The following is a 121,896-nucleotide window of genomic DNA, read 5'->3' on the forward strand; positions in this document are numbered from 1 at the left end:
TACTGAGGCTGTATGTATTCTAATACTACTCTAAAAAACGGTATATTTTATGTCACATCACTTTCAACTTGAAATGTCTTCGATTCATATGTTGGTCTCTGGTTAGGAAACTACAATCCTCCTTATGAAAATAGCTCGGACTGAAGTTTAAAACAGAGTGTAAAGAATTGACAATTCTGTGATATGTAGGCTGATTCATTTTTTTCTCCTTGTGGCAACTACATTCATTGGAAAAAAACTGTAAAAGTGAACTGAAATTAATTAAAACATTGATACTGACTTAAAACACAAAAATGTGTTATGTTGATTGACTTAAATAGGCCTATACTGGACTCTTGGAATCTTTTGAAAATCATATCAAACTGTGTGTACGATGTTTAAAGACTTTCATACTAAAACTACCCCTCCTCCTACAAATTGAATGACAAATTTATTCTTATGTTTTATTCCTCTGTCATTTCCTTTGGCAGAAGTCAAAACATGACCACACATTTTTGCAATGTAAACGAGCCCTGCACCTAAATCTTCACGCTAATCCGGAGTAAAACTCCATAATCTATCATGAAAGTGATCATTAAAGGTCTCCCGCTAAGCACAGATGAATCGGGGCTCTGTATTAACAGGGATTGACTGTAAGTGCATTCCTAATCCATAATGATGGCTATCAATCATGCCAACATCTGCTCTTTGTGGTTATCAGGAACAAATACGGGAAGTGAAAACGGCACTTGTCTTAATGGTGTGACGAGATAAAACAGCTTTTGTTCAACCATGTAGATCTTATGCAACCAGAGTTGAACCTGCACTTGGATTTTAAACATAGAAAAGCAGAATTAATGTAGAAAAAGAAGTATAAGTTTACAAGGGCTTCGAAAACAGCTGCTTCAATTCCTTTTTTTCTTCCTTTGAACTTCCTACTTGCACTGGCAGAAATCAGCAGTAATTATGCAATAGGCTGAAAAGATACTGTACATCTTACAAAACAACGGAGTACATCAAACGCATTGTACTTTCATCATTCACAGCAGCGAAAAAACCTCTGTGTTAGCCAGGGGAAATGGTGTTAACGTGCAGGGAAGCTATCTCAGCTGTCTAGACACACTGACAAACAGAAAACCTCGGAGCTACGGTGGGGTAGCTAGCGGAAGTCATTTGGAAGAAACATGGCTCCCCAGTATAAATAGCCTGTACAGGGCATGTGTACTGACAGATTAAACCATCTTTGAAGTCTGCCATACATCAGTTGAAAACTCCCTTCTCCTGCTCTTTAAGCTAATAAGCTTAAATCTTCCAGCAGCCAAAGCTGCTCCTCCATAAAAAAAAAAGACGAAGAGGAGGAAAAAAACCTTTTAATCCCAGCTTTGATGATACATTATGTGCTGCTGGAAAGAACACTCAAAGTTCCCCCTGAAACTTAAAAGTGACATGGACCCCATCAGGCTGTTCTGGATGGAGGAACCAGTAGAAGGAGCCGCCACATGACAATAGTATTGGCAGCTGGAGGGTTGGGGCATTGGGGAGATGGGGCTGAACGGACGGTGGAGTGGTGGGGATGGTGGGGTGTGGGGCATTTTTCCATTCTTCGCTCATCATATAATCACTTGTAGTTCAACCCAGCCCCATTCCTCAGATATGACGGTGACAAACAGCACAAGCATAAACTCAACGTGACCCCGATTTCTGCATGTGTAGCACTTGGCGGCTCAGCGAGCGCAGATTAAGCTTTGAGAAGAAGCAGCGTGGGGGCTGAGGTAGTACGGAGAGAGGAGGAAAGGGAAGGGGAGAGACGAAGAACGAGAGATGAAAAAGAAAAATGGGAAAGGAGGGTGTAAGAAGGAAGGGAAAAAATAAGCAGGATCACAGGGGGAGGAGAGAGAGCTGAGAGAGGGTGAGAAAGGAGAGAGGGGAGGGGAGGCCATGGAGTTCAGATCCGACTGTCATTTTCCTGCAGAGAGAGAGAGGGAGACAGAAAGAGAGAGACCAAACAGCAGAGCGCAAAGATCTGCTTTCTCGTTTCTATAGCAACAGAAGGCTATTATCCTCAACTGTCATTTATTATGAAGGATCTGACTTTAGAGGAGGAGGAAGAGAAAGAGAGCGAGAGAGGATGGACGGAGAGGTCAGACCTCCTGTTTACCTCGAAGAGCAGTAAGTGATGTGTGAGGGAAACTCAACCAAGGCCACGTTCACACTACAGCTCTCAATGCTCAGTTCACATGTTTTGTTCGGATCCAATATTTTTGTTTGGCTGTTGACATTTTTTTTTTATTGTGGCCTTTTGCAGACTACAGTGTGAACTGCTTGCGGTCCTGAACTGACCCGCATGCTCAGAAGAACAATTACAAAGATGTGTACAGAAGTAAACATGGAGGCTGCTGAAGTCAACGTTTACGGCTAAAGCCAGCAAAGTTATGAGCAGATGCTAACGAGAAGAAAGATGAGGAGAAAGACAGCAACATTTTTAACAATGTCTGTACGGAGGTGTGTGTGGAGGAGGAGTCGGAGCCAGGAGTGGTGGGATTGTGAAGTGCCCCAACACCGCCGTTTCTTGCAATGTGCTTTTGATGACAGACCGGTTATGATACGACCCCTCAAGTTTAGCTTGCACAGAAGTGTCAAACCAAATACTTCCAAGTCTAAAATCTCCCTGTCCTTCCACTGACTGCCTCCAAAGCAGCTGTCTGACATGTTTGTAATCACTGCGTCTGATCGACTTCCCCCCACCAGTGCCTAGACTAGAGTGACATAAAGTGACTGTGGACTGACCTGGATCTGACGTAGGACCACATCTTGAAGAGGCCCAGGTCTGATTTGAAAAAAAAAAAAAAATTGATTCCATGTGATTTGTTATGTTCTCACTGAGCAAAAACATCTGATTTGGGCCAGACTCTTGCCTGCAGTGTGAACGGCAAAGAGCGCCCTGATCTCAGTCACATGACAACATAAGGATCCAGGAGGCCAGTACTGAGACTTCACATTTGAACCAACGATATTATTAGTATCTTCAGAATGTACGTCCTTCACCATTCCTGTGATTATTTTATAAATAGCATCAAAATGCAATCTTTGATGTTGCAGCTGGTCAAGGTTACAAGGTACTATTTTATGGACTGTCAGGAAGGTTATTCTATTTCAATTTCATATATTTTAGAAAGTGATTGCAAGTTCAATTCTACAATCTGTAATTCAACCACTGCTGTGAAAGTGCCGTTGCGACGTAAAATCGAAGCAGCGTGTTTCCTGCCGTCAGCTTTCTTCTAATATACAGGCTTGAAACTCCATGACAGTTTTTGTTTGATGATGATAGGCCTACTACTACCACCTTTAGGAATGAATTAACATAAAATAGGCTAGTTAGATAAACAAAAGCAGAGGCAAACATTCCTGAAAAATGAGGTGATGAATGATAAATAGCTAAATAAATATATAGTTCCACAGTTTTAAAGACTTAGCTATGTAGCAACCTCTCAATTCTATGCGGCTGATATCTCATACTGAATAGCCAATTATTAATTGGTGTAACCCTGAACTGTATCTAATTAGTTAATCAAAATGGCTGCTAATTTCCCAACAGTAAGATACAAGGTTACGACCACAGTAGAGCAGAAAGATAGGAGTAGCAGAGAAAGAACAACCAATATCCAAGTCTGCTCCAGCTGCTGAGCTGTCTTTTCTCAGCTTTATGAATGAATGGAATTCAGCCATTATAGCGCAGTTACTATACAATGTATGCAGTTGAACTGAGTGAGCCTCTGCATACAGTAGCACAGAGAAACTGTTGCTGCGGCCAAGGTGGAAATGATTATGGAACAGGAAGCAGCTATTCCAATTTGAAATGGATAGTCCTGCCCTTGTAGAGTACATGGAAAATATCACTCCCTTACTTAACTGCTACCACTGCTCACATAGTTCAGCATGAGCAAAATAAACGCATACATGTCCATGTGCACACATATAAAGACATATTTTTGTGTATTTTCAGCTACATGTTATAAAAAGAAAAAGAGCTGTGTAGTGGAAAGGAAAAGTAGAAATGTGGAGAGGCTGGATGAGAAATAAGATATGAAGAGGTGGGTGGTATTTGGGTTGAGATGGAAATATCTCTCTCTTGTTTTCCCTTTCTTCCCTCCCGTCATGTGTATCTCTCTGTCTCTCCCTCCACTCCACTTTTTCCCCTCAGCCAGCTCCTGAGAGTGTTTGGGGGCCGGCCCAGCCAGCACTCCAGGTGGGCCTCTCCGGAGCCCTCGCTCAGTGCTGGAGGGACGGGGCCTTCATGCCATGCACTACCTCGAGGTCAATGGGTTTGTTCTGGCAGTGCCGGCAGCAGTGAATGAGCATCATTACAGTTTCATTACAGCAGGAAAGGCTGAAATGAAAGCTGTATTTAGAATCCAGAAGAGCCCCGGCAACTACTTGAAAAAAGCCAGAGGGGAGAGAAGAGGAGAGAGACAGAGAGAGGGAGAGATGGTGAAATGAATGTTGATGGATGTCTTTTCAGACACTACATCTGGAGAGAGCAGTTGTCTGTGAAGGAATTCACAAGGTTGAGGACCAAGTGAATTACAAAATATTTTTACAGATAGTAACACACATCTGGCCCACATTTCCCACTTCAGAACCTGAAGAGGGTCACTTTTCAGGAACGACATGAGCCAGACAGTCTGAAAGTCCACAACACTGCTACTTATGTCTTTCAATTTCAATATGATTGTTACAATGCTCCCCCAATTTGCTCTTGTTGTCATGAGCCTGTCATTCATTTGGTGTCTTGTGCTTTCCCTCAGGTGTAATCGATGAGGCTGATTGAGGGAAGGTTATAAAGAGTAGGCGGCCTCCTCTTCTCAGTTTCAGTTTTCAACATTTTATTTCTGTAGTCTTGTTTTTACTAGGTTCTGGTTCTGAGGTAGAAGGGTTTCATTTGGATCCGCCGTCCCCCTTTCTTTTTTGATTTTGCCAGACCATCAGACCTTTTGTTTTTCAGTAGTTTCAGATCTGTTATTTTGCACAACTGACTTGTGGCAATTATGTTAAATCTTGTTGTAACAATCATACAAAGACAATACTTGTTGTTTTTAACATTTATCTTTCTTGAAACGTAAAAAAAACAAACCCTAAAAATAGAAAAAAAAAATTAGTTACCAGACCCAGTCATTGTGTTTGTACATTAATGTTTTCAATAACAAGAGTACAATAAATTCATGCTATGTATAAAAATGTTTCTGTACTACTGGTTGTCATAACTGTTTGTAAAATATCCCTTTTGTGGAGTAGTTTATATTTTGACAAAAAATGTTGCAGATCTTTTGGGCCTCTAGGGGGCAGTCGTAACCAGCTGTGAACACAACACATATCATCACTTTTTAATTGGATTTGGCTAACGCATCATCAGTGAGTCACATTTCAGTTTGTCTGCAGGCAGGCAGAATCATAACTGAGATGTGAGGGGGTCTAAATATGGTTACACTTGTTTCCACCACGCCCTTGTGTTGGTGACATCTCAGCAGGACCTTCCTCTGGTTCCACAGGTTGTTAAACTCGCAGCTAAAATCCGCCTCTGGTCGTTAGTTCTCTGTACTGTCAGTAACTCCATACAGCTCATCCAGGGCTTGGCTGGTGGTGGAACATGCACTAAACTACCTCAGGAGATAATAAGGTTGGCATCCGAACAGCCTGTAGAGTACCACTTGTTCATGAGGCAAAAGCCTCCCCTCTCGCTCTTCTTGGATGTTCCAGTCGTGATGGTGAAATAAGCCCCACTGGAACAATAACTGAGACCAAGTCTCTGAGAAATACATAATGTTGCTGTTCTCAAAGTTGCTGTTGTCTAATTGTCACTAGCACTTATTGATGCACTAATAGCTCTTTTTGCACTATACCTTCATTGTTTGCTTTTGTTCTTCCTGTAAGTCGCTTTGTATAAAAGCGTCTGCTAAATGACTAAATGTTAATGTAAATGTAATGGAAAAATACTTGACAGAGGTTGGTTTTCACTCAGCCTGACCACGACCCTGGCCCGGCTGTGACCCCCGATTCCTTTGTCTCCTCAATTCCCAGGTACAGCAACAGGTAATCCCAGTCATTGGAAACCCCCCACTGTTTGTTTTAAAGTGATGCCCACCAGTAATCTAATGTACAGGAGTTATTCTCTCTTCCTTCTCTCTTTGGTGGTGCACGTGTTGTAAATAAATATTAATAAAAAATAAATAAAAAAGAGGACATTTTAAGAGAAGCTCCTGACATGGCAGCCATCCACGGCATTATATGTGTTGATGCTGAGCTCATTAAGCATTGTGTAGTCAGATGGACCCTAAACAGTAAAAGTTGCAGGCCAGACAGGTTAACAAGGAGCTGAAACCCATTTCACAGTGTCTCTTTGTTTTCACATTGTCATTAGATACATTGTTATTTTTCTTAAAATGAAAGATCTTTAAAATAAAAGTGGAGAATGCAACACGATAGTATCCTCTACTTTCCTTAAGCATCAACACTGATAAGACAGCCTGCTGCAGCTACTACAACACCCAAGCTCGACATCAAAGCTCAACTAAGGTGAACAAAAGACTGGATATACTTCACCACCATGATTAAATCCACTGAAATTCCAGTCCATTGAAATGAATTAACAACACAGTTTATAGTTTCTTAAATTAACTGAGCTGCAAATGCCCAAGATTGCTCTTTATGAAAAAACAATCTGTACAATTTTAAAACAAATTAACTCAAAATGCAAAACTATTAATTGCAGCAAACGCTTACAATTACAATTATGTTGGGCTGCATTATACCTCAGGGAGTTGTTTTTATATTGGTAATGTATCAACATGGCAGAACATGTTGCTAAAATGATTGTGACAATGCCTTCTCAAAACATTATTAATCATTCTCTTCCAAACATATCACAATGAACATGAAAACACAATTAACAGAGGATTGTTTCTGAAAACAAAATTATTATTATTATTATTATTATTAATGAATAAATAAATAAAATAACATAGCCAGTGTTCAATTTTAAAACAAATTAATTAAAAAGCATATTTTTAATAGTATTTCTTTGCATGTTACAGCATGATTTTGTGGTGGTGGAGGAAAAGGTTTGTAATTCTTCTCAGGCCCAGATGTGTGTGTGACATCATAACTGATGTAATAGACCTTATGAACAAGAAAGAACATGTAATCAATAATCTCTCAGGATGCACTTCTTCCCTAGATGAGGGATTGTTAAGGGTTAAGGGTTGTTAAATCAGCTCCGTGTCCTTTAACAGCTGATGCTGAGACTTCAGTGCAACAAATGACACACTGTGAATCAATTGTTTATTATTTATTTAATCTTCTCGTTATATTCTTTTGCGTTTTGTCTTTTTGTCAATCAATATGCATTTCAGCACAACATGCCGTGCACTTTCAATTAGATTTTCACTTCTAATAATTATGAAAATGCAATGTAGCAGCTTTTAAAGTAATGTACAAAGCACTTCCATCAAAAAGATAGATAATTTTAAAAAATGAATACAAAAGCCACTTTTGACATTTTTTTCTAAGTTTAGCGATTAAATAAATTACATACTTAGTGTAAAGCCTTTTGCTGCCATTCATAATGTTCCTATTATTGTCTGAATGATGCTATTCAGGAGCTTTTCCCCTTCCCAGAAACCTAATTGTTCTCTTTCAAACTAAGGTTATATGACATTTATGTAGATGCAAAATTCATAATTGCCTATTGCAACATTTAGTAAAAATGCAGGCAGTGTTACATTATTCTTACATGTGAGAAAGAGCTTGATGTTGTGTTTCACCTTTCCCTAATAGTATATTTCTTATAGTAATATAAACTTTAACTCTGCTGTACTTCATTACCCCAATGAGCCTTAACTTGAGAAAAAGCATCATTGTGAATACTTTAATTATGCTTTAATGATAATGAAGATCATAAACAATATGTTAAACATGAAAAGACATTAAGAAAATGTTGGCAATGAATATTTTTTGCAGATGCTTCATGTGAATTTTGCTTTGTCTGTGAATATGATTACAAAACTGTTGTATGGTGGCTTAAGTTAGTGCTAAACACAGTGAAGATGAGTTGAGTATGATATTATTGGCTCGTAAAGATAACAAACACAGTAGTAGAGATGTACTTAAATGGCTGTAAATACAGTCCAGTCTTATTAAATTTAGAGCGAGATCTTAGACAATTGTTCCAGGATGTAGACCATAATAATGGCCTAATAGTTATAAAGATTATATACCTCTATAAATCATAATGTGATGTGAGGATGTGAATTTTAAGCTCTATTTGAAGTTAATGCAACTAAAACTGCTTTCTTTCATGCTATATAATAATATATATCATTTGGTTGAATTATGCTTTAGTGCATGATTAAGAAATTCAATAATGTAAAAATAAACGGAGGTAAAATTAAGATTTTTTTGAGCTTTAAATCAAACACAAGAAGACAGAGTTTAAGGCAGAAGTGTGGATATCCAGCACAAAAAGTAAAACTATGAAGTGTTCCTGTCTCGTGTCAAGAATACAAAGAAACATCCGAAGATGTGGAGAACAAATCTCAGTTAGCTTGATGTGATAAAACCAGAAGGTTTCAACATGTCTTTTATTTTAAACAGGCTTACAAATGGATATATATATATGGCAATGTGTTTAGAAAATTAGATTCAGTTTCAGTTCACTTCGTCCACACTGCTGAAAAAGGAAAGCAGTGGATAAAAACTGTAGAAAACATTTTGTGGTCAAATCTGTAAATAGAAGTTTGAGAATGTGGCCTTTCGGGTATGAAACAGTGAGACCATAAAATGGTAAGCATACAAAGAAAATAAATATTATGTGTATGTGGTGCAATAAGGAAACAACTTCATTTGATCTGCAGGATAGTGAGTTTATTAATTTGCAGTAAAAATAGAAGCATGTACATAGTTGCTGATAAAGTTGGAATAACTTTGCCTTCAGACACCTCTGTTAATTGTGGCTTCATTTTTATTTTGATATGTTTGGAGGAAATTGATTAATAAAGTTTTAAGAAGATAAACACTTCATCTGTTCAGAATAAATCACATTGTCACAATCATTTCATGGAAAGAGGTAAAAAAAAAAAATAATATTCCAACTTTATGGGCGGCCGTGTACAATTCATTTTTCACCTTTTACAATTTAATCTGAAGATGTTGGCTTATAAATTGCATATTATAAAAAATAAAAATAAAAATGAAAAGGGGTAAAGGTCCATAATGTATCAATAACTCATGATGAAAGGATTTTCCTGTGTTTAGATGTATAAAGCCATGTACTCTATATTACCATGTTGTAGAAGTAAAGAAAAGTGCACTGACCGGCCTTGATTTAAAAACAATCAAATTTATATTTATTTTTGTTGAAGTGAAACCTTTAGAAATAAGTTAATAAATTTGTTTTCAGGCCCACAACAGCTTCAAAAGCATGTAGGAATGAATATTTAAAAAAAAAAAATGGCACAGAAATGTAATAAAGACTGGCAGAGTTTCACTCCTGTTCTGTAAAGACGTTGTCTTCGAGGATTCACTTCCACAATAAAGGCCGGGTTTGGATCTTTTGTTTTAATGCTCATCTCTTTCTGATTATTTTACGATAACTAACATAATTTTGCCTATTTTGTCAATTGAACAAAAGCAGAAGTGTTTAATATTAAGCTAAGGCTAAAGAAAAATCCAGCAAGTGCCTTTATTTTGTAAACTGTCAATTCAACTGAATTCCCCACACACAGCTTTCGTGTCTCTTCCTTTACCACTTAATTTAACCTGATTTCACACAAATGTGCAGATATATTTGATATTATTTTTACTTTATATTTTTGATTAGATCAGATCTTTCCAACTCTACAGCTTCAGGGGCAATAATCTCAAGCAATGTCATCTATTTGGCTTCCTGTGTAGGCTTAATATATAATTATATAATTGTCTAAAATAGTAAAATGTCATAATTAAAGATAAATAAAGACACTTTCCAGCCCTCAAAACGTGCCGATTGCAGCCTGTTCACAACTGGGCTTTAAATGTGTTGCATAATCTCAGAGGTGATTTGCAAAAAAAACACCACAGATGAAATGATAAGTAGGATTTAAGGTGTAAATGATATAAAATCACATTCTTCTTCATGCTCTCTATCAGATAGTTTCCTCACCCGCCTATCTCTGCCTCCCTGCCTCACGCTGTCTCTCCCTCTTTCTCTCTCTCTCTCTCTCTCTCTGAGCCCTGTCCTCAGATGGCTTTTGGCCTACTTTCGGCTGCAGAGAGCTCCAGTGTGTGTGAGCCAAATCTCAGCATGGATTTACAGCCAGAGCAAGCGAGAGATGGAGGGATCGAGAGAGCGAGAGACAGCGAATGAGTGAAAAAAATCATGTCAGAGGAGGCAGAGATTCAGCTCGCTGCTGTTGGTATGCGCTCTGTGCCTTTACATCTCTGTTCCGACAACTGTGGTTGACATTTTTCACAGATTTGATCATGGAGACAACTTTTTCTACAGAAATCACATGCTACCACAATCCTCAATATCTTGGTCAAATGAATTATTATCATAACTATTAGAAATACATTTGATGAGAGGTTTATCTGTATTTTATCATTCCGCTTTGTTGAGGATTATTAACAGGGAGGCAGCTGTTGAAATTTTCATAAATAGCTATTATTTTCTTTGCACAAAACTGTAATAAAGCTATTTAATGAAACTTTCAACAACTACCTCCCTGTAAATAACCTGCACATGCTTAACATAATTCTGATTCTATTTCTAAGCTGCTATTTTTGCCTTTTCCTGCTTGTCTTGTATATATATTTTTTTTTCTCTCTTTTATAATTCTATATTTATATATACATCATGTTTTCTTAAATGTTGAAGGAGAGAAGCCAACTTTTGTATTTGAGTACAATGGCAATAAAGATCTTTCTGATTTCTGATGTAAAACTTAATGCAATGAAGCCTCACCTCTTCCACATTTGACACACATGGAAAATACTCACAGTAAAATGTGTGATTGCAGCTAATTTCAAAAGTATTTAGTCAATACATCCTATTAAAACATGCCTATTTTCTCAGGCAGTAAATAACTGTTGTGCTGTTTGTTTTCTATAATCAGACGGCTCCATGGTGACCACACACCGCAGCAACTCACAAGATAGGATGAAGTCGAGGTTAGAGGGCTGAGGAGTTTAAGTGTGACTCCAACTTTAAACACATGTCATATCATTTATGTCATCATGATAGTCTTTATACCTTTTTGTATGTGACACTGTCATTTTAATGACAGAGATGGAGTTATGGACATTGATGGATCTACTTTATTCTTGTTAATTATTTTAACTCTCCACGAAAGCACTGGCACATTACTTCTTCATGATGTCACAACATAAAAATGAAGCAGTGTGTTTCCTGCCGTCAGCTTCCCTCTAAAGTTCTGGCTTGAAACTCCATGCCAATTTTTGTTTGATAATGATAGGCCAAGTAAAACTGGAGATAAGATCAAATATATTCAGATTCAGATTCAAAAACATAGAACTAGATGTTATCATAATGTTACCTCTTATATGTTATATTTGCAACCAACATTTTAAATTCTTCATTGAGCATGGTTGTGTTTTGAGATTAAAAAAGAAAATCCATAACTTTCAAAATCAGATTTTACGTTCTTTTGGGTTCAAAATGTTGATCCAGTGAGTCAAAGTGAAAAAATAATTATCAGGTCATATATAAAAACTTACAACCCAGATTCCAAAAAAGGTCGGACCCTGTGAAAAATGAAAAAAAAAGAAGAAAAAAGAAAAGAAAAACACATTGCAATGATTTACATTCAGTTGAATAAAGTACAAAGACAAGATGCTTAAACTGGGGAACCTTTTTTTTAAAATATATACAGTCTTTTTTTTATTTTCAACTATATATTAGTTGTAGGTTAACCAAATTCATATGCTATACCTGGTAATTGCCATAAAAGAAACCCAAATAATTTCAGACATTAACATGAAATTCATTACTATTGGTTCATAAATGGGTTTGGGGTTTACATATCCTTTTATGCATAAAGAGTGAACACACCGAAAGTAGTAAAAAAAAAAAAAGCTTCTTATACTTTCCTTATATAATTTCATTTCTGCAAAATAATTTAATAAAACACACAATGCATTACACATACAGTATTTACAGTTTAAAATCATCACATTTGAATCTGAGGTTTTACATGTGTTACTCTCTTGGTCAATAGTTTAAGAATTTGTATCAGTCTAAAATTACAAAATTACCACATAAACAAATACAATTTTATTTAATGTTTTGTATCTCATGCTGCTGTCACATTTAGAAGTAATTTCTTTCAACCCAGTAGGCCGAATACAGAACAGATATACCTGTGTGAGGTTTAAGAGTGAGGGTTTGTTGAAACAGAACAGTATTGTATGAAAATCCCACCTGGACAAAGTGACCTATTTATCAGTAGTGTAGTTTTCTCTGTTATGTAGGGTACATGTATAGCTACAACCAAATGTAGGTTACATGGTGTTGTAGAAAAAACACTTAGAAAACCTTTCAGTTGATCAAAAACAGAGAATGGACATCAGGTACTTCTTTTCGTTTCAAGGCTTCTTTCTACAGTAATCCATTTCCATAATATGCAAAAAAAAATCTAAGAAAAAGCAAGATCTATCAATTTAGCTCTCTTTGCTTGTAATGCAATAGGATAAGTTGTTCTCTGAAAAAAGTGCATGACTGTGTTGTTTTGTTCACAGCTAAGAAATCTCACTTTGTTGAAGTACCTAACCCTCAAGCTCTGTATCAGCCCGACAGTAGGCTACGTGCTGTTCTCCTGTCGCTGCCACTCCAATCCAATGGAGGATAAAACCAAAAGCTGCAAAGCTACAACAAGTCCAGGCAAGAACTCTGGGGTTGAAAGTCATTCTTGGAGAGGACGGTGAATCATAGGCTAGAGGAGGCAAGTTGAGGTTAAATGGACACCACAAAAAGTAGACACTTCATCACCGAACAACTTTTGGAATGAATGCCATGGATTGATCATCTGCAGCATCATAAAACACGGATGGTGGGATTTTCTTGTAAACTTTAGCATGCAGACTGGATCATAATTGCCAACCTTGAGACTTCATTCTTCAATTCCATGACCCTAGCAGGAGTTTCAGAGACGATGTTGGCTGCATTCTGGTGACTTTTAAAGAATAAAAATAACAATAATTAATAAGTACACAATGCAACAGCATTTGAAATCCACAGGATATATTTTGCAAAAAGCATCCTCTTTCCATGTCGTCTGGGATTTGGTGACATACTTTTTTTGCCTGAAGTCTCCATTTCATTCATTCTTTCATCTTCCAAACTAATTGGCGCCGGCCAATAACAGTTACAATCCTGCATGTAAGGTGTAACTGTAATGTGGTCCTGTTGTAGACTTAGGCTACATAGTGCTAGAAACAGGTTGTGATAATGAAAATTTGTCATAAGCCAGGAGAAAATCAGGAAAATTGCGACCCCGAGGGTAAACCAGAATGCAATGAAATCGGGAGTCCCCCAGGAAAATCAGAGGGTCGGAAAGTATGGACTAGATGTTTGTTATAAGCCAATGTTAGCATGATGAGAGTCATATTTAAATGCTTGCTAAAGTGTTAGCTTGGAGCTATATCACTCATGTTAGCTCGGAGTGTGCCAGGATATAATATGTATGTTCTTAAGCTTTAGTATGAATCTTTCTACCATTCAACACTGTGTATGCTAAGTTAATATGTTAGCAGGATGCATTTCTCAGAATAGTGTAAAATTAAATGTTAACCTACTATCACATCACATTGATTATGGTGTAATTACGTTCCACTAAACATACTATAGACACAGAGGGGGAAACAATTCATCTCTCTCCATTGACTTTGTATTGAAAGAAGGAACCTCCTTGGAAATTCTGTATGTAGCATACAACAGAAAATGTCTAAAAGCTGTGTGATGAAACCAACAGGGTGAAAAAACCCATAAGTATTTTTTTTTAAATCTGACAAATTTAAAAAAACTGAACTTTTATGAGGACAAACATGGATACATGTATACAGACATAAAACATGAGCAGTTAGAATGAGAAAAACTGTGATCCTGAAACTCAGTAAGTGGAACTTTAAGTCATAATATCCATAATATTCATTATTATTATAATTATTATAATTCAAAGTCATTTATCCAAAGTCAGTTTAAGGCTAACTACTTCAGAAAGCTCTGCAGTATCAAGTTCCTTAGCCTGCTAACATAAAGCTAACATTAGCTTACTAACAGCCAACTTGTCCTCTCTGGTAGACACAGAGAGCTGAAATAATAATATGATATGCTTTAATCTAATAGTTTTAGCTACAGATATTTCAGCACATGGTTTTCCCCTTTGGTGGGTGTGGTTTTCAGAGTATGACACGTAGCGCTCTGTAGCTATGTGCTAAAATGTTAACATGGAGCTTATCATCACCACCCATGTTATTTAGCATAATGTGTGCTTAGTATGGAGGTTACATACATGTAGAATATACCATATGTATATATATATATATATATATATATATATATATATATATATATATATATATACATATATATATAACATAACATGCAGAGCTTTTTGGAGCCAGCTGTTACACAGTGTGTGCATTAACTTTAATATGAGCTGACAACTGACATTTAATTTAGCATACAAAAATCTGACATATTATGCTCAAGATGATACAATTTTAAAGTCCTGCATGTCTTGAAATAAAACAAAATGATGATATTTTTAGTAAAATATTTTATTGGCATCAAACATATTTTATATCACAAAGAAAATACATTTAAATGACTATAGAAAGCATCATAGTATCTCAGATAGGTCTCATGTTCGTAAACCAATCGGCAACATGTCCTGCCCTGGTCTCTCTGGAAGAGACAGAAAGACAAAGTGATTTAACAGCTGTTTCAGAAGGTGCAACACACAGAGTATACAGTACATTAGCAGCTGTTCTACTGAAGTTTGCTGAAATTATGCAATTAAAGCAATTAAAGCTGATTGTTTGTGTTGTTGACACACTAAACATTTATAAATCTGTATACGTTAGTAAGCCTCTGGAGTCCATGAGAGCTGATGTCACAATGTAAAAATGAAGCAGCATGTTTCTCTGCCTTCGGCTTCCCTGGCTTGAAACTCCATGCCAGTTTTTGTTTAATGATAATAGGCATGGTAAAACTGGAAATAAGGTCAAATATATTTAGTATAAAAAAAATAGAACCCAATGTTATTCTCATTTTACCTATTATATGTTATATTTGTAACCAACATTTAAAGTTCCAATTCAAAAATCCAATTTGATGTTTTTCTTTTGTTTATTTTGGGTTCAAAATGTTGATCCAGTAAGTCAAAAGTATAAAAAAAACGGACAAAATAGCCCAAGACTCCAAAGGGTTAAAATAAAAATGAATATTTGCATGACTTATTAAATATTTACCATGTATGTATCCTTAATTACCATAACAAACATCAATAATTAATGTATTATTGCGGTACTGTAACCCATATAACAAATACACAAATGCATACATCAAAATCCAGATCTTATGGACCAATTACTGCAAGCATACTGACTACTTAGAGCTTGTCAACTGTCTTCTTTATTAATGTCTTTATTTCAGTCCATTCACTGTCCCCTGTCTTTGTGGTCAGAGAGGATGTTGTAATATGTCTTGGCAGCTTTGCGGAAACAAAAATCACGCCAAAGAATGAATCTTGTTGAAACAGATGGAAGGTACAAAAATACCTCTAAAGATAAAATATGAAACATGTCAGATGACATGCCTGTTTAGAAAAATCCCACAGCTCACTCAGAGCTTCTATAAATAAACATGACAGTTGAAAGAATTGACAGTCATGTGAAATGACATTTATTTAGACGCCACTGTAAGACATCTCTATTTCAATACCAGGCCTCTGAAGAGAACACTGGGCTTACTGTACTGCTCTCACAGCATTGCTATATTTATTACAAGGGAAACAAAAAGGTTCTATAATAGGTTATGTTGTTGTAAAATAAAATATCTTGTGATCGTTTTTAAAGCTGCCAATACAACTTAGAATTGAATTGTTTAATAAAAGCCTGAACTTCCAAATTTTCAAAAGTCATATGAATAACATACTCAAAATGACGTTTACATATATAAATACATTGTTATATACTCGTCTATAGAATAAACCATATAGAGTAGGGTTCGTAGTCCACTTTTGCTGACCTCATAAACTGTTTTAATTTTAATTGTGATGTTATTTAATAAATCCATAGAAACACAACAATGAAAAAAATCATAAATTTGTTCTTAGTACAAGTGACACTAGTAAAGGCAACATAAAATTTACTGAGCTGAAAAAGGCATCATGATCAACCAGACGACAACAAACAATCAAAACAAGTGAATGGAAATTTATTGGAACAAAGTTGTACACTTTGAAAAGCCACAGGACAGATGTAAAGAGTACAGAGAAGGGACCTGAAACACAGTAACAGATGAAAAAATTGTGTATGAAAAGGTGAGGCTGGAAAAAATCAACACACTGACACACACAGAAACACACACACACACACACACACACACACACACACACACATACACACAAAACTACTGAGAAAAACACGTGAAAGGAATTTGGTGGAGGGTAAAGTAGGTCTTAGATTACTTTATCCTACAGGATTAAAATAGATGCACATAATGTATGTATTACTGTAGTTTTTAAGGAAACATCTGCATCTCATCTCCTACTTACCTTAGTTTCCCTGTGGGTGGTTAAAAACTTGACCTTATCTGCTATATACTAATGTATTACAGTATGTTGCATTTGTTCCATTTACGAAAAATGGCAACAATACCCTTAGCGATTATATTCTACATTCATTGTTTTGTTTAGAAAATGTCAGAAAAAAGTTTTAAAAAATGTCCATTCTAATTTCCCCTAAGACTTAAAATGTCTTGTTCGACCAATAGTCCAAAATATTTGAGAAACAGCAGATGTTTGCTTAAGAAAATGCCTGACATGATTAATTGATCAAAAATGTTGCAAATACATTTTCGTCAAACAATAAATCACCTTTTTGTTGCAGCTCGAGACAAAAGATTCAGGCACACAAGTCAAATTTCTAAAAGAGTAATGTCCGCATAGTCCCAAATAGGGTTATCAAAATTTCATTTGTAAAAAAAAACATTAAAATTAAAATTACAATGATCAAAATCAACAGCAGGATCTGAGGCCACACCAAAGTTTTTATGTGTTTATAGTTTGTTCAACTGGTTTGATTTTTTTTTTAAATTACACTTTAATAATATTATTCAAGTTTGACCATATGGCCTTAAATGTGGTACATTCAAAAATAATATGGCAGTCAGATCACATCTGATACCATGTAGTTTTCTTTTCTTCTTTTTTAAGAACGGAAAATGATCACCCATACATATAAATATCTGTTTTTAGAATCAAGACTAGATAGTATAATAATAGGCATAGACTTCAGTGCTAAAAAAAGAAGAATAATTTAATCAAATTGTGACATTAAAAGTCCAATAATTGTGGACAGCCTCTATAGTCACTCCTGATCCAGCCGATCACCATCAAATAGATAACAGATATAGTCCTTCAAAAAAACTTGCCAGCTCAGTTGAAAAGTCTCTCTGTGCAGACACACAATAGCTGATCAAATCTGAACAGCTTCGTGGCATCAAGGCTGTTGAGGCAGAAAATTATCCAAAATGTTAACCACAGCCAACATGCTTAAGCTCTTTTCCTTGAAACGTCCAAAAAAACCCAACAGTTTTTGGGTTGACGTGGCAGCAAAGTGTTAAATGTTGATTCATCGGGGGATTTCCAGGCTGTTTAAAAATCCAGCATGACCTGGAACGGGACAACATTGACACTGAAGAGGACAGACGGGCTCTGCCTCGGCCTCCAGTCGTCACTACCTGGGTAGGTAGAGACAAGTCGAGACAAAGGGAACAGATTTAAATACATTGTGTGTGTTTGTATGTGTGTGACTGCTGACACATTGTTGGCGACATTAGTCTGTCACAGATTAATGATGTTAGTCTGGTTAATCTGTTGGTGTGATGTGGCTGTGTGCACAATCCCCAAGCTTCTTTAAACTGGCCTTAGCCTGAGTCAGTGAGGACACACACACACACACACAAACACACACACACACATACGCAGATACAGAGAAATCATGCTGAAAACGTCCTCGTCCTCCCGACCAGCATTTTTAAAACCATCCAGATTGCAGACAAAAGTTTGGCAGCTGATACACAGACAGTGAAAAAAACAACAAGAAAAACAATGAAAGCACTGGATCTGCCCCAAATTCTAAATCACTTCAAGTCGGCAAGCTACAGTACAGTACCGAGAAGTGCCTCAGAAATTTCAGCTATGTGACAAGTAAATACTCCCCAGGTGTACCTATGCCTTGCCGGTGCCATGGGTAATGGGCATTAACCAGCACGGGAAGCCCACGTGGAGCTGCGACGCCATCTTGTTTCACCGACAGACTGGAAGGAAGGGGTAGTAAACCCCTCTGCAGTGGGAAGAACTGCTACACACACACACACACACACACAAACACACACACACAAACAGACATTACAAATAGACATGCTGACAGATACTGTAGGAAGCACACACACATACACACACACACACACACACACATACACATGCTGACCAGCTCTGATTATTGATGAGTGTACTTCATCCGCCTGCAGCTGAGCCGAGGCGGTGTGTTGAAGGGAGTGGCAGAAAAAACTGCAGAATGGTGACTGTAAACTCAACACGGAGAGAAACCACCCCTGCTGCCACAAAGAGATGTCTAGGCTTAACGCCAGCCGTCTGTCGCCTTGTTCAACGCTTTTTCCCAATATGGCAATCGATCTCACCGATCAATAATACAACCTTTATTTTTATCCGAACCGGCTGATCCCGCAAACATTTTCCTGAGGTGCTTTGGGCGTAACCCTGCAGCATCCCATCCGACATACCCTCCGCACACGCATTTACACACTAAACTCTGTTTCGATGAAATTTAAGTGGGAGGGTTAGGGACTTTAATCAATCAACAGATGCCTGCTGGCATTTGTAATCAACTGATACAGGAATAGAGGATATTTTGAGCCACTTAGACCATTGCAGAAGCTGAAATCTACAGTAGACTAATAAATCTCCGAGACTCATTGGTGCAGGATCTGAGTAAGGCAGGTGTCATTACAGGTTTAACCGAGTGACACACCTGCTGGGTAAAAGGTTCCCAAAAAGACACCACTCAGTCAAAGAGTAATACTTTCATTAAATCTGTCTGCAATGTCTGATTGAGTCAGAATTCAGCACACAGGCTTTCCAGATGCAAACCGCATCATCTCCATCACGTCAGGAGTTGACGAAACTAATTGGCCGTATCCTTTTTGTGAAAAAATCCAATCAACATGGTGTGATGAAGCAGCTGTCTGTCTGTCTGTCTGTCCTCCATGTCTGCCTCGGCCATGGGGACACAGTGTACAGACAGTCTGCGGTGCAGTCGAACAATGGAGAGCAAGCCTGCAGCCCCTTTTGGAGCTCACCGACAAGACACTAACTCGCTCCAGGTTAGTGTTTGTTCACCAAACTGAAGAAATAAAAAAAATGATTTTGAGGCGAAGATGTGGCAGAAAAAGAGAGAGACGAGGCTGACAGAGGCGTTACATAAGAGAATTGCTAAAGCAGCAGATTAGCAGCGCAGAGGGGGTTCAAGGTAAAATCCATATTAGTTCATTAACAATGGAACAGAAGCATCTCCGGGAATCCACGCGATCCCAGGTGATGCTTTGAGACAGAATGAAGCATCTTTTGCAAAACATCAGCACATCGTATCCAGCTGTTATCAGCGGAATACATGGCACTAAGGATAGAAAATGCTTAATATATATATATATATATATATATATATATATATACTCTTCAAGGCTATGTGTTAACATGTTGGTGATGTAAAAAAAGAAATCTTTTTCTTCAGGGTCACAATGATTAAAGACGACAGCCTTACAATCTGCTGCACACAAGGACAAAAAAAGCATTAAAGTCCGAATAACACATAGAAATCTTCATGTGTAATAACATAATATCAAAGCATTATGTAAAACAAGAAAATATAAATTTTTCATATGCATCTGTGTAGGGCCTTGCAGCAGCAGAACTGATGTGAAGCACAATTTCCACTCCCTAAATCTTAGATCCACAAGTGCATGGAGTTGAACATCCATTTAAATGAAGAGAAGCGTCCATGAAAATGAGTTATCATCAATATTCACGCTACGCCCCATTAAGACCAGATATTAGCTATGGTGCGATGGACCTAAGTCAAATATCGATGAATCATGCTGTCAAAGAGCTGCTGTTTGAAAAAATATGCTGCAAATGGCTCTCAGGAGAGTGATGTCCCTCTGAGAGCAAAGTGCAAGGTGTAGAGGAGGAGACTTGGTAAGCTAACCCTTCAACAACCAGTCAGAAGAGAAAAGATCCTCAGACAAAAATGGACGTGAGCCCCGAGGAGCAGCCATGTGCTTATGTGCTACTAAGACAAACGGAATTGTTATTCAAAGTCAGCGAGTGGGTTCCTTGTTACTATCCACGACAAAGTGTGCTGCCACTCTGGTTGCAGCTCGATGCCAGAATCAAATCAACAGTTGCACATTCAGAAGCACTTCATGTATGAATCATGGACGGTGGTGGTGGTCGTCGTCTGGAAGCAAAAGGCGCCACAGATTATTCTCAGTGGACATCGCTGGCTGTGTGTGCTCTTACTGCCATCTTTACATTCGTGTTAACATGAGTGAGTAAGCTTTGACATCGCAGAGGGTTCACTGAGGTCAAGCACATAATGTACAGAGCTGTCATGGTCACGCTCTCAACATTACTCTGTGCTGCTCTCAAGTTAGAAGGCATACACACACACAGACAGCCAGGACAAACAAAAGAGCTACCACACTGAGAGATGCTTCTTTACTTAACAGTATCCACTGGTGTCTGAAGAGGTTAATGCTATCACAGCAGCATGAGCTACTGATGCTAACCAGCTGCTCGCTATGTCTTTAGTCAGCTAGTGGCTCAGGATGCTAACAAGAATTGGCATTATCATTCAAGCTGAAGCTGGTTTTTAAAACTGGTTGTTATGCTACTGGTTTGCTAAATATTTAGCTTGGATGCTTAAAACCGCAAGTATTCAGCATTTAGCAGAAAATGGTATTCCTCTGAAGTCCTCTAAAACAGCATCGCTAAAAAGCGGAATAAAAGTAACTTATCCGTCTTAGTTGTGTGGATCAAAATGGTACAGTAGCATGAGAGCAAACAAGTAGCATCACGTTAAAGGTTTGCAATACTGACTGACTAATATATCTTATAATTTAGGCAAAGGAAAATAGTCAGTAGCCCTCGTGTCAATGGCCTGCACTGACAGAATGAGGCCTCTCTTGCTAAAAGATGATAGTTTCCTGTCATCCATCTAGATGCCTCAGCTAATCCTGCCTTAACTTTGTCACATGACCCTTAAATCATGCCGCTACATCCCCATCCTCCTAAGATTTCATCAGTATACCCATTCATCTACCCGATCTACATTTCATGATATGCAACGGTGCAGCAGACAGTACAGAGAAAAGCCCAGGTGACATGCAACATACAGCAGGGTGTGAGCCAAACTGAAAAGTGTGACATGATGAGCGTGCGGTAAACGCCTTAGCTCACTGCGCAATGGCCTTCCCCCTCTGATCGCCATTATTCGAGGCAGGAACGTGGGGGAGATAGTGCTGGCCGTGCATCCCTCTCAGCTCCCGAGAGCCTAACCCGTGGACATGAAAGCACAACGTCACAAGTTAGGGTCTCAGGGACGGAGAAAGATACATCTTCACACGGACTCCTCCACCTCCTCGCACAGCAGTTTTCAGCCCTCTCTGGATCGGGACTCTTTCTTTGTTTGCTCCAAAAAATAGTTAAAAGCGTCCATGTAGTGAACTCGTCTTTGAGTCAAATGAGGATTCTGAGCATCTCTCGCTTGCAGAGCGAACTCTGCCTGTTAGAGACATGCAGCTACGCATCCAACACACACTCCTAAATCACATGCATAAATTGAGCATGCTCATAGCTATCTCCGGTACTCCCATATGTATTTGTGAACATACAACAAGTGCAAGCCTCAGCCAGACACAACATTGGCCAGCCCGCCCCCCCCCCCCCCAACTCTCTCTCTCTCTGCTTCTCCCTCGCCCCCTCCCCCACCTCAGCTGAACAATACAGCACTTTGAAAAATGCTTCCTGCCATCAGGTACAGAGCCTGCTGCTGTACAGTATGCTGAACGATCTCCCGCCATTGCGGGTAAAATCAAAATCAGCCGATGATTGCTAATCATTGCTGCGGAGACAAAAACCTGGCATGGATGCATCGATTACAACATTGAAAGCCGAAGCGAGGACCGCACAGCGTCAAACAATCTGACATGATGACTTGCATGCTCATCCGACTGTCACATCTTTCACTGTTAATAAAATCATTCATCTATCATTACTAGCACAAATCCCTGTTCAGCATGGTTTCTAAATCCTCCGGAGAGGCTGCACAGAGAAAAGACGAGCCAGATAACAAAGCTCTACGGCTCCTTCATGCTACCATGGTGGTCTAAAGCTTAGGAAACAGATGGGGAGCTGAGAGGGAAGTGGAGAGGAAGAGTATTCGTTGGTATCGACTCACCCTCCCCTTCGGATCCAGGATGCCCCCGTGCCCGTTGTTCTTCTAGCTCGCTTCCTGCTCGGGAGGGGAAGAAAAAGAGACAGAGAGAGAAAGAGAAAGCTCAGATTTTAACTTACAGCACGCCAACAAGATTCCAGATGTTCAGAGGAAGAATTTGTTTGTTTTTTTCACAAAACAAGCAACACAAGGAAGATGTCCGTCTGTCTGGCGAGCTGCTAAAAGTCGGGAGACATAAACGGCAAGAGATCGACGGACGGAGACCAGAAAGAGAGGCATGAGGATGGGTGGTAGGACCGAGCCGGAATGAACCATGTGCACGCTCTCTTTCCCTCTATCTCTTCACTCTCTTGCTCTCTTTTACACACACACACACACACACACACACACACACACACACACACACACACACACACACACACAGAGCGAGAGTGAGCAGTCTGGGGAGGAGAGTCGCGCGAGAGAGTCCTCTTCCCAGAAAATGAAACGCTGAAAGGAAGTGATACTTAAAGGTTAGATAGAACAGGTAGACAGCGAGTGGAGCGAGGGAGAGATAGAGAGTGAATGAGTGAGTGAGAGGTAAAGAGAAAGAGAACGAGAACGAGAAAAAGGTAAAATAAAAGAGCCTGCATCGAGCCATAGAATCAGTGCTTGCAGCCGGGGCCACAGTGCCAGCAGTGAAGCATACCACTATGCTGCCTCACCGAAGGGAGAGAGGGGGTGGGGGGTGCGCATGCACACACACATACACACGCACACTCTTACACTTGCATGCACTGCATACACAAAACAGTGACACACTCATTTGCCATTCCTCGCACCCGAGCCTCTACTTACTTTTTTAACCCAAACCTGTAGGTCCGAGGCAGGTTGGCAAGGAAAAAAATGCACACACACACACACACACACACACACACACACACACACACACACACACTCGCACACGCACTCTTGCTCTCTCTCTCTCACACACACATATACACACACACAAATCCAAGTTAAAGGACAAAACGAATGCGCCTGCTGATCTCTTGTCTCGCTCCGCTTTCTCTCTTCCTCGCCCTTTTCCCTCGCATTGTTTTCTCTCTCTTTCAATCACATGCAGAGCTGGAAAGGAGGGAAGACAGGAAAAAACCATAACTCCCCCCTCCTCCCCCCTCTCCTTCTTCCCAATATTAGTACTCCACCTCTTTCTCTCAATCTTTCTTTTTCTCTTTCTTTTCCCCCCTCTGGCTATTTTTTTTCTTTTCCTCCTGTTGACCGGCAGGAGGAAAAGCATTTTTTCTTTTAAATGAAAAAGGGGGGAGAGAAATATCATCCATTAATTTGCCTCACAGCTGTAATCGCTTACAGCCAGAGGCCCACTTTTCCTCTGTATCAGATGAGAGAGAGAGCGAGAGAGAGAGAGAGAGAGAGAGAGAGAGAGAGAGAGGGGTGAGGAGAGGCGGAGGGGGGGGGGGGGGGGGGGGGAGTAGTCCTCCTTTCGTTGTTTTTTCCACCTTGCCGTTGTCCGTTTTCCACCCATAAAACAAATCCTCTGTTCTCTTCTGCATGCATGCAAAAAACAAAAATCCACTTTTCCAGTCCTTGCACTCTCTTTCTCTTTTCTTTCTTTTCTCTTATTCTGTGTCTCACACGAGCCGACATCATTCACACTATCCCTTCAGAAAAGTAAGGAGAGACAGACAGAGAGAGAGAGAGAGAGGGGGAGAGAGAGAGAAAGAGTGTGAGAGAGAAGGGACCATAGAAACATTGCTACATGATGTGCTTTGGCTTATAGAGGCTACATTTAATCTCCACTGGCTCCAGGCTTTGGTATGGAGAGAGAGAGGGAAAGAGAGTGAGAGAGAGGGAGGGAGGAAGGAGAGAAAGAGGAGAGATGATGGGGGGGAGGGACAGATGGAGCAGAAAAGGAGAGCGACGACGTACAACCAAATGCAGGCTCAAATCAGCGACGGGCCCGGAGAGACTAGGAAGGGGAAAAAAAGAAGAAAAATCCCTGAGACCACACTGCCCTCTTGCTTTTCTTCTGATCCCTCCCTCCCTGACTGACTGATCGACCGACTGTGTCTGCACCCCAGCTAATCTCCAATCCTCTTTGACTGCTGTCTGGCAGACGGTGCATTGTGCCATTTTTCTATCTCAATACAGCTGCAGTTGCCGGAGAAAACCTTACCTCTGGATCTACAGCAAACCCCCCCCCATCTCCCTCAGAAAAAAAGGAAGAAAAAAAAAAGACATTGATGCCACCAATTTTAAAATTTCCCTGTTAATACACACATGTACAAACACACACGCACACACACACACACACACACACACACACACACACACACACACACAGAGCAGCTATCCCTATTTACCACCCGCTTTGTGTCCAGATAGAGCCAGTCTTCACTAATATTAGCCTGCTTCTACAGTGAGATCTTGCAGCAGACAGACAAAGGCTCACACACGCCTGCACATACACACACATACTGAGGCATGCAGACTTGGGTACACGAGAGGTGCCGAAATACACTAACTATGCACAAACACAGAAAATACATGAGAAGACGGTTTTCATGGCTGCAAAATATAAATGATTAGATTGATTTTTGTGCAAAAACTCCATCTTCATGGTGAGTGACAAACTTTGCAAAAAGGTAAATGACAGCTCATCGCCACTGATTTACCGATCCCATTTCACTCTCTTTAAGTATCCGTTATGTGCTGGTAATGGCCAGGAATCAGACCCAGCTAGCCAAGTAGTACATCAAGAGAGACCCAGATCTGTCACACGAGCCCACGCATCCGAGAAAACAGCAGCAGGACTGCAAATAAGCACACAGCACCAGGCCCGCAGAGCCTGAGAGGTAGAAAATAAACAGTGTGTGTGTGTGTGTGTGTGTGTGTGTGTGTGCACTGAGCAGTGCAGGGTGACAGGCAGGACACACTTGCTGGATGGCTAAAGCAGCAGCGCTGTAGCCAGAGTGATTGACAGCTGTCACATCTGATTGATGAGGTGAAGAGGACAGGCGTTGCAGAGGTCAAGGGGTCATTTCGATGGCAACAGTGATTATGATATAAAGGTTCGGCAAGAAGATGGTTAGACTGGAGCCTGATCTGTGTGGGTTTTTTTAAAAACCAATACTGACAAATTTGGCACCAATATGACTACGGAAAGGTATTAAAGTGCTTTTTGAAAGAATATTTCCAATTACTCGACATTATTGAACATTATATCAACTACTCCTAGAAACTAAACTGTGATAGGTCAATATCAGGCTCTAATTATGACTGATTTAAGTATTGTTCCTTTTATTATTAGCAAGTAGCTGTCATCGAATCTTTAACTTACCAGTAATTTATCTTATTAGTATTTTACAGTATTTTTATATAGTATTTTTACCTTACAGTGTTTCACAGAGCATTTCTAAATATATTTTCATATACATTTATCGTAAATATTTCTATTGCATCTATAAGTTAGATCCGATGGCATTTCATTGACAATTGAGACCGCATGCAACCTCACAAAGCTGGACGCTCTTACTTTCTGCCCTGGTTTAGATTAATGCATCATGCCACACACACACACACACACACACACACACACAATGTGTCGTTGAATAACCACATGAGCCTGCTTCTCACTTTAAGATAGCTGTATATAAAATCACTTGTTTCATATTTTCATCATTTGCCAAGTCACTAAATCTGAACCTCAACAGCTGGACACTTCACAGAGGTAACCAACAGGGGGCAGTCTTTTGCTCCTCTACCTATTACCTCAACTGTACACACACACACACGCAGGGACGGGGAGGCAGGCGCCTGCAAGGCCTCAGTATATTCTCAGTATATACCATGTGAAGGCTCACACACACGTGCTGCTGCTCACTGGGAGTGTTAGAAGCTGTAAATCCAGAGCAGCTTCATTACCACACTTCTGCCAGGAGATTCTCAGCAAAACTCCTGGGTTTCTTATAATGAAGAGAGCAGAGTGGTAGAAAGAGTTCTTATTGGTAGTAAAATGTCAGCTGGCGTGAGAGAACAGAAAGGTAGCTGCTGGGATTGCTTTCAAAAGTTTCAAATGAGTCCAGCAGTGAATCATCACTTTGTTTTAAAAACCAACCAAATTTATTATTTGAAGAGTTTTCTGTGTGTTGCTGTAATTGTTCATTTTCATTTCCTGCCTGAGTGTCACAATATTTCATATGTCTGATATTTTGACAGCAGTAGTTTTCACGCAGTCTGCGTCTGCTCATTGGAAATATTATGACAAGAATTGTTAACAGTGACAACTGATTTTTCTGCCTGTAAACTGACTGGGATGCTGCTGTCTCAGGCTTTGTCTTGCAGTCTCTAACTCCTTTTCCCTTTGTGTCTGATATCCTTTACAACCACTATCTGTCATCACACAAACAACAAGACTGAAGCAGCCGGACTTTTTCCGCACAACCATCAGCGTTAATGAGGTTATCACTGAGCGAATAATAAAATGTCACCTCAGAATGGAAATGAACTGATGTTTGAAACACAGAGCTTGGTTAAAAGCTCTCAAATGTCAGACCTATCAGCTCTGCAACAATGCAGCGCTTCTGATCTCTACCTGCCTGCTGCACAGAACAACTCTTTACTGACTGCACATCAGCCAAGCCACACACATAAACACACAGCAAAATACACACAAAAATAGCATACAGATATGTAGATTATGGCCTTTTAGTAATAATCATAAATAAAAGTGTAATACAAAGACACTACCACAGATATAGAACATATTATTATCAGGTTACTACAACATAAAAGTACAACCCGTATTCCTAAAAGGTTGGGACTTTGTCTAAAATGTAAAAATATTAATAATAATTTTTGACATATAATCAACTGAAAAATGTACGAGGCAATATGTTCAAAATTATATTATTTTGTTTGTTGTGGAAATATTCACTCCAAATTCTGAATTTGATGCATTCTTTTTTATATATATTGTGTCCCAACTTTTTTGGTATCGGGGTTGAACAATGATTTTCTTATTCATGAAGTAATTGAAGCTGAAGAAATTGCTTGGCTTATCAGTTAGTCAATTTTAAGACAATGTACTTGCAATAATCAATTTATTGTTAAAAAAATGAAAATGAATTTATACACATATATATTTTAATTTATTTTTTTCCAGCTTCTCACGTGTGAATTGCAGCTTTTTGTGTAAGTAAACTGTAAACACAAAAGCTACTTGAATACATCGCTTTGGGAAACTGTGAAGGGCATTCCTCACATTTGAAATGATCAATTAATTAACTGCGGAAATAACCCGGGAGATTAATTAACCAATAAAAAGAATTGCTGGTTGCAGCTGTAATAATGTTCCAGAATTAAAAAGATGCAGTTTAACTCGGACAAGAGCGAAAATCTGAGGGAAAAACTGAAGGCATTTCTTTTAAAATAATATTTTGTCATGTAACATATAACACTTAAAAATTCTATATTAACCCATAAATATCAGCATCATTGTGCAAGCATCCTAGATGCACCAACACAGACCCAGAGCAGAAACCCTCCTGCTCCATCAGCAAACAGCCTGGACAGTTATTGACCACGTGGAGCATATATCTCTTTTCTTTCTTTTTTTCTTTTGGTGTGACTGGTTCAGTAACAACATTGGATAGTATTGATCCAGCTGTGCAGAGCGCCATGCGTACCTCAGGGAAAGCTAGGAGGTTGTACAGTTATCTCCCGGGGTGTAATTCTCAACTATACAACCTACTACCTCAACCTGGGAGCAAGCAGACCTGGACACCAGGGCTTCATAGCTCAGGGGGGTTAGGAATAAAGACAGAGGGAGAAAGAAGCCACTCACGATTTAAAAAAAGCCCTAAATGAAACAAAAAGCTATTTAAAATGTTGCATGTTGAACTTGTTGCTCTTTGTTCATGGCTTTTATCCCTCATGAGGCTCTGCCCTCGCAGTGCAGCTTTGCATCTTAGAGACAGTCTCTATACACAAAGCAGATAAACATCTTTACGTCACTGACCCCAAAACACACAAACGCACCCCAAATGCTGATCAGATTTTCTCCCTTGAAGAAAAGCCTTGCAGTTGCTCATTTTAAACTGTTAACATGTGGGAGGTAATGACCATTTGTGAGAAAACAAGCTTCACCACGATGCATTGTCTAATTGGGCCGACGTCTACTTCATTAACACTAGAAAAGCCAAGCTGTGGCTAATTGAGTGCCGACTGAAATAGCTCTGTCTCCTCGAGAGAAATACATACCAGGAAATGGTAGCTATAGTTATATTTTCCTTTTAATTGACTCCTCACTGGCCTTTTCTTAACCCCTTTGAAGTTCAATTATGTTTTGTGAAGACAAACTGAAAAATAAAGTGTCAGTGACCCACCAAAAACCCAACTTTTCTGAACTTTGGGGTTTTTTCTGAGACAGATTGATACTTGTTTGAGATATTTTTATAGAAATTGGAAGTTTTGTGTTCTCAAGGATCTTGATCCTAAACTTTACCTAAGTTGCAGTTTGACCCCAGGACAGAGGAATGAATCCCTCCTGGCGACGACTAGTTTCCTGATCAGAATAAATCAGTGCTGCTGGTGTGTGTGACAGGGAAACGGTTAATAAAGTTGGTGGACAGCCCACGCTGTGTTTTGCTGATGTTGCTCGGGTCGTTGGAGCTACACAGACGCAGACCTGTAGATACAAGCTTGTGGTGTCAGTTAACACAAGTTCGGATCTACGGGTTCGGGGCCGTGAGCGGATGACTTCAGACCTCCATTAGCATGACGAGACAGAAGAGATCAGCACAACTTTTTATACTTCAAGCATGTCACTTTCAGGAACCATTTGTTATTGCAGTGAATGAGGGAAAAGTTGTTGATTTAAAGCTTAATACACAAACGTTAACACCACTTATTGCTGAAAATTAGATGCAATTAATTAGCCTAATATTCAACAAAAATGATGAAGTGTCCAGTTTTAGCTGGGATAAAAGAATTTATTTCACAGGAAAGACCACAAAGCAAATTAAAGACTTTCATTCATTTAATAGCTAAATCAGAAGAATAATCATTTAAAAACTCAACTGAAAGAAAAGCTTTTTCCCACAATTATAATATGTTATTCATTATAAAACATGGCATGTTTTAGTGGTCATAACATCACAAAACTTCTGCACTACATCATTTCTAACTGATATTGAACCTCATATTGTAGGTTATTATTAGCTTACAGGTTGTTATTATTATCATGCCAACACTCATGTATCACTCTGTTTGTCACTACGAGAGATTTGTTTCAGTGAGTGATAGGTGGAAAAATTCAAGTGGTATTTTAATAGGGAAGTGGCTGAGCTCAAATGAGACATAAGTAATACAAAATGTTCAGAATAAATTGCAGAAAAATTGTAGTCAAGAGCTTAAGAAGACATACAGACAATGAACACTATTTTTTACAATGGGAACTGTATTAAAATAAGGAGGTTTGATTTTTGATGCTGAGAGATTTATGTTTGATTTCAATTAAAGCTTGAAATCATATTAAAGTTCTGAAGAGCTGCAGTATAAATCTGTCATATAATAATAGGATTTTTTAACAGCTGCATTCCCAGATTCTTATAAATGTATAAAATATATTAAAATAAGGACAAAACTTAGTGATATAATGCAGCAATTAACAGCAAGAAACAATATTAAATTGAGAAGACAAAGCACCTATGCTTGACAGGATGTTATCTTGTAATCTTTAACAGAATTATAAAGTAATTTTACATTTTTTATGATACATTACAAACTCTTTCACTGTGCGTAAAAGCCACCAATCCCTGCTGAAATTTTAAAACAGTGTTTCAGCACATTCCTGTCTACTGTGAATAGATTTGTTGCTCTGCAGCACGAGCAACAAAGTAAAACTTGTAAAACTCAGAGATGAAAAAGAGAGTGAGTGGTCCAATTTCAACTTTGAGACTCCATCTGAAGTTCTCTTTCTCCTTCTCTTCCCCTGCCTGAATTTAAATGAGACGTCTGACTTTGAAGCTGTTGCCAAGTTGCTTAAAGTATGTCAGTGGGTCTTTGCCAGCGAGCTGAAAGACACCTTGAGATTGGCCGAACAAAGAGGTCAGCAGGGTCCACGGCACCCTGCCGGCCAACCCTGCCACCTCTGCACCAGCGTGTGTGTGTGTGTGTGTGTGTGTTTGTGAGGAAGCACAGACAAAACTAAAACCAGCTAAAGGCCACCACCTGCATTGTTCACCACTGAACAGCGCCAGCGGGCAAACCCAACGCTGCTACCCGCCCTTATCACCCAAATCTACCCAGCAACAGAGGTGCTGTGTGTGTATGTGTGTGTCGGGCGCTGTGGGGGGGTCAACAGAGGTGAAGAAGTGAGAGGTGAGGAAGTGGTATGTCGTTACCACTTCATAATATAACGCAGTGTAAACAGATAGCCCGGGCTAGCCAACAGGTAGCGTTCACTTTAGGGCCCTTTCACCACAGCTAATATACAGTAAACATCACACAAATGCTCAGCTACAAACGAAAAAACAGCACATACACAGCTGAATATTAAGAGCAAAGCAAAGACAAGAAGTGGAAAAAGCTTGGAGCACATTGGTAGCATGATGACTTACCGATTTGCCTTTATGTTTAGTTTCCAAATGTTTCTTTTTTCTACTCTGCAGGGCCTACGGTGCTTGGCAGAAGGTATAGGCAGTCATGTCCACTGTGGCCCATCAAAAAACCCAGCTCAAACATGCAACTACAGTAACAAAACCACCCCGAAAGGGAGCTCGGGGAGAGGGTGGGAAAGAGTGAGACAAAAGAAAAAAGCAAAGGGAGAGAAAGTGCTGGTGGGGGGAAGAGAAGGAGGGGGAAAAAAGTAAACGATAACAGAAAAACACACTAGTTTTTTGGTGTTTTTGTAATTTCGGTTCACCGCACGCTAGTAATAATAACTATAAATAAGCGAGACGTAATCTTTCAGCCTGTAAAACCTCTGCAATCTACAAGCTGCTTCCCTGCACTACGAGCAAATGACAAGCAACATCTGTTTGTAAGACAGCCAAAATCCCAGCCTTAAAAAAAAAAAAAAAAAAAAACGGAAAAAATTGGCTTGATTTTTCTCTCTTTCTCAGTCTTGAAACTGCAAACTCTCCTTCCCTCACTCGCTCAGCTGAATAACAAAAAAAGAGAACGGGGAGTGTGGAAATTCAGCGAAGGGAAAATGCAGCCATGAAGCCATCCTCCTGTCACCCCTGAACCTCTCCCCTTCCCTTCTTCTCCTCTTCCTTTTCTCCCCTCCTCCTCCCCGCACACTCCTTCTTCCTCTTCTTCTTCTTCCTCTCCCCCCTCCCAAAACCAGGAGACAGTCCAGGTATATCTACTACTCACTCAGTCCTTCTCTTCCCAAAACGTCCCACTACTCCGACACATAAACACTTGGACACACACACACACTTGTATTCTCGTCTCCCAGAGCGTCCCACACAGCCAGAAGCAGACTGACTGGCTTGCACGTACACACTCATGGATGCACTAACAAAAGTGCATAGACAGAAACACACACACACACACACACATGCGTGCGCGCGCACACACACACACACACACACACACACACACATTTCTTGGAAAGCTTCCATGCACCAAAAACAAATACCAATCTTTAGTTAGCCTCAGCTGTGAATAGAAAAGAAGGAGTCATTTCGGGACTTGGCTGTAGTTTACTAAGGCACAGATACAGACCATTTCTCCATATGCCTGCCTTTCACAGCTCGGGAGCAGCTCCAGATTTGACTGATCATAATACTGCGAAAAACGTCCTCTGTCACTGATATCTTTTGATAACATCCAGCTCCAGTAATGAGACCGTGAGAGCGGCCGACATTCGGCAAACCAGAAATGCTGGACTTGTTTGTCGTGTTTTTTAGTCTTGGAATTAATAGGTAGGGTCGTGCAGTTCTCCGAATGCTAGTGACAACACATGAGCTCTATTCCATTATAGGACATAAGTGGGTGCCAAGTGAATCAATACAGCACTCAGAGACGGAGAGACAGCTTCAATTTAGGCTGCAGGAGCAAAGATACACATACTCCACTCAAGGTGCTGCAAGTTTACCCTGTTTTCCCAAATTATACTCAGATGAAAGGGGGAGATATCAGGTAGAATTAAAAGTTAAAATACGAGCTGTCTCCGTTCAGCAGCGAACATGCACAGAAAGCTCACTAAAATTAGCTCTTTTCCTCTCTCATCTCTTTGGTATTCTTTGGTACAAGGCGTCACTGGTTTGGTAAACAGGGGCATGCTGCATGCTGACATCACATGACAGGAATTCTGGGTATTCAAGTGTAAGGAATAGATCGCCCAAAATAAAATGCATCTACTCATCTGGGTAATTATGGATCCCATTGCAGTTATGGGTAGAGACCAAAGCCCCGCCTGCAATCTTACCCAAATTTTACCAAACCATGTCATATCTAATTGTATCATATTTATATTTAAACTTCAACTGAACATGACCTTATTTAACCTCGTGACAAATCCCCCAAAAAACAAAACAAAAAACAGTCTGTCACTCTGCAGACTCGCCTCAGTTCATGCCTCTTTACAGTCCTTTACAGTCCTGGAAAATATCTGAAAACCAAAGAAGTTGTTGATCAACTCTTAATGCTGCTAAGAGTCCATATGTGCACCATGAACATTAAAATAAAGAATAAATAAATAAATCTAGCAAAACTTGGGATTCCATTCAGATCCCCTGCCCATTCCAATGGACACAACTTTTCTAGATTGTCTAGATCTAGACTACTGTCGCCTGACTCCACCCACATGCACCAACTTATTTAATTAGATGTCTATAAGCCAATCACAGTGTTCCACGTCATCTGAAGTGGACTGCAGTAGAGCCGCCCACCCTTTTTTCAGCAGGCATAGCTGACCAATAATTTAATCTATGATTCATATTGGTAAAGCTCATAATCTGTTTAAATACTCTTCAAAATTAACATGAGATGTTATATTACTATTACTATTGTATTCTGGAGATTTTTTCTTTTTAAAAAATACAACAAGAATATATAAAATGTGTTATGAAGTATCACTTTATTCACTGACATGATAATATCTGAATATAAAAATAATAAACTAAATCTTTGGTGCAAAAAGTCCCATTTAGACTATTGTCATTTGTACTATTGTCATTTTTACGACTGAGGGGCTTCATATGTTAAACTTCTCCTTCTACTAGACATGGACATAAAAAAAAAAAAAATAATAAGTTTTTTCATCATTTTTTTGTGTATTTAAAGTGGAAATTCACTATTATATTTGTTGGTGTCTGGGACATAATTAGATTCTGAAACAGTAAAGTCTGTTTCACCTTCATACACAGTTATTTCATATAAGCTGCGGTGTGTTGAGCCTTCAAATGTGAATGCATGCAAACTGTTGATGATTCCCCCAACATCTGTGTGACATCAATAAAGTACGGTTGTGATTAGCCGACTAAAACCATTTGGGTAAGGTTTGTGAAAGCTTGCGGCCTTTGGTTATTTACAAAAAAACAAAACAAAACGCAACAGTAATTACTAGCATGAGACGGGACAAAACCCAGGGACACCACTGTCAAAGGCATCAGTCAACACCTGCATCTGTACACCCTGAACTCTTCTTTAGTGTATTATATGGTCACCATTAACTTTAGTTCAGTTAGTACTAAAAAATAACGTTCCAAAATGCAAAAGGCAAAAAAAAAATTGTTAAAATTCTAGGGCAGAGCTTTGCTGTAGCTCGCTGGAGTCCATGAAAGTGCCGGCACATTACTTCTTTGAGGTGTAACAACGTAAAAACTTCAGCAGCGTGTTTCCTGCTGTCAGCTTCCCTCTAAAGTTCTGGCTTGATACTCTGCCAGTTTCTGTTTGATGATGATAGGCCAAGTAAAATGGAGATAAGGTAGGTATTACTAGATGTAATCCTCATTTGATGTCTTATATATTATATATGTAACCAAACTAAAAGTGTTCATTGAGCATGATTGTGTTTTGAAAGTTAAAAAAAAGTTTTTCAAGGTTTTATGACTTTGACCCTTTAAGAGTGTGTTTTCTTCATCAAAGCAACTGGAACATTATGGTCTCTTAAAAATGCTCCTTGTTAACCAAGCTACCTAGCTAGCAACAGCGTTAGCTTATACATAGCATCATTTCAGCTCCCGTTTCGTTCCGCGACAAAATCCCAAACTCAAAGCTTCAAAACCAGAATCCACAAAACAATGTGTGACGTGACTACACCAATTATCTTTATTCAGTCTATGTGTAATTCACTTGTTTGTTTCCTTTTTGAAACATGGATAATGCCACATGGAGCTAATGTGTATGTGGTCATTAAAACCACTGTGGTGTGTCTACTGATGTCTTTCTACCTTGGTAAACTTTTCCCTAAAGAATCTGCAAACTGTTGCCACTTACTGTCATTCGGTGCCGCTGATAAAGTCTTGAAATAATCCAACATAAAAAAAAACCCACAGACACACCAAATGTAGCAAACAGCTGATAGACTTGTGCCTGTCTTTGGTGACCCGTTTATTTCTGCTTTCAGTCTATCCATCACTGGCCTTGACATACTGACTCCAGTATGACCTGTAGCACACAGATAACTAGCATAAAGTTTTCTTCAGGGAATAAAAGAACAAATAAATGCCTTATACTCAAAATAGATCCACAATAATCTTGCTGTAATGAAATTTTGACTGTGTCAAGCCTTCAGCCTGAGTCGGGGTTCAAAAAATGTGTCTGCAGCAGTCCTTGTAATCCCTTCAAATTGATTCTCACACAGAAATGAAAGTTGTATAGTGCCATTTCATAGATCATGGATTATGGGTTCTGCCTGAAATGCACAGACCTGAGTTTTACTATCTCGGGGCTGGTCTGACTGTCGCAGTTCTCTGCAGGCGAAACCTCATGTTGCTTTAAATGAGTTGAAACATTATAGCATGATCAGTGAAGCTGGAGTGTTGCCCCTCTACTTTAAGACTTCAGGATTAGTCCTTGTCCAACTTTTAATTTAAACAGCTCCTTCTAAACTGAACTCCATGCAAATGAGGGCTCTATAAGTGGGCTGTTTTACATTTTTGTTGAAGTTTACTGGCACTTTCTTTCATGCAGCATGAGCGGCTTGTCTTTAGTGTCTTCAGGCGTAGAATATCACCCCTTTCCAAAATTCAGTGTCTGCACCCTTTCCATCTTCTCTCCTCTCTTCTCTCTCTTCTCCCTCCGTCTGATATTCTGCTCACGCACAACTGCGGCAGCCCTCCTCCAATCGCTGGCATTAATCCACACCTCAGACCCCCCAGACACACTGTCTGCTCTCCCACAATGCACCTCAGCTTTAAAACTTTCCCAGACACATTTGGCCTTCTCTCTATCGCTTACCTCTCCCTCCCTCTTGAGCCCCTTTTCTTTCACTCGGTCTCTCCATTGCTCTTCATCGTCCAGTTTCATTTGCTCTGCCTCTTTCTTTCTCAAACTCTCTAAATTTCCCCTTTCTTTCTCTCTATTCAGCCACGGCCTGTCTGACAAAAGTATCTCCTAATCTACCCCAAAGTCCATTTGACAGAAAATGGCGGCATTGCAACCGACCAATACCGGTCGTCCCTCTAATATTGGAGAGTAGCGCTACTCTCCCCCTCGGTTGTTTTTTTTTCTTTTTTTTTTAAGTTTTACATTTGAGATTCTCAAACATTTTGATGTTGTGGACCAACAGTAAAGTCCCAAATCCAATTTATCAGAATTTATGCCAACCTGGGCAACCCTGTCTCCTAAAAATCAAATTCCCATTCAACTAAACTGCATACTCTATTACATTTCGTCGGAAATGTATTTTTTCCGTGATTATAGTCACAGTTTTAACGATGTTATTTAAAACAAAACTACAGTTTAAACATATCGTAAACATTGTGAAATAGTTGCAGTTTACTTAGGTTTAGGCACCAAAAGGACTTGGTTAAGTTTAGTAAATGATCATTTGTTTGGGTTAACATGTGTAAATTAGGGTTAGGGGTACTTTAATTGCAAATTATTTTGTGATATATAAACACATATGTAATTCAGGAAAATGTACCTCAATACATTATTCACAATTAAGTTAAGTTGCATGGGAACCAGACTGACCTCGGGCACAAACCCTAAGTCTGTAATAATCATAATGAAAATAGGTTTTATTTGGTTTTTTGATTTTCTTATACCCCCAAATTGCTATTTTTGTAATTCTTATCGTGCAATTGGTCAAACACATGGTAAATGCTAGATGGTAAATGGACTGCACTTATATAGTGCTTTTATCCAAAGCGCTTTACACTACAGACTGCGCTCATTCACCCATTCCCACACACATTCATGCTGGTGGCTGAGGCTATCAGAGCACACTGGTGCCACCTGCCACCACACTTATTATGACATGGATTCAATACATAAATGGAAGCCTCTATAGGCCAGAATGTGATGCAGCAACAAAAGAAATGCAGGTCATACTGTGAAATTTTAAGGAGAAGACAGGTTCTACAAAAAACTAAATTCCAATCCACTTAAATATTATTCACTGCTTTAACTTCTGGAATGCATTGTATGCCTCAATTTGAATATACCTGTCAAGGACTTCTGGAAGTAAAGAAAGAAACTTTTGACTAAAAAAATCTTTGAAAAAAACAGTTGAAAGGATTAAAAATTGAGAACCAGAGCAGCAAGAATTTGTATTGTCAGGATTCTACTATCACTAGGAAACCAACACTTACAGATAAGTCATAAAACACCTGCAGAGGACCTCCACAGTATGAACTTATCAATTGTTCTACTAATCTTCCTTGGGATGCAAGGTTCCTTAAAATTCTTGTACTGCACGGTCACTAATTTATTGCATGGTCACTAATTTATTGCATGGTCACTAATTTATTCTTTGGCAATCAACTCCTCGGAAAGAAAAGACCCCTCTGCAAAGGCCACTAATCAGCATCTGTTGGCTCGGACTGGTGGCCTCCCCTCTAACAGTGTTTTCCTCATAAGGGTTTTAACGTTTATCGGTGATCTCGCTTGGCACCAGTCTTGGGAATCTTTCTGTTGTGCTGGGAAAAGACAAAGCTAAGAGGATTGAATTTGGAGCTGCAGGCAGACATGATGGAAAGTATAGATAGAAAGTGGAACAAGTCCGTCCTCCTGGTAGATAAAGATTCATCCAAGAGGAAACTAATAAAGAATGAGTTTTATTTTATTTAGATGTGATTATGAGGGAACTTACACCTCCCTCCCACCCACGTAGACTATATATTCACTTCCTTAGAACTTTACATATTCAATTCCTTAGAACATATGAGTTATCTTCAGAAATGACCCTGAGCCAGCTCAGTATTCCAGGAAAGTTATTCCGTGCAAAACCAATTCTAATATTTGGATGATTATGCATATCACAATCTATGTTGTATGCCAATGCTCCATACCAATGTATACAACTTTAAGTTGTGTGTAGAAGTAGTAGTTGTAGTAGTAGTAGTAGTAGTAGTAGTAGTTTCCATGCACAGACATTGTAGGAAGTGATAATTCTACAAATTTTGGTATCAGGCCATTGAATAAAATCCATGATTTGACTAAATAGTCCAATAATATTGGACTTTACTAGACATCAATATTATTGATGTCTAGTAAAGTCAAAAATACATTTTAGTGATTAACATAAAACAATTCCAAACCAGCCTTTGAATCACCATGGGTTTAGAGCCGGGATCGGACTTCAATACAAGTACAACTACACAGTAACAACAGTACAGAAAGCTGTCCGTGGATGTCTTACTACTTTGCTTTACTCACAGTATTCCCTTATCAGATATATCACTGTTTAGGCAATTGGCTACAGTTAAAAATTATTTTATCAACATATTACCAGCCAAATGGGCAATACTTTAAAAGCCCGGATCACATTCAATGCCAATTTAATAATATCAATTGGCACTATGTTTAGAATTATTGCTTTGAATGGTATCTGATGACCACGGTATGGTTCAGGTTAGAAACTGATTGTTGTTATGGCTGAAGAGAAACCTGGCTGCACCCATTGTCATTCTGCTAGCAGAAGGCTTGTGTGTATTTGTTGAAGCCAATCACAATTGTCTTGGGCGGTGCTAAGCCCAGGATTCAGCAACGTTGCCCCTGCAAAATAGATAGTGGAGATATCGTAAGGGGAGGAAAATGTCGTGTGAGAGACGCAACCAATGGCAAATATAGACTACTGCGGCAAACATAATAAAGTTAAAATATGGCTAGGGCTTGGAAATTAAACATCTGGTTAAGGCTAGGGTATGGTTAGAAAGAGGCAATGGGCTGCTTTCTTTACAAGGTTCTTGCATGTCTACTCTTGTTGAGACATGTTGGAGAATGGTAGCCTTTGCTTAATGACCAAAGAAAAACATGCTTCTTTTCCCCAAAATAAGGCACCTGAAGAATTCAACCTGGATATTTGAACCTTGCACTGAAATAAGCAAAACCATACAGTATTTATTTATACTCAGTCAGATATAATGTAAACTATCTGCATCAAATCATATTGGAGGTGGCTGTCTTCACCACAAAGTCATTATTGGCCTCGTATATCAGCAAACACATTCATCGGTCTAACCCTGCAGCCCAGCCTTTTGTTTGCCTTTCTTGCTGTTCTTTTGTTTCCCTCATCGTACCGAACGCTCCCTCATTCTCTCCTCTCCTCCTCCCTCCCTCCCTCCTTCCTCACAATCTCTTGCCTTCCTCGTCTTTCTTCCTCCTCTCTCCATCTCTCTGCCCGCCCCACCACCCGTCCTCTCCGCCCCTCCCCCCTCTGTGTTTGTGTCCTCATCTGACCTTGCTTAGCCTGAATCACTGTCAGTGCCCATTTGGATCGGGCACAGCTGGTGCTGCTGCTGAAAGCCGAGTGCCATTACCGCCGCTGTCTCCTTTCTGTCCTGTCCGCCTGTCTGTCTGAGAGACACATCTTCATAATGATATTAGCCCTATTTCTCTCATTCGTGTGGTTTTAATTCACTTACTCCTGCATGTTCTATATCCTCTGTGTTATATATTTTATTATTTTCCTGCCGTAATGACCCAATCGGTCCAGGGGTGGACCATTTAAGTTTTATCTTATTTATTTGGCCATTCATGAAATGTGAAGAAATTACAAAATGAATGCAAGATACTAATAATAAACATAAACCTGTCAGCCATTTCAGAAAAGGACGACAACGTGTGGATAAGAGGAAGGGGACATTTGTGCTCCTCTCAGTCCAATCAAATGTCACGGGTCGATAAAGACCAGGAAGTGGAGAGTGTGTGTTTGCAGCTGATTGGACGGCGCTGCAGCAATGGCTCACTTTGTGCCAGTTGCCGATAAGCTTAGTGCAAGCACAGGAGCAAAATCAAAGCCTGCTGTGCAGAGCAGAGAGCCGTAAAGAAGCTCCGATAACACTTTTTGAAGCAGTGCTCATACGTGCATGATAAGAACAATAAATATATGCTAATTAAAACAAAATAATACAAAATGTTTAATGGGGTATGTGAGTTAATGATATTTTGTATATAGATATATGATATTACATTGTAAAAAAATAATCTGTGCTCTTAATGGGATTTTAATGTTTGAAGATTTTTTTTAATTCTCACAGGAAGTAACACATTTACTATGAAAATAAAAGCTCCTGCCGAACAGAACCCTCACCGGTCTTCATTTGGTGCTCGGCCATGCCTGTCAAGTAGCATCAATAGCTGCAGCCTGTGGGAGGTCGTTTTATAACGTGTTGAAATGTGAAAATTATGCTTGTAAATTACAATGCCTTCGATTATTCCGACGATCAAAGGAGCTGTGGGGCTTCAGGAGGTTTGGAGGCGAAAAATTATGATTTTTGCAACCCTGCATGGAGAGTTATGATACACTGAGCTCGCTGTTGATTTGGTGCTTGAAACGGGGATCAAGGCTTTCATAGCATAAACTGGATAGTTCCATTTTAAATATGCCCCTTTTCACAATAGCCTGAAGGAAAAAGGAACATGCGCTGACAGCAGCACTGAACTATGACTCGTTACAGTGGATAAAGTCTATTTATGAGTTCTAGTAACATAAAGAAAAATGATAAACAGCTCAGCTTGAGGCCAGATACAGTGGATCATTTCTAACCAATACATATTTCAGGGTTTTTTTTATCTTTAGCATGTATGCTGATAATGTTGCATTTTTTTAGTTTTGTGATTTTGACTAAAAGCGATTTTCCCAAAGACCAAAGTTCATAGTAGCTGTGATTTACTGGTCGACTGACAGATGTGGATTAACACATCATAACCATTTTATTTTATTAGTTGAAGCCAGACAAGCATTGTATTTCATATATTTGCATAATTCCATGTTGTTCTTTGTCTGTAACTACATCACAGCTGGAGAAGATGTAAAATAAAGAGCGGGAAGAGAAAAAAGGAAGAAATAAAATGAAACAAATAAAAGAGCAAGCAATTAAACGCAAGAAAAAGGAAAAATGATATCAATAATACATTATATAGACAGATTATTAACAGAATAGGATTAACATAATGATATCTGACAGTTTAACACCTGATGTAGGTGTTTGTCTGCTGTTTTCATAAAATGTGCCAGTATTTAAAGGTAAAGACAGAAACTGTTAGAATCAGTTCGATAGATTGGACCTGCGGTTAGTGAAAATTATAAATAGCTTCCAAGATGTTCAACCATGTTTGATATTTGTGCAAAACTGGACGACAAATTTAACGAACCAAAAGCAAGGAGGAGGAAAGAGAGAACATCAGACAACTTTAAAAAAATATGAATGTGTAAAAATTAGACATTTTAATTTAATCTGCTATTATATGCAAATCAGGTTATAACCTGAGAATTTTTTTCGTCTTGTAAGTAGCTTAATTGCACTATAAAGTATCTAAACAGAATGGAGGGGCTCCTTCAGAATGTGAATCTTTTCAGAGTTGAAAGAAGACTTTTCAGGCAAAGACATTATAACAGCTTTTTAAATGTTGGTTAGCAGCTCCAGGTGAGGTGAAACACCCCTTTTGTTAAATGTGACACAAAAACTGGGAAAAAGAAGAAATCATTTTATAAAAAAAAAAAGAATATATGAAAATGAAAATGTTTCAAATATGAAACCCAGTGACTACAGTACTCCATGTAAGTGGATATGCTTGATATTTAAGAGACTATAATATAGTATAATATAATATAATATAATATAATATATGTATATATGTATATATATATGTATATATATATATATATATATATATATATATATATATATATATATATATATCAACAACAATTGAGTTAAATATGTTTTTTTAACCTGAAAAGCTGCAGCAGATAAAAAATGCAGCAAACTTTTTTAATCAACCATTAAGCCAAATATAAAATGATTTGAAAGTAATAACCTGCAGATCTGAATAGCAATCTAAAGGCTCACAACAACTGGTGTTTTTTATGTGTTATGGGTTTTTTTAAACAGTGATTGGCCAACAAACGCCCCAGCTCTGTGGACAAATCTGCCTGTGAGCAGAGTCATGCCGACCAGTTTTTGAGGCAGACAGCTGCAAGTAACCAATGAAATCCCTGGCAGAATGCTCACCACAGTCCAATCAGACAGGAGAACTTTAATTTAACTTTGTAAGCAATTGCAGCTTGAAGTAGTCTGGGAGGCAACGAAATGCACTGTGATCCTGAATGTAGCGTAACACAGAGCATGCTTCAGTTTGTTCCCCTGCAGGTCACAGCGTGGCCCTGCCGGTGCCCTGTTTTAATGTGGTTCAATAATAATGATAGATGTCTTTGTCTGACCTTCAAATTTTACAATAAAACATTCAGATTTATTAAAATCAAATCAAATTGTAACTACCTATATTGTTTTAGTAATGCTGCTTACTCTCTATTTAATTTGATTGGGGAATAAAAAAAAATCATATTAATTCATGACTCATTTTTATGTGAAATGTGGTTTTTACTTGATTAAAAAGTAACTTAACATAAAGGCAAGAGTCAAGTTTCAATTCTGGTTCATTCCAGGCCGCACCCACCTGTAACCACACACATCAGTGATGTCAGAATGCACTGAACAATCCCTGATTATACACTTTAATCATAGGAAATAATACATTTTTTTGTTTTGTTCCAAACACAGAAATAGTTCTTTATAATGACTGCCATGGGTAGAGTCAGATGACAGTAATGATAGATCTAGAAATCCTAACAAAGATCTGAACGGGTTAACTTGAAGACTGGTTTGTTTTTTCAGCAGTCGCTAACTCAGGCTAAATATGCAAAACCAACAAAAACGATAAAAGAAAAGTAATTTAGTAGTAGGCAAAACACGTTTGAAAGCTGCTGCAGCAGCTCAGGTGAGCATACATAACATGTACATTTATAAAAGTGTTCACAGTTATTTAATTTATATGCATGGGAGTTATGCATTGTGCTCACAAAGCCATGAAAACTGAGGGTGTGAGCTCTGTCTTGTGCACACAGTACCAATTTGTATTCACAATGTAGAAATTCATAACCTCGAAATATACCGTTGTATTTTTTCTCCTTCAGCTCCTTCATTGTCCCTGCAGTAGCTTTTTTGTGCAGCATTTAATGCCACACACTGTATCTTTAACCTATGGACCTCAGCTCCTGCCTGCTCGTTCTGCTGCTGATAGTCGTGTATACGTATGTTTACAGTAAGTAAAATTGCACAAGTATGTAATTTTCATTAACAGCACTGTCTGAAGGCAGACGCAATCAACTTGTTGGTGCTAATTTAGCCTTGGCGTGCCAACACAGAGTTTGACGTTTAATTATACTTTATAAAGCATCTTGATTGCTCATTCAGTAAAAGGCTTTTGTGTGCTACAGGTGAACACTCCAGTTGAGTGGAAGGAAAAGGTTATAAGTTACTGTATGTTAACATGAAAGTAAAAGGATCATGCCAAGTAAAGTCGAGTCCAATAAACAAGTCAGACAGTTTGGTGTTTCAACTTTTTATCTATTGCATTTAGCTTGAATTAGTTCTTGTTATTTGTGATTCTTTATTATAATTATTATTATTATTATTATTATTATTATAGAATCTCTTTCCACATTTTTCATTGTAGAAACTTAATTCAAACTTTAATATATTCAGCTCAAAGAGGACATGTGCGAATGTATTTTTCTCATTCATATTTTTCATAATTTTAGAAATATTTCACATATTCCAGATTTTTTTCTCCATTCAAGTAAATGGGGAACGTGACAAAAATGGACACCTTTTCATGCATTAATTACTCATTCATGCTTTCAGCTAGAAACTCAATTCAAACCTTTAAATGTTCCCTATTACTGTAAAAATATTCCACATTTTGTATACATTGTTGGTATTATTCATTCATATTAATTCCACCCAATGCCACGTTTCAAACTATTCTGACTTCAACTTCTTCTGACACATTCCAGCCAGCATGGCAGCGTAGCGTCAGCTATTCAGCATCCAGTATTTCCAGCATGCAGCATGTGGTCTTCAGGTATTACAGCTGACTTTTTTATCCAACCAATTCATAATTTATCATAGTTTACCTGAACTGAATGCAACCTTTTACTGGATTACATGCATGTCTCCATTCACTTGTGAAATTATATTCATATTTTTTAAAATTATCATTATCATCATATTTGTTTGTTTTATGATAATTCACATGCATTATACAAATAAAATGCATGATAAACTGCTTAAAGCATTTCTTAAGTTTATTATTTTTGCAAGGATCAAAAAGAGTATAATACTTATCATAGTTGTATTAGATTATTATGTTGTTGTTTTTTTATAATGTATTAAAATTTAAATGCATTACCATGTGATAAAAGGGTTGGCTTAGGGGGTTAGGCTAATCGTAACCCAATAATGCATTTTCAAATGCATATTTATAATGTATTATAGACATGGACCTGCAAAATGATGTCAATGTGTGATCAGAGACGATGAAGTATTATGATACTTGACCTATAAACCTTTGTAAAATGCTTCATGATGTGTTACGATTATTGTTATGAGGCAGTATGAATATTTATGAGTGTGTATAGCTTTAACTATACAGTGCTATATGCAGATTATAATTCATTAAGTATTTATAATGCATCATAGACATGGGCTTTGAAGAAAGTAATGCTAAAACTCCTATTAAAAATTATCATATTTGGCAGATTTGGAAGAAAACTAAAATTTAAATGTTGCATTTATCTGTGGGGGCACTAATTGAGAAATTAGTATATTACAATATCATATATTAAATACTTTCATTCTACACATTTCTTTAATATTTATAACTAAATGAGCACATTATTTAGTTTTTATTATTTAGCATACCACTTCATTTCATTTCAGTGGGACTATTTGGGTGTGACCGTGGTCTGGCAACACAAACAGCCCAAAAAACATCATCAGTTTAAATGTTGCTAAATCCTGGTTTCAAAGTATGTGACATCATCTTTTTCCAGTTGATCCCCGCCCACTGCAAACCACTGACAAGACAGACTGAAAATGTGGAATAGTGGCATTATATTTGAGCAAATTTCTTACACTGAGGGTTATAATCAGTGTTAGAATTTGAGAGGTTTGCTTCATTTTATTAGATGAATTAGATGTTCAATCAGAAACTCAGGTATCATCTGCAGCTGTGCTGAAGAGTTAACGTACAAAATAACAGGCTAAAAGATAAAAAAAAAACATCAGTCAAACAATTTAATAAAGTAATAATTACTTTTGAAAGTTTTACAGCAGATCCTTTTGCATTTAAGAGAACCTGAATGCACCGAGACTACAAACGTGGTAATTCTGGCTCCAAACTTTAAAGAACAAATTGACGAAGACTGGAAGGTGACATAAATCACCATCTTTTCTCTCAGAACTATTTCTTTCTCTGTACGTGACCTGCTTCTTTTTTGAAATTGCAGGATTTTGAAGTACATGAAGTAATCCTTCCGTCTCTCTGTCCTTCTCTCTGTCTTTCCCTCGTCCCCCTTCTCTTCTCTCCTCTCTTTCCATCATTTTCATTTTCGCAGTCCCCCATGAAGGACAGCCACTGTGAGCAGAAAACCTGGCTGCCTACCATTCGTTACTCTGCCAGTCGATTTCTCTGCCACTCCCCAGCCCCCCACTCTACCCCCGCCACACCAATACCCATCATGCATTTGTCAGACACTGTCTGGCTGCTGCTGCTGCTGTTGCTTGTGCAGAGTTGTGAGATGAATGCAAGAGAGAAAATCTGGGCTTTTGTTCATCCCTCTGTTTTAAGATGATATTGGTTTATTGCTGACACTGCCTGTACCCATAATGTGCTCAGAAAGCCTGCTCATTTACTGTTGAGACCCAGATTATTATAGCAGTTTAAATGCACCTCACAGTAAAACAAAATGAAAAATAAAAATATACAAGCATTAGTGGCATTGGTATTCATCAGAAAGTATGTGTGCCATTTGCGCTAAAAGTTGCCGACAGAACTTCGAAAGAGGCAGCAGCAAGGGAGTCATTGACCCAGAGAGAGAAAAACACAAAGAGAAATGTGTGATTGTCAGAACGGAGGGAGCAGGATCATTTCAAGGCCAAAATAAAGTCAAACGGAGACAAGCCTTTAAAGAAAAGGAGGAGATTCTTGCATGAAAAAAGTCCCACAAAACGATCAATTTGAATGCCAATTTCCACTGTGGAAGATGATGACCCCTGTTATGTGGGTATGCAATTCCTGCTTGTTTCCATGTCCTCAGGACTGTATTTTAAAATTAAGTATATGCTAGGTCCCCTGCTGCAAAATTTGCCAAAGCTAATACAACTTAGTTGAGGTTATCATGATCGGGGGAGCAGTGAGCAATGTCAGGGTTATCAGCAGATTTACAACTCCATCAGCAGACAAGAAGATTCTGCAAAACACCAGTACTACCGAAATTTGAGTTTTTTATGTCATTGTTTTTTACTATATTTTAGACAATATCTGAGCATGGCAGCTCTGGCAAATATTTATATGGATACGGACGGAACTATAGTAAAGTTGCTGTTGTGATTAGGTAATGTAAACCTCACATTCTGAGTGTTATCATGTGAGAGCATGGGGGTAATCAGCAGTATGGGTGAGTAGGGCCTGCTCCACCTTAAAGCATCACAGAATCCCACATCGGCCGGCTTTTGGCTAACATTCTATCAAAATGTCAAATGAACTACTAATATAAATGATCATGTTATGTTTACAATGAATTAAGTGGTGTGAAACTAGATTCTAACATCTTATCTTTCAAACTGTATATAGTTTTAACCGTGAATGTTAGCCTCGGGTTTACCAGAGTTGGGAAAAGGATGCTAATGCTTAAATGATTAATGCTAATCTGTTTCCCACATCAGTCACTTTCATCTCCTCATTGTAAAACAATGGGAGCTGCTGATTTTTTCGGGGGAAATTGGATGTTTCTGGGTGAGACAAATAAATATCACCGTTATCAACCATAGTTATGAACCAACCTGGACCATTCTTTTGTCCTTCACAATAAAATACAGTGCAGTAAAAATACACAAACCTTTTTAGGCTTCGCCCGAGTTGCCCAAGTGTTATAACTGCTTCCTCTCATCACTTTTGTATTGTAATTAGACATATAAATCTCCAAGTAAATAAATTTAATTTCACACGTAGATTGTTAAATATGTATAAATCAATTATACCTACACTGGTGGTGGCGATCTTATTGAAAATGGCCGCGAAACACCTGAAACTGTGGCATTGCAGATGTGGCCGAAGAGGGAATATAGTACCGAACGGTGGACGATCCGGAATACAGCTACTATGCCTACCAGCTATCGATGCAGAAGTTGGTAACATGCTGATTTTGCAAAAGTATTTTTTTTTATCTCCGTAGTATTTGTTTGTGAAATGTTATTTTCCGTTTGTCTATGGTTAAACACATCAAAAGAAGACAAACTCTACTGTACAGTAGAGTTCAGATGTGTGTTGGGGCTGTCATTTACTGAGCCAGTTGCACAGCTGCAAGTTTAAACCCAAGTTAAGCCTGATCCTACCCCCAAAACCATCAACTCCACTGACTTAAAGCTGAGTAATGTCTGCATTCATTACATTGAGAGATGCTAATGAACTTGCAGCTTTTATTAACAGCGACAGAAGCCTGAAGAAACAGCCGAGGTGGGGAATGTCATAACTGCTCCAGGTGCATCTGTGTTCCTGTACATACACCGTCTACACTGCCAGTATTATACAGCCTTCCACACCATTCTTGGCATGTATTTCTGTTCGCAGTCACAATTTCACTTTTAATGGTGCAAAATGTATTGTAAACGCCTTCATAATGATCTGTGAATGGCCTCCTTGGTTTTAGTCGGACCAGGACTGCTTTAATCAAAGTGTGACACAGCTCAGTGCAGCGGGAGATTTGACTCAAGTCTTGCCAGAAAGCCCTCCCTGTAGATTTGAATGGCAGAAGGCCACAGGAAGTGCTCGGAGGATGCCATTACAGCAAAAGGGTGGCCTTTGCTAAATAAAACAAAGGAGAAGGAGAGAAAAAATAAATAACACATGGACGGCTACTTACTTAGTAATGAGCTTCACATGCTGTGGGCCTGTTCAGAAACACATGCAGAGATGGTGCACATCTGCAAGGCTCCATGGAAGGAAAAAAAATGTGAGGATGCTTTAAAATGTTTTATTATTTATCACATGGATTTGGCTGGTTATGGTCTATAAAAATGCATTTTATTATTATTTGCGGCATAGAATGAAGCCGGGTAAAATGGGACTAATATGTTTTTTTATATATCTTGGGCTCTTTAAAAGTAACATGTTCTTGCTTTGTTTTTACTCATGTTCTTTTACATTAAGCAATAAATGTAATTTGTCTGAGATAACTAGGATTTTTTGACGAATCAAAGATAAAAAAAGAAAAAAAATGGTCCAAGATATTGATATTTTAATCCATGTGTCATGTTGATTTTTTTCTTTTTGGTAATAAGCAGCTAACACAAGAAATTGTGATTGTGAGGGTATTGCATTTGATCAGCATTTGATTTGTTTGACTTACAATCAAAAATATTTCAATTCACTACAATTCACTTTACTTTTTATGGGAAAGGGTTTTGAGGGATGACTTAATACATTCAGGGACAATAGGACAAATAATTCAACTAAAATTGGGGCATTTTTTTCCAAAGAGAAAACCAGCATGTTTCATGGATACAAGGTGAAAAAATATGAGTTTTTATGAAATTGTGTGCCGTATTACAGGTAATTTTTTATAATTTTTTGTCATTTTAAAGATGCAGTGAGTCCATGTTAGTCACAGTAGTTGAGTAATGAGCAATCACTGTTACATAGAAACAAGTGCACATATTAGTAAGGTAAAATTAATGACTGAAATGATCAATGAATCAATAATTTAAAAAAATAAACACAAGTTAAATACAATTGTTCTTTAAATAAGCACTATTTTTGGGTTAAGTATTTTATTTTGCAACATATTTTCTTTTTAGAAGTATGACGGAGATTCATAAAAAGTAATACTTATTGTAGTCTTCCGAATGTTCGGTGTGTTTTTCTACCAAAAAGTGTCCCTAATTTCCATTTCTGTCTTAAACCTTGTGTTTGCAGTTATGATTTCTGAACACATACATGGCACTGTGAAAATAGATGTTAAAGCATATTGCTTGCCGTAGAACGTTACTATGTGCACAGGTTGTGTGAGGACACCGTGTAATTTATGCTGCTGGATGCTGAGTGTAGACAGCCAGCCAGAGGATGCCTGGCCCAGAGTAGAAACATGCCAGGAATTTTATAAGATGGCTCAGCAGCAGCTCCAGATGTAGGCAGAGCTGGAGGCTGCATCACTTATAGAGAAAAACTATAGGGAAGATAGAAGGAAGCAGGACTGGGGACACCTTAGTATGAATGGAACAGAAGACAGAAATGGGGAGAAAGGGAGAAAGATTAAAAGAGGAGGGCAAAATGTAAGTGAGGTACAGCAGGGCGGCCGAGGAGGGGAGAGGAGGAAGATAGAGGGAATAGTAAAAGAGGCCTCTGAGACAAGAAGAGGGGAAGAGGTAGGCAAGGAGAAGAGAGAAGGAGGAGCAATCAATGCAGGTCGGAGTTATGCAATTATGGAGAAACTCTCGGGAACATAGTTTTTGAAGACTTACAGACATCATCTATATATTTGAATATTTTTATATAATAATTCCAGATAACTTCCTCCAATCATTTAGGTCGTTCTGACATCATTGCGACAAACTAAAAATAGTTTTATCTGTTTTGAAGAACCTGGTCTCACAGGAATCCGTGAAATAGCCACGGATTCGCTTAACTCAAAATCCGTGGAATAGCCACGGAATCACTCAAATTTCCGTGAAACTGACACAGATTTCGCTACAATGCAAGTTAATGACAGTCATATCCCGTGGCTATTCCATGGATATTTTTTCCTATTGGTTTGTTCCAAGTCACGTGACTTTCAAGGTCCCGGCGGTCAGAACAAAAAACATGGCGGACAGTTCTCTCATTTTAAGTGAAAAAATCAATATTTTGACTTATTTTCTGCATAAAAATGGATTTTGATCACATTTCTAGCGAGAAATATATGTTTTATTTTCTAAATATTCACTCAGTGAATGTACATAATCACTTTGTATGTTGGAATAGCCACAGGATATGACTGTCATTAACTTGCATTGTAATGAAATCCGTGTCAGTTTCACAGAAATTTGAGTGATTCCGTGGCTATTTCACGGATTCCTGTGAGACCTTTTGGTTTTGAAACATGAGCAGTCACACAGTGGTGGTAAACAAACCTCCAGGTAAATCAAGTTCATTTGGGAGACAAAAAGGAAGAATAACAACTAAATTATTCTCCCAACTGTCTGTTGTAAATATCCATTGATGAAGGATCATTAGCAAGTGCGCCCACTTTCGGTTTCCCTCCAAAGATGGAGGTTTAAATAATTTGGCGTGTATACAACCCGTATGCGGAGTTCCATACAATACAGATTTTGTGGCCACCAAAAGGACAACTCGTTCTAAAATCACAAATAAATATTTACTTTTAAGTCTAATTAGTTTTTGGCGTGAGTTCAACAGCAAGTTTCATGTTGGAACTATATTAGAAAGAAAATGGTTCAGACATGAAACTGTACGGGACATCTCGACACCTGTTATCTCCAAAACTGAACCACTCACTGCAAAAGTAATCATGATTGATACCTAGCAAACGAGGGAAAATATGTTTTTTTGATTTGGGGGGCTGAACTGTCTCTTTAATATGCGTTTTTAAAAATCAGTCTTTCCCTAACCTTAAACAGTCCTTAACCATAGTAAATTTGCCAAAACCACAGCATCATTGTTGTGTAAAGTGTAAAGTGAAATTTTTCTGTTGAATGTGAAAAATAAATATTGAATGTACTGAATGTAAACCCTGATTTTGCAGAATCTTCCAATACTGGCGTACTCTACAATGTTTTTATAAGTAACAGAACTAATGATTATATAGTTTTTTAGGAGCATGTGGTATGTGACAAGCTGCTGCAACAACAAGTATATTAATGCATACAGCTTCACCCTGGCTGGCACGACTAGAGATGTTCCTTTGAAATGTTTAACCCACAATAGCAAGATGTTGTTTTATTTGTATAATATAATAGTATGCGATAGTCAGTTTTCATTTAATGAGGCAAATGTGTTCTTCAATGCAAAAAAAAAAGAGCTGCTTTGGCTTCAACATTGCATACATACAGCTGGCTGACCAGAGCGGTCAGCAAAGTGGGCAGAGTGCAGTCAAATGATGCATCAATTCAATTGAATACACAAAATGATGCAATGCATCATTCTGATCCTAAAGACATGCAGTAATCAATTCTACAGGAAATATGCAATCAATAATGCTGCATTACACCTATCAATCCAAAAGTGGACAACGCTGACTAGATGACACACACCTTTTCATAAAAGGTCGATATCAGCCATTTATAATAAAAACCCAATTCATCACTGGAGCATTCTACAGCTTTACTTGTTCTCCAACTGTGAACCATTTATCATGCAAAGCACTTGAGTTCTCTGGTGCATTTGGCCATATGGGAACATTGTGATGCACTTTATTTCATAGACAGATGATAACGGGCAAAGGCAGGAAGGGGGAGGGGGAACAGCGCTGTCTATGATTTCCTCCAGCTCTTTAAGCCCTCAAGAAGAGCAATGATTTCTTCCCCTGAATCTGCTGCAGCACTCCAGCACAGACAATACCACTGAGAGGTGTTTGGCAAGGAAAGATGGAGGAAGAATACCCCCCTGCATTACTGAACACATTAATGTCCATAGAAAGTGTTGCATATAGAATAAGTAGCAGCGATCCACTCAATGCACAGCACTTGAGAGCCATTGGCTTTCAGATGAAGGATGGTAAAGGTTAACACAACATTAATGATAAGTACACGTGTATGATGCTGAGGAACTGAAAAAGGCTTGTTGTAAGAGACTATTCAAAGTGACAAATATGTAAGGCAGCGGAAACAGTGGCTGTCAAAGTGAGCAATTAAGAATGCATAATGCCAATCTCTCCATCATGAAGACTGGACATACAGTGAGAGGACGCTGGCATTGTTCTCTCTTTAGTATGTTTTGGCGAGAAGAGACAGATGAGAACCAGGAAAAAGGCTAAGTAAAAAATGCAAAAGGAAAGTTTACAATGCATCCATCATATCTGCCTAAATAACTAAAATAACCAGAACAACATCCCGCCCCCAATAATTGAGACAGCAAAGATTCATCTGATCCAAAAAAAACAAAAAAAAACAACAAAAAAACCCCGTTATCAGCATGGTTAAGATTTCAACAAGTCATCCGAACTAGATGTCAAATCATTTTATTTCTCACTGCCTTCCAAAAGAGTGTTTTCTAATCTGACACCAGTAACAGCAGGGTGACATAGGTGGATGGGACGAACAAATGGCAGACTTTCACCCAGGAGAACAGGGTTGTGAAAACAAAAGTAAAATACTTTTTTTTGTCGTTATGGAAGGTATTGACAATGGTCTATTCTGTCGTTTAGTTTGGAAATCTAGTTGGACATGATACTCTCATAACTTGACATGACACCAGTGTCATATATGTCAATCCGTCATTGTACCAATTTGGAAAACAGATATTACTTTGAAATATTAATTACTGATGCAGAGAGTCCAGTAATGTTCTTATAGTGCAGTATAAAGCTGGAATGGCAATTTTGGCTTTGACAGTGTGGTCCACGATTAACATCGTTTTCCATAATTTCCCAGTTTAAATCTTTTAAAGTTATTGTCATTGTGTTGCATTTGGTGACAATTATGTGATATTATTTAATATTAAAAACTACTGTGGCATAAGGGCAGAACTGTCCTAAAATATTCATGGAGAAACTCTCAAAATGGTGAAGCACATTCCTTGTGCCAAAACCTCCTGAGTATTTTAGTTTTCATTTCTTCTATTTCTTTTCCTCTGTTCTCTAATTCTTGCCATCCAGACTTTCTGTGGATGGTTTAATGTTTTAAATGGGACTATTTACTGGATTCTTATTGCTCCCAGAGAGGGTGTGGGCTCTGAATGCCCCCCACCGTACACTGCTTCTGTGCTTTCTCTCGGAGAATGCCATTGGCATGAGGTGAGAAATCTCTGTAATGTACAGCACCTTTGGGCCACACACACACATACACACACCAGGTCACATGGCATCGGCGTGCTTTGTTTGTATTGTGAACATTTACTAAAACACGGCTAAAGGAACTTCAGCTTCAAACTGCTGAGCTCCAGTCATTCTGAAAATGTGCCTTGTGGAAGAATTTAACATTTACAAGAATGTTTTACTGCTTACATTTGGTAATGAGTGAAGCAATGACAGACTCCAAGTGGCTCCTGCTGTCTCTTCAAATTGTACCCTATTATTACTTACTCTACAGCATTGTTAACAAACCACAAATTGAGCTGTTTTTCCTGTTGCTTGTCAGTTGTCAGCAGGTGATACTGACTTTCAGTTGTCAGCAGGTTCTCAGTTCAGACATATCCTGGGATAGGAGTGCCAACTTTCTAGGCTTAAAATTATCCTTTATTTTTGTCCAACTACCTCATATTACATGAGTCTAAAAGCTAAATTAAGACTGATTTAACTCCACAGACCAGTCTTACATATGGGTCAATGACGTGACGCCCAAATTTTTTGTCCGACTGTATTTTTTACAGTTAAAAAAAGGTTTACACTCGTAAAAAGAAACCACAGGTATGCAGTATATCTCCCACATATAAACCTACTTTAACCTTTCAAAAACAGTTAGTTGTTGGCAATTTTTGTGCTCTTTAAAGTGTCAAAATATCATGTGGTGCGACTGTCCGGCCTTAATTTTTGTTTCGAAAACGTCTATAAAATTACCCTAAATCTGTTCAAATATATTTTCTTTCCCATTTGGCATGATTTTCAAAGTGTTTTTTCGTCCTGTACAAATTTTCAAGGCATTTGTAGTTATAGTTCCATTATAACATACAAGCAAACTTTGTCCGAGGATGTCCATTTTATGAAATATCATGTGGTGCGACCATCAAGAAATTACCACTTTGGGACGTTAACTTTGAAATCCAGACCAAGACAGGAAGTTGCATCATCCAACAGTTTGCCAAGAACCCTTGGAGACAGCAAGCAGGTTTGTTAATCTTTCTCACATTTGATAAAACATATCGCTTTTAACGGTTGGTATGTAGTTGCCATATCTGGATGTCATGTGGTATGACCTCAAAAAAATTATGAATATTAAACTATTTCTACAAATATATATTTTGATTAGAAAATTTAAACTTGCATTTTGTGTAAAGCTAGATTGTTTTGTTAAGGATGCTCATTATTTGCCTGTAAATGTTAACTGAACATGTAAACATCATTTGGTGCGACCAGGTATCATGTGGTGCGACCATTGTAGAGTGTTTTTGATAATAGATATATGTCCTAGATAGGCAGTTATTGTGCTTTTATATTTAATTTAAGACTAACATACAAAAATACTTTATGTTAACATTTTTTGGAATAGTTTCTTGTACAATTTGAGTATTGTTTTCTCAGTATTTCAGAAATGAAATTTAACATTTAGTTTTTTGTACAATATCATGAGAAAAATGTAAAAAAGGATGGAGCATGCAATTTCACTGTGGTAATTATGTATGCATTAGTAATTTGTAATTTATTTACTGTTTTAATCTATTTTACCAGATGCCACTGTCAAGCAAAACAAAAACCGCTCGCCATAGGCAGCATGTTAATGCTGACCCTGTGGTAAGAGAGGAGCACCTTGCTAGAAGAAAAGAAAGCTATCAGAGAAGAAAACAACAGGGAAAGATTCTACATGTAAAGTCAGATGATCTGCCACAGAGAGAGAAAACTAAACAAAGAGAGAAATGGAGGGCTGCATCTTGTGCTTACAGAGAAAGGAATGAATGTCTGGGCTAAAAACTGCCTGCAGTTAACAATATACCCCCACTTTGACATATGCATTAAAATACCCAGAAGTCATGTTATGATTTTCAAGTTTGATGAAATCATTATGCATCATCACAAACTGTTTTAATAGAAGCACACATTTGTGGCTTTGTGAATGATTACATGATTTACTATAATACAAGGTTCTGATGAAAATAGTATGATAAACATAATTGATTCATTCTTTTGTCAAGTTACTGCAGTTACTGTATGTTTGATGGATTTATAAAAAAAATTAAAATGGTTATGAAGTCTTTGTTTAAAACACATCCAATTTTTGTGCACTTGTGTTTGAGATTGTTTTACTTTTAAAAATGTTATTAAAAAAACATTTCAGGACACCAAGGCAGTGTGGTGCACATTCAGATCTTTATTGTAAAATATGAAATGTTTGTTCAAAACACAGTGCGTTTATGTTTGAGATTTTTCATGTTTCTGAAAATGTAATTAAATTGTTTTATTTGTATTGTTATTATTGTAATTTCATTATTATCGGATGTAATTCTATGTTTTGTATTAAAAGTATTGTTTATTGAGCTGTTTATTGACCTTTATTTATTATATAATATCTTCATGTCATTTGGTGCGACCACTCATCATGTGGTGCGACCAATAAAAGCAGTAACTGTATTGAATTCAAAATTTAATATCTAGTTTCTGTAGCTGGAATATTAATCACTGATACAGTATACTTAGGTGACTGGTAGATTTTATTTTTTTAAATCAGTGTAATGAAATTTAGAAGAACTATAGTGGTGTCAGCACAATGAAGAACGGGACTGTAACATTATGGAACAAAAATATGAAATCATTATTGACAAAATATCAAAAGAAATTTAAATACTTGTTTCTAAACACTTTAAATTACTGAGAACTTGTAAAAAAAAAGTTAAGCACATTATGGAAAATAACTAATTTTAAGATAAATCGCGGTCGCACCACATGACGTTTTTTAAGGCCATGGCCGATTCATATAGGTGAAAAAAACACTAAAAACGCTTCATTTCATTTTTTATTTTAATTTCTGTGTGCACAACATTCAGAATGTTTGAACAATTGCAATAGATATGCTATTTTTTTGTGTTTTAAATTTGGCCTGTTGAAAATCCTTATACGTCATTGACCCATATCTTTATGAAACCAACCTTTGATTGGAAAGATGTGTGGGTGGTTCAATTGAAGTAAGAAAGCCATTGATTTTCACATGTTTGAAGGAGCCAGTTTTTAAAATCAATGAATTCTCTACTTTCAAGGTTGAACGCCTACATCTTGGTGGTTCTGGTGCGCGCTGTCAAGGTGGACTTCACCAGGGAGATTTTGGTAAAGGTAATTGCCTTACCTTTTCCACATCCTCTCACAGGCCCAAGTCCTCAGCAGCAGAGTCCTCCATTATCACTGCGGGAACAGAAATATTTGAAGCTGAAAGCCACCGTTCAAGTGAAATAGAAAGTTTAAAACTACTTTCAGTTCTTTAGTTCAGAGCTCCAGTTGAACATTCGTTCACCAATCTGAAAATGTCTACAGATGATGCCCATATCATTGTTGGGCTAGCTCAGCTTACAGCACACACTGTTAGCTAAATTTCTAAAAAGGTGCCACAGGAATGAGTCCTTAAACACAGAAGTAAGTTAGCATTTTAGCGCCCTGGGGTCCATCATCATACCTCACCCTTTCCTTCAAACAGCTGAAGTCAGTACATTTATTTCTATAAACCTGTTGTGTGGTCACATTGAACTGAAATTCACTGTCACTGGCACTCTCAGTCCCGCTATGCAATTAGCTAAGTTAGCTGTTAGCTCTTTTCTGCTCTATTCACATAAAACATGATCAAATCTACAAAACATGCAAGTCAACAACATCAGGCAGGCAAACACGCTCCTAAAACACTTCCGACGTTGTAGGCTAGACAAAATAAAACTGGTCTGCAACCAGAACTGTCAACTCCGCCACTGTAGCCTCTGTAGCCTCTGACACAAACAATGTTCATTATTAAGGAAAAAATGTGGGTGTGTTCCCAGGACACATTGATAGCGAGTTTACTGGTTTATTTCAGATTGTAATGCTTCAGAGACACAGGACACGTACCTATCCACATCACTGTCTATATCATGACACCCTAAGCAACATGTTTCATGGATAATATATTTTGTGTTATGCTAGCTGTACAATAGCTAACTTATAGCCTCTGTCTCGACTGAAAATGACATACTTCGTTAGATACATCAGTCTCTCTCACACACATACACACACAACGATTAAAAGGCTAATGGCAAAGGCGCACGGAATAATGGAGTGGGAACAAAATGGCAATTTAGTGTGAATATCAGGCTAATATGGAACCGCTAAAGGGCCAGAAAATGGTGCTGATGTGCCCAAGGTTACCGACTGCTACATTGTGCTTCAGAAGTGACCCTTTAAGTGACACTTCAAACCACTCAACAGCAATAATAACAGTAGATCCATAAAGCAGTGACCATTATAAAAAAGCAGATAGAATGAGGACAAGACACAATACGGAGCCTGTATATTCAGAATCAAAAGAGCAACAGCAATATTTTTAGCTGTGATGAAAAAAGTCCATTATCTGTCTGAGAACAACAGTTCTTTAAAGCCTTTGTGAAACCTTTCATCTTTTCTATAGTACAAGAGGGCTAAATGAAAAAAAAAACACTGAGTGGAGGTCAGCAGCAGCCTGCTTTCTCTGGTCTCCTGTCCCTTTAAAGACAATGATCTGACTGGCAGGGCAGTTTGGCTGGAGATGAGAAAGTAGTTATTTCCAGCACCCTCCTCATTTATTTGTGTACGTGTTTTAAGAGACCTAAATCAGCAGGCTGGCTGCCCGGGTGCCATGCTGATAAAGCAAGAAGGGGACTCTGTGCACTTTTACCCAGGGCCCCTGAGTGAGTTGAGGGGCAGCATGGGGGGGCTCGGACAGGGGATCAGGGCTCTAAGCCAGGCGGATACACTCGGGTGGATAACATGTCTTTAATGCTACTGATGGACTGCCCAACTGGCGCCCTGGCTGGCTGGCACCATGCCCAGCGTTCTTCCACTGGCTGAGCGGCTGTATAGCTTGGATGACTGTAGTGAGACAAAGAGGGAAAGTCAGGGGTGACAGACAGACAGACCACAGTCAGACAGACAGAGACAACCTCAAACACACAGGACACACAGGGGCCAAAGGCCTAACAGATGACTCAGTGACAGACAAACTGGGTGGAATGTAGTACATATAGGTTACATATCTACACCAATTTCACACACATTTTAAAGAGATGTGAGTTAAATTCAAAGAGGTGGACTAAACTAAAGGCACATGAGAATATATTTTTGACCTCTCATGTCCCTTACAGAGCAGACTATAGCACTTGCACTCAACCTTAAATATTTCCTAATGCTGATGTTGAACCATTCTCCACACTTTCTTATTTGACAACGCGCATTTATCTATTTTGTTTAGCATTTCATCACCGTACGATTTATTTCCCAGATTTCCATTTGAGATCCAAAAAACAATCTGTTACGAGAGCCTGGCGATTCTGAAGCTACGATATCACTCGCCTGGCAGATCTCATGCTCAATGCGTTCAGTCAGCCTTGAGCTGCAGTCTGAAATAACAAAACAGAGAACAAATGGAGGGTAAATGCAGATTTCAGAAGTTGGAATGCTATGTATCAATTGACTCGCATTAAGTGAAAACTGAACCAGTATGGTTTAGTGCAGCAACGTCAAAAATTTCCCAACTCTCGTCCAGCAAAATATGAGTTTTTCATGGTCCAATACCTATCTTAATGAGTGCAGACAGGTCTCTGCCTGTAGAGCTCAAAACCAATATTATAGTACTAGTCAATAGTTTCTGGGAATTTGGAAAAGAGGTGACACCTTCATAAAGCTTATTTCGGTTAGTCAGGCCCCAGGAGTTTCAGACGTAACTCAACATCATTCATGAAAATGTAAAGAACTAAAAATATAACCTTGGAAAATAACCTTACTAACAATGAAAATGGGTTCTATGGGTATTCACAAGTCTCCTCTTTTCAGGCATCACTTTATGCACTCACTTTCTGTGTTATTTTCTCCTACTGTATTTGAATATTTCTTCATATTGAGGTCCCTAAACAGATTTGTAATTGCATACATTGAATATGTCTGGAAAGCTGAGACTTTTGTGGATTCAATGGGCCTAGTTTTACTCACATGTGATGATGTTAGTCATCATAGTAGCATTTCATTGTAGAGTAGCTATTTTTTTAAAAGCTTTACCTCACTGTTTAAAATGTCCTGCTGTGACCTCTAGGGTAATCACAGCTGCAGGAAAGTTTACAACCACAGAGTGCTCACCATGCAATTGCTGAAAAAAAATGCAATTCTTGCATTAATCTCCCATAAAGCTTTTGATATTAAATCACAGCATTTATGATGATCTTATCAATTCTCGAGTGGTCAATTGTCGAATTTAACGCCAAATCTGTGTAACAAATGGTATCAATCTAAACTTTGCTGCAAAAACTTATGAGACAAAAGTGAACATGGGAATGGCCAAAACATACTCCTGCTGTAATGTTCTAAGCCTTTATTCACTTTTTAGAATTTATATTAATATTTCATTAAGTATTTAATCATTAATATTTATTATACATTTATTGCTGGAAAAACGTGTGCTGGTATTAAAAAAGGGGGCGCACTGGTAAGGGGTTTATGACACTCTTCAAAAGAGCCATATTAACCAGATTATTTAAACAGATCTATTATTTGGCATATTCATTGGTCGGAGATTTTCATGTAATATGTGAATAATCTTCTTTCAGTTGTATTTAGATACAGAGGATCTGGATATTATGGGTGGATTTATTTATCTGTGCGATCCAAAAGAGATTATTGTTACCAAAGCAGGGGAGTCTTGTTCTTCGGTTATGAGAGCCACACTCCAATAACTCAGTACTCCCCAAAATGTAAACATAGCAAGCTTTGAGAATCTGAATGGATTTAGTCTGATGATACCTAATGCCACAGATACCAGGACACCATTTTATTTTAAATTATTTATGTATGACCAACTGATCAGCAGGAAGCTTTATTTAAAATAAGATGAATAAATATACCGTATACAGTTAGCTCTAACAGGATGAATTGTTTATATTTGGAGGGCTCTTGAGGAAATCAAACTTTGTTTGGATTATCAGACATTTTGACTGCTGCGGGTTATTTTTTAAATAAACAACTGAAGCTCAGGGTCTTAGATTCTGTTATGTGTTTGGTTCAACATAATTTGAGTGGTCTGGTCAAGCGTTTACCATATATTATTATAAACTATCATCTCGAGAGTCTGCTTACTTCACAGAAACACAAGCTCAATCAGTACTATTTGTGTTAGACTGCAGAGTCTGAAATCCAGGAAGGCCCAGACTCTAACACAACAACACTGTCTGGACTAAGTCACAATTATTGAGCTGGGGATGCCTTTTTGTTAGAAAACATCTGATCTGGTTCAAACCCTACCATGTACTTTAGGATTATATCTGAAAATTAATACAACATATCAAAGAGATTTTGGATCTAATTAATCTTATGTGTAAACATTTCTTTCACATTTTTCTATCAAAACAAGAATAAACAAACAAGTCAGAGGTTAAGGCCACTGTGTGTAAAATTTCTAATAAAAAACTCATAAAATTGAGTTACTGCTGCCATCTTGAACCATCTGGCCATTCTCCTCTGACCTCTGGCATCAACAAGCATCAAGGCTCTCTGGATATTTTCTCTTTTTGGGACCATTCTCTGTAAACCCTAGAGATGGTTGTTAGATCAGCAGTTTGTGAAATCCTCAGACCAACAACCATGCCATGTTCAAAGTCACTTAAATCACCTTTCTTCCCCATTCTGATGCTCATTCTGATGCCTAAATGCACTGAGCTGCTGCCATGTGATTGGCTGATTATATATATGTGTTAAGGAGCAGTTGAACAGGTGTATCTAATAAAGTGGCCAGCGAGTGTATATTGGATATTAATTTTTTGGTAACTTCCTTTTTGTAATGTTAAGAAATCACTTTAATTTTGCAACAGCTTTATGAAAGATTTGAGCAGCACTGTTAAATGATATCCTGCATCGGATCATTAAACATATCAAATCTCTGCTAACAGAGGTATCATTTTGGGTCATTTTTGTCCTAAAATGAAACTTCCAGGAAGCACCTGCACAACCAATGAAAGGCTAAAGACTTTAGATGATTTGTGTTTGTTCATTTAAAATCTGCCAACCCCAGCGAAGGATGTTAAGGAGAAAAGGGAGAAATACTGTACATGTCTTGAGCTTGATAAACACAATGTACACTGGCTGGACACCAACTGGCACCACACTAACATGCCTTTTTGCAATAAGGCATATGCTAACTGCATGCTAGCAGAGTGCCACAGTCTACGAGCTGACTGCAATGCTGACTATTTATTAGAAGACTCACATGGGCTTAATGGAATAAGTGGGCCAGGCCCTTTTGTTGTTATTGTTACTGACATGGGTCATGGTGCATAGAAGGCCAGTGGGCCTGTCGGCTGGTCGGTTAGGACAGCTGAGAAGTGGCCTCAGAGCTGTGGGAGTGGCCTGGCCCAGATGGCCGTCCTATACAGCCCAGGGACTCAATACCTTTCTCTCCCCCCCTTACAGACCAGATGGAGATCATTACAGTGGCCTGAAAGACCTGAGAGAGTGAGAGTGAGAGAAAGTGAGAGAGAGAGAGAGAGAGAGAGAGAGAGAGAGAGAGAGAGAGAGAGAGGTGGGGTAGGTGGTGATGGGGGTGTCTCGCCTTTCCAAAATCTCTAATTACCACAATTGTTGAAATCTTTTCAGCCTGCTTTTTTCTTGCTTTTCTGATACAAAAAGCTCCCTCCCAACATGCACTGCAAGCCCTCCTGAGAATTCCTATAAGAGACTAGACTGTTTCACACAAGACAGAAAGACAGAGAGGGAGAGAAAAAAGGAGAAACGCAGAGAAGGGAAGGAGAGAGGAGAAAAAAGCACATTAAAGATATGCAAATCCAACTGTCTGGGGTGAGGAGCATTAACCAGCGTTAGTAGGATAGCTGCCTCTATTTTTAGTGTTTGCATGTGTGTGTGAGTGCATGCATGAGTGTGTGACTGTCTCTCTCTGCCGAGGTGTGTGATGACTTCCTTAAGCCCGGGCTTTCATGTTCTAGTGAGACAGTCTGGGCGTCGAGATATGTCGGCAGAAATATTCTGCCTAATTGAGACACTTCACAAATGAAGCTGTCAAGCCGGGCTTCAAACAGAATACACAACAGCAGTTTAAAGAGAATTTCTAGGACAGCAGTGTGAAGGAGTTTCTTTTTTTTTTCTAAACAAGTACAGTGCATTAAATGATTACAGGTTGGTTTCAGGACAATCATCAGAGTTGCCAAGGATGTTTAAAAAAAAACTTTGAGGAGAGTCAAAAATAGCAGCCATGCCAATCACGACTTCAAGTCAAATAAAATAAATCGAGGGACGCATTTAACTCATTTGTTTAATACACCAAGGCCAATGGCAAAGTAATGTAGAGGGCTTTCAGGTGATGTAATGCAGCGTCTGGCAGCAATGTTGGCCGTTTTTAGTTCCTGGAAGCAGCATGGTCGTGTCAACATTTGAGACCAGAGGACACATGCTTCATATACAACTTCTTGTTGCTGTGCCTTCAAACTCAAGCAGACCTGTCACATGTTTAAGGCCTTTTTAAACTGTGTGTCTTTGGACTTTCCGAGATGATATTTGAGAATTTCATCAGACGTTTGGTTGTCACACCAAACTCTCACAATGTGGCTAATGGAACAAACCAACCAATCAGAATTGCGTGAAATGACACAAACTACACTGGTAGGTGCAACGTGTAAGCAATATTTTTTAATAATGAAATGCAAGGACTCAGCTCGTATGTTGGGTGGTGACATTTAGCCCACAAAGTTACAAACCCAGTTGCAAAAACTTGGGATGTCTTTGTCTAAAACTTAAATAAAACAGAATGAGATAATCTGTTGAATATTGTTGGCATACTTTCAATTGTACAAAGACAATATATTTCATGGTCAAACTGACAAACTTTTGTTTTAAGGTCAATACTTTAACCACTATGTTCCAAGGGTGCCCCGAGTTCATTCAATTTTGAGTTTATAGCCATCAGTTTTACTTGGGAGTCCTGGTGGCTTAGAGGCTAATACATAAACCACATCACTGCCCTGGTTCAATTGTTCCATTGTTCGTCATTCCATCACTCTTCTCTTGTGTTTCCTGTATTCATTTCCACTATAAACTAATAAAGACTAAATCTAATAAAGGCACAAAAAAGATAATCTTTGTTATTACTGGGACCTCTACTGACAAGAATAAATTACATTAAATGAAATAAATTCAAATTTAAATAGGAAATAAGTATCTATATACAGTGGCATAATACATCATTATTAATAATATTAAGAAAATAATATTTGATATGCTGTAATAAAAGTGTTGACTGAAAATGAACTCAGTGTCAAAGCCCACATCAGTGCTTCATGTGAGAAATCCACAAGTGGTAAGAAATCCCTGATATAATGCAGAATCCATTATAATGCATTATAATAATGTTTAACATGTGGAGCACAGATGATAGGAAATGAAAGTGAAAAGAATGGGACTGTAAATGTTGACATGATTTGATCCATATGGCTTCCTGACAGTTAAAAACATAAAGCGAACATTATATTGTTTTATTTTCATCATTACGGTTCAGAAAGAATCCTGGAGTAGCCATGTAGCCAATGAGATTTCTGAGAAAATAACCCTGATGACATCAATGTGATGTAATCATGTATGTCATTTTTGGCTTGAGACTTTAAATTTTTTTCCAAAAATTCTGCAATATAATCTGTGAGTGTGGACTTCAATGATGGGAAGTGTAGACATATGTGACTCTTACTAGAGACTAAAGCTCAGGAAATATCTGCCTATCTTGCTGAAATTTTGACCATTTAAAAAAAAAATCTCACAAGGAACCACTGGAGGAAGGTACAAATATGGGAAGACAGGTTGGTATTTTCCAGTCGAGTCTCATTCTTGTAGAATACTGAATACTGGTTTTTCATGGCTCACAAGGCACCCTTTAGCATCTGCATGAAATGCACCAGGTTTCCCAATAACTCCAATGTAAACCCATCTACAGCTATATACTTGCTGAGAGTAACGTGATGTGAAAAGTACAAAGGTCTGTTTAGGTTGGGTGGGAGCATTGGTAGGTCACATACAACATCATGTTCTGTATCACCAATGTCGCCAACATCACCAACGTCCCCAACATCACCAACATCAACAACAACAACATCACCAACGTCCCCAACATCAACAACATCACCAACATCCCCAACATCACCAACAGCCCCAACATCAACAACATCACCAACATCCCCAACATCACCAACAGCCCCAACATCACCAATGTCCCCAACATCTCCAACATCACCAACGTCACCAACAGCCCCAACATCAACAACGTCACCAACAGCACCAACATCACCAATGTTCCCAACATCACCAATGTTCCCAACATCTCCAACATCACCAACGTCACCAACAGCCCTAACATCACCAACAGCCCCAACATCACCAACGTCACCAACAGCCCCAACATCACCAATGTTCCCAACATCACCAACATCCCCCGACATGTTCAAAACTGAAGTAAGGGTAAGGGTGCCTTGGTTTTGGAATCAGACACAGTATCTGACAAGTTGAGATGAGAATAAATTGTATTTTCAAAAAGGTTATCTTGCTGCAGGAAATGGGCTGGACTCACTTAGGAACTTCTTTTCCAAGTCAAGGTGGTTAGTCATGTGATCCATTTAATTAAACATAAACAAGGAAGTTGAACAAACAATTGAGATAATTAAAAACAATTATATTCTTCTGCAAGGTGTGGATTTTGAGTTTGGATACCATTAGTTATTTACATACCATTAGCATTCCATCACTTTGTTGTATTGTATTTCTTAAATGCATTTAAATCTGTGTTTGTGCTCCACTGCTACGTCTTGCACTGTATTTTTAAATGCATTGCAACAGTAATGCATTGCAGCAGTGAATTACTGCACGCTGATTTTTAAAGGAAGTCATTCTCCCTGATAGCCAATGACTGCAGCAGAGCTTGAGGCTACTGTGATGTAGGTGCATAGCTGTGTGGAAAGTGAATCAGTAAAACAATATCTGAGTCTCTGCTCTGAAACTTTCATCATGAACTCTAATACTTTACTGTGTTTGTCAGTGCAGTCTTTGTTTGGACAAGAAGAGCCGAGCCCTGAGAACAGCAGGCTACTAAGGGCCTGCAGCAGAGCGTGATACCTTTGGCTACGGATAGCATATGGCACTGGGAACTAGATACAACACAAACAAACACAGGACACAGGGATGGGCAGTCACAGACGATGGGATTACATAGACTGTATACTGTGTTCATGTGTGTGCATGTTCTTGATGTTGCATGGTTGTAGGTGTATGTATGTGTACTGTTTAGTATGTGCAGCTTATAGTTTTCGGCCCCAAATTAAATTAAATGTCCTGTAAACACTTTCTGCATGTGCCTTCATGTAATACATTCCATGCCAGTCTCACTTCTTCAGAGAATATACATATGAACAGGGATAGGTAAAATTTTAATGAAAGGGATTGTAACAGACATAGCAGCATGTGGCTTTTAACACTTGACTGCATCAAATTCCTAATGCCCAATGAAGTGTACAGGCTTATGAATATAATGGCTGAGGCAAAAGCAAAGAAATATGATCTTTATTTGGCCACCTGGTAAATTAAGAAAAACTCAAGTTTGTCTGTATTACTGTTACTTTTTATTTCTTCTTTGTTCACATTTTAGCTGTGAGCAGCAGCCCTTGAGCTCGCTCTTTTGGTCAATAAAAATTTCCCAATCATTTAGTGGCCACAGTTTTTGCCCTAGAATGCTGAAATTTGACATGGAAGTCAAGTTTTCGTGAGGTTATGTTTGTGTTAATGCATAGACATGTGGATGCCACATGTTATTTGTTGTTGCTGTCTGGAACAAAATACTATCCTATAGTTAGTAAATTCATCGAAGACTGACATCTAATCTGAAAAATTTAGTCACTTAAACTGCTGAATGTTTTTCTGTTTTGGGGTGTTTCTTATCAAACTGATGATTCTGACGCAGTTGCTCATCTTTTGAACTAATGATTAAAAAAGGAGAGCACCAGAGAATGCCCAACCAAGTGTTGGAAGTGCTAACTTGCCAACTGCTGTAACCTAACATTATCTGTGCAGAAAATTAATTGGACTATTACTTTTGGAACTCTGGGCACCTGAACTGAGTTCTACAGTTTTTCCACCTCTCTGTTTTCATTGATTTCAAACGTATAAGCAGATATTTTTCCATGTCAATAGTATACAAATCTGAAAAATGACAGCAGCACTGCTGCTTGAAATGTATCCAATCCATCTAAACTGGTGCGAGGAGCCAAGTATTTACTCATTACTAATGTTTTTCTTTGTTGTTCAAAAGAAGTTTGTATATTACAATACACGTTCTATCCGTCAACTTGTAAAAATACTTTCTTCATGCAACTTTGACAATCAGAATCACGTTAAAAGTGTTGCCTTCATGACAACAGTGGTGTAGCTGCTTTTTAGGAGCCGTCAGGAGAAGCATTAGCATTTGCTGCAGCAGAAGTCTGGTGAATCATAGCCAGAGGAGAGAAAGGCGAGTGGGGTCTGACATAAAGCAGGAGGCCTAAAGTCAGCCCGGCCCGGGGCGAAAGCTGCACTCCACAGAGACACAAACACACAGAACTCAAGCTCAAGTCTCTACTGATAAACAATGAGTGAGAAAACACACACATGTGGGCAGCACACATACATGAAAATACATGCAGCGCAAAATGTGTTTGTGGAGGAGACGTTAAAGCCACGGGCCTGTTGTACAAAAGGATCCTTTGTTCTGATACTGCAACACACACACACACACACACACACACACACACACATACACACATTAGTGAACACACAAAAACATACGCACACACCAGAAAACACGAGTGCTCCATGCATAAAAGGCAGAGCAGAAAGAGGCTGCAGGTTCAAGACTGTCGGGGACTGTTGGAAGTCTGAACGTTGTATCTATCTCATACAGCTGTGTTGTCTCATTGGAGTGCAGCTACACTGCATATCATCCTGTACATGCATCTCATGTTTCATGTCAGAGTGTGTGTGTGTACACTGCATAGAGTGCATGCTGTACGTGTGTCGGGTCACCTTACAGCAGGTTCTGTCAGGAGTGGAAGATGAACTGTTAGGAGAGAAATGTCTCTCTGTGTCAGTATATCAGTCTGGCAGCCCTCCTCACCCCACCCAAGCATCCTACATTTCTCACATACACTCCATTTATGTTGATGTCTCTGCACAAACAGATATCACAGAAATATGTAGGAATGTAACAGTACGTCATACAGTGTATACATCTATATGTGGGGATGTTCTCATTCACTGTTTGTATGTATACTTACAAAAAGCAATGCATTATAATTCATATATAAGTAAGCCAGGGCATGCAGAGCTGTCTCTAAAGAAGAAATAAGATGTGAGATAGTATAAAGAGTGACAAAGTATGTGCAGTAGATGGATGGGTCAAACAAGCACAGGACTTTCACCCAGGAGACCGCTTTTTGTGCCTTGTGTTAAGTAACCTAGATGCATGAGTAAAGTAATGAACGTAGTTATGTTAACCAAAACTAGGATCTTTTCCCAAACCTAACTAATTAGTTTGATTGCACAAACGAGTTCTGCACTGTAGAGGCTTGCAACGTTGCAGTGATCGCTTGTGTTGCCAGATATTCATAGGATAACGTACGTAAAATTGGGGGACTGCTCATTTTTCGAATAGTCCCATCAGTGCAACACATAGACTCTATGAAAAGGGGCAAAGAAGGGTTGGGTGGGTGAGCTGAGTTGGCCTGAATGCACCAGTGAGGGCAGCCAACTCTCACTTAAAGCTGCCATGCACTTATTATGTATAGTTATACAAATGACTAGGACCTGAGGACCAACGTCTTGAGGTTTTCTGGTTGATCCATACAAAACTTTTGAACAAATATTGGCCTGATTGCGACAAATTGATTTGAATCCAGCACCGTTACTACCTAAGAACTTGGTCATTGACAAAGAAAACTCAAAAATTGCTGGCTGGTTATTCATGATATTTTCCTACATTTTCTATAGAGCCACCAAAGGCAGCTCAGTGCCTTTCGATGGCAGACAGAGTAGACGGTCTGTGTGACTATTAAATCTCTTCTAATGATGTTAGATCGATACATTTTCTGCCAATATTGTCCTTTCATAAAAGGGTTAGAGCAGAGTCTGGAAACAGCTGTTTGTTGAATTTCAAATTGGAAACCCTTATAAATTCCAAACCTGTTACACAAACTTTTTTCAAGTATTGATGTATTGACTGAGCAGCAATTGGCCAATCATATCTTAGCAACCAAGCTTTGGATTTGTCCACATGCTGAAACAGTGTGCGTGGGGCTGTCTGTGGCAAAGTGATACTTGGTATTTTAAGAGTGTAGAGGGTTGTGTCTGTAAAAAGAAGTGTAAGGACTGTGTTTGTCTACTACAAAACATTAGCATGAGACCAAGGACAACATCATTAACTAAGTACATTAGTTTAGAGGGTTACAAATGGCATAAAAAAGAATAGCCCTGACACAACTCGTATCCACTATGTAACAGCATGTCCTGGGTGCTGTTAGAGTTTAGGCTAACATTAGAATGACTGCTCTCCTCTTTGTTAGGCAAAATAATTCAGTTGTACAAAACAGTTGTAATTACTAACTATCAGTTAGTCCTCAAAAGCCTTTTCTCTTCAAACCATAGACCAGAGATCATCAACTGGCAGCCCAAAGATTCCAGCCTGGCCTGCAGAATAACAACCTAGTGAATTTAAAAAAATGTCCTCAGTGAACTGCCTCCTTGGCAGAAGTCTCAGAGAATTTTCAAGTTAAGTATCTAGTTATCCTTCTGGATTCCCCATGTTTATTAGAAGCCTGTTGACACTGGCATAAGCAAATAAAAATTGAAAAAGTAAAATATATTTATATTTAATATTTAATAACATCCAAAACCAACAAGAAGTTTGTCAACACCACCCATAATGATATGATTGTCGTCAAAATGACCATTTTGCGGCTCACGGTACAACAGATAATAGAAATTGCACCCATGTCATTATTCACACATGTACGGTACACAGTACGCTGCAGTTTCTGTGAATTTAGGATACAAAACCACTGACCTAGATTTAGGGCAAAACAATACTGGTAAGGCAATATAAAAGAGTACAGTTTAAACAGGAAATAAATGTAGGTAAATGAAGTGAAGTAGTTATGAGGGTGACGTGAGCCACATAAGTTAAATAACGGAAGTTTGCCGTTTGTGAAAGTCTGCCATTTATTCAACCCATCCACCTCCCCTATCTCCATATACGCCATTTAAACTTCATACGCCATTTAAACAATCATTACTACTATGTCTGCAAGATGGCGGCGGAGGACAGTCTAAAACATAAATGTGAGTCATTTTTTTGCTGCATGTACACACGCCTTATATTGACGTTTTTGAGGGGAGACCAGTCCCTCCAAAACACAAGTTTCTTGAAAAATAATCAGCTACTATTGTTCAAAAGTACAAAAACAGCCAACATATACATAGCATGCGATGCCACTTATCCACTGATCTGTGTTCTGTCTGTGATAAATGGCTTTATATACTTTTAGGGGAAAACACCTGCTACCAACCAGGAAGGCCAAGGTCTTTCTTATTTGCAGTACTCACTTAAAAGTATTAATATTGTGTATTGCAGAGGCTCTCTGCCTGTCAGTCGATAAGGTACCCCATTCTCTCTTTATTAGGTACTAAATCTAGAAAAAAATCATTCACCTGGCTTTCAATGGAGAGCTTTAATGTCTAAATCTGCTTCACAGATTTGTCCTATTTAACAAGCACAAAACATTTTGGCATAAAAGTTATAAAAAGGAAAAGCCATCTATACTGTCACAGACTACTGACAAAATATATTCTGTCTAAGTGCAGCTTCAAACCACTGGCTCACTATTTAAACATATTATACACAAGCAATAACAGTGCTTTAGAAAGAGACACAAATCAAATCATTGGAGCTTTTATTCCCTGTTGGTGTATCAAAATAGCACAAGCACGGCTGTGAGCTATTACTAATAATATAGACAGGATAATACATCTGGGAATGTGAGTTACTGACAATCAAAGAAAGACCATTTACAACAAGAGTGTGAAGTAACGCCTCTCTGTCTGACTGTCTGTCTGACTCTGTCTGCTCCTCTGTCTCATTCTCCTGCTGCCTGCCCCACCCCGTTCACACACAATCCCTCTTTCTTTTTCGAATAAAAACCCAAGAAAACAATCTAATATGCATGTGTGCATGTTTATGGATGTGCTCACACTTCTAAAAAAAAATATATATAGTCACATGACTGTGTAAACACTCGCACACATACACAGAAATCTGGGCTCTGGGCAGCAATTCTCAGTGTGTAATTACCTTATTTGACACTCAGTAGATGGCATTTGCTTCCATGCATTCGCACCCGCCTACACAAACACACAAGCAACAAACCCATATGCATCAAACCAAAGGTGCACAACATGCACACTCAAACACACACACACATACCCACACACATCAACTGCATCCACCCTCAGCAGCCAGCTCCAGTGTCTGAGATGTAAGGAAGACGGTGAAGGTCAGACAGACAGAGACAGACCATTAAAATTAAGCAGCTCGATCTAATAATTAGTGGACGATAATCATTTCAGTGCACATTAAGTCTCATTCTGTTTAATTGTGCTACCAATCAGAACGTGTTTATATGCATTCCCTGATTTAAAGTTGAACCCTTTATGTCTGGCATTTTTCAGCAATAGCTATTTAATATATTTGCATTCCGTCATTATCTTGTTATCACTAGCATTATGGGTATGGGGCACAGGAAATTATGCAAAAATGCACTGGGCATGATGCACAAGACAAAGCTGGCTCATGCATGCATTTCATGTACAGTAGCTTCTTCTTTGTCAGTGCATTTCTAAAATAGCTGCCCCTCAAGGCGTGCTTGTCCTCACAATGAGGTTGCAGTAGTCACAGCATGTATCTCACCATCAAACCACAACTTATTATTATAACATTTCTATATTCATTTTTTTAAAGTGTCCCTGGAGTGAACAGTGGATCAATTGACTGTATGTAATCTGAACAGTTGACTGAAATTATACCTACTCAATCGAGGATGCAATGTCGATGTCGCCTTCCCTTCATCAAGGGCAAGGGCCAGCGACAGTACTCTACTTTGTGCAGACATTCAGTCAGTTTTCTTTAAAAGATTGCCAAAGATATAGCATTTATCATAGAAAGAAACTTAAAAAAATCAGGCATTATCGTCCTACTTTGAACTTTCCGACAGTCCTTGAATAGATTGCATGTTACAAAAAATTCCTTTAGGAAGAAGGAACCAAAATGCTTTAAATTGTGATAATCTGTCAAAATCACTTGTTTCATTTATTTTTGCCAAAAATAAACCGTTTGGAATAACTAGATCCTAATAAAAACATAAAATTATGTGCTCCTCAGCGACACTGTGAAGCCATGATTGATTCTGCTGAGATGAACGGTAACTTGTCAAATAAATCTGTTTACACAGAGCAGAGAGGAGAGGAGAGGAGAGGAGAGGTTGACACAATTTATTTTTCCAAAATTCAATATACGCTCGTGGACACTTGGAAAAGTGTTGTAAATATAATTCCAGTTTATTCCAATTTTTAAAAAATTATAATTTATGAGATTTTTTATGATGATTTGTGTCATTATAACTGTGATATACTGCACAAAACACATTTTTGAAAATGAAAGGTCTTTTGCGCAAATGCAAAGAGAGTAGTTTCTAACTCTGTGGGACCACTTCAGCGTCTTTCACCTTATTGTTTTATTATCCAGTCTCAACTCTCTCGTACCCTAACTCATCAGGAAGCTCTGATAAAACTACCTGCTCAGCTCCAAACAGTAGACAAAAAAACTAGTGACTACAGCTGGTGAACATTGTGGAGCATTTAGCAGCTGAAGGGCCAGATATTTCCCTCAGGAGTTGGTGGAGACCAAAAACAGAGCAAAAAAATAAGTGTAAATAATTGAATTACATTTGTCAGGTGACAAGAAGGACAGAATCATCCAGTCTAGCAGTCGATTGTGCAAAGTATTGTAGTTCAATAACTCTCCTTCAAGCTGTGTCTAATAGTTTAGACAGCAAATCAATCCATGTTTTGGTGAATCCCTTTCATACTTTTACTGCACTGATGCAATACGATCAATGTTTCAACTCTTGACAAATACTGTGCGTCTCCTCTGCTCCCACTCATCAGCACAGAATCCACTTTCCCCTACAGTTCTGCATGAAAAGTTTGCTTCTTAACTTCTCGAGTTATTAGATTTGACTAGCTCATTTTTCATCTTGACAGCTTCATTAAAGCACCCTGAAAAAGCTCAAAATATTTGTGTGTGTGTGTGCTGGTTTGTGTGTGATCATGAATACAGCCCATTTCCCTCAAGTCTGCTCATCCCTGCCGCTATTTCAAAAGCATTTTTTTCTCTTTTTTCTTTCCTCCCATCTCTCTTTTTCAATATCTCCCTCCTTCACAGCCATTGTCCCTCTCTCCTCTGTCATCCATCTCACCGTGCTTCATTACCCTTCACTCTTCCTATAATTTTCTCTACATTTCTACTACCCCCCCCCCCCCCCCCCCCCCCCCCCCCCCACACACACACACACACACACTTCCTTCACCCTCCATCTTATCACTCTTTCTACTCCTCCTCCATGATACTTTCTCCGTCTTTTTTCACTAGAGAAAAAAAAACAACAACACTTGTCTGCTGGCTGCCGGTTTGTCTCCAGCCTCTCCAAACCTTTCCCTGCTTCGGTATTGGCTGGCTGGAGTATCTGCTGTATTGGTATTGGCTGGTTCCAGCAGGTGAGGCATAGCTGTGCCACTTAATCAATGCCCTGCAGTGGGGGAAGCATGAGCCAGACACAGTGCAGCAGCAGCAGCCGTCAGCATTGGCAGCTCTCCATGAAGCTGAGCATGGGGATGGCATGACCTTCAGACGGCTGGGACCAGCAGGAGACAGACACACACTCACACACATTATACACAAATACTTGCCATGCATATTCCTTGCAAATCACGTTCTTTCCCAAAATGTCCGCAGGCCACGCCCAGAACTCCACCTTTCCTCTGCAGAGGCGAACGCTCAACTTCTCACAATGGGAGAACGATTGTGAGTGGCAAGCAGACATGGCAGTACTTTCTGAAGGTCAAGAAGGGGCTCAGATAACACATGCACACAACCAACAAACAAAGACACTCAAGAATATGTTCAGGGAGAACAGTCTTTCTTCAATTACAGATACAATATTATGATGATTTGTAAACAGTTTTTCCAGTCATATCTGAAAGATATTTAAGTCAAGATAATTGCCATTCTATCTCCCTTTTTTTATGCACAATGCCCCCCAGAAAAATGTTCTAAGAAAATAGGCTTGCCACTACACCTGTTAAGAGAAATTGTGGCCTGGTTTTGGGGTTCAGTGAACAACAGGCAAAGATACCATGTCAGGTTAAAGAGACAGGAGCATGCCCGTGTTGACAGACAGCTCGTGAAAGACATTAAAGGGACAGGTAATCCCCAAATCAAAACATACATATTTTCTTCTTAGTTTTGGTGTGAGTTTTCAGGTGTTGAAAATAATGGCCGTGGAAATGTCTGCCTTCTCTTGATTATAATGGAACTATAAGGCACTTTGCTTGTTGTGAACAACAGCAGCAATGACTGTTTCCATACATCATGACTCGGTTACTCAAGATGATCCACAGACCAATTTTCTTTATTATCCCTGAACAGTCCCTTCAACCCTCTGGGGCCCACCAACATCTATTTCAAAACTGTATAATACTAATTATTCTCGGCTGAATGTTCATACAAATCCAGACTTTATCACTGCAATATTTTGGTGAAAAAATAGTAACACTGTAAGACATCACATTCCAACTTCAAACAACACGAATGTCTCCAAATGTCTACAGTCCAACAATTTATTAAGCAGTAAGACCAAGTAAAACCACAGTGTTTCTCCTTAGATCAGATGTTTTGTAAAGGTCTGCTTGACTTTTGTGTTTTATTTTGTAGTTTTGGTTCTTGTATGTTGTGTCCTGTTTTACTTCCTGTTGTTTTTTCCCCACACACCTGTATCTCATTGCAATTAGGCTTCTCCTTGTTAAACCCTCGCTGTATCCCAATGTCAAGGAAGGATCCTCAAATGGCTGGATTTGAAGGATACTACGTCATCGACATCCGTCGAAGGACTGTCCCAATGTCCAGGATCCTCCAGAGGACAGAGTCCTTCTTTTGCCTAAATTCCGAGGATGCATGTGGGTATCCTCCGTGCGCCCCGCATACCCATAATGCCTTGCGCACACCAGTCTTCTGGGAGATTTAAAAATGGCAAGTGAAGAAACAGCGAAGAAACAGCGAAGAGGCAGCGAAGAAACAGCGACGCTGGCGGCGCGATATGAATTTAAATATAGAAGTATTTCCTGTTTACACTAAATATTTGTTATCACATCACTTACAAAACTTGTGTTCAAAGTCAAGCAAAAACATATGCATAAACAAATGCCAGAATATTTAGCTAAAAGATAATAAACATCATCTTCATACATTGCCAGTTAAGTTAATTGAATAGAGTTATTAATTGTTAATTCATATGCGCCAGATGATGATAAATTATGTGTAAAGTACACGTAGCTATGCCATTCAGAAAGTTATACATTTGTTTATTGTGTTAACAAGGGCCGACAGCTATTATCCATTATTGTTATTTATAAATAACTGTTATTGTACTGTAAAATAAAATTTCTAAAAATCACAAAACACATCTCCATGGTGAGTTATGCGCCACTGCTTTTATGAAACTGAGTAGCCGGCAAATTCAGCCAGGATCAGTGAAATATTCAGGTTTAATCAACTTTGTGGCTTTTACTTGCTAAATCGTGGAGATTCAAATTTAAAGCATCTGTTGTGTGATGTGCTAATGCCAAAGCCGAATTTAAGCAGGACGTCCAGTTACGCAATGAAGCACACCTGCACACTCGGAAGGCTGCTCCATCTGTGCATTTTACCAGTGATAGGAAGGACTCTGGCCTCGCCTCTGGAGGACCCGACTCCGAAGAAAGGATCCTACCAAGGAAGGATCCTTGACATTGGGATACAGCACCTGTGTTTCCTCCCACCCTTTGTCTCCCCTGTGAGCACATTGTCCTTATCTCATGTTTGCCTGCCTGTTTTTAGACTGTTTCTGTGGATTACTGTTTTTTTTCTGGATTACCTTTCCTGTTTGTGACTTCCTGGATTTACAATTAAAAGTTTAATTTCTACACCAGTTCTAGCCTCAGTTACTTCCTCCTGCTTCTGAATCCCTGTCTAGTATTAAACCGATACTTTAATCTTATTAAACTATCAATGCCTAATAATCTATGGACTTTGTTCAAATTAAAATGTTTATGGTGTTGAGCAGGTAATGAACAGTGGGCTTTGTAGGAATTTCTCTGAAAGAAGCTCTGAGCTGTCAGAATGAACCGGACAGTAAAGTTGCAGCAGCGAAACAATGAGATGAAACTTACATTAAATCTCTACTGGAAGCTGCAGAAACAGCTGGGTCATCACACCAATCAACCCTTGACTTGATATATCTATTATAGCCTTACATTTTAAATAAATGATAGAGATTAGCAGCTACAGATGGATGTAGATGTCTCAGCTCTTATTCTGATCCTATACCTGCGCGTGATTTCAATGTGGCTGCCATCATATCAACATCTATTCATCATCTAAATGTTTGCTGGGTTGCAGCCATTTCACAGCAAAAATTGGCAAGCAATCGCAGATCCATTCATGCTATTTCATTCAGGAAAGATAAAAATACACCCTATACTGTACACAAACTCCTTTTCACTCCTTCCCCCTTTCTCTGCTTGTCCTGTCTCAAACACTCCTCCCACATCTTGTCCTCCTCCCTTACCCCTGACCTCCCCTTGCTCTCCCGTCCTCCTCTCCTCTCCTCTCTCATGAGCCCCGTGCAGAGCCGGCAGGCCCCCCACGTCGCGGGCCTATTAACAGGCCTTAGTTCCTGTAATGATGCCTCTCCTTATGTCTGTGCAGCTGCTGCAGTGCTGAATAGGGAGGATAAATGCGGGATCCTCAACATCCGCATCATTGTTTCACTGCCACTCTCTGCTGTCAGGTGTGATCGACAGAGCAGGGAAATGTTTTCTGTCCACTCATTTCAAAATGTTCATAATTGGCTTAAAGTGATATGTCTGGAAGGTATGGTTTTTTTTCACTGGATGTGTTGGATATCATAGAGTATAATTTTAATTTGAAGTTTTTAATGGTGGTGGAGATTTCAAGAATTTTACAATTTCAGTGAAATTGCTATTTTATGGTATTTGATTACCTTCACACCATGGACAGGAAATAATTTATGATGCATCTTTAAGAGAAATGGTCATCAAATGCAAAACAATCAACAACAAAAAGAATGAGCTGAATTCAAATAATAATTCTATTCTAAAAGATAAGCGACTGGCCATTAATTAAATGAGCCTGATGGATTTTATGTATTCATTCTCAGCCGAATAATCCAATAATTCTTTTGACTCGTGAATCTTGTGAATTATAGCCGATGATAAAACAGGTGACACTATGATTGCTCTACAGACTGTGCTACAAGAATCCTGCACAAAGAAAGAAGAAGAAAGTATGCCGGTGTTGGACTATTGTTCGATCTCCTCCTGCGAAAGTTTTCTACAACATCAAATAAACCACACGTGTTTTTGCACATTTATATCTGTGTGTACATTATGTGTCCACGTTCTATGGGACAGCAGACAGCTGCTGCAGTGCCCATCATGTCAGCTGCTGTATTTATAGGGTGGTGAGCACAGAATGCTAACAGCTGCATGACACAGGGACAGAGACAGAGAGGACACAGGAACCTGACATGTTCACCGATCATTCCTGCCAGTGCTCCAAATGACTGTAGAACCTGAGCAAACTCTGTGTCTGCACAGGATTTCAAACAGCCTTTTGTTGGCACATCAAAGGCAGAGAAAGCAGGGGAGACTTGTGGGACATGTCCACTGCTCCAACGAGGAGGATAAAGTGTCCGCTGCCAATAAAACATTTTAACAAAGGAAAACTTCAATGCTTTGAGTGATATGGAGAGGCCGCTGATCCTGAATGGGGCTTTTATTGTGAAATAGATTAATGCTTATTTCCACATTAGACAATGAGTGCAGAAAACGAATGAAAGTAAACAGTAACAGTATGTTTAACCAAGCACACACGTGGCTATTTATTCACCCTTCGGAGTTTTGGGCAATTTTGTTGATTTTCTTTTCATTCTGCAACTTAAAAAATGTTTACCATGCCATGTTGGTATCAATTTCTTCACCACAACCTCACCTGTATGACCTGAAAGCCGGCAATTTCCTGGAATACTCTCTGATATTTATTAAGTGAGAAACTTACTCTCGAGCACAATCACAAAGAGAAGCGGCACTAGAATCACATAACCAGTAAAATCACTGTTTTCTTACAGTACGGCAGGCCTGGAATGCACTCCTCTATGGTGCGACACGCTAGGTTTCTCTAGCAGATTTTAGATGCGCAAAATAATTAAAACATTCTTAACTTTACAGCAAAAGATGCATAGTCACTGTCACACTTAGCACATCCTGTTTTGATGGGAACATTACCCATCTTTAGGATTAGGCTACAAACTACTTCACTATTATTAGGCTTTATAAAAAAAGTAAAATAAATGCACGTAAATTCCAAAAGTGAAGTCATTATGAGGATAACATAACTAACAGAAGTGACATAGTTGTGTTACACTATGGCAGCCCAGGGAATGAGCTGATAACAACCTACTGGAACTACCAGAAGGTCCAAAAGAAAGCTCCTACTTGCTCATTGGATGGTAACCGCTGATAAACGGCCCTACAACAGTCTGATAATGAAAGAATCAGCTGGAGAGAGCAGCTCCACTCTGTCTTCCTGACAGGGCGTTTTTGAAGCACCTGTAGCGTTAGTCCCCAAAGTCAAAGATGAGTTATATTGTAAATGTTGAGGATGATTTCCAACATTATGACCTTTAGGTCTGCAACTAACAATTGTTATGATTGATTATTCTGGGAATTACCTTTCCACTTAATCGATTATTTGTTTGTACAATGGTTTGTCCCATCAGCTATTGTTGCTCTTAACAAGAAATTATGTCAGGACATTCTCATGATCTGTTTAACCCTTTATCAGGCGAAGAACTATATTTGGTAACTTCAGTGGATATCAAAACTGGATCCCCATGTCTCTCTGTTTGGTCGTAAAACCACATGGATTTCTTCCAGCTCATCAGCAAAGATCAGGGTATGTCACAGATGGTGACACCATGACATTTGACCAATCAGTATGATAATAATATAATAATTTTAACTTTATTGACCTGGACCTCCAATGTAAAAATGAAAAATTTAGAAAAAAAAATCTCTCTTACAAACAGAGTTATTCTTCAATGACTTGTACCCGGAGAACTTGACTATGATGGCATATTAGGGCCAAGTAAAAATACAAATAATATTAGTAATATTTCGAGAAAAAAGTTGCAAATTTCCTAGATTAAAGTTGTTGTTTTTTTACACATTCTGGCAGTATGTAATATCCTCCAATATTCTCTAGGGTTGAAATTTGGAATTTGCAAGTATTTCAATGAGTGCCCTATTAAGGGTTAACATCGAGCAATGTTTGGCTACTGTGTTGACTGTACTATTGTACTTGTGCATATGTTTGTAAAAGACTACTGTCTTAATACCAAATTGCCCCTCTGGGACATTAAAGTGTCCCCTTACTTCCCATCAGAAAATTCAAAATTGCTCATTTTATCTAACCAAAATGTAAATATCCAGTTTACTTTAAAATACAATTTTAAAAAAAGCAGTGAATCCTCCCAAGTGAGGAACTGCGTTTTTTTTTGACAATAAAAACATTTTTTATAAAATCAGTTCAATCACGTGTCTCCCTCACATAAAATGCATTCTTGTATTTGCACATCTCTCTTCTCAAACGTTGTGTTACCACCACGCAGGGATGGCGGTCTCAATAACACACCTCACACTGTAACACAGACTACTACCAGTCTGTCCTCCACAAACCTCAAACTCCCTCCTACACACTGGCTTTCATCTTCTCAACTATATAAAGTATATGACACATCAGTACTTACAGATCTCTGCCAGGTGTCATCTGTATGTTCCAGTCTGGCAGCTCCTGAGGAGAGAGAGATAAGATGGTTCATATCCACACAATTAGAGACATTACATCTGAGCCAGCCGGGAGGAGTATTATGACAGTGTTAATGGATGAAATTAAAATGTTGAATTTCAACCTTAACTGGCAACCTGGCTTGCCTGTCTATCTAATGAGTGCAAACGACAAAAAGTGTGTGTTTCTCTTCTCCTTCAGATGTACATGCTTTAAATTACAGTAGTTTAGGGCTTTGGCATCAGCACATCACACAACAGATGCTTTATAACAATGATTTTGTTTAGAATCAATTTATCTGCTGTCATTTGGTCCATAAAATGTCACATAATAGTGAAAAAAGTCCAAGATGTCAGTCTGAAACCCAAAGATTTTCAGTTTAATATGATATTAAATAGGAAATTGTCATGTTCAAGAGGCAGAAAACATCAATTCCTGGCATTTTTGCATAAAAAATTTGAAGACAATTTTTTTTTGTCCATCCACAAATCCATTAGTCAACTAATCGCTGCAGCTCTGCAGTAATTACTGGTCTAATGTTAAAACCGTGTTCGAATCATTAGACATTTCTCACAGGTGCAGCTCTGTTCCATTTAGGCACTTTTTGGCACACCTGACGTGAATAAATTAATTATTTATGTTCTTAGTTGCACAATATTTAAATTTTATTACAAGGTCCTTAAGGCAGGTCTTGGTTTGACACTTTATCTTGATAAGTTTAAGTGTGTCCAAATCTAGTGTTAATTAGTTATATCCAGTTTAGAAGTTATATCCAGTTTTGCATATTCCAAGATGGATATGTGACTGGGTATATTCTGGCATAGAAAAGCTGTACAAGTTGCACCAACAGAGTGAATGAATAATTATTAGGGGCCCAGTAGCTAACTGCCTGTACCTGGACAAGATAAGACCAGCCCTGGTGACCTTTTAACGTATTAAAAGCAAAGCCACAGTGAGACGTTCTCTGCTGTTTTTGTTTGAATCAGATGTCTTTTCTTCTTTGTAACTACCTATGACAAAAGGAGGCACAAAGACTGGATACTGGGGGCCCTAAACAAACTTGGAATTTCATAAATTGCAAAACTGCAAAAAAAAAAGAAAAAAACATTTTTTCGCAACTAGCCAAGAAATTTCTGTTTTTGTGAAATAATGATGAAATTGTTACCACACCTAGTTTAACCCTTTAGGATCCTTGCTTTCAAAGGCTGTAGTTAACGCTACAGTGAAGATATAAGATATAAAACTAAGGAATCTAGGGAATCCAACCATGTCAAAAAAATGACACTGACAGTTTCCAAAAAGAGCCCTTAACCTCTGACCTCAAGATATCTGAATAAAAATAGGTTCTACAGTATGAACTTACTAGTCTTCCCTTTACAGTTTGTGTTATTTTCTATTGTATTTGAATATTTCTGCATACTGGGGTTTTAGAATTGCATAAATTGGGTATTACTGGAAAGCTGAGACTCTTCATAATTGGATAAGCCCAATCGTTCTCATGTGTGATGATGTTAGTCCCCACAGTAGCCGTTTAACTGTAGTGACAGCATTGCTTGAAACATGACCTCACTATATAAAGTGACCTGCTGTGACCTCGTGGATAATCACAGCCTCATGAAACTTTACAACCACATTCTAGAGCATTCAGAGAATGGATGGCTTTCATATATATGGACAATAACAGGGTTCCCATAAGTCTTGCAGAAATCTTCAAATGTTAAAAGTTTTTGATACAAAATCATAGATGCATCATAGATTTGTCTACCGTGTTCCTTGATGGCATTTTGGAGGGATTTTTGACTTTTTTTTTTTTTTCTTGAGTGAAAAAAATGGTTATATTTAAATCCATTTAACAAACAGTAACTGCTGCACCATCTCATCAGGAATGGCTTGTATATACTCCCATCATAATGTTCAAAGTCCTTTTACAGTTTAACTATATATTTGAACAGATTTATGAAGGTTCCCAACTTTCAGATAATGTCCATCACTTCTGAATGATGAACCTTCAATTCTGATTCCAGTTTTTGTCCACTGCAGAAATCCACTACTGTTTTTTGGTGTTGTTTTTTTGGTCTTCTTGTGTAGCATAAAATGACTAAAACTGCATTTGTGTGTGCAACCCTGTGTTGTACAATGACAATAAACATCCCTTAAAAGAAAAGTGAGCCATCCTTTAATGGAAAATAACGTTTCATGTGGAATTATTGGAAGGTTTAACGTCTAGCCAAGTGGATTGAGGTTGCTTCAAATGCCCAATGTATCTACAGGTATGGGAAAGTAAAGTAAATTAGTACCATTCCCTACACTGACACGTCAAGGTGCCCTTCAGCAGGCTTCTGAACTTCTGATGGCTCCTGCAGAGCTGCTGCAGACTGTGAAGCAGGACGATGCTGGAAAAAGAGCCGGGCATTTAGTCAGATTTCACTGCATTGATAAAGGTTGTAAACAAACAGATATTGTTTATTCTCAACTTTTTTTGGAAGGCCTGCTGACACTGTGTGGATATTTCATTTAAGTGTGATGGTTGATAAATCAGTGCTCCATGGTCACGGCGAGATGCAAATTGATTTCTAATCACAGACGGCTCCTCTGTGGAGGACACAGCCTTTGAAATGACTGTGATGCCTTGTTTATAATGTGTACACAAGCCTTAATGAGGCTGATTACAACCATGCTGCTGCTACCAGTGATGACTGCAGCACGAAGACAAAGGAAGCCGACAAGAAAAACGGCTGCTCTGGGTTTTCGGTCGGATCTCGTCCCGAGTATCGCGTTAAAATACGATGCATCCCATTGCACACGCTCAGTCTACTCTGCTTAATTGCCATACGGTCAAAAGTTGGCTTTAAAATCGCTTTAAGGTTGGTGGAAACAAAGAGGCAGAGAGAGAGAGAGAGAGACAGAGAGGGGTTCATCCTGAGTTTGAGCTCAGCTATGATGTAACTGTGGACGATGGCTGTGCCGCAGTCAATTTAGGAGGCAATATCCTCAAATGGCCTCAACTCCCTCCCCCTCCTCCTTCTTTTTCTGTCTCTGCCTCCTTCCTCTCTCCCCCTCCCTCTCCTCCATCTCTTTTTTCCCCTCTCCTCATGCCATTTATCTCCTCCACACCCTATCTTTCATGCTTTTTTTTGCAACAAAAATCTCCAACTACCCTGTTATACCCTCATGCAGACTCTAATATTATCTTCTCTCCCCCCGACCCCCCCCCCCACCCCTTCCCCCTCTATGCTGTCAGCTCGGGCATGTATCATTGCCTCTGCTCTTCTCCTGCCCAGCATCTCTCCTCTCCTCTCCTCTCCTCTCCTCTCCTCTCCTCTCCTCTCCTCTCCTCTCCTCTCCTCTCCTCTCCTCTTTTCTCCTCTCCTCTCCTCTCCTCTCCGGCTGCAGCACTAACCTACACATACACACTTAAGAGTATAATATCTCCCGCTAATTTCCCTTCAATAGGACTCTGGCGGCGTGAAAGGCGTTAGCACGTTGCAAACTGTCCACCCCCACAGTAAAGCTGCTTGTTGGATAACCTTACTGCTTTTAATAACAGTATATCCCCCAGACGTATTTAGCTCTACTATATGTTTATGGCCCCTCTACACATCTCAACCTCTCCCTGCACCACTCTCATCATCGCTCGCCTTTCAAGTTCCCTCCCTCCTCATTTTTCCTCCTCGCTTCCTTCCTTTTCTACCTCTCGTGTGTGTGTTTTGTGTTTACTGTTGAGACAATATCGCAAATGCAGAAAATTATAATGCACCACATTTAAACCGATTATTCAGAATGTCAAATCATTTAAAACCCCACTATAAGGTAATTTTGGTTGTTGTGTAACAATTTCATGTGTCTCCGTACATTCATGTGTGTGTGTGTGTGTGTATGTGTGTGTGTTTGTGCGTGTGTGTGTGTGTGTGTGTGTGTGTGTGTGTGTGTGTGTGTGTGTGTGTGTGTGTGTGTGTGTGTGTGTGTTAGTGTGTGTTTGTGTGTGTGTGTGTGTGTGTGTACATGTGTGTTCCCGTGCCTCTCTCCTCTCCTCTCTGACTGATGGAGGGTGGGGTAATCTGCACCGGTTGCCATGACACCAGACAGCCCTTGCTTGGCGAAGGCACGTAGCTTCCTCTCTGCTCTATTTCCCCGCAGCCCTCGACTCAGGAGTGTGTGTGCATCTGTGTCAGTGTGTGTCTATGAATCTGGGAGAGTCATATATGAAGCACATGATACGCAAAGCTAAAACAAAAAAATAGAACGTGGGGAGAGCGTGTTTACTGAGTCTATATGTTGAACTGAGAGGGATATAAAAGCAAACAACACCTATCTGGGGGCAAATAAAGCTTTTCAGTGAAAATATTTAAGATACATGTGTAGGATGCATGTCTAAAAACTAGAACTTTCCTCCGCTTATTCAGAGACTTGAGACCCAGTCAAGGTGCAGCAGGCGTCCTCCACAGATGCCGACCACAAATCTCATTTTACGAACCGGTTGTTCCTCCGTTTTAGCTATTTTTCATTTTTATTCTCCCTCACTGTTGAGATAACTTAGTTCTGAAACCCAAACTGTTGAGGGCAGCTGGGACGACATTGGTCAAAGTTAAAGACGATCCAAGATTTTTCTCAATTTTTTCTCCCTAATTGTTGCACTCTACCTCCATTTGCTTTTGGAAATAAATGACTGCAGCTGAAACAATCACATCTCTGACTGGCTGAAACTTATTTTCGTGCTTCACAAGTTCACCATATGCACGTATCTGTCCTTATTCTGCAGACTCATTTCATACGGGAGATTTAATTCATCCAGCAAATAGCTGTTCCCAAACCTGATGCAATTACTTTTCTTAGTCTCAAAAGGCAATCACCGTGTTTTGAACCACTCTCCTCACAGCTCTTGGAATCCTAATAAAAGTGTCCATGCCAGCTCCTATCCATCTATCTATCTCCAGACTCCAGCCTAGATGAATAATTTAGCAGGCTATATTTCCAGCCATCTGCTCCCCCCCCTCCTCCCCCCCTCTCTTGCTCACTCACTCACTCACTCTGTTGCTTGCTCTTCCTCCATCATTCTTCTTTTCCCTCTTCAGTAAAGTCTTACAGTTCAGATTCACATCTTCTTTCTTGTTAACCATTAAGGGGCTCCTCATGCAAAATCCCAATTAGCAAACGTGCAAAGACAGATTTATTTTTTTTTGCATTTACCTGGGGGTTTGTAAGGTGAGAATATTTTGCTGTTTTATCACAAAAATGACTCTAGAGTTGCCGCTGTAAAACTGATGCTCAGCAGGATACAGCAGGACTCTCTAATGATCCCCAAAGCCACTGTACGGTGAATAGAAGCCAGGGAAAGTCATGAGAATACATATACGTCCTGGATGTAATCATTAAGCGTGCTCAAAATCTGCAACACTGCCTGTCAGAGCCCAGCAGAGGTCAGCCAAGTTCCTCTTTCCTGTCAGCATAATGAGCAAGCAACCACATGTTCCTCCACCAGCATCGTTTTCATTATCTGTGCGCAACAATTACGCCACCTGAGTAATTGACGATGCTCTCATGCACGCAGCTACAATACGAGGATCACGATCTAAAGAAAATTAATACATAATTACACACACATGTATATATATATATATATCAACTGGTTGATTGCACGTCTATGGTTTATGTAAGTAAATCGAAGCAGCCAGGGCGAACACGAGAATGACCTCAAATCAGTGAGGAGAAGACAGGAAGGAAGCGCCGCCGGTCGAACAGACAGAGAGATAGGAAAAAGATCCAGTAAAGGTTCATTTTAATGGAGAGAAGATCACGAGAGAGAATTAAGTCAGGCTGATGCTGCACATGATTATGAGGAAGAGGATGGGGGAAGTCCAACAACACTGACTCAATAACTTTGATTCATGTTCATTTTTTTTTTTATTCTTTTCAATCACAGTGACAGAAAAAAATGATGTTTTTGACTAAGAAATACTAACGGAAGTGTGTTTATGTGTAGGCTGCTGTTTGAGTGCAGATAGAAAAAAATCTTCTTGTATTCAATACTGCATTTTTGCCCCTTCAGGTTTTGTAATTTTCTATAAAACATATATGCAAAACGCTACTATCATTATTCTTTAAAAAATATTTACAAAATACCATATTTACTTTTACTGGATACAAAAGTATATAAATGATATACACTGTAAATGACTAGTACATACAAAGCATGATATATTATGACCTATTTGATGCTTAGTTGTGTCTATTAGTTTTAGTAATTTTCAGAATTATCAGAATTCTTCCATATCTTAAGTCACTGTGTCAAAACTGACCCAATTTGGGTCAAAAAAGCAGCACAAAAACTTTACAACCAAGACACTGGAAACACTGCTGACACTATTTGTTACTGACTGTTAATATGTTGTGTATTCTTTGCAGTTTCTACCCCAGTTATCTTTATTGTGAAGCTCTATTGTTGACTATAATCTGTTAATTCAGGTGGTTAACTACAACTACAACTCACTCCCCAACACAATGTCTCCCTTTGGGATATTTTCTGAGTTTTTAAATACTTTTCATTCTGCCTCTTAAAAATGTTTACCATGTCATGTTGGTATAATTGCTTTCAGCACAACCTCATATATATTACTTGATAATATTTTTTTTACACTTTGACTTTCTGGATCAACATTTTGAACCCAAAAGATACAACAACACAATGATAATGTGAACACAGGTTTCAAATATAACATATAAGAGGTAAAATGAGGAGAACATCTAGTTCTATATTTTTATACTTAATACATTTGACCTTATCTCTGGTTTTACTTGGCCTATCATCATCAAATTAAAACTGGCATGGAGTTTCAAGCCAGAACTTTAGAGTGAAGCTGACGGCAGGAAACACACTGCTTCGTTTTTACGTTGTGATGTCATGAAGAAGTAATGCGCCGATGCTTCCGTGAACCCACGAGGGTTAATAAGCTACTTCATGAAATCTCCTCCTCTCTTAGACAAACATACTTTCTCAGTTCTTATATATTTCAGGGAAGAGCCTGGATAATTGCAACTGGAGAGATCTCTTTTTGACATCTCACAGAACTTTTATGTTCTGCTTTCCTTTGTTAGAGTTTGGTGAGGTGAATAAATCCGGCAGTTCTGTGGTGTCTTTGATATGGCGGAAAAGTACATTTACTCAAGTACTGTAATTTTGCTTTACTTGAGTAAATCTAAATACCTTTTTTCATTTTAGAGGTAAATATTGTGTGTTTGCTCCACTGAATTCATCTGAGAGTTCCAAGTTACTGCTAAAATACACAGAAAACCTCTAATAAGCAATACTAATAATACTACCAATAATAAAATATATGATATGGCAACATTACAATGACAGAAGAAGTTACCCTACACAGAATTGTGTGTGTGTGTGTGTGTGTGTGTGTGTGTGTGTATGAGAGAGAGAGAGAGAGAGAGAGAGAGAGAGAGAGAGAGAGAGAGAGAGAGTCCATTGAAATGTAAATGCATGTATTTGCAGTAACACTTTTGAGTGAGAGCAGATTTGGTTTGCATGCTAAAAATGGCCCGCCATGACCTGAAAGAGCCCCCCCCCCCTCCAAACACACACACACACACACACACACACACTCACGCACACACATGAATGCTCTCTCCTGTGATCTATCTATATTCATGCTATCTGTGCTTCTCTGCTGGCTTGGTGCTGACCCCACTGGTCAGGTTAGCTGGCAGCCCGACAGACAGACGGACAGACAGACAGACTGACTGGCTGGTTTTCTGGCTGGGACGCGGCTGCCCCTGTGTAGCCCCTGCAGCACTAGCAGCATCTATTACAAATATACAAACAGTCTCTGATTCCCCCAGACATTCTCATTCAGCAGGACCTGCGATGACCGGCTGCATGTATTTATAATCTGCTCTATCCTGCAGCAATTAAACCCACTGAACCTCGGCACGTTGGAAACGGCACAGTCAGGGGAAACTGCAAGCAGCACATGTCTGCTCTGGCCATCTTGTCACCTCAGTAATGATTCGGACGAGTGGCCGGATGCACTTGTAAACCTCTTTCTTTCTGTTCCCTCAGACACCTTGTGGCGCAGAGACACTAAAGCCTCTGGCTCTCGGTATCCTGTTTCTAGGAACTGCAGTCCGCTATGGGCTGAGGTGAGGGGGGCGGGTTGGGCTGTGCATGTGTGAGGCTTTGCACACAATGGCGTCTCAGCAAGGTGTGTGTATTTGAGTGAATTTATTATGTTTGCATGCAGAATATACAGCAGTTACTGCATCTACCACAATTTCCCAGATGGTCTCTAGTGATTTCACTGCTGCTGCAGGTTTTCTGTCACTTTAGAATCTGATGTGCCAATCATGTCAGTGAACTGAACCAGACAGAAAGAAGGAGATAGAAAAGAGACACAATCCACTGCTATGCTATGAAATGTCTGCGAGGTAGAGAAGGGGAGAAAGGAGAGAACAAGGGGAAGGAAAAGAGAGGTTGGGGGGAGGGGGGGGGGGGGGGGGGTGGCGTTGGTGAGGGACAAGGAGAGGAAAGAAAAAAGGGGTAAGAAAAAAAAGGAGGAGGAAGAAGAGGAGGAGAGGCGAGACAAGGAGAAGGAGCGAGGCAAGGCGGGGAAAAATGGAGAGAGCGGAGTGAAGGGGCTCTGGAAAGGGAGGTGAGGGGGAGATGGGGTGGGGGGGGCGGGGGCTGCTGCTGCTGCTGCTGATGCTGGAGCACAGCGCGGCCAGGCTGAACCGAGTGAACTGCAGTGGAGGTCAAGGAGTCCAACATTCCTCTGGAACACTGTGTTTACACTGTGTAGCAGAGAGGAGGGGGCGGGGGCCGCGGGAAGAGGGGGGGCGCAAGGGGGACGACAGGAGAGGGAAGGAAATCATCTCCCGCAGAAACACTCCTTTCAGGGAGAGAGCGTATGAGCCAGAGTGAGTGTGTGTGTGTGTGTGTGTGTGTGTGTTGCTTATCCTGTAGCTGTATAGTGCGTTTCTAAAACACCGGAGTAACTTGACCCCCCCCCCCCCAGCCCCTCGTCTCTCCGACGCTATTTAAATCAACCTTAAACTTCATCAACCCACAGCGACACCGGCATTTCAATAAAACATTTTTTAAGTATTTCCCTTCACAAGTTTGATTCATCCTGTATTAATAATGTATGCAATTTCAAAACTTGAAAACATGGAGGAGGGGATAAATAAATCCTAAATCTTTTTGTGGAGGTCATTTGGGTTCTTGTGGTCTAAAATAAGGGAAAAAAGATCAGAAATTCTCCTGAGTAGAACCAGAGAATTAATGCAATATTTCAATGAAAGAATAATTACTTTTCAAACCTTACTAAGAACAATAAGTGGTAAATAGTAAATATATGGAAATTACAATATTGTGATTTAAATAACATGCAGACCTTTGTGAAAAGGTATTAAAGTCAATACTTTTTTCTTTTTCTGATTGCTGTAATTTGAATTTAATTTAAATTGATTTTTTTATAAATAAGATAATCTTTAATTATAATTCATATTAGTAAGTTTTAAAGACTTTACTTGACTATTATTGTATTTACTTGAAATAAAGAGAAACAGATGTTAAAAAAGAAAAAACCTTGCTTTATTGAAATGTTTTTACTTTTAAAAATCCAAAATGCAAAAGTATATATTATGAAAATGTACACAAAAAAAATTTGATAAGAAAATGTATTTAACAGCTGACCACAAAGTATATCTTTTTTTTATTTTATTTTTTTTCTTCCTGAATAGCATTAGTGAGTAACCTGCAACAGCAGTTTAATTATAAAAACAGAAAAATCAAAGGAACTTATGTACTTTTAAATGTTCAAATATCCGCAATTTTGAAATCAACCATACGAACAAAGTTTTGTCTAATCAAACTGCAGCAAAGCGGCGAGCCATCACAGCGGAGAAAACGAGCCCTGCATTCATCTCCCACCATGCTGCTGTTCATACTTTCATTATTCCCATTAGGATGTTTCCTTTCCCCATCTGCTGGTACAAAGGAGAAACTACAGCCCAGCCAGTCACTGCACACAGACACTGCTCCATGAAACCACTTCATGGGGTCTTAAGTATTCATACCATATAACCTATAACACTGAAGGAAAAAGAAGATTTTATATTTGAAATATGCAATAACTCCTTTGTTCTAAAAGTGCAGATTATCCCTCCGGAGTCCCCGAAAGCGGCGGCGCATTACTAATTCATGATGTCACGACGTAAAAACTTCAGCAGCGTGTTTCCTGCCGTCAGCTTCCCTCTAAAGTTCTGGCTTTAAACTCCATGTCAGTTTTTGTTTGATGATGATAGACCAAGTAAAACCAGATATAAGGTCAAATAAATGTAGTGTAAGATATAGAACTAGATGCTCTCCTCATTTTACTTATAAATACTTCATATTTATATGTTTTATTTATAATAATCATCTAAAATTCTTAATCTGACTTTATGTTGTTCTTTGTTTCGTTTGGGTTCAAAATGTTTATCCAGTAAGTCAAAGTGAAAAATAACCATTCGGTCATATAGGTGAGGTTGTGCTGAAAGAAATGATACCAACATGACATGGTAAACATTTATTAAGTGGAAGAATGATAAGGATTCAAATTGACGAAACAGCCCAAAACTCCAAAGGGTTATAATGTCAGAGGGTTTCATCTGTAACAAAACAGAAAACAAATTATGTGGCTCTTGAAAACACTTTCATTGGACTCTGTCACTTTAAAGCTACAGAAACCAAACAAAGAAAAGATTTTTCTATTTGTCTGCCACTATGTGCTGGCCATTTATTTTCCAGGACACTTTAATGCAAATATTACCATCTGAATCAGATTTAGACGCTGACTATTCACACTCTGTAAATATTTAGTGTTTACTGTGCCATTGAGGAAATTATCACCGCTGGCATCAGTCAGAATGACATTTCAGCAAATCAAAGCAGTGCAGGAGACAATTGGCTGTCTGGGCTCCGGACTGAATAATCAATTTGTCCCCAGACTGCTGCATAGCAACACTCGTCGCAAAACAGCAAAATATGCAGAAGCGCCAGACTAAAGTTTAGGGATGTGAGAATCTCTGTGTTAAGATCTGAAAGATGTTGCCTCTGTTCCATGATTTATATCCTAATCCTGACACAGCAGGGAGTTTATTTCTGAATGACATCAATGTATAGTAACAGCTTCAGCTTCAATATTCAACTAATCATTCAAACAGAGAGCAGATCAACTTCAGTTTGACATCAGTTGTCTCCTCTGGTTTGCAGCCTCCAGTCAAATCACACAGAGGCTGAGTCACGGCGTGAACTTTTGCCTCTGAGCTGACTGTCGTTTGACAACAGACTGACTGACATTTGACCAAGATTTCCCCAAACTTTTCATCTGAGGGACTATTGCACAAATGCACGCTGACAGCAGGAAGTCATGTTACTGTAACCTTGTCAAAGTAAAGGCACCGCGAGTATATTTTTAAAAGATCACAGGGCCGCTATCTGCTGCGGATTAACACCACAGTCATGTCATCCGCAATATGCTCTGGAAACTGCAGAAATATGACATACTGATTTATTTTTAAGGCTTCTTTAAAATAAATGCAGCTGTAATTACAAAACATATGATGTGCAGCAGGTAGATTATCTTATTAATGAATTATCTAAACTCTGGCTGCTGAAAGCCCCAGAGAAAGGGAGTGCACAGTTACATAAATACATCAGAAGTCAAATTGTCTGTGTTTTACATACACAGAGGGTTTTTTTCTGATTATTTACTTAAGTAAACATAACTAGGACCCAACCATTATGTGCTTTTTGAGACTGAGACAAAGGCCAATACTTATTTTAGAGGGTGAAATAAATTCACTACCTAAATTGTGGCTTGTGTAGAGAATTTTTGAGATGGAATGAAAATATACATTTTCTGTGTGGATTGTGCACTGCCTCTGCAAAAGTACTCAAAAGATGAATGACTTTCTTAAAGAATAAACATCACTATATATAATTATACATTGTATAAACATTGTCAATGAGAAACAAAACAGAAAAGTCCAAAATTCAAAACCCTACTGAAGTAAAAGTAAAGAAGCAACAAAGTGTACTTAACCTAAGTATCAAAAGTAAAATAATTCAAGATGCAGAAAACTGATATATAAGCATGTGTTAAAATATGATGGGGCTAGTTTAAACTACTTTATATACAATTAGGCAGTTTAGTCCCTGAAGAGGGTCATAAGAAAAATCTATGGGGTCATGAGAGGTTTCAAGGGACAGGAAGGAAAAGTTATTTTCTATAACCTATAATAATAATTCTATAACATAGGATAATTTTAGCTTTGAAGGCCCTAAAACAAAACACTAATTTTTCCCGTTTCACAAGCCACACCAGTAGTTTAATCTGGAACAATGTATTGTATTTTATAATAATATATTAGTAAAGACTAAAACCTAACTATTAAAACTATAGCTGTGAAATGAATGCAGTGATGAAGAAAAAACAATTGAAATGTAGTAGAAGTATGAAGTAACATAAGTATCTTGATATTGTACTTTCACATAACGACACAAAGTTACATCAACCAAAAACAAAGAAACACACTCTTATCTCTCAGCATGTCTATAAAAAGGGACCAGGGCAACAACGCTGAACTGTCCCAAAGTTTGCACACTCACTAGAGGTATCAGCACCTCCTCTGGGGTATTAACAGCCAGCGCCACGAGAGGAGGAGCAGACGGTGCGGAACACCGCTGAGCTCGAAGCAGCCATGCCGCTAAATGGGCAAACAGCTTCATGCCAGACATCTGTCGCATTTCCCTTATTCTACATTCCCATCCCTCGTTCCGGGAAAAGGACAGAGGCCCGGGGAAAAGGAGGACAGAGAAGGAAATGAGAGACAGAAGAGATGGGCGAGGTAGACATCGGATCAGAAGCGAGCCCAGAAACGACAATGGATAGCCACAGCTTTGACAATGCCTTTCCAACCCTGACACCCGGCCACCCCTCCACCACCCACCTCCCCTCCAGAGAGCCAAGACCTTTGCTCTTTCTCCATGACAGGCAGCATTCTTTTGTCTGGGTCCGCCAGACTGGCCAGACCCAGACAAAGGCAAGAGCACAGAGGGGACAGAGAGAATGACAGAGCGGACAGAGGGGAAGGTGGAAGGGGGTGATAAAGGGAGGGATGGATGAATGAAAGGGGTAAGATCGGCAAACCGTGCTCACCTTTTGTCCGCCACTTTCTCCCTCTCCCTGTCTTTGTATGTGTGCATGTCATTCATTTTTCCGGAGCAACAAAGTTTTTTTTTCTTTGTTTTTTTAGTGTGGTATCGAACGTCCACAGCGTGATGATTATCAATTTTGTATTTTCATTACTCTGTCGACTTTTTGCCACAAAGTGTTTTTCTCCCCCCCCCCCCCCCCCCTCCTCCTTTATATGCTGTCTGCTGTGTCCGGTGTAGTCCATTCCAGTCCTGCTTGGTAATGGCATGAAGAACAGTAAGAGAGGAGAGGAGAGGAGAGTCAGGTGATGTTCAGTTGTTGGTTTCAGTACTCTTCTTTCTGCTTTACCACCCAGTTACATCAGCCACACTCCCATCTTCCTGTTTTACTTTATTTTTCCTTAAAACGCTCAAATAATCATAAACTTCACTGTAATAACATAGATATGCACAAATAGGAGATTAAATTACCTGGAATTAAAATTGCTCACCTTAAACTCAGTATAAACATAAACCCATACAAAAGTCTATTAAAAAGTCACACAGTCAATAACCCTAACCCTATAACTCCACACAACGGTGTAAGGAGAAGGTGCCACATTGACAGATTTTACGTGAATATGAGCTCTCTCTCTCTCTCTCTCTCTTTCTCTCTCTCTCTCTCTCTCTCTCTCTCTCTCTCTCTGTGTGTGTGTGTGTCATTCAAACTGCAGCACTCTGCACACAGTACAGGTGAGAAAGGATGTAACAAGGGTTGGGGTAAGAATCCATAGAATTCTCCTGATCCTTCAGGCTGCATTGCCTTAAAAACTGATCAGATTGAAAAAAGGACATTAGAACATGGGGCTCAGCAACATTACAAAGAAATGTTAATGGTAAACAAAGTTTGTCGCTGCATTTATAAATGCAAGTTCAGACTGCCTTGCTAAGTGAAACCACGATGTCTCTGGGCCAAAGCTCATCTGAGTGGAAAAGTGTGCTTTGGTCTGACGAGTCAACCTTTCAGATTGCTAAATCATGGACTGTGTCCTCTGGGCTAAAGAGGAAAAGAACCATCCAGATTGTTACAAACAAAGTTAAACAGACAGCATCTTTGATGGTATGGTGGTGTTAAATACCCATGGCACCATGAGTACCTGCACATCTGTGACGGCACCATTAATGCTGAAAGGTATATACAGGTTTTTGTAGCAATATATGCTATGATTATTTCAGCAAGTCATGCCAAGCTGAATTCTGCACGTGTTACAACAGCAATGCTTCAAAGGAAAAGAGTGCAGTTACTAGACCGGCCCGCCTGCAGTCCAGACCTGTCAACCACTGATAATGTGTGGCGCTTTATGAAGCACAAAATACAACAACTCAAATCTGTGACTATTGAGACACTGAAGTCATATATGAAGCAAGAATGGGGGAAAAATGCCACTTTCAAGACTTCAACACTTACTTCAATTACTGAGTGTTGTTAAAAGTAAAAATGCCCCTTTCCCAAATTTTTGGAACATGTTGCAGGCAACAAATTGTATATTGTGTATATTTACAATAAACTATAATAATACATATGAATAAAAAAACTATATATTTTGTCACGAATAGGGGTTGTAAAATGTAGTTGAAATGTTAAATATTGCATAAAGTTAGTTCAACGAATATCTGCTGAGTTAGTAAAGGAGTTTCAAGACCAGAAAAACTTGCTTAGTGACTTGGAAGTAGTGTCTCAAAGACTTGAGGGGTGACTTCTGAAGGATTGTGACCCTCTGAAGAACTGAGACTTGACCCTAACTTTTTTCAAAGGACTTAAAGAGAACGTTGGTAGGAGGTGTGGATGACTCTCCTAACTCTCTCCTAAAACTGTAATTGCACTTTTTCTTGGAAAGAATTAAAGTTTACATCTGAGCTGAGGTAGGAGGAAATGTTTTCACCTGCTCATTAACTTTCTCAAATCAATCAGCGCTGTCTTATAGGGCATGGGAAACTGGAGGACAGACACATGGGGTCCACAGGGTAACGTTACACTCTGTACCTAGACACACACACACACACACCCACACACACACACACACACACAGTGCAGTGTCACCTCCTCTCGTACACCACCAACGGAAGACTCCCCCCCCTTCCTTTGAGTGTGTTCCAGCTCTAGGCTCTCTTGCAGGGCTATAACTCATAAGTTGCTATAGTCGCCACAGTATACTGCACCTTCTGCCGGGGCACATATAGAGCAGCACAGTTAGTGTTTTTTAACGGCTCAGTAGAGAGAGGAAGCTGAGAGGAAGTGTGTGTGAAACAGGCCCGTAGACAAGAGAGCACGTTTTCCACTGAAGGCGGTAAAATAAATAGAGATGGCAGCCGAGGAGCAAATGGAGTAACATGACGCAATGAACCCAATGAACTTCAAGAGGAAAATGGCTGTTTCCAGATCTGGAATATAATATCTTAGATGACAGAAAATGACTGTAAGAAGTTGTATCTAGGGTTAAATTACATAGTTTTACAGTTTTACACTGTTTATAAGATACAGAATAAAGAGACAGAGACTAAGGAGACAGAGACATAGGGGGAAAGGGATGAAGTAATGCAGTGAGTAAGTTGTCTGGAAGAAGAACAATTGAGAGAAAGAGGGAGAGAAAATGAGTTGTCTGGTGCCCAGAGGAAGAGATGAGCTCAATACTTCTAAAGCCTTCACTTGTACAGTATGCTTTATTTATGCTTTCCTCTGCTGCTCCCTGCCAGACTCACTGGCTGGCTGCTTGCTGGGCTGAATCATGAACTTACTGACAGAACAGATGAAACACTGACCAACTGGTTGGATGACCTGATGGCGAGCTGTCTGACTGTCTGACTGACTGACTGACTGACTGACTGACTGACTGACTGAAGTGTGATGCATGATAGCAAGTTGGTGTAATAACACCTGTCTGCCTCACACTGACTCACACTGAAAGAAAAGGTGTTTGTTTGCTCCTGAAGCTCTCTGTCAATCATATAGACACTGGAGGTGAGCAAACAACTCTTTTTAAAAATATATATTTTATGTCTGACATTATACTGTATCTTCACCATGCAAAACAAATTGTATTCCAGTAGAGAATACATTCTGAAGGCGTTTACCACAGAACAACCTTTGATGAGCTAAAAAAATCCTTTGTTCTCGCTATGTGTTGCACCATTTTTGAAGAGAAAAAATACAGTTATTAAGTATTTTCTACAGCTTGGCCATCAGTTCTATCAGTTTTACTCAAATATAATTGCTGAGATCTGGGAAAAAGTCGACATCATTAAAAATTGGTCCATTGGGGGTTAGACTACTGGACTGATTGCAAAAGCTCCAACTGGGTTAGTGAAATTAATTTGGAAAACAAAACGAAGGCAAACATTTTATTAGGCTATTTAAAAGTATTACGTTTTACTCATTGTACAGAATGAATACACTAATCATTTCAGTGTAATTGCGTATGGCAAATAGCCCTGATCCAATTGTGGACCAACCATATGCATATTACCTCATTTAAATATGTGCAAATAGCACCAGAGCACATAGAGAGTCTTTTTGTCAGACGAATTCAAATCAGAAGAATTAATAGAGCCACATCTACAGTATATGTAACATAGAAATACCAAATAGATAAAATGTTTTCTTCTTTTATTTTGGAACAGCAGTCCCTTGTCTCTAAACTATACTTATCCATTGGATCCTCCTTAAGAGGTTATTAAAGCTGTAAATCCCAGTTAAACAAACTGTGGTTCATTAAATCAGGAGCCTGGATTGACAAGCTGGATAATGACCTGGTTTCTTAAAATAGTGGAGGATACACATGTGCATCTCAGTGTGTACTAGCTGCCTATTACACATACATACACTTTATTTGTCTTGTTTCTGTCAACAAATGGAACAGACAGAAAAAGCCAGAAATTGTTAATAAAATGCATGACAGTGGCGAGAAATGGTAAAGTCAGGATGCAGACCAAAATGAAAGAATGTGACGGTCCAGTGCAAACATTTGTTGTGGTGTATACAGGATGTTTGATGAACATCTAATTAGTAGAATTATGCCAGTAACAGAGGCACAGCTGTATGAAAATCTGACATCCCAAACGTGCATTTTGGGACACAAATATACATACATTCAACACATTTACAGCACAATTTCTGTTTTTGCAATGTTGAAAATGCAGCTGAAGTGAAAGTCTGTCATCTATTGTTCTGCACCAAGTGACTCCAGCTCCTTAAACACTTTAAACTTGCAACTTGGTACTTATAAGCTAAAGTCAAGCCTAATTTGCAAATAAAGAGATGTGGATGAGGGCGGATGAGAGAGCAAACATGCGTCAAGGTCATTTTCTGTTTTTCTAAACTCCTGGAGTGGAACTTCAACAGGGGACCTAATGTGCACACTTTTTTTGTTCAAAATCACTTCATCTTTGTTTGCACAATTTATTTTTCTTCTTGTACATCGACTTGACTTTGTGCATGTCTTGTGTTTGATTGTGTAGTGTTTTTCTTGTCTGACTTAGCACATCAGTTGAGTTGTATAATTTGCATTTATAGATAACTTGAAAGAACGCCTATGTATGTGAAACAGTCGTGAGGACATCTGAAGGAGGGAAATACAGTATGCAAAGTAAAGTACAGTCCAAAAACTGAAATCTACAGTAACTATTTAACCTTTTGTCCCACATTTGGAAGAATGACAGTACTAACAGATTCACTCATTAATTGTAGTTTTTGAGCGTACAACCATGTGAACCCCAATTCTTTTCATTAAAATTCAGCCCAGCTCTATCCTGTTCATGGTACACTGTTGTCTTGCAGCAAGGTGACTTAAGCACTGCAATAATTAGCATGAGAAATCACAGAGGTGGCCATCGAGTGCTGTTTCAATGCAGTGTTGACCTGTTTCTAGCTGTGCCAAACAATCAATACCATAAGATAAAAGCACAGAGAACCCCTGCAGGGGTTGAAGCATGTCTTTACCTAGCCTGTGTGTACGTGCACACATCTGGAAAGACCGTCCAGGCAAATTTGTGCTTGGTGATTCTGGGCTGTATAAATAAAATGTGCTACAAAGTGCTTCAAGCAAGCAAGCACAAGGAAAGAAAATTATATACTTCCTGCACATATGAAAAGAATGCACACATTCACTACCGAGTCAGCAGCTTTCCATTGGATTTCTTTGCAAAACCTGGTCTAATGAGATTTGCTGAAAAAAGCGGGAAAATTAGGACACAAATGTGTATCCAAAATTCAGTCTTGAAAACCTTCAGTAGTTATCTGGAGAGTTTGCCCATCAAGTCTACATGTGCTTTGGGTGGTACTGCAGGAATATGGGGTGACCTAGGGGGTGATCATGGACAGGAGCTCAAGGTGCAGCCAGAGAGAGGAGGGTGTCCCATTTGGGGGCATCAGAATTGCTCTACTCTTTGCAGATGATGTGGTTCTGTTGGCTTCATCACACCGTGACCTTCAGCAGTTACTTAAATATTTTACAGCTGATTGTGAAGCGGTCGGGATGAGAGTCAGCGCCATGGTTCTCTGCCGGAAAATGCTGGACTGCTCCCTTCATGTTTAGAGTGAGCTACGACCCCAAGCAAATGAGTTCAAGTAACCAGGGTCTTGTTAACAAGTGAGAGGAGATGGGCCGGTGGTTTGTGGTGTCAGCAGGGATGCAGGACTTGTACTGGACCATTGTAGTTTAAAGAGAGCTCAGCAGGAAGGGGAAGTCCATCTACCTTTCGACCTGCACCTACTGTCATAAGTTTTGGGTAGTGACCGAAAGAATGAGATCACGAATGTAAGTGACTGAAACAAATTTCCTCTATAGGTTAGCCAGGGTCACCCCTAGAGATAGGATGAGGAGCTCAATCATCAGTAGGAAGTTCAGAGCAGAGCTGTGTTCCTTCATGTTGAAAGGGACAAGTTGAGGTGGTTCGGACATCTGATCAGGAGGCCGAGGCAGACCAAGTACACACTGGAGAGATAATATATCTAACCTGGCCTATGAGCACTAAGAGGTCCCCAAAAGGTCTGAAAAACATTGCTGGGAGAGGGTCATATGGAATATCTTGCTTGGCCTCCTGCACCGGCTGGATAAGCAAAGGATAATGGATGATTTGATAGAAGATTTGCTCTATGATCAAAGTGCACCACTTACAGTGATGTGTAAGTCACTGGAATGATTGGTTCACATGCTAAATGCATACATCCTAAAAAATCTACATATAAATGTAATAAGCTTGTACAAACCTACTTAAACATTTAACTTATTGGACAACCCTACATAAAATATTGCAGAAAAAAAGTTATTCTGACTTAAGTGGGTAGACTGTCATGTCTGAGTCTGATTTCTCATTTAAGTGAAATATAAAAATTAAGTATTTCCTCAACATTATAAAATATATTAACACTGAATCTATATCTCTTAGGATTATATCCTTAACAAAAGTATCCTGAACTTTACTTTTAGCAATCCCTTTACAATGAAGGTCCACTTAATGGTATTGTTAATTCCTCTGTAGTGGGAAAAGCATGCAACACTGCATTTAACCCCCCCACCACCACCTGCATCCAACCTCTCCAAAAACCTCCTGCAGTCTGCCCTGCCCTCCTCAACGCCTCTCCCTCCATTCTGCCATTATGTACAAAGTCCGGGTGCAGCTCCAGCCTCCAGGATCTAAGCTCCAGGCAAGCTCCTCACATCACAGCATGGCTGCCCCACATTCCTCTCACTTATCTGGGGTAGCTGAGCACAGATGGCCCCCTGAGAGAGGTGCAGATATCAGGTTGGCAGGGGGGCTTTGGGGAGGTCTGCTGCCCGCCAAAATAATTACCTGTCACACAGGGCGATAGTTTGTGGTGAGAAGCAGTCATTTTTACACTATAAAGTAGTCTTGGGGATAGTCTTTTTATCCCCCCTCTCTAACTCTACTTTAATTTACGGCACTCTTATTCACCTATCTTCCCTCATTGCACTTCCTCTTGCTGTGCTGGTCTCTCCCATTTCCCCACAATTCATTACCAGCTGTCAATCATATGTCTGGCTCGGCAGGTTTACACATGAAACACTCCAGCAACTAAACAGGCAAGAAGTATGATGAACAAGCAGCAAAGCAGGACACAGAATGGCCACATAACTACTCTTCGCTTTGTGGGTAGTTTAACAAGCCTCACATTTCCACTTCTATCTTTGGATCTTAACATTTGATCTAAATTCACAACTGGTTCAGTCAGTGTCTTTCACCTATGATATGATTGTGTGAGTAGAAGAGGTGGAGAGGGGTCACACCACCCGTCTTTGACCCGTGTTTGTTTCCCTTTGTTGGAATTTATGTCCAGAAGTAGTCTTTTTTTAAGGCACGCTCTGTGGTCTTTTTCCTGACCTTTTATTCATGATGTTCAGAACAGTTATCGTGAGCAACGGCAGCCATCACATGTGAAAAATATGATGCAGTTACCTTTTCGTAGGAAACTAGATGAACCTTTAGCTGGTGATCCTACTGCGTAAAGAAACAGCATCTTGTATTTCAGGAATGTAATGTCTCACTAGTAATGTTAGCTAACTTGTGAAAAAACATAGGGACTGAATGAGTTTATAATAGCACAGAAAATTAGACAAGAAACTGTAACAAAAGAGCTGCCACCCCAAACCATGAATGCATGCCAGCAAAGACCACGTTTACAAAATGTTCTCATTATCTGAGGCCATTAATTTTTACAGTCTATCTACAGAAGAGAGTGTAGGATTAATGTTGGTTTAAGCTAATTCTAATTATATTTCTGTAATGTTTGCGAATGGAATATTACTGCGTTAATGTTATCACATCTTATCTGTTTGACTCAATAAAAATATCAAGTAAAGTTACAAAAATCACAATTTCACTGATGAAAATTAAAGGCTATAATGTGTTGTAGACTAAAAATGAACAACAATCAAATGACTACAATGTGACTGAAATTAAAGATAAAGACTAAAACTTAATCAAAATTAGGTGCCAAAAATAACTGCCCGAAAGAATCTTAGTAAAAAATGTTTGTGTCTTTAAAATCAGATTTTCTTATTTTGCTTAAAACCCAATTAAATGAAAGACATTGATGACTGGCATAAGATATAATGTTTGACACTGAGCAGTCCAAAACTTTCAGTATCAAACTATAATTTAAAAAATTAAGAGCTGTCAAACCTGAGTCCTGCTGACTGACGAGCTGGAGGACGGAGGGTGGGAGCAGTGGCGAGAAAGAACATTCATTCCAGCTCGCATGCACCTCTCACACGCCTCATGACAAAATAAACACTATCTGTGGTGCTTGGCCTCATGCCAGTATTCAAGGAGAAACAGCCGGCAAAGAAAAATAATAAATAAATCTATCTTTCTCCATCAGCCCGTGTCACACTGCTGCTCGGGGCCTGTCACATCTATCAGTAAAGTTTCACTCAGCATGAACACTTTTAGCTAAACATCAGACACAGATCATTCAGTATTTTTACCACAGAACTGAGCAGGTAAAAGGACCGTCCAAGAAGAGATGGAATTTTCAAAACGGCATACTTTAAGTACCTAATCTTTATTATATTGTCGTTGGCATTAATTGTTTTAATGGGTTTTAATGTCCCTTTCTTTACCCTGAAAACATACACACATATGTATCAATCAAGGGTAGTGTGATTTAAAGTTGAATTGATGTGATTTAAGTGAAGATTTTTGAAGGGAGGAAATATGTTAACTAAGGTTAATGTTGGTTAAATAAGGTTCGGGATTGGGGTTAGTGCATTTCCAAAATGGTTGGAAATAGAGGCTTATTTCTAACTAGCTCATATTTTTCCTACTTCATCTAAACATTCCAGAAATAATAAGCATATGAGTATTTTTGAAGCCGTAAAGCTTAGGCGCAGAATGCAATTTAGGCTACATCAGTGTCAGTCAAGTTTTTTGGTCTAATCCATATTTCAATATTACTGTACCAATTAATGAAATATCTGTGTAATGTGAGATGTGTTAATGAGATGAAAATTATTATCACCCAATTCGGTAGTTCTCCTACACAGCTTTTCAGCGTTTTTGAGCTCATTCTTTTTCTTTATTGTTTTGGTTCACTATTCACTGATTTCACTCGCCGCATCTCCAGCAGCAGCAGGCGGCTGTTTTTCGCTGAAAAAGTCCACTGTACACCAGCTGCTCAGCACCAAACAGCAGGCAGACAAGCTAGCAGCCTGCTAGTGAACATAGTGCAGCATTTAGCAGATAAAGACACAAATATTTCCCTTGGTGGAGATAAAAACAGAGTGAATATCTGGCTTACTTTCATCTGGTGCCAACTCAACTTAAAAATACTAATGTGTCTTCTGGATGTGTAGATTAGACTTTGACTGCTCACATGGTCACTGTAAAAAGTAGGGTGATAGTATGCAGATGATGTGTGTGCAGCATAGACTGTGCAAAAATAAAGAGCGAAGTGACCTCACCCTTTGGTTTATGGGCAATTTTACAGTCTTGAGTTTGACATTATCGCCAAAAAACTGAACTTTTAGGACGATAAAAGTGGATACAGATGTAAACAGATGTAAGACATCAGCAGTTACAATCAGGAAAACTGTACGATCCTTAAACTCAGTATATTTTAACGTTAAATATATAAACTTAAATATGCAGTGCACAAAGTCATATATCCAAAGTCAGTTTTAGGCTGACTACATTTCTGTAAATTAAGCTAAAACTTTTGACACTATGTGTTGTCGTAGAATGTGGTTAAGCTATGCAGTTAGAAGTGTCTAAGCTTGCTAACATTAGCTTGCTAACAGCCAACTTGTCCTTTCTGGTAGGCAGAGTGCTAAAATAATCATATGATATGCTAAAATTTAACAGTTTTAGCTGGAAACAGACATTTTGTTAGCGTTTCAGCCCATGGTTGTTTATTGTGGCAATGATAGTTTTACCCTCGGATGGGTGTGATCTGTATGATGGTCTCTATATTTATTCAAAATGGACAGCTGACTCCTTAAGAGTGTCTTTAAGTCTAACCAAACACGACAAACAAGATGTTTTTAAGTGATCAACTTGTAACAGTTTACTTTAATGAGCTGAAATACACTGTGTAAAGGTCAGTCCAAGGTAGCCCCGCCCTAAAGCATACCCTGCTATATTGTCTAATTTACTCTAAATGGGACCATGCGTTACAAAAATAACATCATGCTAAATTAAAAAACACATGAAACTAAAGACTCATAAGGAAAGGTTTACTGAGGTAATAAATCAAGTGAGAAGTTGGGTCATTTTCCTAATGACTTACATGCAAAAGGACTTCTTTGTGCAACCAGTAGAGTCGCCCCCTGCTGGCCAATAGAAAGACACTTCTTCATTGGCTTCACTTTTCAGGCCCGCTTGGTTTACAGCTTGTTGCACTGCCCCCACGTCTCCAAATAATTAAGTAACGCAGGTTTAAAAAAATCATTTTCAGGATGCTTTTTTTTCTTAACATGAACTTTAAAAAACGGTGGTTTTCAAAGACATATAAATCCAACCACATGCAGGTGGCAGGGTAGCAGTTCACAACTCTGCAGTACCCATGAGATGTAACCTTGGGCCTCCCAGCCTTCACAGTCCTCCACCCACACCACATTTGGGATTCAGTGTAGTTTAATCATATTTAACAATACTGCTGGTTTACTTTTCTTTCCGCCTGCCAAATGTGACCGCCCTGTAATTGCTTCCATACTCCCCATGCACTGTACAAGTGTAAATATGTTCGAAAGGCAGGTTGCTTGGGCTCCTCCTATAGAAAAAACAGGCTCCTACTGTAAACAGGATTTTTGTTTGAACCCAATGCACCCAACACCACCCCCTACTCCCAACACTCACACACCTAATATATAACGTGTGTGTGTGTGTGTGTGTGTGTGTGTGTGTGTGTGTCTGAGGAATGCTTTGAGAGGCTTGATGGATTCTACCAGACCATAACTCCCTTTACTAGGAAATAAACAAATATGATTGAATTATGATGCAAGGCGCCTATGAATTTTCCAACACACTTTGGTCTTGTGTCTTTTTTTTATCAGTCTGAGGGCATGTTGCTGCTCTCTCTGAGGCCCTCAGCAACATTAGTTTGGCTGGAAATAGCCGTCTCCTATTTCCCAGAATTACCGCCGTGGGTGGATGTTGAAAGCAGTTTGAAAAATAGCACCTCTCATTTCTTTGTCTTTCCTGAAACACGACACTGAAAGAGAAAATGTGGCATAGTTAACTACTTGTGAAATGTGTACACCTCAGTCAAGGCTTTAAACTTTCACTGCAAATAACAAAGTAGTGGCATTTGTTATCATTGGACATTTTCAATATCTGTGCAGCTGCATTTATATTCCAATTGAAAACCCTCATTCCTTTTCCACTTTTACATATCAGAAATTCAAGGTGTTTTATTGAGGGAATGGTTGTGTTGCTAACATCTTTTATAAATGTGACAAATCCAGTTCTGACTCATGCTTGTAGGAGGCCCCAAGGACACAAATATATGGTTTTGAGGGAGGATGGCAAAGGGTCGAATTCAGTTCTCTGAAGAGTAAATGCTCTCACTGCTACTCAAGGTTACACACACAGAATGGAGTCTATTCATAAAAATTCACAGCTACCTCAACAAGGTCATTCCCAAAATTACCTTGGAGCTATTTATCCGCAACCTTCAGTAACTAATTACTCCTGCACAAACACTTGGCTTTACATTTCACATGGAATTTGTCTTTTATGGGCATGAGAGAATGTCTATGTTCCGTCAGATTAATAATAAAATAAAGGATTTCGACTGTTTTTTCATACGTTTTCACAGATGAAAAAATAGCAGAGAAAAACTATTATTATTATTATTATTATTATTATTATTATTATTATTATTATTATTATTATTATTATTAACAACAGCTAAAAATGGTCAACTTCTCCTTTCCAATGTGGCTGCTATTCAAGGAAGCTTAATACCTGGAAACCGTTGAGGAAAGATTTTAGTTGTTCAGAACTTCCGATTTCCCTGGCACCAAACAAGGGCTGACAAAATTCAGTGGTGTTGCCCTAACCCTAATTTTGATGGGAGGAAAATTTCATAGAGATGAGGGAACATAAGGATGACCCTGTTCTCACAATACACTTTCAGCCACATGTTAAACAAGCAAAACTGCAGAAACTATCAGATGTTACCTTTCAAATGAAGCCTCATTCCTCCATTATTTATTTATTTATTTGGCCTAATCTGAACCTTTCCCCTACTTCTGAACCTACCAGGACAGGCTGGGTTTAAGAGGTAATGTTTGTAACTTTTGTGTTCAGATAAACTCTGAACTTTTAATTTGATACATTCTAATAATATTTAAATGTCATACAGCGTCAAAACTTTGGCACTTTAGCACTTAGGATCCACATTTGTACTGTGTACTGACACCGCTGGCTGACTTTAGCCATGCTGGAGCCATGGCTTTAGTTGGTGTACCGCTTTTGTACTTTTGTTTTTTAGTGAAATGTGTTGACAGTTATTGCAAAGGGTACTTTTGTGATCTCTTAAACATGCAATTAGGGATGCCTCCTCTTAGTCAATTAGTCATCTAATCAGTTGTTTTGGTCTCAGTCAACGAGGATTTATTTAGTCGAGAAGTTTTTGTTTTTTTATGCTTTTTTCATGCTGAATGACTAACAATGACTTCCAGTTACAATTCCTTAAAAATCAGGGTTTCTGCATCGGCATAGTATCTCTCTCTATTTTAATGGAAAAATGCTACATACTGTACTTTTAACTATTTATCAAGTGGCATCATCAGATCAAAATTTTGACTCGTACATCACATATATGGATATTGTTGTGTTTTGTGTACTATTAGGTGTAAGTTAAAGACAATACTATTGGTGCAATCAAGTACTCGTCACTTTAAATTGAAAAGCATCTTTGTGGTGTGCTTAAACATGCCAATCAAACCTTAATGACAAGCTTGAGATGGAATAGGTCCCTTCAGGCCTGGCTCAGCCTCAGGATTACCAAGCCAACCTCATCTAACACCCCAGCCACACAGAGATCTGCAGCTTGCACCCTGCAAGGCCAGCCCAGTCCAGTCTAACACAGTCCAGCCCAAGGCCAGACTCACTGGGGAATTTCATCTGAATTCAATTTCACCTCTGGCCTCTGTCGCGGCAGCTTGAGCCGAGACTACACAAAAGGCCAAGTTTCACATTGAACGTGAGAACCCCCTCATCTCCTGACCCCTATTACCATATGAATGGACCAGAAAATGGAACTGGGAGCAAAGAGACAGACACAGGAGTGAGTGAGTCCAGGCAAAATGGCTCATTTTTAGAGCGCTTGGTTTACCTTTCCCGCTCGCTCAGAGTAGGAGTACATACATGTACAGATATCGCCCGAAGACAAAACTATAGCTGTTCGCTGTCTTAAAACTTTGAAAACAAACCTGCAACCTTACAGGAAAGTCTCACTTAACTGTCAGGCATACGACGCATCCTTGATCAAAAGTTCATAACAGTTGTAGAACCAATCAAAGGGAAACTACAGGGGGAAAAAAAACACAATCCAAGCATCAGCACCTTTGTGTCTGGTTAAATGTCAACCTTCTTCCTCTTTCACTATAGCTGTTGTTCTTTCAGTATTGGTCAGAACTTTTTTCCTAGATTACACTTCTCTATTCCACCATCATGTGCTCCTAATAGCATGGCATGAAAATATACCGAAATACTACGAAGATGCAGCAAGAATGGGCACAATTGTATCAAGTAAACTGTCAACTAGAGAGCAGTTCCTGCCAAATTAAATTAAAGAAAGAATGAAAGAAAGAACATTTTCTGAGGAGACAGTTCTAGGGACTCCTCAAGAGGAACTACCCAGATAAATACTTTAGAGGGCTTTTATTTAAGTCTACAGTGCAATAGAAATGCTATTGAATGCTAATTGATGTTAACAGGAGGGTTTGTGTCTTTTGCTTTTTCAAACCAACACCAATTCCATTTAACAAATGCAGAATGAAGAATTAGTGAGCTGGCATAGCGATGGTTCCTCTATCTTAGTGCCCCCCACTGGTAGACTGCTTTGCCAGAAGGACAACATCCGGAGACAGATAGCTAGCTAGCTTGTCCCTCTCTGCAGCTGGTGACTGCCGTTATCACAGTGAAGTAGTCTCCTCGCGCAAGGAGTAAGGCAAAGAGACCACTAAACCCAGAGCTGCCGCTAGACATCAGCCCGCTGTTCTCATTTTGGGGAGTGTAGCATGAAGCATTTTATTGTTAGGTGGCAATTAAGGGTCAATTAACTTCTGTACCTGGATACATCATGTTTATGTCACCTATGTAACTGCATCCAGTAGTAACGTACAGGAGTTATTTCAAGTCAAATCCTGTTTTGTTTTTTTCAAACCTTAACAATTAGTTTTGCCTTAATCTAACCAAGTAGTTCCGTTTCACAAAGATAACTACGTGTTTAAAAAGCAATCATGCAAACTGTCAAATTTCTTAAGATATCATATGAACTGTTGTGCATAAGTTTTCACGAGATATACGTATGAACCATTTATGAGGAAAAGTTGTTTTTTTACCTTCTGGCCTGATAATGCCTAGTATTGCATTGGTTTGATAAAACAAGCCAATTATACCAAATATTAAACACAGGGTTTAGGTTAGAAATAGCCCATCACACATTTTATAAAAGAGAAAAAAATAAGTCGGACATAAAGCCTTGAAAACATATTTTCATGTTTTTGTTGTTGTTTTTCACTTTAATTTATCAAGTCCTTAATATTTAATATTATAGAAAGATACTGATGATCTGACCTCATTTTTTACGAGCTATAAAGGTTAAAATGTGTGTCAAGTTATTCTATGCTGACAATATTTATGGAATTCATATTTCTTTTTTACACAGAATGGTTAAATTAAAGATGAATATGGAGCAAAATCAGCATTAATGCAACAGCTTTAGAAGAAGCCTTCCAAAAACTATTAAAATATTAGTCTGCTTTTTAAGTAGTTGGCCTTGATTTATCGCAACCAGTTTTAAAACAAAGATAGAAGTTAGTTAGTGTTGGTATCAGTGTTGTCCTCCTCTAACCCTGCAGCACAAATACTGAGAGAAGAGAAGAGGGAAAGGCAAAAGGCAGGGCGAGGGGTGTGCAGGTGTGAAGATGAATAAAGGAGGAGGAGCAGTAAGAAGAGACAGCCAGCTTGTGAGGATCTGCAGCCACACCCAGGAAGAACTGAGCACGCTCTCAAGACTGCACGACAAGGGCATCATGAGGGGGGTGCACACTTACAATAAGTACAAAATGAGTAATAAGACCGGGAAATTGAGATAATAGAATGTACATAGAGATAAACTGAAGTGCAATTTACAGTTTGTTGCTCCCCTGTGTCCTACATTTCTCTATAACATAGATACAGATTCAGTTGGAGTTTGTTTTGTTTACTACTGCTTTAAAGACATATGCATAAATGTTTGTGACATAAATGAATCCTTCTCAAGTGAGCAGTATAGGACCAATGAAGCAACATGTTTTCACTTCAGCTCACACATCTCATCATCAGAAATATCCCTTTTTTCGAAATCAGCCCATAAAATTCTGTTTTTGCGAAATTATGACGAAATTGTTACCACACCTAGTTTAACCCTTTAGGATATTTGCTTTCAAAGGCTGTAGTTAACGATACAGTGAAGATATCATATGAAACTAAGGAATCTAAGGAATCCAACCATGACATGATATCTTGTCAGGAAAAGGGGTGAAACAAAAAGTTAGGCTAAATTTTAGGGAGGGGAAACCTGACATGGAAGTTTTCAAAAGGATCTCTTGACCCCTGACCTCAAGATATGTGAATGAAAATGGGTTCTACAGTTTGAACCCACTAGTCTTCCAACAAACACACACTTTATGCTAGTCACATGCAGTTAGGGACAGAAAACCATTTTTCTCATCCAATTTGTGTTATTGTAATTTAATATTTCTGCATACTGGAGTCCCTAAACAGTCTTGGAATTGCATGATTGGATATCACTGGAACACTGAGACTCTTGTGGATCCAATGAGCCTCTCATCTGTGATTATGTTAGTCCCCATAGTGGTTAACTGTAGTGAGAGTATTTTTTTTTTATTTTAATCTCTGTATAAAATCACCTAATGTGACCTCAAGGATAATCACAGCCTCATGAAACTTTACAGCCGCAAGCTAGCAACTTATATATAGTATATATGTTGACAAAAACTATCCAATCACTGAAAACTTTAATTATTGCAGAAATCTCAGAAATGTCAAAAAAATTTGATACCATATGACAGCATTCTATGGTGTTCTTTAGTCTCATAGTGTGGTATTTGTTGGGATTTTTGCCCATTTTTATAATCACTCATATCATAATGTTATGATTCCTTATTCACTTTCATAACTGTAATTTATACAGTATTTGATTAACTATTTCTTATTACAGATTTATAATTAGAACAACTCCTACAGCCATCAGGCTGTCTCATTCTTCCAGAGATTCTACCAGACTAACTGAATTTCCCCTTGGGGATAAATAAAGTAATTTTTATTTTGATTGATTGATTGATTGATTGACACACAGTGCTGAGCTGCATCTTAAATGTGGCACCCACCACTCTCAAGCCTTAGATTTTGGTCAGCATTTCATTAAGTTTAATTAGAGTTTAAATAATTACCTGACTCAAAAAATGTTCCTACTTGTACTGGCAAAAATATGGTTCTTTATTTTCACATAAATTAGATTGAATTCCCAGTGAAGCTATACCTACATTTATTCATATTTCTTACATACTGAATATCTGAGGTTGTAAAACTTAGCAAAGTTATAAAAAGATAAAGAAAAATGCATGAAGTAATATTTGTATGGTAATGTGAAAGAAAATTGGTGGTTTGCCTAATGCTGCTGAGGCGACACAGGATGCTCAAGAACAGTGAGATTTGAAAGATATAAAAAGATATGTGAATATATAGATATGAATATATGAATATATTCAGCAGTCGACATTGAAGGTAACTTTTTCTGCTGTTTCATTCTGCACAAGGCAAAGTCATTTAGGCAGCACAGAGAGTGATCAGAGCCCTGCCTCTCCCCTCCTCCTCCTCCTGCATCAGAGCCTGTGGTCATTATTGCCCTCCAGACTGCTTTTATCATCTCTATAAATCTCTGCTGGCTCAGACACGGCGTAATGAGGAGACCTGCGAGGCTGTCAACCTGCGACTCTCACCCCCGCCGAGAGAGAAGCGAGGGCTATGAAAAAAGGTGGAGAGAGTCTGGGAAGAGACGGACAGAGATGAAGAGAGTTACAAAGAGGAGGTTATACGCACACCCACCGCCGCCGCCACCCACACACACTCACACACAGCTACAGCGTAAGGTGGGAGCACATTCAAATATTAGATTCTGCTTTGAGGCTTGAGTGTGGAGAAGTAAGAGTCAAGGTGGTTGGTTGGAGAATAATCAGCTTTCAAATAAAAGCTTTCAGCACTTAAAGACACATTCTCTGACATTTTCAGATAGCTGTCCGTTTCTCTACTCTGTCACTTCTGCAGCTGCTTCATCAACATTATTTACATTTGCTGCACAGAAGCATAAAATCGTCAGGGGCACAGGAAGTGACATGGTCTATATTTCTGCTTTGATACTGGACAAACTACAAGAGCTGAGTATTTTGCAGTAGCAGTAAAAACTAGAATCCTATTATATCTGTGGATAATTTAATATCCTTGGCTGATACTGGCCTGTCAAAATCATAACGGCATATATTGTACAATTGTTTTATAGTTTTAATATTTTCTATATATTTATGCAGGAAACAATACTTGAGGTGATTTAGAAATTGTGTTAGCCATTCATTTTATTATTAATTAATTAATTAATTAATTAGTTAATTGACTAACACTGAGCATACAGTGCAGGTTGTTATTCTTTTTTAATTTATTTTTTTCTATTTAAATGGTCAGCAACTGACTGACACTGAGCATACAGTGCAGGTTGTTATTCTTTTTTAATTTATTTTTTTCTATTTAAATGGTCAGCAATTGACTGACACTGAGCATACAGTGCCGATGGTTATAAAGCTATTTTATTTTTATTATTTATTTTTTTAACTGGTCAGCAATAAGTGGACACTGAACATACAGTGCTGATGGTTATTTCACTATTTATTTTTAAATGTTTTAATAAAATGGTCAGCTATTCACTGAAACTGAACATACAGTGCTGATGGTTATTCATCAATATTTTTTTTGTATTATTTACTTTCACTTATCATTTCTACAATTGTTGACAGTGTAATACATTGTATGTACGAAGTTTTGTGATGTAAAATAATGTTAAATATTATTTGAGAAAGTTGTTTGTTTAAGAAATTGGCCTTCTGAGTACAACATTTTTGCTGAAACAGCTGGGATGCTGCATAAAACATCATAAAACAAAAGTTAATTAGTTTGGATATTAAATATATTGTGTTTGTGTCGTTTTCAACTGAATATATGTCACAAAGGATTCAGGGTTGTCCCTTTGCGTAGTAATATCAAAATAAAAATAAAAGCAAAATCCAGGTAGAAAAGGTTCATTTTCATTTCAGCTCAAAGATTCCATATATCTGCCACCATATATATCATATCATTATGTATTAACTTTACATGAACACACCACGTGAAATAATGGAATTGTGTCGCACAGAAAATGTTTTTGTTTTTGTGTCGAAGTGCGGTTTTCAGTTTTCAGAATTAAGGGTTACACAACCAGGCCCAAATATCAGATAAATATGGAAAGAAGATTAATTGCATGATATTCACAGAACTGTTCACTTTGATGTGTTTATGTAAAGTTAATACTTCATCTTCTCTCTGCTGGTAAGAGTTTTATACTGAAAAAATGAGAAAGAATGACAGTAAAGTGTTTATCCTTCATGTCAGCTCGCTTGGAGCAGTATCAATGAATTTACCGTAAATATTACAACCAGGGTCACATAAACCCGACCAATTAAATATTAAAATCAAACTCAGTCCTGGTGCCCGTTTTCCCATTTCGTATTTTTGATCTGAGCCTAATATTGAAATATGAAACACATTTTTTTTTCCATTTTTTGTGTTATAATAAAAACAAATAACAAAATAATCATTTTTCATTATTTGATTTTTTGATTGCCAATTGAAAAATGGAAATAACGAATGATACACGGATTTAAACCACTTTAAGGTGTTAACATCGTCATTAAATATGATTTATTAAGAGTTCAACAGTCCAAACCTCAACTCCTCTGCTTTATCAGGACTGTGTGGGTGTGGTCATTCAAATTAAATTAAAAATTGACATCAGATAAGTCCTGATTGGTTAGCATGACTTTGTCTTTCTCTAACAAAGCTTTGCCCACTTCACACCAGCGAGGAGAAAGAGAAAACAACAACATGTAAATCTCTCAAGAGACAGCACCAAGGTTGTTAAACATTTATGTGTTCAGGAAGGAGATCTCAGGAAGTTAACTCACGGTACATTCACACTGCAGTTCTTAATGCTCAAATACAGATTTTTTGCTCGGAACTGATTATTTTTGTTTGGCTGTTGACATCATTTTTTAAATGTGGCCTTCATCAGACTGCAAGCGATGACTGCTCCATCAGTATGGAGGTTTGTGTGGAGGAGGAGTTGGAGCAAGGAGAGGTGGGATCGTAATAACTGATCGTGTTTTGGTGAAGATTGTCGCTCTCAAGTGACATAAAAGTGACTGTTTAGACTAAGGTCACATTGGAAAACATCAGACCTGGATCTGATTGAGGACCCCATATGAAAGAGGCCCAGGTCTGATTTGAAAAAGTCGGACTCCATGTGATTTGTGCTGTTCACATAGAAATCAGATCTGAGTCACATATGAGCAAAAAAACCTGATTTGGAACACTTTGTCTGCAGTCTGAACGAAGCCTAATAGGGATGATTTCTATCTGTATCTGTTCAACCAACTTAATTATCTGTTTCTGTATCTGTATCTGCAGCGGGTGGGGCTTCACAGAAAGTAGAAAGCCTGAAATGGCATTAACGTACAATTGACTTCAGATCAATGTAGGAGTAAGTAAATTATTTACCGAGAGCTACCCAATCAGGATTTTACTTCATCACTAGAACGGATATTGACACATTTTAGTTGGATGATACTCGGTGAAAATTATCCATTCTAGATACTTAATAAGCAGCTGTTTAGGGACCGTCTGCCACCAGGGGGAATCCCAACAATAAACTCTCTGAGAAAGAAAGAAAGAAAGAAAGAAAGAAAGAAAGAAAGAAAGGAAAATAGAAAATTTAACATTTTCAGTGTACATTTTATTCATAACCCTTTTATGCACAAAATACACTAAGTCAATTATAATCATATTTATTTTTTATTTTCTTACTGTTATTATGAGGATAACTATAAATATTTTTTGATGTTGTGGTTTCTGTGCTATTTTAATTTTTGCACTTTGTATTTGTGCTGCAAATACACTGATGGGATATAAATTAACCTTTAGAGCATCAATAAAAAAATATATATTTTATTGATTTTATATGTTGTTCTGCATATTTGCACATAAAAATGTTTTACTCTAAACTATATTTTTTTGTGTTAACCTTATTTAAATATCTTGTGTTACTTTCTAGTCCTCCATAATCTCCATCACATCTGTCACTATCACTTATATTAACAAACATTCTGCAGCATTAATTTACTGCACCTTGTAAACTTGTTTTTATACACTGCAGATGTTACTGAGTCATCAGTGATCAGGTCCCACATGATGCAGAGCAGGGCGGTAATTCTGTTGTTAGGCCCGGCCCTTGATAAAGTGATTCTGAGGCTTTTTGTTTGTTTTGTCTCTCTTTTTTTGTATTTGCTGCAGAGGCCCATTTTCACCACATCTCAACTGCTGTACAAAAATACATCCAGGAGACTAATATAATGAGGTGTGATTATAATCTGTCCCCAGAAAAACCTGCCTCACCTGTCAAAATCCCTTTAAGGGTGTACTAAAATTGTCCCCGTGTACTGCGAACATGTCTTTTTTTTTCTAGGAACTGCGCGTCCACAGCAGCTGGCTGGTACAACTGCTCGGGGGGAAAGTAACAAACAGCTCCAGAGAGATAGACCAGGAATGACCTCAGTGACAGTGTGGTTTGTGTGTGTGTGTGTGTGTGTGTGTGTGTGTGTGTGTGAGGGAGAGAGAGAGAGAGATGGAGAGATAGAAGGAGTGTGTAAGCCAGCTGAACTCGTCTACCTCTCCACCCTGAGTGTCGTTTCTGATGTCAGACAGAAGAACCCTGCGTCGCTGCTGACGCCCATACAGCCGGTAAACCAAACACACTCTCTGACAGCTGATACATAGTACGGACTTTGACCTGCACTGAACCTCGCAACAACAGCCCCGTCATCCAGCGTCAGCCTGCCGCTTCCTCCGGTCCGGTCTGATGCCCTCCCACACTGTCAGGAGCCGTCTCCAAACCGCCCACACTTGCTTATGTAAGGGGATAATCCTGTGCAGTCATTAAAATGATGCACGACCCTGGAGGTGTAGAGCCACGTAACTATTTGATGCCTTTGGTGAAATCAGTGCGTTGATGTTTGATTATCAAAACACCTCGCAGCAGATTACATCTTCATATGTTGCCAAGAATCTTCACCAACCGTCTCTAAAATGCAGAAGAATATTTGAAGAGCTGCAGCTCCTCTGACACTTTAATGACCCCTGCTTCTCCAGACTCCCTGGCTCTTTCTCAGACATCTCAATCACCTTCCCCTCTGGTAGAAAGAAAAAAAACTCATTTCACATGAACGCTCGCTGTGTGGCTCCTCCAACAGAAACAAAAAGGCAGCCTCTCCATCATCCGGCAAACCATAAGCTTCCCTTTATCTTCCCTCCCTCATTAAACTCTGAATAACTCAGCAGAGAAGCAGAAAGAGGAGAGAGAAAAGTGATTTAATTCTGTGAGAGGAATAAAAGCCCCTTGAGGTTGCCATTTTGAATGTGTGCCATGTTGAACAGGCTGGATCCAGAGATCACCGAGACAACGGAGCAGGGAAGAATAGCCTATAGACAGAGCTCCAGGCCAGCTGACCCACTGTAGATAATGTACCATGGATGTCGTGTCATTGTACCGAGGCTGGAGTCATGATGATGACCCATCACGACCTCGGAGGGAGGCGGAGGAAGGAGCTCTCAAAGGGAGGTCAGAGGGAAATCGTGGCACCAGACTTGATATCTCAATTCAAAAGCTGCACTGGCAACCTGGTCGCACTGAATGCGGCCCAATTATTTCAATAAAGCGGCAATCCTGGGAAGGGGAAGACCAGAGAATGGGGGACACAAGAAAAGAAAAATGGGTTTGACATTCAGGCGAGCGGGCTGAGGGAGGTAACAAGTTCACGGCCCTTTCAGGAAACATGGCCGCCTGCTGTGTGATGGATCATGGAGCCTCAGATGGGCCATCAGGGGTGGGACCCACGAAGGAACGCATGGGAACCCTGTCTCCCAGGAAAAGGGAGACAGTTAAATAAATGAACTCCTGATGGTTGTGATATAAGCGGCTCCATATGGAGCAACAATGCTGCTAAAAGTGACAAATGTCTCTAAACACAATTTATTACATTTTCATGGATTTGTTCTAAAATATATGGGTCAGAATGAGGAAAAAATGTCCTGAATGATGCTTATAAATTAATGCAAATATGTTTTAATTAATGCATTATATAATCAGAACCTTGAATTAAAACGAGGCAGACGTGATTGGTGGAGCCTTAAAGGGACACTCATTTAGTGTTCATAATGTTTAGGTACAGAAAATCTGACTTTTAGACCTTAAACAAGAGATGAACTTAGAACATTACATTTCCTATAACACAATCTATATTTTATTAAATGGCACACCTTAATTTTTTTAACTTCATGCCCCCCGTTTGAGCATAGACTTTGTGCCAAAACTTTTACTTACCAGTAAATTAAAGTGGAAAATCTGTGATGAGCAATTCTTTATTGCAGATAGTCCTGATGTGTTTGCTGTAGTAATTCAGGAACTCCATGAAAAAAAAATCTTCAAAGAAATTACAATTCGGAATTTAATCTTTAAACAAATTAAATTTTGACAAGAAAAAAAATCAAAATCAGCTTTATTCAGCAGTTTGACCAAGCTAATAAATGCACCATGAGTAATGATTTTTATACGACTGTTTCCAAGTAAACAAAAAAGCTTAAATTAAAAGAATTAATCATTTTTGAACAAAAATGTATGTAAGAATTTTGAAGTAGTTTGGTATGACACTTTTCGTGCTAATACAAGTGCACAGCCCACACGTACATACAAGACACCAGAAAAATGGTTTCACATTGACATTTATCAGCTTCTTACAATTTAAATTAAACCAACAAAGAACTTCGTCTTCTGTCCCACGTGAGGCAAAATACATCTGCAAGAATTATTTTGTTTGTTTGTTTTTAAATAATCATCTGCCCTGAAAACCTTACTCTATATTGAACACATTTTACTAAAAAATCTAAAATGATCATACATAACCAGAGCCATGAAAAGGACTTCTTTAACGCCACCTAAATCACATAACCAACAAAGCCTTTCATTTCTCTTGTCTGAGAATGAAAGTGGGAACACTGGAAGTGAAAGTGAAGTCTTATCGGAAATGTTTACTACATATTCAGAAAGTACGTATTTTGTGCATTCAAAACTGAGATATTACGGGAAACACCCATTGTAAGCATCACAGGCAGAGAGGGCAGCTACAGCACGTCCGCTACGCCAGAGTGACGACAACAGCCACGACTACTGTAAACATATGGAAGTAGTGCTTATCACTGAGAAGGATTGTAATACTGACAAAGCATTAATCACTTCTATCTCCAATAACTCAACAATAACTGTGAGGAATTACTACCAGTCAGCCAGCAGACAGTTTGAAATGAGTGGGCAAAGCATTTGACCCTGATTCCAAAAAGGCTGTGTAAAAAGTCAATAAAACAGAATGTATCAAATTCACAATCCAGTGTATATTTACAAAAAAAATAAATGTTACATTTGTATAAATTGAATGTTAAAAATAGCAAATTATCACATTCTGTTCTATTTACAATTTAAATCAGGGCCGTACATTATACAAAAAATATGAATTAAGTAAGCTAAATTGTGGTTCAATGAATTAATCATATTTTTTCGTCAAAATGTGAGGATTTGATGCCTTTTTTTGTCCTTTCTGACATATATTATTATGGGTTATGGGTGGATTTTTGGGGGCTCTTCTGTATGTTACCATGGGCTCTGGGAAATTATAATGGGGCATTTTAAAATTAAAAACAATCATCAGTTAATGGAGAAATTAACCAATAATGGAAATATACATTACATCCTGTCCTTGTTCAGTATTTGCTGCAGTGAAACAGTCGGGGAAAATTTAATAGTAAATCCATGGAACAAATAAATGATTACTAAAATAATGTAATAATAATAATAACAGTAGTTGTAAATATAAAATGCATTCTCCTCTCCCCTATAGCATCTATAGCGTACCCCACTTCCACAGCCTGTAGGAATAATAAACCTGTCAACAACCGTCTCCTGGGAGGCCAGAGCTGACACTTGGTTGTCAGTGGCAAAGCATGCTGGGATAGCTAATGGGACAGGCCCTGAGGGGTGCCTCGGACAGAGGACAGCTCCAGACAGGTGAGCTGTCTGACAGCCCTCATAAGAAAATAAAAAGTCATCAATAATAACCTCTCACACATATCACAAACTGCTGCAAAACCACACTGACTTCATGTTATTGCTGAATGACTGTGAATCCACTCTCATTAAATCCTGCAATTTCATTGGAGTCAGAGAATTAAAGGTAAGCCCCAAGGCGCCATTAATCGAAGGGAATACATTTAATCATGTTAACTTGTCATTTAGGATGAATAAGAATGTGGCACGAAACCAAAAATGATCAGTAAAAAAAACAATTCTGAGGTAAAAACTGTGCAGCCATACCTGACACACTGACAACTGACAACACCTTTATCCCCTCTGCTGTCATCATAACACAACACATTCAATCTGAGCACACCAGAAAGAAGTTAAGTCACAAATACATTCAAAAGTCCCTTCTCAAAACTTGAAATTTAACCGCGTCTTTGTACCTCTACCGCAATCCCCCATGTGAGTGAGAGCGAGCACCCAGCCTGTGGTGCGTCTTACCGTGATTTCTCCCTTATTGTAACCACGTGGCCGCATTCGGCGAGTTTGTCCTGCCTCAGCACGTGTACGCATGTGAACATCTGAGCTGATCAACCAAACAGTTCCACACATCCAGTGCTGAAAGGAGCAGCTGGAGTTTCAGTACTTTCACTCCCCTGTGGGTGACACCGGTCGGATGGTGCTGAGAGGAGACGGTGCACAGTCTGTCACTCAGTCAGTCCTGTTACACAATCATTCACCACTACACCCACTATTTTCTAAATTCAGAGCACAAACAGATGTAAAAAAGCACTGCATTCACATGGTACACTAAAGCAGGCAGGAATTTGGAAGCAGAGAAAGCAGGTAAAGGAAAAGAGTGAGCAGTTGTTTGGTCTTTCCTGGGCACTGACCTGGACAGCATAGCAAACACAGCGCCGGTCAGCCTCTCATCTTGCTTCTCTTCTCAGATTTCACACTCCAGCTCCTTCCTGACTGCCTTTAGAAGTTGGTCCCTCCGCTATTTCTGAGGTGAAAGTCGTTGGCAGAGGAGGGAATGAGGGAGAGGAAGAGAGGCAGATGGGGTGAAGTCTTTCTCTCTTTTTCCTCTCTTTTTCTTCTTCTTCTTCTTCTTCTTATTTTCTTTACTTCCCCCTTGTTCTATTTTGCTCTAGATGAAATCTGCACCTCCTCTTGCTCTTCCATAGCAAAAAAAAAATCTCTCCACACACTCACTACTAGAGGAGGGGAAAATAACATTGCGAGAGAGAGAGAGAGAGAGGGAGAGAGAGTCAGAGAGAGTCAGAGAGAGAGAGAGCAGCAACAAAAGTCTGCTCAGTCACCTCGTTCAAATTTAGAGGCTGGATTTCAGGCTGCAAGGCGAACTCTACTGGGCATGCCCATAACCGAGAGGCACTTTGTAATGAACACTCACTTCCTCTCTTGTTCTTGCCTTCCCCCTCCTCCCTCACAGCTCATTCTCTGCCTCCCCTCCCCTCCCCCCAATCCCCCCTCCCTCCCCTCTCCCTATAGTTCTCAGTTCAGCAGGGATCAGGAATGCTGCTCGGACCAAAGTCCATGAAGCAAGCCCCACTTTGCACGAAAAAACAATCTCACACTTTAGACATAACGAAGGAGTGCAGAAAAGGCAAGAACAAAATATGACATCATTTTGAAAATTTGCAGAAAAGTCTATGTGGGGAACATAATTCTAATCATAAACTCACTCAGACCACCAAAATTAACAATATTGTTGGCTTGCTGCATATTTCCAATCCCTGTAATTTAATAACACATTAGATGTCTGTCTAGACTTCAGTGATGTAATCCAAAACTAATGGACATGTCACTCAAAATGGCAATGCAATCACACAGGGTCAATTTTGATAATGAAATGTGCACAGTTCCCTACATCTCCTCTGCTTCAGCAAGATAAAAATATTATCTGGACCTGCGCGGCATCCTATTTAAAGCCTGCCCCGGCTGGGCTCTGTTGTGCATTATTGTACCAATATATTGCTAAAACTCAAGTGAACACTTCCGACAGGTATGGTAGGTATGTGGAATTTGCTGTTCTCAAGCAATACAGAGCAGTATTGTTTTCTCTAGTCTTTGTACAGCGATGAGTGACGTATTTCTTTAGCGAGTCAGCCTTGTGCCTGTGCTATCTCAGGCTCCCCACACTGACCCAGATTCTCCACAGCAAACTATCAGGACACTATGTATCAAAACCAGGCTATGGAATGAGGACAGCGAGTTCAGAGAGCAACAGACAGAGACAGAAAGAGAGAGACAGGCAGAGAAAGTTCCCCTGGCATCTGCATTGTGATACATCATAAACACCATCGGAGCTGACAACGGACAATTTCAATTCAAAGAAATGCTTTGAAATAATATAAAGCCTGCTGATTCAGGGCTTGATGGAAAAAATGTAAACATAATCACAAAAATAACGCTGTATTCAGGGCTTCTGCTCAGGCCTGGAGCTGCGTGGATCCTCTCTGTCGAGCCGACAGTGTAATCCCGTAAAAGCTCCTGAGCAGAGAGTAATCCATCTGCACCATCTGAAGGGTGGAGATAGGGGCCAGGTGGAAGAGGAGGAGGTCCAGACGGCTGCAGGCTTCACCCCGAGAGGTCAGGGGTCATGGGAATCAGCGGGTCAATATGAGATGAGAGGTCAATGCCACGGCTGGATAAGCCAGAGCCGCATGTGTCCGGGTCGATGACGGTTGATAGAGTGATGGGGAGCGGAGGGGGAGTGTAAAAAGATCAAAATTAAAAGCTACAAAGCCAAACAAAGGAAGCGAGGGGGCCGGCCGAGCTTGAAGGAGTCACAGTCGCGCTTCATGCACAGAAATATTGTCAGTGTTGATTTAACTGTGGGAGTGTAAACATGGAAGGAATGCCAGGTCGACTGAATGAACTCAGCACAAATTAACATTTTTTTAACATGCTTGAAACAAAGAAGTTTGCACGACTTTACACATGACCACATCTAAAAGATCCTTCCTGTTCCTCCAGCTCCCTTCCATATTCATAGATAGATGCCATATGGTAACAAATTCATTTTACCATATACCACAGATAGTATCATTTTATTTAGCCTAAATATGGAACAATTACTCTACTTTATAAGCTCTCTTATCATGGCCTTCTAAGTGTCACATAGTCATGGTCATGATCACAGGATTTTCTGATCATGTGTGTGATCAAATATGTCTCATATAACTAGAAGGCTCCTAAACTGTCTTTAAAAATTCAGATAAAGTATTTTTTGCTGTATGGCAATACCATGCAATAGAGAGAAATAAATTCAATGAACCCCAGCAACACATTGAATGTGAACTTATGTGAAAAGATGGATCCAGAAGCTTCCAGTTGTCACTGAACAGCTGAAGCCTGAGCCAAACGACCTCCTCACCACCATGGAAAGAGGAAAGGCTACACAAAACACACAAGAAGAAAAACTGAAGTGCATCATTTCCTTCTGTGTTATGGATAACCAAATCTTGCAAAAGCTAGCAAAGGGGCTGACACCAAATCTTAACATGTTGTCTCGGACTGTGCTTTGAACAACAACACCACTTTGATTTAACTTATTTTTTAACTTAAGTATGCAAGAAAACAGCCACACTAATGCCTCTGAATGACCACCATGCACATGGTCTTCATGGGTCCACTGGGTTCAGAGTAACCAAGAATTGACCCAGGCTAGGTCCAAACTATGGTCCACCATGGGGGAATGATAATACTTTATTGACAGGAGCGTTGGGTCTGGGTGTCAATTTTATCTAATACTGAAGTTGATCCGAGTCAACCAGCAATCGATTATGGTCAAAAATTTGCATACATGTTGAGTTCGGATGACTTTTGCACCTGTTCTTTTTGAACGGTAGCCTCTCTGACACAAGATGACCTGTAGTTCCAGTCTTGGAACAGCCATGAACAGCCGTCCAGCTCTGTAAATAACTCATATAACCAAAAAGTAGCCCCTGAAAAGTCAACGCTAAAGACATAAGAAAATGTGTTCTGTTCCAAATGCTTGCTGAGAAGTAACGCGGTGGCTCTGCAGCCTCCTGTCAGAGACGGACAAATTAGCCTCGGCCGTGTCGGAACCATCTGAGCCTGCGGCCGCAGACCACACTAGCCTGCTCCTT

The 121,896-nt window shown here is 39.0% G+C and overlaps 1 long non-coding RNA gene across 1 annotated transcript; it reads right to left on the bottom strand.

Annotated features, from left to right (window-relative positions):
* Window positions 1-55,856: 55,856 nt before the first annotated feature.
* LOC131970233 (uncharacterized) lies at window positions 55,857-119,078 on the bottom strand. The gene is made up of 3 exons (XR_009394167.1): window positions 118,654-119,078; window positions 79,807-79,850; window positions 55,857-56,737 (listed from the first exon to the last, which is right to left on the bottom strand). It is a non-coding gene; the product is annotated as an uncharacterized LOC131970233 (long non-coding RNA).
* Between the last annotated feature and the right edge of the window lie 2,818 nt (window positions 119,079-121,896).

The sequence above is a fragment of the Centropristis striata genome, chromosome 4 (assembly GCF_030273125.1).
Source record: "Centropristis striata isolate RG_2023a ecotype Rhode Island chromosome 4, C.striata_1.0, whole genome shotgun sequence".
NCBI classification, from domain to species: Eukaryota; Metazoa; Chordata; class Actinopteri; order Perciformes; family Serranidae; genus Centropristis; species Centropristis striata.